This window comes from Coregonus lavaretus (assembly GCF_964263955.1).
Source record: "Coregonus lavaretus genome assembly, chromosome: 20".
NCBI lineage: Eukaryota > Metazoa > Chordata > Actinopteri > Salmoniformes > Salmonidae > Coregonus > Coregonus lavaretus.
In genome coordinates this window covers 22,782,063-22,926,241 of record NC_140007.1, presented here as the reverse complement: position 1 = coordinate 22,926,241, position 144,179 = coordinate 22,782,063, and the positions used below count along the sequence as shown (strand labels likewise).

The 144,179-nt window shown below is 42.5% G+C and overlaps 1 protein-coding gene across 3 annotated transcripts; it reads left to right on the top strand.

Moving 5' to 3' along the window:
- Positions 1-61,010: 61,010 nt before the first annotated feature.
- LOC311147718 (neural cell adhesion molecule L1-like protein) lies at positions 61,011-133,530 on the top strand. 3 transcript variants are annotated; one of them, XM_084184472.1, is made up of 27 exons: positions 61,011-61,113; positions 68,355-68,554; positions 68,928-69,036; positions 69,159-69,346; positions 69,493-69,615; positions 70,741-70,911; positions 71,435-71,473; positions 71,783-71,900; positions 72,077-72,258; positions 72,815-72,949; positions 73,400-73,540; positions 74,180-74,291; positions 75,194-75,360; positions 75,818-75,980; positions 76,184-76,308; positions 76,800-76,901; positions 81,330-81,527; positions 81,726-81,796; positions 81,938-82,160; positions 84,740-84,855; positions 92,660-92,864; positions 93,270-93,392; positions 94,784-94,963; positions 105,592-105,753; positions 106,136-106,267; positions 108,840-108,912; positions 130,800-133,530. In XM_084184472.1, exons 2-27 carry the CDS (start codon positions 68,473-68,475, stop codon positions 130,987-130,989), a joined length of 3,630 nt encoding a protein of 1,209 aa, XP_084040598.1. In that variant the 5' UTR covers positions 61,011-61,113; positions 68,355-68,472; the 3' UTR covers positions 130,990-133,530. The 3 variants fall into 3 exon arrangements, with proteins under 3 accessions (XP_084040598.1, XP_084040599.1, XP_084040600.1); XM_084184473.1 differs by lacking the exon at positions 105,592-105,753; XM_084184474.1 differs by lacking the exons at positions 61,011-61,113; positions 105,592-105,753 and adding an exon at positions 65,800-65,842.
- The last annotated feature ends 10,649 nt before the right edge of the window (positions 133,531-144,179 follow it).

Genomic DNA, 144,179 nt, shown 5'->3' with positions numbered 1-144,179 from the left:
AAGTTATCTGCCATTGACACAATTCATGAACTAAACTGTATTCTATGGACTGGAAATGTGGGAGCCTATAAAACTAGTCTGCCGTCCATTGACTTATTCTCTGCGATTCAAAGTCAAATAATTTGTCATAGAACGTGTGCCACCTCAATCATCTGGTATGAAGGGTGTCCTTCGTCAAATGCCATCCTCCAATTATTCTCTGTGAATTGGAGTTACTGCAGTATTTGTTGAGGTTAGATGAAGAAAAGAAATGTCCAGCCAATATGTGAAATGTCTTTAGATATGTGGAGAGGGCAATAGCATGCATGACTGAACAATGATTGCCCTCTATAATCACCAATAACAAATGTAATTGGAATGTATAATGAAGGTTAGATCTATCTTACTGAATATGCAGTATGCCATGTGTGACCAACCAGGGTTTGGACAAACCACAAGCAAACCACAAGACTGTATTAGCATGCTGAGCTAAAGCCTAGGCACTAGCTTGGGAAGCAAGCAAAATGTTTCACGTCTCAGGCAAGGACAAGGTTACTCATCACACTAGAAGGGTTCCGAACCACACCGTAAAAAGTAAACAGCGCTGTTGTTCATCTGAAGAGATTTTTCTGATTGGTATGATAAAAAAAATCGGTTTTGGTTCATTTAACCTATTCTATTAAATTTGGCAGAAATCAAATAACGAATTTGACAGATCAATGTGATTTTTGGAATTGAATGAAAGCTTCTAAATTGCTTTCAAAACCCCATGCGCATGCACATTGCATAGCGGTGGGGGCAATGTATCAGAAGAGTTGGAGGCATTGCTTATTGGGGATGTGGCTTTCATTTTGTTATTTTGGCCACCTGTGAGAGTGAATCATTCCAGTTAATGTGTTCTGTTGCATTTGTTTTTCCAAGGAAAAATGTGTACACTGCCAGCCAGTGGCGGCTCCTGAAAAAATTCTCAGGAGGGGCAATTTTTCTGATGATTTAGGTGACCTACACACATTTTAAAAAAGATATGTCCAGCAACAACATGAAGACAGGGGCAGCATATAAGTCAATACCAGAAGCATTTATTGACTGATCTGGGGAGATGGATTCCAGTTTCTGTGACAGATTATAAATAATCTCTGATGCCTTTGTTATATTAGCTTTTGGTTGAATGTACTGTCGTAGTAAATATATAATGTTATAGCTTGGTCTGACTAAAATCTTGTGCATGACCCATTTTGTGTTGGGCGTTTGTTTTCAATCAATGCTGTTCCTATCCTATAACAATGGACAAAAGAGTCCTATCTTGTCAGCCTTGTCAGCAGGTGGCTAAGGACAACACCCACGCCATAGGTCTCTCAGTTCTTCCAACTCACGAGTTCTTGCTCTGAGGACACACACACACACACACACACACACACACACACACATCATCACTGATAAACACACACACTCACACACACACACACACACACACACACACACACACACACACACACACACACACACACACACATCATCACTGTTAAACACACACACACACACACACACACACACACACACACACACACAAAAATCCCCTTCTCTTAGGCTGAACATCTGAAGACAGAGAACCCGACTCAGAGCCAATGCAACAGTGATACTAACCTGGAGGGGACCTCGCCCAACTCATCAGGACCAATCAGAAGATCAGAACTACTAGATTCAACCTACTTCATTTTATTGTATAAAATGTCAGCACACAATGTTTCGGGGCTCTCTTCTGATAAACTCCCTACAAGTTTGACGAACGGGTCCGTGCACGCTATTCCAGATATCTTTACCTCTGAATAAACTGCCTATATTATACCATTATCCACCCTGTCCAAAGTCTCTACTTGGTCTCAGTTCTCCAGTAAACTTGTTTTATCAACAAAAGCAGTTCAATGTCGGGGTACAGAGTCGCTCTCTTACCAGGATCGCGGTCCGCTCTGACCAGGGTGAAGCCGGCCGGCACCACTTCTCTGTCCGGGACTCTGTCATCCAGCCAAGTCTCCCAGCTGTATTGGGATTCCGCTGCCAGCAGCGTTTTCATTATTTAGTCCGTTCGTAGCGGGTATGTACACGATCAACAAGATCAGTCCAAAACCAACCACTGGAAATCCATGGTTGGCAGAATGTTTGTAAACTAAGTCTACAAATTAAAAACATAAAATAACGCCACACTGCAGGTCGCAACAGAGACGCTGCTAGCCGCTATTGTCTTAGTTACGTTCATGGTTACGTCACGTATGACGAAAGCGCGTAAGTGCAAGCCCACAGACACCCATAGAGAATGTATTGAAAGCTTTGAAATTTGAAAAAAATAGATTTTACATGACAGGCTATGAGAGACTTCTGGGCGATTTTCAACTTGACTGAAATCGCCCCAAAAACGGGCGGGGCCATTTGAAGCACGACTTTAGCCTGATTTGACATTTAGTGGCTGGCAGATCAGACGTGAACACTGATAACTACTGTTGCCGTGATATAATTGATTAGAAAAAAAATCCCTTCCTTTTCCCGTTTGGCAGTGCGTCGCCCATATCGCCCTATTGAACAAGCCGTCCCTGCTGCCAGCACTGAATCGGTAGTGATACTTGCATAAGCGCAAGTGCTACTAATGAGCCTGGTGAGGTTTCCATTGTTAAGACAGTCACCATTTGGATATAATGTTGTGGCCAATACATTTTGTATAAGTCTTTTGTTAATGAACCAACTTAATGTTTTTATTTACAGAGTACTGATTTAATTACTTGTAACCTTATTGAAGAAATTTGGATGTGTAATTCCAAAGTGAAAAATCTACCTGGAACAAGATGAAAAAATGGGTTGTATATACATGACATCTTCGTTTATATTTACCATTATGTTATTTAATGACGTGGGTACCAAAGGTGGCCTCACCTGTGAATATTCTGTATATCAATCTGTCTAATCAAAAGCTGAACGCAATTACCATAGTTTTTCTCGACAGTTTGCATGCATGACAAGGAGTTGTATGCATTTGTTTCCGAGGTAGAAGTTATGCAAACGTTTGGGTCATTCTCTTGACAACCGGCAAAGTGATTTATAGGCAAAGTGATTTATAGGCTAAGTGATTTATAGGCAAAGTGATTTATAGGCTAAGCATCGCGGACTGCTCTGGAGGAGCTCAAGCTCGCCATCATTCAAAGTTGATTGAAGCACCAGATGCAAATCATCATTACATTGGATTTACTTTATTTTACTGTAAAGCCAAGTATTATTTAACATACATGGTCCATATTGAAGTGTCAGTGTAATAATTTTTAAATCTAGATTATACGTAAGGCGGCCGTCATACTGCAGATGAACTTGCGCACAGACTGAAACTGTTGTATGCGAGTTTCACATTCACAAAACTATTTGGATGTTGCATTAATTTTGTTTTATTTCTGAACATGGTTTAGCATGAATATGCTCGAACAACATCTATAGTGCTTTTGATCGTGCATTATAACGATACGTGTACGTTTGTCATGGAAAATTCACAGTTCCATTTGCCCATGCCTGTCCTCACGAGTGACTGTATTCAAAGTATGAAGCCATCTAGTTTTACAGACATTTTCGGTTTACTTTTATGTTTTTTTTTCTGGGCAGGTTTATACATGTGTTACATAAATCTGCTTTAACCTTGACTGATAGATTATTGCGTAAATTCTCCCCTAAAGGCTTCTTCTACTCTTTCTCTTTTGTCCCTCTTCATAGGACTAGGTGTTTACAAGTTTTTTTGGAATTTAGGCCTAGCCTACTGATAACGCTACTGCTGCATACCTGCAGCCCACTAACATTACAACTATGTGGCAACACTTTTACACTTTGGCCACATGAAAACCTTTACTCTGTGCTCTCAGTTTGTACCAGTGTGTCATTTAAGATTAGGGAGGACGATTTCTATTACAGTATTTTGGATGACTGTCATTCATATTCCATTCATCCAGCTCAATGTAACATCAATAGGTTTAGGCTACTACATGATACTCAAATTTTCCCTATAAATGAGGTTGCTACAACCTAGCCTACGAATTAAAGTTTATAACGTAGGTGCACAGGTCGAGAGACAAATGGGAGTAATCAAGGTGACAGACAGTGACACATTAAATACCGCCTTGCACACTCTTGCCTGCATCTAGCTGGTCTAGGGTGTAATCATTAATCCAAACAGTTGCAAACAAGAGTTTCTATTGGACAAATTCAGGTAGGTTTATCCCCGTTTCATATTGTTCGCTTACACACCTGATCACCGGCACACACAGTTCACTTTCATAGCAGCCTCATACAAACAGCGTTATCACTTTGCTCATTGTATAATTCCTTCTCGCATCTACACGCTCTCCTCCACTCACCTTTTACCTTCACTTGTGGACTTCAGTGCACAACACAGCAGCTGTCTGTGACAAGGTGAAAAAACCTTTCCAAGCAAAACCTTTTTTACCACATAACCACTAACTGATACACACAGCCTATATCATTGTCAATGTCATCATATTAGCTAACGTCATAGTCAACATAGGTACTAGAACTAACATGTTAGTAAACCCGCTACAATCACGCAGTACAGTGTACAGCAAGCAGTTTAGCAGTTACACCGGCGGGCCCCGGTGGCAATACATTTATAAAACCAAAAGCTTACCTTTACTTGGAAGAGTTCCAGTGTTGGATAGCAATAGCCAGTTAGGTAACATAAATAGCATTCCTCTCTGTTTGAGCCGGGTGCCTGAGTAGGACAAATTAGCTAGCTGCATTAGCTAGCTAAGTAAGTGAAATTGAAAGTTTAAAAAAATAGTTATATATATATGTATATAGCGCTCTCTCTCTCCGCTACTATTCCTTAATTTAAGAAATTAATTTGTTCAAAACTGTTCAACTATTTTCATTCTCTCTCTTTGTCAACTACTCACCACATTTTATTTAGGTTGGAGGACATCCTCCGGAAGTTGTCATAATTACTGTGTAAGTCTATGGAAGGGGGTGAGAACCATGAGCCTCCCAGGTTTTTGTATTGAAGTCAATGTACCCAGAGGAGGATGGAAAATAGCTGTCCTCCGGCTACACCGTGGTGCTACCCCAGAGAGTGCTGTTGAGGCTACTGTAGACCTTCATTGCAAAACAGTGTGTTTTAACTCAGTTATTTGGTGACGTGAATATATTTAGTATAGTTTTATCTAAAAAGGATAACGTTTTTAATGTTTCACTATTTTTATTTGTATGAAATTCACTGAGTAGGATAGTCCTCCCCTTCCTCCTCTGAGGAACCTCTACTGGTCTGTACCAACACCAACCCAAAAGTGTTCAAGCTGTGAGTGTTCTCTCTCTATCTCCTTCAACTGAAGGAGAATAAGAGGAGGTTTCCCAGGGCATTGGCCACGGTCGGTCCTCTGAAGCTTGTCTATTCAGTCCACTGCAGCTTTGTACAGGGAAGTGGGTCGAGCCTCTTTCATTGTGAACCAACTTGACTGCCATGGGGTAATTGGGGAGTCCAGGGATACTCAAACTCCCCGCTGTGCTGTGATGTTGGAGCCAGCGTTCAATGAATACATTTACAGCACACCAAACTGCTACATAGGAATTATTTTTCATTCAGTCCTGTCCTGCAAACTTCTATCATAGTTTAGTTCACACTTAGGCATGCTCTCTCAGTTCCTTTCCTTGTCATTCATTCAAAGCAAACACAGAAAGCTGCACACACACACACTGTTACAGGCTTTGGTTTTTCTCTTGATTTCATTTTTGCTGTTGGTTCTCTTTGGGTGTGGCGTACTGATTGGAATCATCCTCGTTGGTCAGGATGTGTCGCACCTATGCTAGCACAGCTGATATTTAGGGGCTGCTGGCCCATTGCTTCAGTTGGAAAAAGAGATGTTGGAAGAGCTACACCTCTGTTTAGATCTTCTGCTTTAGGTTGTTTAACAGAGCCTTTACCTTTGTGTTTTCCCCTGTTTGTGTTTGCTCCACTTTTGGTTTCACTACCTATCCTAAGTTGGTGTGGGTTTTTTATTTTAGTTGGTCTGATATCAGGCAAATCCAGTTGGTGTCCATGATGGGCATCTTTTAAGACCCAACTGAAGTTACTTGGTCAGCACTCAGTAGGCCCTCCATGGATGCCTTTCAGAACCCATTTTAAGATCCCACCTGTTTCATTTCGGTTGTCAGTGGCTCATTTGTTAGTTACCTTTTTCTGTGGAGCAAAGTTTTTTGGTTTCTTATTGGGGAATGTAACAAAATGGGGGCTCGTCTGGGATCTTGTGTCCCAGGTTTGTTGTAGTCGCTAAAATCACTCTGGAGCAGTGGAAAGTTGTATAAACACAAATAAAATGAAATCCTGGGGTATGCCTACTACCATGCTCCACACTCATGCTCCAAGTGCATTCTCCGAGGACGTTCTCTTGAGTACGTTCTTGTGAGGATGAGAGTGTGGAGAACACATAAAACATTACATTTGAGAAGCACTCGAACTCCCCCTACTGTATTACCTCACGCTGCACCTCCCCATTCACTGAACCTTCTTCCAGCCAGGACAATTGTACCAATAGAGACGAAACAAGATATACACAAAGCAAACTTTTTACTTCATAATTATCAGCTAGCTATATGTGAATCGTAATAATCTAGCTAGCCAGCTCGTTATACAGGCAAAAATGACCTAAAACTAATGGTATGCAAGGTAGATGTAAAATGTTCGTGGGTAGCTAGCTACCCATTCTTCATGGCTAGCTAGCCAGTTAGCCCTATTGACTTACAATGGACTTACCCATTCACTGAACGTTCTTCCAGCCAGGACAATGGCAATAGAGATTAAATAAGATATACACAAAGCAAATGTTTCACTTCATAACTATCAGCTAGCTATATGTGAATCGTAATAATCTAGTTAACCAGATAGTTCAACAGGCAAAAATGACCTAAAACTGATGTTATGCAAGGTAGATGTCAATTCTTCATGGGTAGCTAGCTAGCAAACAATTTTTCGTGGCTATCTGGCTAGCTAACAGTAGTAGCTAGCCAGTTAGCCCTATTGACTTACTATGGGCTTGCGATCTACGCACACTACAGTGGGTATTTTAAGCAGGTAAACATGCCAAAATTAACACAGCATGTATTTATTAACGTATCAAGATAAAATATTGTAGTCAGGCAACATGAGATGTGAATGGGTAACATTTAATTCAAAAGTCGGCTGCCATTGATTTCAAGATTTTTAAAAAAATGGTTGCATCATATTTCTGCGCATACTTTCCATTGAAGCGTGCATCGATGCATGCTTCAAAATATGTACAAATGGAGTACGCATTCGAGAAGTGCCCTCCGTGCTCCATTTTGCATACTTTAATTTGGACTCATACTCTGACCCTCCATGCTCCAATTTGCGTGCTCGGAGCATGGTAGTATGCATTTTGAGAAACACCGATGGACTTCAAAGTGAAAGCATTTGAAGAAAAGCCCACTTGGGAAGTACTAGACCGATGTACCAAGGTGTACCAAGGGGGATCTTACTCTCGAGAAAGCTGCAGTCCTTGCATATGAGTTTGTGTTGACACATAAAACTACCTTCACAAACAAAGCACCCAGTAGTTATCCCTACAATCTAGAGAAGATCAGATTTTTTCCCCATTGCCCATAAAAAGGATTGGCAGAAAGGGGGATACGAAGAACTAGTTGTTTGTCATTACTGCTGTGAGAAAGGACACATTAGTCGTGTCCAAATACCCATACTAGCGTACTACATACTTAAACTGCATACCATTTACTCATCGTTGTATACTATTTAGCACGTACTGTTTAGTAAAAAGAATGCAGCATGCCATGGCTGCAACGCACTAGCGGCTCCTGATTGGCTGAGTAGGTGAGGCGGGACTGAGTGCGGGTGGATTTTTCCATATTCAACAGACATGCATCGCATTAACCATTTCCAATTTGATAAATGTTTCTCTAAACTCTGAATAGGAATGGAGTTATAGACCTACTCAGGCTGGTTATAGGCAGACTACACATTCAACCTATACCGTAGTAGACCATACACAGTAGCCTATTTAAAAAGGACTGAGACAGAAACAGAACATTTTGTTCCATTTCAACATATTTATTAGTGAAACCAAAGTGCTGTAACATATATACATTAAATCAAATAGCCTACTACACACACTAAAACTTTTCAAATGTTCAAATCAAAAGGCTATTGCACAGAAAAAGTTGGACAGTTTGGTGCATTGCAAATTCAGAACCGCTGGACAGCAATATAATAAACTAAAGCACTGATAATTGAGAACAAGATCAGAATGACTGCTAAGGCTTGATCCATAAAGTAAATAATTAAATAGGTAGCCTAGCCTACAAAACTGAAATAATCCATTCAAATCAAAAGGTCTGATTAACATGACATCAATAACGCAGGCACATCCAGAGTTCCCGGTGCCGACACATTCAGAAATCAAAAGTGGTATAGTATTTAATGTAAAAGCTCTGACGAAGGCTAAGAGAACAATAAACACTTTTCAGTGAGAAACCAGTAATCCAATTTGGGTAAAAATTAAATAAAAAATACTTATGTTTTCAAAGATGTAGCCTATGATGCACTTCTTGTGATCATTTTAAGGAGAACAAAAACTACTTAGCATACATTTGAACACCACAGCAGAAGCTTCGGGCATCTTTCCAATTAAGTAGCCTAGTTTTGTTGTTGGCTAGTTGAAGAGAACTAGGGCCTATCACTCGTAGCCCACCTCTTCCAATGCATTGTGGAAAAGTGTGCATCGAATTCTACTCGATGAAGAGCCGAAATGAGTATAATTTCCGTTGTTTCCCGCTATTCGTTGATTTCGGTAGCACATCCCCATATCTAATTGATCAACTGTTGTCATTCTCAGCTGTGCCAACTCAGACAAATGTACTAGAGCATGACATTGACGTTGGGGACTCGGTCCCAATCAAACAGCATGCCTATTGAGTGAATTCTGAAAAGAGAGCGAAACTCTGCAGTGAGGTGGAGTTCATGCTTGCACACGGCATTGCACAACATGGAAACAGTCCCTAATGTTCGCCCTGTATATTAGTACCTGCGTTTTTGTCCGATTTCTGCAAACAATGCCGTTACTGATTCAGACTTGTACCCTTGGCCCAGGGTTGACAATTGTGTGGACTTTGTTGACGCTGCTAAGTATGTTAGAAAGTTTGATCTGCCGGAGGGATATTGGCAGGTCCCTCTAACTTAGTGTGCCAAAGAACTGTCTGCTTTTGTCACTCCTGATGGTTTGTTTTCCAACCTTCATCTTCCGTTCAGTTTACGAAATGCCTGAGGCATGTTACAAATGCTCATGAACATTGTGCTACGTGGTCTGGAAAATGCAGAGGCGTATTTGGACGATGTGGTGGTATTTAGTGCCACCTGGCCAGAACACCTTGAGAAGAGTAGGAGCCTGTTCGAACGATTTGTGGTGTGCCAAGGAAAAGTCAGACCGGTCATGGCAAAAATGGAGGCTATGAATAACTTTCCTGTGCCAACTTCTTGCCAGGAGCAATGCCGATTCTTGGGGATGACTGGCTACTACCGGGCATTTTGCTAGAACTTTGCCCAAGTTGTCGCCCCACTTACGGATTTGACCAGTCCCAAAATCACTTTCCGTTGGAGCCCAGACTGTCAAGAGGCTTTTGAAAAGAAGATAGCTCTTTTAGTCTCTGCACCGGTGCTTGCCGCTCCAGATTTCCGTCGTCCATTCTCTTTGTACACAGATGTCAGTGATGGCTGAGCAGGTGCTTTGCTCCTACAGCAAGACAACAACTATGTTGAGCATCCAGTGGGGTACTTTTAGAATAAGTTGGCCTTCTTTCAAAAACACCACTCCATTGAGAAATAAACACTTGCTCTTCAGCACTTTGAGGTTTATGTGTCGGTCTCTACCCCACTAGTTGTGTATACCAATCAAAACCCTCTACAAATTGCTGACTCATTCGCTGGAGTCTGATATTGCAACTTGGTGGCTGATTGTCTTTCAAGGGTGGGCAGTCAATACGATTTTTGTGTTCTGTGTTTTGACAGTGAGTAGACCTGGCGCACATTTTGTTTTGACTGCATGTTTTGCCGTATTGGGGATGTACGTTTTCCCACCAAGCATTTACTGTCAGGCGACGTCTTTTGTACAAAAAGACCGGCTGTCTTTTTAAGGTCTGTTTTTGGTATGGTCTGACCGGCCTTGATTTCAACGTCCAGGGACATTGATTGAACCCAATCATAGACATCTACAGTATGTTTCACAAGTTTGGACAGCACAGTACAGTAGAGCACAGCAGAGTACAGTACATTACAGTACACAATAAAGAAAAGTTTAGTATAGTACAGTAGAGTACAATACAGTAGAGCACAGTAGAGTACAGTAAAGTAAAGAAAAGTATAGTGTACTGTATTGTACCCTACTTTACTCTACACTACTGAACTAAACTGTACTGTTCTATTTTCAAAATTTCTTTACTGTACTGCGTACTGTATTCTACTGAATTAAACTGTACTGTACTCTACTGAATAAAACTCTACTGTCCTGTACCGTACTGTATTGTACTCTACTGTGCTCTTCTGTATTAAACTGCCGTACTGTAATGTGATGTTCAAACTTCTGAAACATAGTCTAGATGTCTATGATTCATTCGAATTTGGATCTGGTCCGCACCGACCAAATGTGTAGTTGTTTGTGGGTGGAGCTCAGTAGAATAATACCCAGCATGCTTTGCAAGTGTTTGTTTTTATACTGAACATAAATATAAATGCAACATGCAACAATTTCAACGATTTTACTGAGTTACAGTTCATATAAGGAAATCAGTCAATTTAAATAAATCTATGGATTTCACATGACTGGGCAGTAGCGCAGCCATGGGTGGGACTGTGGTTGTGAAGCCATTTGGGACCAACACTTTACATGTTGCATTTATATTTTTGTTCAGTATATAAACGCAACATGTAAAGTGTTGGCCCCATGTTTCATGAGCTGAAATAAAAGATCCCAGAAATGTTCCATATGCACAAATAGCTTATTTCTCTCAAATGTTGTGCTCAAATTTGTTAACATCCCTGTTAGTGAGCATTTTTCATTTGCCAAGATAATCCATCTACCTGACAGGTGTGGCATATCAAGAAGCTGATTTAACAGCATGATCATTACACAGGTGCACCTTGTGCTGGGGACAATAAAAGGCCACTCTAAAATTTGCAATTTTGTCACATGACACAATGCCACAGATGTCTAAAGTTTTGAGGGAGTGTGCAATTGGCATGCTGACTGCAGAAATGTCCACCATAGCTGTTGCCAGATAATTGACTGTTCAGTTCTCTGGCATAAGCCGCTTCCATGTTGTTTTAGAGAATTTGGCAGTGTCCAAATGGCCACACAACCGCAGCCCACGTGTAACCACGCCAGCCCAGGATGTCCAAATCCGGCTTCTTCACCTGCGGGATCATCTGAGAACAGCAACCTGGACAGTTGATGAAACTGAGGAGTATTTCTATTTGTAATGAAGCCCTTTTATTGGGAAAAACTCATTCTGATTGGCTGGGCCTGGCTCCCCAGTGGGTGGGCCTATGCCCTCCCAGGCCCACCCATTGCTGCGCCCCTGCCAAGTCATGTGAAATCCATAGATTAGGGCCTAATGAATTTATTTCAATTGACGGATTTCCTTATATGAACTGTAACTCAGTAATATCTTTGAAATTGTTGCATGTTGCGTTTATATTTTTGTTCAGTATATAATTTTACAAGCGCTGAATTCATTAGATTATTCCTGACTGTTTTCAATGCAGTGTATTGACTGTTAGTTGTACAACAAAGCTTATTTAGAGAAAACATTAAAATTGAGATACAGTATATATCGTGAATAACCCATAAGTAAAAAAAAATAGAGACATGATTTTTAGGCCATATCGTCCAGCCCTACTCTGTAGCCACATGCCATGTTTTTTAATTTTAATTTTAATTAATTTTTCTAAATTGTTCTAAATGTTCCCTTTATTACTTTCCAACCCCACCACCCCTTCCCTAATTGTAGTAAACTAGTGAACAACAATGCTTAGGCCTCGACTTCCAGCTTATACATACTATATGCATTTTATGGACACAGTCAATTTTACAATAATTCTATTTTGTTTGTTTTTACTCCTGAACTTCCTCTACCCTCAATCTCTCCGATCATTTTCATGATGTCCATCCGGTTTGCTTCTATATGCCATATCTTTCTAACTGTGCTCTTTCACAAAAGCTCTCTATCTATAACATAATTACTTATTATGGACACAGTATGCTTTACATTATTAGTTATCTTGTTGTTATTAGTTGTTGTTAGTTGTTATTAGTCCCATCCTTCAACTCAATTCAACACCACCCATCTATCTATTAACACCATCCATATTGGATTTCTATTTGCCATATATTTTTCAGCTGTACTGCGATGTTTTACAAAAGTTCTGAACCTTTCTATTCTCATTGTTTCTACAGATTGTAAATTGAAAATAAACATTTTTGCTAAAAGTATTATTATATTATTGATCGATTGACTATGACTTTTCAGATCACCCAGTAATGCTATCTGCTGGGTTAGCTCCAGGTAAGTATTGCAATCCTTTAGCCATTCCTGGACCTGAGTCCAAAAACAAGCTACAAATGGACAGTACCAAAACAAATGATCTAATGATTCTGTCTCTTCGCAGCAAAATCTGCAGAGCTGGGAAGATTGTATCCCCTATATAAATAACATTCTATTGGTAGTAAGAATTTTATACAATAATTTAAATAGAAAAATTATAAGTTTTGAATCTGGCGTCGTTTTGCGTATCAGTTCATAAACACTATGCCATGGAATCGGTACGTCGAAAATCTCTTCCCAGCTATTTTGCAATCTATATGGGACGGCTGTTAATCCTTTGGTCCTCAAATGAAACTGGTATACTTTTTTATTTATCACAGTTTTCTTTAACCAATTATGTTCTTTAATGCAAGGCCGACAGACAAGCTCCTTACTTTTTCCCCCTTCCACTTTCCTTTACCATTTTTGCAGTAATGCTGCAATTATTTGGTTGTAATTTTGGGTAGAGCAGACATTTCCATATGTTTTTGTTAGCTGCATGTGCAACATAACTCCACCAGTCCTACCGATGATATCATTTACGAAGATTATACCTTTTTTAAACATTTATTAAATTTATTTTTATTTTTTTATCAATTAGTATATTTGAGTTTAACCACAATATTTGTTGCATTATTTGTTCTGTCGTTTCTGGAGGATTAAATTGAAATTGCAACCAACTTTATATGGCTTGTTTTAGAAATAGTGATATTTGGGAGATTATTTCCTTTTCAAATAACTGAACGTGAGAGGTTGTAATCTGAATAAAGGGAAAAAGGCCATTCTTGAACATTGGGTGAGACAATCTTACTAATTTGCTAGAAAACCAGTTCGGATTTAAGTATAACCTTTGTATGACTGAAGATTTTAGTGATAGGTCTAATGCTTTAATATTTAATAATTGCTGTCCTCTGAATTCATATTCATTATATAAATAGGCCCATTTAAATTCTGTCTGGCTTGCCATTCCAAATAAAATGGAATATTTTTTTCTCATATAATTTAAAAAACTGTTCGCTAGGCGTAGGCAAGACCATAAGCAAATAGGTAAACTGGGATAATACTAAAAAGTTAATCAGGGTGATTTTTCCACAAATTGACAGGTATTTACCTTTCCATGGTAGCAAGATCTTATCTATTTTTGCTAACTTTCTATTAAAATGTATTGGAGTGAGATCATTTATTTCATATGGGATATGTATTCCGAGTATATCCACATTACCATCAGACCATTGTATTGGTAAACTACATGGTAATGTAAATTTTTTATTTTTTAGTGATCCAATACGTAATATACAGTGAGGGAAAAAAGTATTTAATCCCCTGCTGATTTTGTACGTTTGCCCACTGACAAAGACATGATCAGTCTATAATTTTAATGGTATGTTTATTTGAACAGTGAGAGACAGAATAACAACAAAAACATCCAGAAAAACACATGTCAAAAATGTTATATAAATTGATTTGCATTTTAATGAGGGAAATAAGTATTTGACCCCTCTTCAAAACATGACTTAGTATTTGGTGGCAAAACCCTTGTTGGCAATCACAGAGGTCAGACGTTTCTTGTAGTTGGCCACCAGGTTTGCACACATCTCAGGAGGGATTTTGTCCCACTCCTCTTTGCAGATCTTCTCCAAGTCATTAAGGTTTCGAGCCTGATGTTTGGCAACTCGAACCTTCAGCTCCCTCCACAGATTTTCTATGGGATTAAGGTCTGGAGACTGGCTAGGCCACTCCAGGACCTTAATGTGCTTCTTCTTGAGCCACTCCTTTGTTGCCTTGGCCGTGTGTTTTGGGTAATTGTCATGCTGGAATACCCATCCACGACCCATTTTCAATGCCCTGGTTGAGGGAAGGAGGATCTCACCCAAGATTTGACGGTACATGGCCCCGTCCATCGTCCCTTTGATGCGGTGAAGTTGTCCTGTCCCCTTAGCAGAAACCCCCCCCCCCCCCCAAAGCATAATGTTTCCACCTCCATGTTTGACGGTGGGGATGGTGTTCTTGGGGTCATAGGCAGCATTCCTCCTCCTCCAAACACAGCGAGTTGAGTTGATGCCAAAGAGCTCGATTTTGGTCTCATCTGATCACAACACTTTCACCCAGTTCTCCTCTGAATCATTCAGATGTTCATTGACAAACTTCAGACGGGCCTGTATATGTTCTTTCTTGAGCAGGGGGACCTTGCGGGCGCTGCAGGATTTCAGTCCTTCACGGCGTAGTGTGTTACCAATTTTGTTTTGGTGACTATGGTCCCAGCTGCCTTGAGATCATTGACAAGATCCTCCCATGTAATTCTGGGCTGATTCCTCACCGTTCTCATGATCATTGCAACTCCACAAGGTGAGATCTTGCATGGAGCCCCAGGCCGAGGGAGATTGACAGTTAATTTGTGTTTCTTCCATTTGCGAATAATCGCACCAACTGTTGTCACCTTCTCACCAAGCTGCTTGGTGATGGTCTTGTAGCCCATTCCAGCCTTGTGTAGGTCTACAATCTTGTCCCTGACATCCTTGGCGAGCTCTTTGGTCTTGGCCATGGTGGAGAGTTTGGATTGATTGCTTCTGTGGACAGGTGTCTTTTATACAGGTAACAAGCTGAGATTAGGAGCCTCAGCTCGTTACCCGTATAAAAGACACCTGGGAGCCAGAAATCTTTTTGATTGAGAGGGGGTCAAATACTTATTTCCCTCATTAAAATGCAAATCAATTTATAATATTTTTGACATGCGTTTTTCTGGATTTCTTTATTGTTATTCTGTCTCTCACTGTTCAAATAAACCTACCATTACATTTATAGACTGATCATTTCTTTGTCAGTGGGCAAACGTACAAAATCAGCAGGGGATCAAATCCTTTTTTTCCTCACTGTAGCTATTTAAAAATATATATCTATTCAAATATCTTGCATATCTTATTTTCCATCATTATCAATTAATATGCGTAATAATGTCAGCAGTTCATGTGTAGGATTTTAACCTATAACCCGGATTGCCATTGTATTACATTACATTTTTGACAAGCAATTATTATTTTAGCAAACAGTTATTGTGGTTCATCCTATATTCTCCCTAACATTCTTACCCCCTTGCAACAGATGTGGGATAAACACACACGCACATACTCTAACACACTCAACCCCTTTCCTCCACAATCAACCATAAGATCAGATGCTCAACGGTTGTTACATCCCAGAGCCCAACTCAAGAAAGGATCTGATTTACGAATGCATATACACTTACAGCTGTTTGAGAAAGCATGCAAGATTGAGCAAAAAATTGACAACAATGTGAGATTTGATTAATCTATTTAATCTATGTCAAGTCCTAGGTGATGGAGATCAGATCCACCCTCTTCATGTGATCTTTGTCCCCACCCTTCCACTAAGCCTGCTAGATAGCTAGAACAGCTAATTACCCCTTAGCTACTCCATATACTGTAATTGTCTAATTGAACCCTGCTGGGAAGGGATTAGAACCTAGCCAATACCTGACTTTGTAGGGATAGCAAAGTGGCGGAGGTATTCCATAATGTGCCATTCCAATACCTCAATCATTATAGGAGGACTGCATGAGTCAAATGCATTTTAGAATAAATGCTTGAAAGAATGCTTAAATGTGGTGTGATGGTGACACAAAGCCTGGCAAACAGTGGTATGCGGTCAATGTCACAGCCTGTATGAACATCCTTTGTTGTTATCCATTAGGAACAGCACAGTGCTCTGTAAGAGCTTTATCTGGCAGGGAGGCATTCCTGAACCACTTATCAATGTAGCAAGGGGGTAAAGCCTTATGTCAGTCCAAGATAATTAACACAACAGTGGAAACAACCTGCAGGGCAGGCTGTGCCAAGCCTTAAGATGTTTTCTGCTGAAAGGATAGCGTCTAAATACCAAAAAGCCAGAATAATCCAATTTACTCGTAAAATGGAACCATCTAGATTGCAAATAACCTTGCTCCATCCCTACCATTTCAGGGGGGATTTCTCAGAGCCTAATGTCTGGGTTTATATTATGCTAACCGTTTCAGTCAGCAGGAATCTGGTTCCTTCTTGGGGCCTACTTACTCTTGGGGGCATGGGCATGGGTATGGGGGTGTGGAACCCCCTTGTGTATGAACTGTGTAAACATTGGAGTTGAATGCAATTGATGGTGAAGAAGAGCATCCTCTTAGAACCAGACCGTGGTGTCTTCTCCTCTAACAATCCTGAAGATGTTTCTCAGAAATATAATCTTATGAAGCTGGAGTTTGGTTTTTGGTATGGAGCCTTGCTTGGCGATCTCTGAAAATATATTTTACCTGTTATTAACTAACCTTATCATTATGTTTGATCATTATTAAGGTCATATACTGTATATTGATATTTTTCCACGCTTTGCGTTCCTATTAAACTGATATTGTAGCTGGACTAGTTTGCCTACATTTATTTATTCATGTAGAAATGTAATTCCAAATAAATGTGAACGTGCATGAAGATGGCAGAATTCAGATATGACATCATTGTTTTAGTACTATACACTAAGTTTTTAAACTACAGCGTGCGATACGGTTCAATGTGCCAATAAATAAGCACAATCTACTTTTTTGGTTTTTCAAAGTGCCGGCATCTTGAAGCTAAGATTTGTATAATGTATACTCTGCTAATGACCATACAGCTAATTACCATACAAACAAAAAGAGTAACGGAGAGCAATGTACAATGAACAAATATATAAACGCAACATGTAAAGTGTTGGTCCCATGTGTCATGAGCTGAAATAAAAGATCCCAGAATTTTTCCACATGCACAAAAAGGTTATTTCTCTCAAATTGTGCACAAATGTGTTTACATATCTGTTAGTGAGAATTTCTCCTTTGCCAAGATAATCCATCCACCTAACAGGTGTGGCATATCAAGAAGTTGATTAATCAGCATGATCATTACACAGGTGCACCTTGTGCTGGGGACAATAAAAGGCCACTGTAAAATGTGCAGTTTTGTCACACAACACAATGCCACAGATGTCTCAAGTTTTGAGGGAGCGTGCAATTGGCATGCTGACTGCAGGAATGTCCACCAGAGCTGTTTCCAGATAATTGAATGTTCATTTATCTACCATAAGCCGCCTCCAACGTCCGTTTTAGAGAATTTGGCAGTACGTTCAACCGGCCTCAAAACCGCAGACCACGTATAACCACGCCAGCCCAGGACCTCCACATCTGGCTTATTCACCTGCTGGATTGTCTGAGAACAGCCACCCGGGCAGCTGATGAAACTGAGGAGTATTTCTGTCTGTAATAAAGCCCTTTTGTGGAGAAAAACTCATTATGATTGGCTGGGCCTGGCTGCCCCTGCCCAGTCATGTGAAATCCATAGAATGTATTTTTATTTCAATTGACTGATTTCCTTACATGAACTGTAACTCAGTAAATTCGATAATTGTTGCATGTTGTGTTTATATCTTTGTTCAGTATAACATACTGTACGGTGAACTTAGCAAAATGAGGAATTAATGTTAAGTGCATAGGGGCCGCCATCTTTATGCACCTCCACTATTGTGTTTGACATTATCCTGCTTGTAGAATTAGGTGCAGAAAGTTGAGATTATGCACTGGCCTAGGTCACAATAAATCACTCACTTTTGGTGTGAGCAGCCATCACAAAAGGACTTAATGTTTGAGAAAAACAAGAACATGACCAATGCAAAAAAGTATTGCTTTCCCAGAGAATGACAAAAATTAGAATGAGTTTAAAATAGTGCTAATACTCGTCATAGAAAGCACTCAACCAGATCAACTATTCAATAGTACTGTTGAAGCAGATAATCTACAGATAATGCATACATGCATACATTGCATAATCTTCATGGTGAGTGACTACGAATTTGCTTGTGAAGAGACTGAGGAATCTGATTTGGTGCTGATACAGGTTATATTTGCCATGCCCAACAGTCTTTTCGCTCCAAACTTAGATTAGACAGATAGTAATGGTACTCTACTGTTTGCAATTATATGGTTTGATTGAAGTATGCACGCACACATGTATGCAAACACACCAGCATTTTTATTTTGTTCTATGTGTTAAAAGAGCAATTTGTCTGTGGCCTCACCGCTGAAAGCATGGTTGATGGTCCTGCATGGATTGCTCCCAGGAACCTGACTGTTTCCTGCTGTGTGACAGTTTGCTCTCCCTCTCTGCCTCTATGGAACCCTGATACACACTGGATTCTCTCCCCCTAACCCAAGTCCCAATAATTAGGTTAATGGTGCTTTGTGAGATTTGTTTGGGACAATTTCACTACTGGTGTGTGCCTGGCTCTATGTTCCCAGAATGCAGTATAGTTCATCTTTGAATTGTGAAGGACAGAAGTTTGAGGGACATCTTTGGAGTTCATTCTCAATAGCTGATTCTCTGCCTTTCAGTCTTTAGTCGTTAACTTTTTTTATTGTAGCAATGGAGGTTTGGCATTCTCATCTTGTTAGTATGCATAGCCATCATTTAAGCATTCAAAGGCGCAATATGTAGTTTTGTGGGCGACCTGACCAAATTCACATAGAAATGTGAGTTATAGATCTGCCATTGTCATTGTAAGGAAGTCTGATAAGCGGTAATTTGTTCTATGTGTGCTATTTCTGGGTGATTCTCACAAAATTGGCACTTTACAAAATAAAACATTCCTCTTGGATAACTAAGATTATGATCTGTTTGATAATTATTGTTATGTGTATTGAACAGATATTATGCACTTTACCACAATTTCCACAACTACCAAGGCAAAAATTATCATTACTGCAACAGTTTTTTGAATTCCAAAAAGGTAATAAACAAACCAATTTGTAATATTTTTTAAACATTGCTCACTGTCAAGTGAATTTCTATCTCTAATTCAACCTAAGCTTGAATCATTACCAGAGGTTGTAAAGCTCTGGTTTTAATCATCAATGATTCAAGGTCCACAATCCACAAGTAATTATGGGTAAATTTATTCAAGGAGAGCTCTGCTCAAAAACACAAATACAGTGGGGAAAAAAATTATTTAGTCAGCCACCAATTGTGCAAGTTCTCCCACTTAAAAAGATGAGAGAGGCCTGTAATTTTCATCATAGGTACATGTCAACTATGACAGACAAATTGAGAATTTTTTTTCCAGAAAGGCACATTGTAGGATTTTTTATGAATTTATTTGCAAATTATGGTGGAAAATAAGTATTTGGTCACCTACAAACAAGCAAGATTTCTGGCTCTCACAGACCTGTAACTTCTTCTTTAAGAGGCTCCTCTGTCCTCCACTCGTTACCTGTATTAATGGCACCTGTTTGAACTTGTTATCAGTATAAAAGACACCTGTCCACAACCTCAAACAGTCACACTCCAAACTCCACTATGGCCAAGACCAAAGAGCTGTCAAAGGACACCAGAAACAAAATTGTAGACCTGCACCAGGCTGGGAAGACTGAATCTGCAATAGGTAAGCAGCTTGGTTTGAAGAAATCAACTGTGGGAGCAATTATTAGGAAATGGAAGACATACAAGACCACTGATAATCTCCCTCGATCTGGGGCTCCATGCAAGATCTCACCCCGTGGGGTCAAAATGATCACAAGAACGGTGAGCAAAAATCCCAGAACCACACGGGGGGACCTAGTGAATGACCTGCAGAGAGCTGGGACCAAAGTAACAAAGCCTACCATCAGTAACACACTACGCCGCCAGGGACTCAAATCCTGCAGTGCCAGACGTGTCCCCCTGCTTAAGCCAGGACATGTCCAGGCCCGTCTGAAGTTTGCTAGAGTGCATTTGGATGATCCAGAAGAGGATTGGGAGAATGTCATATGGTCAGATGAAACCAAAATAGAACTTTTTGGTAAAAACTCAACTCGTCATGTTTGGAGGACAAAGAATGCTGAGTTGCATCCAAAAAACACCATACCTACTGTGACGCATGGGGGTGGAAACATCATGCTTTGGGGCTGTTTTTCTGCAAAGGGACCAGGACGACTGATCAGTGTAAAGGAAAGAATGAATGGGGCCATGTATCGTGAGATTTTGAGTGAAAACCTCCTTCCATCAGCAAGGGCATTGAAGATGAAACGTGGCTGGGTCTTTCAGCATGACAATGATCCCAAACACACCGCCCGGGCAACGAAGGAGTGGCTTCGTAAGAAGCATTTCAAGGTCCTGGAGTGGCCTAGCCAGTCTCCAGATCTCAACCCCATAGAAAATCTTTGGAGGGAGTTGAAAGTCCGTGTTGCCCAGCGACAGCCCCAAAACATCACTGCTCTAGAGGAGATCTGCATGGAGGAATGGGCCAAAATACCAGCAACAGTGTGTGAAAACCTTACAGAAAACGTTTGACCTGTGTCATTGCCAACAAAGGGTATAAAACAAAGTATTGAGAAACTTTTGTTATTGACCAAATACTTATTTTCCACCATAATTAGCAAATAAATTCATAAAAAATCCTACAATGTGATTTTCTGGATTTTCTTTTCTCATTTTGTCTGTCATAGTTGACGTGTACCTATGATGAAAATTACAGGCCTCTCTCATCTTTTTAAGTGGGAGAACTTGCACAATTGGTGGCTGACTAAATAATTTTTTTCCCCACTGTATACTGTTTTTATACCCCTTGACAAACAAAGGCACTATGCTCCTCCCACCTTTAGGTGGCTTCCTTAAACAGTTCCCGCCTTCCCCCTTGAATGGTTAGTAACGCCCCCTCTGTTAGTGGGTTGACACTACATGATAATTCTAACATTTATACTGTGTTTGGGGTGAAATTCTTTAGTCATTATTTTTAAAATCCAAATTAATCTAACACTCACCTAATGAAAAGGCCTGAGTTAAACATACAGTGCATTTGGAAAGTATTAAGACCCCTTGACTTTTTCCACATTTTATTACGTTACAGCCTTATTTTAAAATGGATTAAAAAATATATATAATCCTCTTCAATCTACACACAATACCCCATAATGACAAAGCGAAAACAGGTTTTTAGAAATGTTTGCAAATTTATAAAAGAACATTTACAAAAAAATATGTACCTTATTTACATAAGTATTCAGACCCTTTGCTATGCGACTCGAAATTGAGCTCTGGTGCATCCTGGTTCCATTGATCATCCTTGAGATGTTTCTACAACTTGATTGGAGTCCACATGTGATAAATACAATTGATTGGACATGATTTGGAAAGGCACACATCTGTCTATATAAGGTCCCACAGTTGACAGTGCATGTCAAAGCAAAAACCAAGCCATGAGGTCGAAGGAATTGTCCGTAGAGCTCCGAGACAGGATTGTGTCGAGGCACAGGTTTGGGGAAGGGTACCAAAAAATGACTGCAGCATTGAAGGTCCCCAAGAACACAGTGGCCTCCATCATTCTTAAATGGAAGAAGTTTGGAACCACCACCAATACTCTTCCTAGAGCTGGCCGCCCGGCCAAACTGAGCAATCGTGGGAGAAGGGCCTTGGTCAGGGAGGTGACCAAGAAGAGTTCCTCTGTGGAGATGGGAGAACCTTCCAGAAGGACAACCATCTCTGCAAAACTCCACCAATCAGGCCTTTAAATGTTGTACTCATTCTGTATAAAATGGGAAATTACAAGGTTGGAAAATGTTGTTGACCTCTAAAACATAACGATTAAGAATGATTAAATTACTAATATGTTGTTGTTTTACAATTTTAAGAACTCTTGAAAAAATATGCTCTATCAGACGGTTGAGTTGCTCATTAAAGGAATGCTATTAAGTCAAAGCTAGTGATAATGGACGATAGAGCAATATTGTTATGGGATTTGTTGTCTGTGCAAATACAAAAATCCTTTAAAATCCATATAATTATTTACTGTCTGTCTGTTATCTTCAATATCTTTCACAATATCATTCAGTACATGTACTTTTACTGGTATTCTAAGCATATAAACTGCTAATAAATTTTTGCATTTGAATATTCATATTTTGACACACAAATGTATCATATTTTATTAATATTTGATATCAGTTCTCATTTAACTAGGCCTAACTTCCGTTATAAGTAAATGAAGCAGACTTAATGGAAAATAAGATATAATTTTTTAGATTATTTAGAAAGTCTATGCAGAGTAAACTTTAAAAAGTATATTTGCATTGACTGGTTGAGATGTTTGCGATGCATTATCTATCAAAGTTTAAGTCATGTAAACAAAAAATATTCATTTATGGCTTATAATGAGGCTAAATACACATATTTTGCAGAACAATAATTTCTGATATTTTTAAGTTTAGTGTTTGTGTCTTTTTACTTTCAGATTTGTGGTCCTCTGTAGCTCAATTGGTAGAGCATGGTGCTTGTAACGCCAGGGTAGTGGGTTCGATCCCCGGGACCACCCATACGTAAAAATGTATGCAACATCTCCGATCATTTTCATGATGTCCATCCGGTTTGCTTCTATATGTCATATCTTTCTAACTGTGCTCTTTCACAAAAGCTCCCAACCTACAACCTATATACTTATTATGGACACAGTATGCTTACATTATTAGTTATCTTGTTATTATTTGTTGTTAGTTGTTATTAGTCCCATCCTTCAATTCCATTCAACACCTCCCATCAATCTTTTAACACCATCCATATAGGATTTCTATTAGCCATATATATTTCAACTGTACTGTGATGTCTTACTAAAGTTCTGAACCTTTCTATTCTCATTGTTTCTACAGATTGTGAATTGAAAATAAACATTTTTGCTAAAATAATTATTATGTTTATTATTATTATGACTTTTCAGATCACCCAGTAATGCTATCTGCAAGGTTAGCTCCAGGTAAATATTGCAATCCTTTAGCCATTCCTGGACCTGTGTCCAAAAACAAGCTACAAATGGACAGTACCAAAACAAATGATCTAATGATTCTGTCTCTTCGCAGCAAAATCTGCAGAGCTGGGAAGATTGTATCCCCCATATAAATAACATTCTATTGGTAGCAAGAATTTTATATAATAAATTAAATTGAAAGATTCTAAGTTTTGAATCCAGTGTCATTTTGCGTATCAGTTCATAAACACTATGCCATGGGATCGGTACGTCAAAAATCTCTTCCCAACTATTTTGCAATCTACATGGGACGGCTGTCAATCCTTTGGTACTTAAATGAAACCGTATTTTTTTTTTTTTGTAAGTTTTTTTGTCAATTAGTATATTTGAGTTTAACCACAATATTTGTTGCATTATTTGTTCTGTCGTTTCTGGAGGATTAAATTGAAATTGCAACCAACTTTATATGGCTTGTTTTAGAAATAGTGATATTTGGGAGATTATTTCCTTTTCAAATAACTGAAAGTGAGTGGTAATCTGAATAAAGGGAAAAAGGCCATTCTTGAATATTGGGTGAGACAATCTTACTAATTTGCTAGAGAACCAGTTCGGATTTAAGTATAACTTTTGTATGACTGAAGCTTTTAGTGATAGGTCTAATGCTTTAATATTTAATAATTTCTGTCCTCCGAATTCATATTCATTATATAAATAGGCCCGTTTAATTTTGTCTGGTTTGTCGTTCCAAATAAAATGGAATATTTTTTTCTCATATAATTTTAAAAACTGTTTGCTAGGCGTAGGCAAGACCATAAGCAAATAGGTAAACTGGGATAATACTAAAGAGTTAATCAGGGTGATTTTTCCACAAATTGACAGGTATTTACCTTTCCATGGTAGCAAGATCTTATCTATTTTTGCTAACTTCCTATTAAAATGTATTGAAGTGAGATCATTTATTTCCTTTAGGATATGTATTCCGAGTATTTTCACATCACCATCAGACCATTTTATTGGTAAACTACATGGTAATGTAAAAATTGTATTTTTTAGTGATCCAATACGTAATATAGTACATTTGTCATATTTTGGTTGTAATCCAGAGAGGTTGGAAAATGTATTTAGATCCTCTATGAGGCTGTGGAGGGATTCTAGTTGTGGATTTAAAAGAAAACATGAATCATCAGAGTCCAATGACACCTTTGTTTTTAAGCCCTGGATTTCTAATCCCCTGATATTATTGTTGGATCTGATTTTAATAGCTAACATCTCGATGGCCACAATAAATAGATATGCCGATAGTGGACAACCTTGTTTCACTCCTCTTGACAGTTTAAAACTTTCTGAGAAATAGCTATTATTTACTATTTTACACCTAGGGTTACTATACATGATTTTCACCCATTTTATAAGAGATTCTCCAAAATTGAAATGCTCTAGGCATTTATATATAAACCCCAGTCGTACTTTATCAAATGCCTTTTCGAGGTCTGCTATGAATAGCAGGCCTGGTTTCCCAGATTTTCCATAGTGTTCTATTGTTTCCAATACTTGCCTTATATTATCTCCAATGTATCTTCCATGTAAAAAACCTGTCTGATTAGAATGAATAATATCCTACAGTACTTTTTTAATTCTATGCGCTATATATTTTGCTAGAATTTTTGCATCACAACACTGAAGTGTAAGGGGCCTCCAATTTTTTTAATGGACTGGATCTTTATATTTTCCTCTTGTATCCTGTTTCAGTAATAATGAGATCAGACCTTCTTCTTGAGTGTCAGATAATCTACCATTTACATAGGAGTGGTTAAAACATGCTAATAACGGTCCTCTTAGTATATCAAAAAAGGTTTGGTATACCTCGACTGGTATGCCATCCAACCCTGGAGTTTTCCCGGACTTAAAGTCTTTAATTGCATCCAGAAGTTCCTCCTCTGTAATTTCACCTTCACATGAGTCTTTCTGTATGGCTGTTCATTTTACATTATCAATAGAAAAAAAATCTCTACAATTAGCTTCAGTTAGAGGAGATGGAGGCAACTGAAACAAAAACATATGCTTAAAGTACTTTGTTTCCTCCTTCAAAATATAATTTGGTGAATCATGATTTACTCCGTCAATTGTAACCAGTTTCATTACATTCTTTTTGGTAGCATTCCTATGTTGAAGATTAAAAAATAATTTGGTTAATTTTTCGTAATGGATTAGTTCACTGAGATGGGCGCGAAAAATAATAAAAATATATACATTTGTTACTGCTCTACAAAAATATATCGTGGTCGACCAACAGCCTATCGACCAAACAATCGACCAGTCGACTAATTGGGGTCAGTCCTACCTTTTTATATGTTGCATAAACACAACCAGTCACAATGTTTTAATCTGATTAGGCTACTTAAAAAATATCCTGTAGGTATCCACACGTTCGTCCCAAATATAATTCCAGCATCCTCAAAATGGCTTGACATTAACCAGGTTTCCATCCAACCTTTTTATGTGAGTAAAGTATGTTGGATAAAAAATGTCACGACATCATCAGAAAACATGCAGTTAATTAGGCTACAGATGAAATAATTTACGATAATAGGGTTTACCATGATTTTTGAATGACTACCTCATCTCTGCACCCCACACATACAATTATCTGTAAGGTCCCTCTATCGAGCTGTGAATTTCAAACACAGATTCAACCACAAAGACCAGGGAGGTTTTCCAATGCCTCGCAAAGAAGGTCACCTATTGGTAGAGGTGTAAAAATAAAAAAGCAGACATTGAATATCCCTTTGAGCATGGTGAAGTTATTAATTACACTTTGGATGGTGTATCAATACACCCAGTCACTACAAAGATACAGGTGTCCTTACTAACTCAGTTGCCATGAAGCCAATGGTGACATTAAAACAGTTACAGTTTAATGGCTATGATAGGAGAAAACTGAGGATGGATCAACAACATTGTAGTTACTCCACAACACTAACCTAATTGACAAAGTGAAAAGAAGGAAGCCTTTACAGAATAAAAATATTCCAAAACATGCATCCTGTTTGCAACAAGGCACTAAAGTAATACCGCAAACAAATGTAGCAAAGCAATTCACTTTTTGTTCTGAATAAAAAGTGTTATGTTTGGGGCAAATCGAATACAACACATTACTGAGTACCACTCTCCATATTTTCAAGCATAGTGGTGGTTATGGGTATGTTTGTAATCTTTGAGGACTGTTTTTTTTTTTAGGATAAAAAAGAAACTGAATGGAGCTAAGCACAGGTAAAATCCTAGAGGAAAACCTGGTACAGTCTGCTTTCCGCCAGACACTATGAGATTAATTCACCTTTCATCAGGACAATAACCTAAAACACATGGCCAGATCTACACTGGAGTTGCTTACCAAGAATAGAGTGAAGGGTCCTGAGTGGCCGAGTTACAGTTTTGACTTACACTACCTGTCAAAACTTTGGACACACCTACTCATTCAAGGGTCATTCTTTATTTTTACTATTTTTTACATTGTAGAATAATAGTGAAGACATCAAAACTATGAAATAACACATATGGAATCATGTAGTAACCAAAAAAGTGTTAAACAAATTAAAATATATTTTATATTTGAGATTCTTCAAATAGCCACCCTTTGCCTTGATGACAGCTTTGCACACTCTTGGCATTCTCTCGCCCAGCTTCATGAGGTAGTCACCTGGGGGGGTATACAGAAGTCCATATTATGGCAAGAACAGCTCAAATTAAGCAAAGAGAAACGACAGTCTGTCATTATTTTAAGACATGAAGGTCAGTCAATAGGGAAAATTTCAAGAACTTTGAAGCTTTCTTTAAGTGCAGTCACAAAAACCATCAAGCGCTGTAAGGGTTGGTGTGAGGTGTGACCCAGGTGCGGTGCAGGATATACAGTAGGCAGTAGGCAGCGATGGTGAAACAAGGATCTTTACTGGTGGTCCCGAAACCAGAATAGAAAATCACAATAAAAGAAAGGCGGAGCAAATAAGTCTCCAAAAACCATCTGACAGCCAAAATACGAAATAATACCTAAGACTGAAACAAATAACGGAACAGGGAGAACACTTCTCAAGTACCTGTTCATAGGTCTCCGATCAGACACTGCGTAGTACTGCTGGACATATAGAAACTAGCAGAGAAAACTGAGCAAGGGAACACAGGGAAGTGGGGGCATAAATACAAAGGTGAACAAGTAGACACAGGTGACACCAGTAAGATAATGATTAGTCCAGACTGTGAGTGAGGAGGTGCCTAAGGTTGTCGGAGGATGACACCTAGTGGGTCGCTCCGGAACTGCGACCCCCTCCTGTAACAAAGCGCTATGATGAAACTGGCTCTCATGAGGACCGCCACAGGAATGGAAGACCCAGAGTTACCTCTGCTGCAGAGGATAAGTTCCTTAGAGTTACCAGCCTCAGAAATTGCAGCCCAAATAAATGCTTCATAGAGTTCAAGTCACAGACACATCTCAACATCAAATGTCCAGAGGGGACTGTGTGAATCAGGCCATCATGGTCGAATTGCTGCAAATAAACCACTACTAAAGGACACCAATAAGAAAATGAGACCTGCTTGGGCCAAGAAACACAGCAATGGATATTAGACCGGTGGAAATGTGTCCTTTGGTCTGGAGCACAAATTGGAGATTTCTGGTTCCAACCGCCGTGTCTTTGTGAGTTGCGTTGTGGGTGAACGGATGATCTCCGCATGTGTAGTTCCCATCATAAAGCATGGAGGAGGAGGTGTTATGGTGTGGGGATGCTTTGCTGATGACACTGTTAGTGATTTATTTAGAAATCAAGGCACACTTAACCAGCATGGCTACCACAGCATTCTGCAGCGATACGCCATCCCATCTGGTTTGTGCTTAGTGGGACTATCATTTGTTTTTCAACAGGACAATGACCCAACACACCTCCAGGCTGTGTAAGGGCTATTTGACCAAGAAGGAGAGTGATGGAGTGCTGCATCAGATGACCTGGCCTCCACAATCCACTAACCTCAACCCAATTGAGATGGTTTGTGATGAGTCGGGCGGCAGAGTGAAGGAAATGCAGCCAACAAGTGCTCAGCATATGTGGGAACTCCTTCAAGACTGTTGGAAAAGCTTTCCAGGTGAAGTTGGTTGAGAGAATGCCAAGGGTGTGCCAAGCTATAATAATAATAATAATAATAATAATAATAATATGCCATTTAGCAGACGCTTTTATCCAAAGCGACTTACAGTCGTGCGTGCATACATTTTTGTGTTTAGGTGGTCCCGGGGATCGAACCCACTACCTTGGCGTTACAAGCACCGTGCTCTACCAGCTGAGCTACAGCTCATCAAGGCAAATGGTGGCTATTTGAAGAATCTCAAATATAAAATATATTTTGATTTGTTTAACACTTTAAAAGAATAATGGGCAAATATTGTACAATCCAGGTGTGCAAAGCTCTTAGAGACCCAGAAAGACTCACAGCTGTAATCGCTGCCAAAGGTGATTCTAACATGTATTGACTCAGGGGTGTGAATACTTATGTAAAATAGATATTTCTGTATTTCATTTTCAATAATATATTTAATCAATTTCAATTCAGGCTGTAACACAACAAAATGTGGAACAAGTCAAGCGGTATGAATACTTTCTGAAGGCACTGTATGTCTATCTATGTAATGTGTCTGTATCTATGTAATGTGTCTGTATCTGTGTAATGTGTCTGTATCTATGTAATGTGTCTGTATCTATGTAATGTGTCTGTATCTATGTAATTGTAAATGTATTTATGTAAAAAAAAGGGACCACAATGGAAATAAGTCCCTGACTTTATTGTGCAATCTTTGTACTGTGTGCATATATGTATTAATTTTAACTGACAAATAAAATCAATTCATCAATCCAAACAGCAGTCGTTTGGTAGGGAGGGATGTATTTTCTGTTTGTCGAGATTGACATAGTCTATTTATTGTGGTGTTGAAAACGCAAACCATGATATTGAAGCTGAGGTGGGACCAAGTCACTATTATTTGAGTTAGAAGCAAGTCAAAGTCCGAGTTGCAAGTCAAGTCTTAAGTAAAACGAGTCAAGTCTTCGAGTCAAGTCCAAATCGTGCATTCTAAGAGCAAGTCAAGTCAAGTCACACATTTTTTTCAAGTCAAGTAATCTATAGATGCAATGACTTGTTCAACTACAAATCGTTGTCTATTTATTGCTAGAGGACTCCTGATATATCCAGGAGTGATAAGTTGAATTTTGGTCTTTATTTGTTGTTGTCTAGTACCAGGGACGGCTTGTTCAATAGGGCGATATGGGCGACGCACTGCCAAACGGGAAAAGGAAGGGATTTTTTTTCTAATAAATTATATCACGGCAACAGTAGTTATCAGTGTTCACGTCTGATCTGCCAGCCACTAAATGTCAAATCAGGCTAAAGTCGTGCTTCAAATGGCCCCGCCCGTTTTTTGGGCGATTTCAGTCAGGTTGAAAATCGCCCAGAAGTCTCTCATAGCCTGTCATGTAAAATCTATTTTTTTCAAATTTCAAAGCTTTCAATACATTCTCTATGGGTGTCTGTGGGCATGCACTTACGCGCTTTCGTCATACGTGACGTAACGTTGAACGTAACTAAGACAATGGCGGCTAACAGCGTCTATGTTGCGACCTGCAGTGTGGCGTTATTTTATGTTTTTAATTTGTAGACTTAGTTTACAAACATTCTGCAAACATTCTGCTTTGGACTGATCTTCGGTTTTGGACTGATCTTGTTGATCGTGTACATACCCGCTACGAACGGACTAAATAATGAAAACGCTGCTGGCAGCGGAATCCCAATACAGCTGGGATACTTGGCTGGATGACAGAGTCCCGGACAGAGAGGTGGGGTCGGCCGGCTTCACCCTGGTCAGAGCGGACCGCGATCCTGGTAAGAGAGCGACTCTGTACCCCGACATTGAACTGCTTTCTGTGTCATTGAACCTTACTATTGTTGATAAAACAAGTTTACTGGAGAACGGAGACCAAGTAGAGACTTTTGGACAAGGTGGATAATTGTATAATATAAGGCAGTTTATTCAGAGGTAAAGATATCTGGAATCGCGTGCACGGACCCGTTCGTCAAACTCGTAGGGAGTTTATCAGAAGAGCCCCTAAACATTGTGTGCTGACATTTTATACAATAAAATGAAGTAGGTTGAATCTAGTAGTTCTGATCTTCTGATTGGTCCTGATGAGTTGGGCGAGGTCACCTCCAGGCTAGTGTCACTGTTGCATTGGCTCTGAGTCGGGTTCTCTGTCTTCAGATGTTCAGCCTAAGAGAAGAGGATTTGTGTGTGTGTGTGTGTGTGTTTGTTATCAGTGTGTGTGTGTGTGTGTGTGTGTGTGTGTGTGTTTGTTATCAGTGATGATGTGTGTGTGTGTTTGTGTGTGTGTGTTTATCAGTGATGATGATGTGTGTGTGTGTGTGTGTGTGTGTGTGTGGGTGTGTGTGTGTGTGTCCTCAGGGCAAGAACTCGTGAGTTGGAAGAACTGAGAGACCTATGGCGTGGGTGTTATCCTTAGCCACCTGCTGACAAGGCTGACAAGATAGGACTCTTGTTCATTGTATTGAATACAAAGGCCCAACACAAAATGGGTCATGCACAAGATTTTAGTCAGACTAAGCTATAACATTATATATTTACTACGACAGTACATTCAACCAAAAGCTAATATAACAAAGGCATCAGAGATTATTTATAATCTGTCACAGAAACTGGAATCCATCTCCCCAGATCAGTCAATAAATGCTTCTGGTATTGACTTATATGCTGCCCCTGTCTTCATGTTGTTGCTGGACATATCTTTTTTAAAATGTGTGTAGGTCACCTAAATCATCAGAAAAATTGCCCCTCCTGAGAATTTTTTCAGGAGCCGCCACTGTCTAGTACTGTCTTTTTGCTAGCTAGGGCCATCTACTTTATGTACTGCCTGTCTTCCCAGTAGCCTACTTGGTGTGTGAACTGCTGACTGCTATTAACTTGCAGATGATTGTTGACACATCAACCAGGATTAAGGGGCAGGGCAATTTGTGACTGTTGTTGTTATTGTTATCAGTGGCTGTTTTGGAGGGGGGAGTGGTTTCTCTTAGGCAAACACCGGGAGGTGTGCTCTTCACCTTTGCAAGGCAATTAGCAGTTAGTACTTCAGTCTCCCCTGTTCTCTCACCCACAGCTGTAAACGGCGGTCACGTTGCAAAACTAAGACCGTCGCAGAAACAAAGACGGTTCTGCCGAGTTGTCCTGCCGTGTTATTCAAGGAAGTAAAAAGAGGAAGGCTCCACACGACTCTCTCACTTGAGTATCTTACCTAGTTATTTTCAGATTTCATTTTGCTCTTTTGTAGCTTTGTCAACTATGTGTGTGTTTTATATCCCAGTTTGCTCCTCTCCCTGCAGGCTTTACAGATGCTCCCTACTCCTTGGCTGCAACCCTTCTAATTGAGTGTACCCTGCGCGCACAACCCTTGTGGAATTCCTGGTCTCTGGCAGCATTTGGAACTGCTGATCTGCGGTCAAGAACACCAAGTTCATATCAGCCTATGCTGCCCTTCAGTCCCTTGACTTTTTGGCCCTGACGGAGATATGGATCACCTCAGAGAACACTGCTACTTCAGTTGCTCTCTTAATCGGACTATGTTTTCTCTCATAATCCAAGAGCATCTGGTCATTGTGGTAGTGGCACAGGGCTACTCATTTCTCCTAAGTGGAGATTTTCTATTTTCTCCGTCTCTCACCTGTCTATCTCCTCATTTGAATTCCATGCTGTCACTGTCCACTCAAGTTGAACATTGTTGTCATCTATCGCCCACCAGGTGCCCTTAGAGAGTTACTTAATGAGATTGATACCTTGATGAGCTCATTTCCTGACGATGGCTCACCGCTCTTCGTACTTGGCGACTTCAACCTCCCATTGTCTGCCTTCGATTCATTTCTTTCCAACTCTCTATTTCCCCTCCTTGACCTTTGACCTCACCTTTTCCCAGTCCACTTCCACTCACAAGGCAGGCAATACGCTTGACCTCATCTTGTCACGGATTCTGCCGAGGCTGCTCCTCCTCCTTGCTCGGGCAGGCTTCGGCGTTCGTCGTCCCCGGAGTACTAGCTGCTGCCGTTCGATGTTATCGGTGTTTGTTTAGTTTTGTCTGTATTGTTTACACCTGTTCATCATTATTTTAATTGTTTCCCTTATAATTACCCCTGTCTCTCATCTGTACTTTGTGTGTGATTGTTTTCCCCTTCACGGTTGTCTATTTTGTGAGCGGGTTATTTCCTCCCTGCGTGGAGTTATTTTCTGTGTCCTTTTGGATCCTTTTTGTATTAAAAGTACGTATCCGAGAGTTCTGTGTCCTGCGCCTGACTTCGTTTACCGCATCTCACAGACAGTCGTGACAGAATCAAACACCTTACCATGGAGTCAGCAGGAGCGACGGCACCAACTGGATCACTCGAGGAGCGCGTCCTACAACAGGCAACGATGCTCCAAAATATTGGTGCCGCTATGGATAACGTTATGAACACTTTGGGACGATGGGAGAGAGGAGGTTTGCCCACACCTCCTCCAACGATACCATCACCATCGGCTACTCCTATCGTCTCACATCCAGAGTCCAGTGGGATTCGGCTCTCGCTCCCGAGGGCTTATGATGGCACCGCAGCCGGGTGTCAGGGTTTCCTGCTCCAGGTGGAACTTTACCTGGCAACCATTCACCCGGCACCCTCAGGATATGAGAGCGTGTCCGCCCTCATCTCCTGTCTGTCCGGCAAGGCACTGGAGTGGGCCAACGCCGATTGGGGAGGGATAGACGCCGCTACTGTGAACTATGTAGAGTTCACCCGCCGCTTCAGGGCAGTGTTCGATCATCCCCCGGAGGGGAAGGTGGTGGGTGAGCGTCTATTCCACCTCAGACAGGGGAGGAGCGCGCAGGAATTCGCACTGGACTTCCGGACTCTGGCTGCCAATTCGGGATGGAATGAGAGGGCCCTCATCGACCACTACAGATGCAGCCTGAGGGAGGATGTTCGTCGAGAGCTGGCCTGCAGGGACACCAACCTAAGCTTCGATCAGCTGGTGGACATGTCGATTCGCTTGGATACCCTGTTGGCTACCCGCGGACGTCCAGCGCTGGGGCCGTCCATTCCATCCCACAGCACCTCTGAGCTGAGCCCTATGGAGCTCGGGGGTGCTGGTAGTAGGGAGGCCAGGAAGGAGGCTGTCCCCTGCACCAACTGTGGCCGCGGAGGACACACGGCGGTTCGGTGCTGGGGAGGGTCTCCTCGGATTCGAGGCAGCAGGCAGCGCACTGATGAGTCATTCCCGGTGAGTAAGGTCCCAACTCACCCAGAGCTCTCTGCTGTTCATATGTGTATCCAAGTGATGTTTCCAGAAGTTTCTTCTTACTCCCAGCATAAGGCGCTAGTCGATTCAGGCGCAGCTGGGAATTTTGTCGATCGCCATTTCTCATATAAGTTAGGGATCCCTATATTACCAGTCGATGTGCCATTTCCTATCCATGCCCTAGATAGCCGGCCTTTGGGGTCGGGATTGATTAGGGAGGTCACAGCGCCACTGAAGATGAAAACGCAGAAGGGTCATGAGGAGACTATACAGTTGTATTTAATTGACTCTCCTGCGTTTCCAGTTGTGTTGGGACTTCCCTGGTTAATATCTCATGACCCCAACATTTCATGGCAACAGAGGGCTCTCAAGGGATGGTCTGATCAGTGTGTGGGGCGGTGTGTAGGTGTTTCCGTAGGGGCAACGACGGTGGAGAGTCCGAACCAAATGCCCACAATGCACATTCCTCCTGAGTGTGCCGATTTGGCAAGCGCCTTCTGTAAGAAGAAGGCGACTCAATTACCACCTCATCGACAGGGGGATTGTGCGAAAGACCTCCAGGTTGGCGCGGCGCTCCCTCGCAGCCATGTGTATCCTCTGTCTCAGGAGGAGACGGCTGCTATGGAGACATATGTCGCTGAATCCTTGAGAAAGGGATACGGCCTTCCACTTCTCCTGCGTCCTCAAGTTTCTTTTTTGTGAAGAAGAAGGATGGGGGTTTACGCCCGTGTATTGATTACCGTGGTCTCAATCAGATCACTATTAAATACAGCTATCCTCTCCCTCTGATTGCTAGTATGACGGAGTCATTACACGGGGCGCGCTTCTTCACAAAATTGGATCTCAGGAGCGCTTACAACCTGGTGCGCATTCGGGAGGGAGATGAGTGGAAAACAGCCTTCAGTACCACCTCGGGTCACTATGAGTACCTCGTCATGCCATACGGTCTAATGAATGCTCCTTCAGTCTTCCAATCATTTGTAGATAAGATTTTCCGGGATTTGCATGGACAGGGGGTAGTGGTGTGTATTGATGACATTCTGATATACTCCGCTACACGTACCGAGCATGTGTCCCTGGTACATCGGGTGCTGGGTAGACTGTTGGAGCATGATCTGTATGTGAAGGCAGAGAAATGTCTGTTTTTCCAGGAGTCCATCTCCTTCCTGGGACACCGGTTGTCTGCGTCAGGGGTGGAGCTGGAGATTGACCGCGTTTCAGCCGTGCGTAATTGGCAGACTCCAACTACAGTAAAGGAGGTGCAGCGGTTTTTGGGTTTTGCCAATTACTACCGGAGGTTTATCCGGGGTTTTGGACAGGTAGCGGCTCCCATTACCTCCCTGCTAAAGGGGGGCCCGGTGCGTTTGCAGTGGTCGGCTGAGGTGGACAGGGCGTTTAGTCATTTGAAGGACCTGTTCACCTCAGCTCCGGTGCTGGCACATCCGGATCCCTCTTTGGCGTTCCAAGTCGAGGTGGATACGTCCGAGGCGGGGATCGGTGCTATACTGTCTCAGCGCTCGGGCACGCCTCCAAAACTCTGCCCCTGTGCTTTCTATTCTAAGAAGCTCAGTCCGGCGGAGCGCAATTATGACATGGGGGACAGGGAGCTGCTAGCTGTGGTCCAGGCCCTGAAGGTGTGGAGACATTGGCTTGAGGGGGCTAACCACCCTTTTCTCATTCTGACTGACCATCGTAACCTGGAGTACATCCGGGCAGCGAAGAGACTGAACCCTCGTCAGGCTAGGTGGGCCATGTTTCTGGCCCGGTTTGTCTTTAAGATCACGTATATCCCCGGGTCACAGAACGTTAAGGCAGACTCCCTGTCCCGACGATATGACACAGAGGAGAGGTCCATTGAGCCCACTCCCATACTACCGGAGTCTTGTCTCGTGGCACCGGTGGTGTGGGAGGTCGACACGGAAATCGAGCGGGCGTTACGTACCGACCCTTCTCCCCCAGAGTGTCCAGAGGGACGGCGGTACGTGCCGCTCGAGGTTCGTGACCGACTGATTTATTGGGCTCACACGTCACCCTCCTCTGGTCATCCTGGTTTTTGTCGGACGGTGCACTGTCTTAGCGGGAAGTACTGGTGGCCCACCTTAGCTAAGGACGTGAGAGTTTACGTTTCTTCCTGCTTGGTGTGCGCCCAGTGTAAGGCGCCTAGACACCTGCCCAGGGGGAAGTTACAACCTCTCCCCGTTCCACAACGGCCGTGGTCTCACCTGTCGGTGGATTTTGTCACAGACCTTCCCCCCTCCCAGGGGAATACCACGATCTTGGTCGTTGTGGATCGGTTTTCTAAGGCCTGCCGTCTCATCCCTATGCCAGGTCTTCCTACAGCCCTACAAACGGCCGAAGCCCTGTTTACTCACGTTTTCCGGCACTATGGGGTGCCTGAGGATATAGTGTCTGATCGGGGTCCCCAGTTCACCTCTAGAGTGTGGAGGGCGTTTATGGAACGTTTGGGGGTCTCGATCAGCCTTACCTCGGGTTTTCACCCTGAGAGTAATGGGCAGGTGGAGAGAGTAAACCAAGATGTGGGTAGGTTTCTGAGGTCCTACTGCCAGGACCGGCAGGAGGAGTGGTCGGGGTATATTCCCTGGGCAGAGATGGCCCAAAACTCACTCTGCCACTCCTCCACTAATCTCACTCCTTTCCAGTGTGTGTTGGGCTATCAGCCGGTTCTGGCACCCTGGCATCAGAGCCAGATCGAGGCTCCTGCGGTGGATGAATGGTTTCGGCGCTCGGAGGAGACATGGAACGCTGCTTATGTCCATTTGCAGCGGGCCATCAGACGGCAAAAGGCGAGCGCCGATCGCCACCGCAGTGAGGGTCCGGTTTATGCACCGGGAGATCGGGTCTGGCTCTCGACCAGAAACCTGCCCCTTCACCTGCCCTGCCGGAAGCTGGGCCGGCGGTTTGTGGGGCCATTTAAAGTCCTGAGGAGATTGAACGAGGTATGTTATGGGTTACAGCTGCCTGTTAATTATCGCATTAACCCCTCGTTCCATGTGTCTCTACTCAGGTCGGTGGTAGCTGGTCCACTCCAGGAGAATGAGGTACGAGAGGCCCCTCCGCCCCCACTAGACATCGAAGGGGCTCCGGCGTACTCAGTCCGTTCCATCGTGGATTCGAGGTGTCGGATGGGGGGTCTGCAGTATCTCGTGGAGTGGGAGGGGTACGGTCCGGAGGAACGGTGCTGGGTCCCTAGGAGGGACATCCTAGATCCCTCCCTGTTGACAGAGTTCCACCGGAGTCAACAAACTCGCCCTGCTCCGCGTCCTCCTGGCCGCCCCCGAGGCCGGGGTCGGCGCACGGCTGGAGCCGCACGTCAAGGGGGGGGGTACTGTCACGGATTGTTGTCACGGATTGTTGTCATCTATCGCCCACCAGGTGCCCTTAGAGAGTTACTTAATGAGATTGATACCTTGATGAGCTCATTTCCTGACGATGGCTCACCGCTCTTCGTACTTGGCGACTTCAACCTCCCATTGTCTGCCTTCGATTCATTTCTTTCCAACTCTCTATTTCCCCTCCTTGACCTTTGACCTCACCCTTTCCCAGTCCACTTCCACTCACAAGGCAGGCAATACGCTTGACCTCATCTTGTCACGGATTCTGCCGAGGCTGCTCCTCCTCCTTGCTCGGGCAGGCTTCGGCGTTCGTCGTCGCCGGAGTACTAGCTGCTGCCGTTCGATGTTATCGGTGTTTGTTTAATTTTGTCTGTATTGTTTACACCTGTTCGTCATTATGTTAATTGTTTCCCTTATAATTACCCCTGTCTCTCATCTGTACTTTGTGTGTGATTGTTTTCCCATTCACGGTTGTCTATTTTGTGAGCGGGTTATTTCCTCCCTGCGTGGAGTTATTTTCTGTGTCCTTTTGGATCCTTTTCGTATTAAAAGTACGTATCCGAGAGTTCTGTGTCCTGCGCCTGACTTCGTTTACCGCATCTCACAGACAGTCGTGACACATCTTTACTAGAGGCTGTTTTCCTACTAATTTCACTGCAACCTCCCTCCAGGTCTTTAATCACTACTTTGTTTCCTTTTCTGTCTCCCTTTCCTCCAACCCTAGCCACTCAGCCCCTACCCAGATGGTAATGTGCCATCGCAATATTTGCTCTCTCTCCCACTACTCTCTCCTCTTCTATTCTATCATCTCTCCCTTCTGCTAAATCCTTCTCCATCCTGTCTCCTGATTCTGCCTCTTCAACCCTACTCTCTTCCCTTTCCTCTCGGCCCTCCCCTCCTGAGTGACTCATTGATAACTTACAGAACAGGGCTGTGGGCAGCTGAGCGAAAATTGAGAAAAACTAAACTTCCAGAGGACCTATCATCCTTCCAGTTCCTCCTCTCTACCTTCTCTTCCTTTGTATCCGCTGCTAAAGCCACTTTCTACCACTCTAAATTTAACCCTTTTTTATGTTGGGCATGGGGGTGCATTTCTTTGACAGCCTGAGCCTCAGCAGTCAAGTTTTCAAGAAGCAAAGTGTAGCATGCCACATCATGATGAAGCCTTTTGCATCATAGGATGCACCTGTATCTTGAATGTTATTGCTGACATTTTGGGACTGTATCAACAGTGGACTAATTAAAAAAATACCAATAGATCGTTTTTGAGTGGATTATTTCTTTAAAGTCTGCCCGATACATTTAACATCTCAATGTTTCGAGGTCCTTACATTTTACATCTTCTTCACCTTTTACTCTACCACTCACTTGATTTCCCATCATATGGGCTGCAGATGGAATTCAATGACACTCTCTCTAAATGTAATTGTCCCAGCCAACCTCTCTGGCCAGTGGCCTGGACCGCTGCATTCCTGTCACTATGGTTTCTGGACTCCTGCCTGGCAGTCCTGTCACCTCCTAGAGAGCCAGGTCAAAGGTCTTGACCGCTCCAACCATCCACTGATTAGTAGTGTAATAAGCAACATACGCAGGCACCACAAATAACTCTGAACCCTGTTGAATAGAGATATAGACGACCATAGTCTCTCCGGACCGAGACCACCTGGGGAGGGAGAGGAACAGGGTTCGAGGACACCCACACCTCTACTGTCCCCCCCAACAACCCACTCCTCTCCTCTAAAGCCCCCATGTTGCCTTTCAAGGGGCGCGGGCACCCGCTCAATAGACAATGGCCTGAATTCCTCCTCGCTAGTGAGGAACATGGTTTGCTTGCACTTTAAATGCACTTCAATTCATTCAGCTGGGCTCTTGCTTTTAAACAGTGCATTCACTGTTAGGTCCCCCTTTTTATAGACATCCATCCCTCGTCTCCTCGTTCCATGGTAGAACTGTACTCCCTGTTGGCAGTGTGTCCCAGCAGTCATGGAGTAAACAAATTCTCCACTTGTGCCCCCTCCCCCCCTGCCGTTTTCTCTCTTGTTGTGGTTCTAGAGTTCGATGAGGGAAAACCAGATATTCTCTTTACAAAGTTACTACAAAAAAAAGTAATAACAGACCGTTTATCTCACACACAAGTAGAAAAACACAATGATAAGTGCAGAAGGAAGAAAGAGGGTGATGACACATTGATGCCATGTCAGTACATGTTTCCAGGCTGCTAGGTTGGCTGCTACGGATGAGCAGAAGCAGGTCCATGCTTTATAGAAATTCCAATACTTTTTGCACTCAAACCTAATTTTCAAACAAAATCTTTTTTTGTCGAACTTGCTTGACCAGAAAGTAAATTTCAACTATATTTTGTTCAAATTGTCTTATACAGTATATTATATAGAGAGATGGGACTATGTTATGGACGTTCATCTTTAGCTGTGTGAACCCAAAAACACCAGTACACATGCCACAAATGTCCTGAATCATAGCATTATGAATTTCACCAGAGATGCACTATAAATGCCTTTTATCTTAATGAGCATTTCTTTGACAATTGTCACAAGAAGGGATAATAACATTTATTTTGCCGGCTCTCTACTTCTTCTTGGGCCTAACACCATCCGTGCCAATATATCCTCTAAACCACGGCTTCTCTGGCATTATTACTTAAATATTGTACTAGGCCTATAACAAACATCGTGATTGGGCACGATGTCAAACTGTGAAAGCAGTTTTTGTTCTATAAACAAACGCTAAAGCAGGATATTTGATGCACATGGGTGCCAAACATCCAGCCTGCAGGCCCAATCTGGCCTACGGGTGGTTTGAGAATTTTTTTTTTTTATAATGGACGTACAGTATATTCATACTGTTTCTTGACTGTCCAGCTCGCTAATAATCACTAGACCAGTGGTTCTCAACTGGTTTTGCCTCGGGACCCAAATTGAACCATGCTGTCTCAGTCGTGAATTCACATCGTGAAAAATAGTCGCCAAAACACAATCTGGAAAACTATTTTTAATGCTGTATTGATAGTAAATGTAGCAATTATATGCCAAGGGAATAACATTCCCACCCCTTTCATTGTCAATAATTACATTTTGCCAATGTTCTTGATGAAGAATGTTAAACTCACTGGTTTGAGACCACAAAATCAACAAAAATAGCGCTGCTAATAGCTCTATATTGGAAATAATGTGAATAAAATAAATTCAGATTAAATGATGTATATATTTTCATTCATTATCATTTCTACACACTTTCTACCGGGTTTAAGTCGTTTAAGTTCAGACTGCAATATGTATATTTTTTTTACTCAGACACCCACGACCCATTCAGAACCTCTCCCACCAGATGAGAATCAATACACTAGACAGTCAGGAAGCATCGAAAATATAACCAATTTTCAGTGCGGCCCTCTGGACCTCGTTGAAGACTGAATGCGGCTGCCGGGGCAAAATGAATTCGACACCCCTGCTGTAGAAGGTGCTAAATGTCGAATGCGAGAGTGAGTCTGGAGTCTCTGAGAGTGTATTCTATGGTCAGTTTGTTAAGGGTAAAGGCGTCCGCATGCTTCCCAGCCGAAACAGTTCGGAAGAGTTTGTGCATACAGTGCATTCTGAAAGTATTCAGACCCATTGACCTTTTCCACATTCTGTTACATTATAGCTTAATTCTAAAATTGATTAAATCGTTTTTTACCCTCATCAATCTACACACAATACCACATAATGACAAAGCAAAAACAGGTTTTAATAAATAAAATAAAGACGGAAATATCAAATGTACCACTGTAAGTATTCAGACCCTTTGCTCAGTACTTTGTTGAAGCACCTTCGGCAGCGATTACAGCCTCGAGTCTTCTTGGGTATGACGTTACAAGCTTGGCACACCTGTATTTGGGGAGTTTCTCCCATTCTTCTCTACAGATCCTCTCAAGCTCTGGCAGGTTGGATGGGGAGCGTCGCTGCAGAGCTATTTTCAGGTCTCTCCAGAGATATTTGATCGAGTTCAAGTCCAGGCTCTGGCTCGGCCAGTCAAGGACATTCAGAGACTTGTCTCGAAGCCACTCCTGCGTTGTCTTGGCTGTGTGCTTAGGGTCGTTGTCCTGTTGGAAGGTGAACCTTCGCCCCAGACTGAGGTCCTGAGCACTCTGGAGCAGGTTTTCATCAAGTATCTCTCTGTACTTTGCTCCGTTCATCTTTCCCTTGATCCTGACTAGTCTCCCAGTCCCTGCCGCTGAAAAACATCCCCACAGCATGATGTTGCCACCACCATGCTTCACCGTAGGGATGGTGCCAGGTTTCCTCCAGACGTGACACTTAGCATTCAGGCCAAAGAGTTCAATCTTGGCTTCATCAGACCAGAGAATCTTCTTTCTCATGGTCCGAGAGTCTTTAGGTGCCTTTTGGCAAACTTCAAGTGGGCTGTCATTTGCCTTTTACTGAGGAGTGGCTTCCGGCTGGCCACTCTACCATAAAGGCCTGATTGGTGGAGTGCTGCAGAGATGGTTGTCCTTCTGGAAGGTTCTCCCATCTCCATAGAGGAACTCTTGAGCTCTGTCAGAGTGACCATCAGGTTCTTGGTCACCTCCCTGACCAAGGCCCTTTTCCCCCGATTGCTCAGCTCTAGGAAGAGTCTTGTTGGATCCAAACTTCTTCCATTTAAGAATGATGGACACCACTGTGTTCTTGGGGACCTTCAATGATGGCAGAAACTTTTTGGTACCCTTCCTCAGATCTGTCTCTGAGCTCTACGGACAATTCCTTCGACCTCATGGCTTGGATTTTGCTCTGATATGCACTGTCAACTGTGGGACCTTACATAGACAGGTATGTGCCTTTCCAAATCATGTCCAATCAATTGAATTTACTACAGGTGGACCAATCAAGTTGTAGAAACATCTCAAGGATGATCAATGGAAACAGGATGCACCTGAGCTCAATTTCGAGTCTCATAGCAAAGGATCTGAATACTGTATTTCTGTTTTATTTTTAATAAATGTTCAACAATTTCTAAAAACCTGTTTTCACTTTGTCATTATGGGGTATTGTGTGTAGATTGATGAGGGAAATTGGCTGCTAAACCCTAGGAGAGAAGCATAAGACAAGAGAGCCCAGTCTGTTATTGTAATTATTATGGAAGTGAACTCCTGTAGGTATATCTCAAAAGCTGGTGCGTGTTCCCTTTCGCTCTGCACCGGTTACAACATACCCATAGAAAGAAAACTCTTGAAACTATTACTTAGTGGACTGACACTGGTCATAAATCTGTCCTGAGTCTACGCCCACAGGCTGTAAAAAAAGTGCAGGCAATAATTTGATGTATCAACCCATCTAGAAAGAGAGAAAATTGAGAAATTCATGCGTGACCTCTAATAACCTCCTCTGATCATAGAGATGAACACACAGTTGGTACAGAACAGCGTTCAATTGCATCTTGAGATTTTGTTGACAAGATTGTATCTTTACAGTTCTAAGGGAATATGAATATAATTTTCAATTTTTGCCACCCTCTTTAAAGGATTATCCTGTCATCTACGTTCATTTATGTTTTAAAGGAATTGATTAAAACCCGTAAGGGTGCATTTATATTGGTTCAATACAGACCAATTAAGCTGTTGATTATATGACTGCATTTACACAGGCAGCCCAATCCTGATATTTTTTCCACAAATTGGGCTTTTGACCAATCACATCAGAACTTTTCACATCAGAACTTTTTCAGAGCTGATCTGATTGGTCAAAAGACCAATTAGTGCACAAAATATCAGAATTGGACGTCCTGTCACAACCTATGTGAATTGAAATATGGAGCAGTCTGGACTGGAGTCGGATGCTTTTTTGCCTGATTCCCTTATCACACTATGCATATGCCACGAGGACCATTAATCGTGCATATCTAAATTGCTGGTCAGATGTTGTGGGGGAAATACCAAGGTGTTGGGATCTGGAGCTATCCTCCCAACTCCGACAGGATTATGCAAATGTACCCTAAATTATTTGGATAAAATCTATTGACTAATTGTGAGAACAAACAAGAATAGAACAAAACATGAGCATGAGATGAGTGAATAGCGTCTTGATAGCAGCATGTTTCTGCAACACATCAATAAATTCCTATCACGTGTGTAGTTAAACTACATAATGTGAGATGTATGAGCTGAGGACATTTTACTGGAAGGCAGCTTTGCAGAAATACCTTGTTTGATTAAGTGTTCTGTTATTATAAATTATTATTATTCTTTTATTGCATATAAAATGAACAATTCTTTTTAAAATCTAATACAGACGAGAATTAACTATGTACAAATCTAGTGCAATGTTTGTTGTACATGGTCCCTGTCAACTACACACAAAAATAACTCTACACCCTTAATCAAAGTCAATCCATGCTCTTTGATTTATAGTTATTACTACAGTTTTTACAGTGAGGGAAAAAGGTATTTGATCCCCTGCTGATTTTGTACGTTTGCCCACTGACAAAGAAATGATCAGTCTATAATTTTAATGGTAGGTTTATTTGAACAGTGAGAGACAGAATAACAACAACAGAAATCCAGAAAAACGCATGTCAAAAATGTTATCAATTGATTTGCATTTTAATGAGGGAAATAAGTATTTGACCCCCTCTCAATCAGAAAGATTTCTGGCTCCCAGGTGTCTTTTATACAGGTAACGAGCTGAGATTAGGAGCACACTCTTAAAGGGAGTGCTCCTAATCTCAGTTTGTTACCTGTGGTCCTCTGTAGCTCAATTGGCAGAGCATGACGCTTGTATCTCCAGAGTAGTGGGTTCGATCCCCGGGACCACCCATACGTAAAAATGTATTCACACATGACTGTAAGTCGCTTTGGATAAAAGTGTCTGCTAAATGGCATATTATATTATTGTTACTGTATAAAAGACACCTGTCCACAGAAGCAATCAATCAATCAGATTCCAAACTCTCCACCATGGCCAAGACCAAAGAGCTCTCCAAGGATGTCAGGGACAAGATTGTAGACCTACACAAGGCTGGAATGGGCTACAAGACCATCACCAAGCAGCTTGGTGAGAAGGTGACAACAGTTGGTGTGATTATTCGCAAATGGAAGAAACACAAAAGACCTGTCAATCTCCCTCGGCCTGGGGTTCCATGCAAGATCTCACATCATGGAGTTGCAATGATCATGAGAACGTTGAGGAATCAGCCCAGAACTACACGGGAGGATCTTGTCAATGATCTCAAGGCAGCTGGGACCATAGTCACCAAGAAAACAATTGGTAACACACTACGCCATGAAGGACTGAAATCCTGCAGAACCCCTCGCAAGGTCCCCCTGCTCAAGAAAGCACATATACATGCCCATCTGAAGTTTGCCAATGAACATCTAAATGATTCAGAGGAGAACTGGGTGAAAGTGTTGTGGTCAGATGAGACCAAAATCGAGCTCTTTGGCATCAACTCAACTCGCCCTGTTTGGAGGAGGAGGAATGCTGCCTATGACCCCAAGAACACCATCCTCACCGTAAAACATGGAGGTGGAAACATTATGCTTTAGGAGTGTTTTTCTGCTAAGGGGACAGGACAACTTCACCGCATCAAAGGGACGATGGACGGGGCCATGTACCGTCAAATCTTGGGTGAGAACCTCCATCCCTCAGCCAGGGCATTGAAAATAGGTTGTGGATGGGTATTCCAGCATGACAATGACCCAAAACATACGGCCAAGGCAACAAAGGAGTGGCTCAAGAAGAAGCACATTAAGGTCCTGGAGTGGCCTAGCCAGTCTCCAGACCTTAATCCCATAGAGAATCTGTGGAGGGAGCTGAAGGTTTGAGTTGCCAAACGTCAGGCTCGATACCTTAATGACTTGGAGAAGATCTGCAAAGAGGAGTGGGACAAAATCCCTCCTGAGATGTGTGCAAATCTGGTGGCCAACTACAAGAAACGTCTGACCTCTGTGATTGCCAACAAGGGTTTTGCCACCAAGTACTAAGTCATGTTTTGCAGAGGGGTCAAATACTTATTTCCCTCATTAAAATGCAAATCAACTTATATCATTTTTGACATGTGTTTTTCTGGATTTTTTGTTTTTCTGTCTCTCACTGTTCAAATAAACCTACCATTAAAATTATAGACTGATCATGTCTTTGTCAGTGGGCAAACGTACAAAATCAGCATATATATATATATATCCACAAACAAATAGGATAAATGGACACAGTCCTGGAACAGATTCCTCTGAGCAGGCTTTTGAGTGCAGTGGGGGGCCTAATATCTGCAGCACAGAAGAGAGAGAGAGCCATGGGAAGAACTCATTAGCATATGAATCAGATTCCAGATCCAGGAAAAAGGCCCATTGTTAGGAATACCAGCGGTGTATGAGTGAAACCAACGAGTGATGTGAAGGACTGGAGGTCAAAGTTAGCACTCCCATGGTTTAAGCTAGGAATCTCAGGAGCCAGGGGAAAACGTGACAGAATATCAAACAAATGCTTAAATACGGCTGTGGCCCCTTCCAGACCTTGTTTGTTCTTGGCATTTGAGACTGGTGGGTAGTGTGGGTACACACACTAGCCTTAAGGCGTCAGCATGCTTCAGTTCGGCTGGCGGCTACCCGAAGTCGGCTAGGCAAACCGAACGAGTGTGCTCGCATACTCCCTTAAGGCTTGAGTTAGAATGGAAATTGAGTAAAGACGTAAACTTTGAGTAACTATTTTTTTTATCAATGTTGTCTTACAATATTGACACTGGCTTCAGGTGATGTTGCAATCCCTCATCAGGAGTAAATGTGGTTTTGATTGATACTGGGCTCTGTATGTGAGACTGGTTGCCCTCTGTCTTTCTTGAGACATGTATTTAATCCATTGGATATGTATTGTTAGAAGTACAGCACTTGCGCAACCAGTAGGAGAACGCTAGAATTGTAAAGCTGTGTTCAAACGAACTGCGATAAAATATTTTCTATCTGGTGAAAGTCATTCAGTCAGGCAGTCTGCACCACTGTCGTCCAGATGACGCACTACGCTGTGTTGGATTTTTTTTGTCTGATTTTTGCAGTTTGTTTGCACGTGACATAAGACATACTTTACAAACCAACATACTTCCTTACAACTTTCTCCCTTGCAGTTTCCTCCCTCAGCAAGTACAGAACTTCCGACCCAACTTGGAACAAGGCGTAAAACACTACTTAATGGACTCTTTCAATTGGGCACACAAACTAGAACAAACACGTTCATTCATCCCCTTTCCAAAATGCTAATGTGGCAAGGCCTTGAGACTTTTTAAAGGGGTACCCTGTCATGATACTGTGTAAGGCTGTAAGGAGGTTGCCATTTGTTCATTAGCCACACAAGGTGATGTCCTCACGGTAACCATCGCATGCTAGTATAGCAATTAAGACCTACCAGGTCGAGTGAGTTTCCTCAAGCACCATTGGCAAGGAGCCATCTATAGCAGTAGCATGACTAGATTTAGGAGGGCATACTACTAGTTAAAGCAACCAAACCAGATGCTTGAAAATGTCTTAGTGTCAACACTGCAGTGTGACGTTGACACACCTGTCAACACAAGTGACACAGAGTACTTTATGTTTACTGGAATACAACTGGACCATAATGCCATTGAAGCCATTATCAGTCATAGCAAGATTGTGATAGTTCGTTGGAAAGCACTTGACAGTGTGTCGAGTAGTCAAGTCTTATATACTATAATGAAGAAAAACATGTAATATCTCTGAAGTGTTAATGTGTCGTCTTTGTAGCAAATTGAAGTCTGAAAGTCCAGATAGAGTACAGGGAAGGTACTTGTTTTGTTTACCTCAGTCAAGTGTTTTGTGGTGGCCCTGTCAGAGCTTGCTGTAGATGGGGTAATATTTGAGGAATGTGTGTGCGTGTACGGTGCACTTTGTGGTATAGGTATGACCCCGTGCTGTTTCAAATCAAATCTAATCTAATTGTATTTGCCACATGCGCCGAATACAACAGGTGTAGACATTACAGTGAAATGCTTACTTACAAGCCCATAACCAACAATGCAGTTTAAGAAAAAAATCTAAATAGCAAATAATTAAAGAGCAGCAGTAAAATAAAATAACAGTAGGGAGGTTATATACAGGGGGTACCGGTACAGAGTAAATGTGCGGGGGCACCGGTTAGTCAAGGTAATTGAGGTAATATGTACATGTGGGTAGAGTTAAAGTGACCATGCATAAATAATAAACAGAGTAGCAGCAGCGTAAAAGAGGCGGTTGGGGTGGGGTGGGGGGGGCAATGCAAATAGTCTGGGTAGCCGTGATTAGCTGTTCAGGAGTCTTATGGCTTGGGGGTAGAAGCTGTTGAGAAGCCTTTTGGACCTAGACTTGGCGCTCTAGTACCGCTTGCCGTGCAGTAGCAGAGAGAACAGTCTATGACTACGGTGGATGGAGTCTTTGATATTTTTAAGGCCTTCATCTGACACCGCCTGGTGTAGAGGTCCTGGATGGCAGGAAGCTTGGCCCCAGTGATGTACTGGTCCGTACGCATTACCCTCTGTAGTGCCTTGCGGTTGGAGGCCGAGCAGTTGCCATACCAGGCGGTGATGCAACCAGTCAGGATGCTTTCGATGGTGCAGCTGTATAACTTTTTGAGGATCTGAGGACCTATGCCAAATATTTTCAGTCTCCTGAGGGGGAATAGGCTTTGTCGTGCCCTCTTCACAACTGCTTGGTGTGTTTGGACCATGATAGTTTGTTGGTGATGTGGACACCAAGGAACTTGAAGCTCTCAACCTGTTCCACTACAGCCTCGTCGATGAGAATGGGGGCGTGCTCAGTCCTCTTTTTTTCCGTGTAGTCCACAATCATCTCCTTTGTCTTGAGCACGTTGAGGGAGAGGTTGTTATCCTGGCACCACACGGCCAGGTCTCTGACCTCCTCCCTATAGGCTGTCTCATCATTGTCAGTGATCAGGCCTACCCCTGTTGTGTTGTCGGCAAAGTTAATGATGGTGTTGGAGTCGTGCCTGGCTATGCAGTCATGGGTGAACAGGGAGTACAGGAGGGAACTGAGCACGCACCCCCATGTTGAGGATCAGCGTGGCAGATGTGTTGTTACCTACCCTTACCACCTGGGGGCAGCCCGTCAGGAAGTCCAGGATCCAGTTGCAGAGGGAGGTGTTTAGTCCCAGGGTCCTTAGCTTAGTGATGAGCTTTGAGGGCACTATGGTGTTGAACACTGAGCTGTAGTCAATGAATAGCATTCTCACACAGGTGTTCCTCTTGTCCAGGTGGGAAAGGGCAGTGTGGAGTGCAATAGAGATTGCATCATCTGTGGATCTGTTGGGGCGGTATGCAAATTGGACTGGTTCTAGGGTTTCTGGGATAATGGTGTTGATGTGAGCCATGACCAGCCTTTCAAAGAACTTAATGGCTACAGACGTGAGTGCTACGAGTTGGTAGTCATTTAGGCAGGTTATCTTAGTGTTCTTGGGCACAGTGACTATGGTGGTCTGCTTGAAACATGTTGGTATTACAGACTCAGGGACATGTTGAAAATGTCAGTGAAGACACTTGTCAGCGCATGCTTGGAGTACACGTCCTGGTAATCCGTCTGGCCCTGCGGCCTTGTGAATGTTGACCTGTTTAAAGGTCTTACTCACATCGGCTACAGAGAGCTTGATCACATAGTCATCCAGAACAGCTGATGCTCTCATGCATGCTTCAGTGTTGCTTGCCTCGAAGCGAGCATAGAAGTGATTTAGCTCGTCTGGTAGGCTTGTGTCACTGGGCAGCTCGCGGCTGTGCTTCCCTTTGTAGTCTGTAATAGTTTTCAAGCCCTGCCACATCCGACAAGCGTCAGAGCCAGTGTAGTACGATTCAATCTTAGTCCTGTATTGACTCTTTGCCTGTTTTATGGCTCGTCAGAGGGCATAGCGGGATTTCTTATAAGCGTCCGGGTTAGAGTCCCGCTCCTTGAAGGCGGCAGCTCTACCCTTTAGCTCAGTGCGGATGTTGCCTGTAATCCATGGCTTCTGGTTGGGGTATGTATGTACGGTCTCTGTGGGGACGACGTCATCAATGCACTCATTGATGAAGCCAGTGACTGATGTGGTGTACTCCTCAATGCTATCGGAAGAATCCCGGAACATATTCCAGTCTGTGCTAGCAAAACAGTCCTGTAGCTTAGTATCTGCATCATCTGACGACTTCCTTATTAACCGAGTCACTGGTGCTTCCTGCTTTAGTTTTTGCTTATAAGCAGGAATCAGGATGATAGAGTTATGGTCAGATTTGCCAAATGGAGGGCGAGGGAGAGCTTTGTACGCTTCTCTGTGTGTGGAGTAAAGGTGGTCTAGAGTTATTTTCCCTCTGGTTGCACATTTAACATGCTGGTAGAAATTAGGTTGAACGGATGTAAGTTTCCCTGCATTAAAGTCCCCGACCACTAGGAGCGCTGCCTCTGGATGAGCATTTTCCTGTTTACTTATGGCCTTATACAGCTCATTGAGTGCAATCTTAGTGCCTGCATTGTTTTGTGGTGGACAGCTACGAAAAATGTAGTGTGGTCTACAGCTTATCATGAGATACTCTACCTCAGGTGAGCAAAACCTCAAGACTGCCTTAGTATTAGATTTTATGCACCAGCTGTTGTTTACAAATATACACAGACTGCCACCCCTTGTCTTACCGGAGTCAGCCGTTCTATCCTGCCGATGTAGCGTATGTCCCGCCAGTTTTATGTTATCGATGTCGTCGTTCAGCCACGACTTGGTGAAACATAAGAAATTACAGTTTTTAATGTCCCGTTGGTAGGATAACCGTAATCTTAGGTCGTCTAATTTATTTTCAAATGATTGAACATTGGCTAATAGGATTGATGGAAGAGGCAGTTTGCTCGCTCGCCGTCGGATCCTGCCAAGGTACCCCGACCTGCGTCCACGATATCTCCGTCTCTTTCTCATGCAAATGACGGGGATTTGGGCCTTGTCGTGTGTCTGTAGGATATCCTTCGCGTCCGAATCGTTGAACAAAAAATCTTCGTCCAATACCAGGTGAGTAATCGCTGTCCTGATATCCAGAAGCTCTTTTTGGTCATAAGAGACAGTGGCAGAAACATTATGTACAGAATAAATTACAAATAACGCGAAAAAACACACATAATAGTACAATTGGTTAGAGGGCTGTTACAACAGATGTTTTCATTCCCATTAATTCCTAGCTTGTCATAAACGCGTCAGGAGGATGTGTCATATACAGTGTTCAGATTAATGTCTGTATTAATTGATTTATCAGATTTGAAATAATTTAATTACATTCTCACAAAAATCACAATTTGTCACAAAACATTTTTTCAACATTTCCTCTGGCTGCTACTAGATTTGATCAACTACAAATGTAATCTGTTTCATCCACATTTTTTATGTAACTTCATCAAAATGATTTTGAGGTAAGTTGATCACATATTTTGTCATTTAGAAAAAGTTGTAGATATAATCCAATGAAGTTAGATTCATTATGTTTTTTATAAATACATGTAGGGAAGCCTTAAGATAAATCATCCACTTGTTTAGAGAGAAAAATGTTGATTGTTTTTGAGTAAAGTAGTAATATGTTAGGTTAGTATGTTGGGGACAAGATGCCCCCCCCCTCCAATGGAGCGAGATATCTCGCCCCTTTATGGTTGCTAATTTGTTTCTAGCTGTAATTTAGGCACTGGCTAGCCCAGTTACCTAACTAGCAACCTCACTAGCAGAAAGTCTGAGGTGAAGTAAATGCTAGCCAGCTATTTAACATAAGCTAATGTCTGCTAGCATAGCTAGCTAGCTCGAGTTAGCTAGCTAGCAACCTCACTAGCAGAAAGTCTGAGGTGAAATAAATGCTGGCAAGCTAGTTAGCATAAGATAATGTCTGCTAGCATAGCTATCTAACCCCCAGTTAACAGGGTTAGGATTAGGGGTCAGAGTTAGAATAGGGTCCAGGGTTAGGATTAGAATAGGGGTTAGGTTAGGGTCAGAATAGGAGTTAGGGTTAGGGTTAAATTAGGGGTCAGTTCTCCACCGTTCTTAAGATACTTTTCATTATTAATTTTCAGATGAGAGTTTACAAGAAAATATATGATTGTGGTGGCTATGGCGAAGATGTGCTTCGTAGTGCCCTGAATGCTCTTGAAAATGGGTAGGGCATTAAGACAGCTGCCCGTGCTTTTAACCTTTTCACATGTGTGTTCCAAATATCTCTAACTGTAGCCCCAGCGTGAGTTGTTTTATGCACGTGATGTCAGAATGCACTCACTGTTCCAAAATGTGATTGTTACGCAATAGGACAGTTAACACACACTGCCTGCTAATTATCTATAGGCTATGTTTCAACTTGTCAATTTCAAATTATTTTCTAACAAGTTGTATTTTCTAACAAAAGTTTGAATCGAGGTGTGTTCCTCCACCTCATTAATTCACATACAGGTAGCCCATTTCATTGTTGCGGACAATGTATGTTTGAGGCTTTACTGAGCCTGACAAAACGTCCCTCTTCAAGGACAGCACTTCCCCATTTCTTCTGCACATCAAGTATGCAGACTTTTGTGCAGTCTTCCACGATCTGGCACATTTTCTGGCTGGTGCTCGCATTTTTGCATTGTTGTTTTCCTTACAAATAATAATTTTGGACGTGTGTGTTCCTATCAAAGTAAGTGCCGTATTTTCTGTATATCGTGTTGACGTTTCTACTGTAGCATACAGTATGTATATATGTATGCTGCATAATGTATTTACAGTTTTATTCACATGTTTTCAAGTACTGGTGACAAATAATGCATTCTGATTATTGCATAGATTGTAATGACACCTATGATGTGTGTAAAATACTTTTTTGGTATTTTGTTGTACTGATTATAATGAGCTAATCCTACACTATTTGCCAGCTATGTGTGGCGCCATGTTTGTTGACATTATACAATGCATTCTGGGTGTCACGTAAACGTCTGTCAGACCAAAGATGTTATAATGAGGTGAAGGAATGGTTCACTTATCTTTGGAGTAAACTTCTGGAAGGGAATGAAAGGAAGTGAATGATCGTAGACGACACACCCCCTTCAACATGCATACTGCAAACAGACCAAACTAATCTTGTCTCTATTATCTTTGGTTGACGCGAAAAAACTAACATGCTGGCGCGAATAAACTACCCATCATCGGATTACTTTTGATTTCTAGAAAGTATTTTACTCAATTATTTAGATCAATGTTGAGCTCAACTGTGATGTGATTAATTATAAATAGTAATTGCTATTAGCTAATTCATATTGTGGTTTCTGTCAGCTGAATATGACCGCTTGTGTTACGTCAATCTTTCCTCTGTTAGCGCTAGTGTCAAGGCATCAGTGTAATGCGGTAGGACGAAGTCAGGCGCAGGACACAGAGCTACTCGAAAAACGTACTTTACTCGTAGGTATCGTAAAGAACATACCTCCACGCAGGGAGGAACAAACCCGCTAACATACGACAACCAAAACATGGACAAACACGCACAACACACAGTGTGAGCCAGAGGGTTAAATAGGGAAGACATAATTACAAGATGGGAAACAGGTGTGACCAATTAAGACAAAACAAGTAGAACATAGGAACATGGATCGGTAGCAGCTAGCACTCCAGTGACGATGAACGCCAAAGCATGCCCAAGCAAGGAGGAGGGGCAGCCTCGGCTGAATTCGTGACATTATCCTCCCCTTGACGCGCGGCTCCAGCCGTGCGCCGACCCCGGCCTCGGGGACGGCCAGGAGGACGCGGAGCAGGGCGAGTCGGATGACTACGGTGGAAATCCCTCAACATGGAGGGATCGAGGATGTCCCTCCTAGGGACCCAGCACCATTCCTCCGGACCGTACCCCTCCCACTCTACGAGATACTGCAGGCCCCTCACCCGACGCCTCGAATCCATGATGGACCGGACCGAGGTCGCCGGTGCCCCCTCGATATCCAGTGGGGGTGGAGGAACCTCCCGTACCTCAGACTCCTGGAGTGGACCAGATACTACAGGCCTGAGGAGAGACACATGGAACGAGGGGTTCATCCGGTAATTCAGAGGAAGCTGTAACCTATAACAAACCTTGTTCAATCTCCTCAGGAATTTAAATGGCCCCACAAACCGCCGACCCAGCTTCCAGCAGGGCAGGCGAAGGGGCAGGTTTCAGGTCGAGAGCCAGACCCGGTCCCCACGGTGCATACAACGGGGCCTCACTGCGGTGGCGGTCGGCGCTCGCCTTTTGTCGATTAGGGCCCTCTCATTCCATCCTTCTCTGGCAGCCAGAGTCCTGAAGTCCAGTGCAAAGTCCTGTGTGCTCCTCCTCCCCTGTCTGAGGTGGAATAGATGTTCCCCCGCCGCTCTCCCCTCCGGTGGATGATCGAATACCGCCCAAAAGCGGCGGGTGAAATCCTCATAGCGTACTGACGCTGCGTCTATTCCTCCCCACTCAGCGTTGGCCCACTCGAGCGCTCTTCCAGACAGACAGGAGATGAGGGCGGACACGCTCTCGTATCCCGAGGGAGCCGGGTGGATGGTAGCCAGGTAGAGCTCTACCTGTAGCAGAAAACCCTGGCACCCGGCAGCTGTACCATCGTATGCCCTCGGGAGCGAGAGCCGAATCCCACTGGACCCAGGTGACGAAGGGGTGGACAGCGGTGTGGGTGGTTGTGTAGTTGGAGGAGGTGTAGGACCACCACCTCTCTCCCATTGCTCCATAGTGTTCAACACGCGCTCCATTGCGGTGCCGAGAGTCTGGATCATGGTTGCCTGCTGTTGGACGCGTTCCTCCATTGATCCGGACGAAATTAATGTACCTGCTGACTATTTTGGGTGCGTGTTTCTGTCAAGGCATCAGTGTAATGCGGTAGGACGAAGTCAGGCGCAGGACACAGAGCTACTCGAAAAACATACTTTACTCGTAGGTATCTTAAAGAACATACCTCCACGCAGGGAGGAACAAACCCGCTAACATACGACATCCAAAACATGGACAAACACGCACAACACACAGTATGAGCCAGAGGGTTAAATAGGGAATACATAATTACAAGATGGGAAACAGGTGAGACCAATACAGACAAAACAAGTAGAACATAGAAACATGGATCGGTAGCAGCTAGTACTCCAGTGACGACGAATGCCAAAGCCTGCCCGAGCAAAGAGGAGGGGCAGCCTCAGCTGAATTCGTGACAGCTAGGACTAATGTAGCCTACATTTTCAGATTTGGATGATTGTGTATGCTGTTGCTACTTCTGTGAATGTCTGAACATTGCATCCAAAAATAAACTGGTCACATTCAGGACATAACTTTGTAAGGACTGTGTTGTTATTTTTTCCACAGAAACATTTTGCACAATGTGGCTAGCTCAAATGCTGACTGTTACGTCAATCGAAACTGGACGTTCTAAATAAGCATTCTAATCAAACTGGGTTGATCGTACACTGCAGGGACCACTGTAGAATGATCACACCCGTTTGTTGGTACGTGTGAAAAGGTTAATGTGCTACCTAAAACCCTGAGGCGCCACCGAGACCAGCAGGCCAAAACCCCAGGCCACAGCCATTTGGGTGGGTTACCAGTCTTCACTGGGTCTTTCGAATGTGACCTCAATCAATCAATCAAACAATCAAATTGTATTTATAAAGCCCTTTTTACATCAGCAGATGTCACAAAGTGCTGTACAGAAACCCAGCCTAAAACCCCAAACAGCAAGCAATGCAGATGTTGAAGCACGGTGGCTAGGAAAAACTCCCTAGAAAGGCAGAAACCTAGGAAGAAACTTAGAGAGGAACCAGGCTCTGAGGGGTGGCCAGTCCCCTTCTGGCTGTGCTGGGTGGAGATTATAACAGTACATGGCCATTAAGGCCAGATTTCTCTCCAAGATGTTCAAACGTTCATAGATGACCAGCAGGGTCAAATAATATTCACAGTGGTTGAAGAGGTTGCAACAGGTCAATACATCAGGAGTAAATGTAACTTGGCTTTTCATAGCCGGGCATTTAGAGGTTGAAATAGCAGGTGCGGTAGAGAGAGAGAGTTGAAAACAGCAGGTTTTGGAAAGCACCGGTAATCCAGTGACTCAGCCCCCGTAATAGTGTCAGAGGCAGAGAAACCCAGTGGAGAGACAGGAACCAGCCAGGCAGAGACAGCAAGGGCGGTTTGTCGCTCCAGTGCCTTTCCGTCTGGTGAACAGGTTAGGGTTCCATAGCCGCATGCAGAAGAGTGGAAACTGGAGCAACAGCACGACCAGGTGGACTGGGGACAGCAAGGAGTCATCAGGCCAGGTAGTCCTGAGGCATGGTCCTAGGGCTCAGGTCCTCCGGGATGGGAGGGGGAGAGAGAGAGCGGGAGAAAGAGAGAATTAGAGGGAGCATACTTAAATTCACACAGGACACCGGATAAGACAGGAGAATAACACCATATATAACAGACTGACCCCAGCCCCCCGGCACATAGACTATTGCAGCATAGATATTGGAGGCTGAGACAGGGGGGGTCGGGAGACACTGTGGCCCTGTCTGACGATACCCCCAGTCAGGGCCAACCAGGCAGGATATAACCCCACCCACTTTGCCAAAGCACAGCCCCCACACTAGCAGAGGGATATCAACAGACCACCAACCTACTACCCTGAGACAAGGCTGAGTATAGCCCACGAAGATCTCCTCCACTGCACGAGCCCGAGGGGGCGACAAACCGGACAGGAAGATCACATCAGTGACTCAACCCACTCAAGTGATGCACCACTCCTAGGGACGGCATGGAAAGCACCGGTAATCCAGTGACTCAGCCCCCGTAATAGTGTCAGAGGCAGAGAAACCCAGTGGAGAGACAGGAACCAGCCAGGCAGAGACAGCAAGGGCGGTTTGTCGCTCCAGTGCCTTTCCGTTCACCTTCGCAACCCTGGACAAGACTACACTCAATCATAGGACCTACTGAAGAGATGAGTCTTCAGTAAAGACTTAAAGGTCGAGACCGAGTCTGCGTCTCTCACATGGATAGGCAGAACATTCCATAAAAATTTAGCTCTTTAGGAGAAAGCCCTGCCTCCAGCTGTTTGCTTAGAAATTCTAGGGACAATAAGGAGGCCTGCGTCTTGTGAACATAGCATACGTGTAGGTATGTACGGCAGGACCAAATCGGAGAGATAGGTAGGAGCAAGCCCATGTAATGCTTTGTAGGTTAGCAGTAAAACCTTGAAATCAGCCCTAGCCTTAACAGGAAGCCAGTGTAGAGAGGCTAGCACTGGAGCAATATGATCAAAAAGGTGTCCTTGAAATATTCTTGATATGTTCGTCAAAAGAGAGATCAGGGTCCAGAGTAACGCCTAGGTCCTTCACAGTTTTTTTTTAGACGACTGTACAACCATCAATATGAATTGTCAGATCCAACAGAAGATCTCTTTGTTTCTTGGGACCTAGAACTAGCATCTCTGTTTTGTCCGAGTTTAAAAGTAAAAAATGTGCCACCATCCACTTCCTTATGTCTGAAACACATGCATCCAGGGTAGGCAATTTTGTGGCTTCACCAGGTTTCATCGAAATGTAGAGCTGTGTGTCGTCCGCATAGCAATGAAAGTTAACATTGTGTTTCCGAATGACATAACCGAGAGGTAAAATATACAGTGAAAACAATAGTGGTCCTAAAACGGAACCTTGAGGAACACTGAAACTTACAATTGATTTGTCAGAGGACAAACCATCCACAGAGACGAACTGATATCTTTCCGACAGATAAGATCTAAACCAGGCAAGAACTTGTCCGTGAGTCATATCCATAAAATGGAAAGAGCCCTTTTCGGACTTACATCATGGAATGTCCGAAAACTTGCCTTTGACCTGGCGGAGAGGATGGGAATCCAAAACACATAAAGAAAGGCTGTTGGTTATATTTCAATGAATTTGTTAAAAATATATATAAATATTACAAAACTTTGAAAACCGTTTGCTCTTGAATTTCATTTTAAAGACTGCTGGGATTTAAAATATTGCCTTATTCTAATTATAATGAGGTTAGTTTAACTGTACATAATGGAGTGTAAGGAAAATATAAAATAAGAAATCCAGTATCTCAGAAACGGCCACCCTCCTGGGCTTTTCACGCATGACAGTCTAGGGGTTACTGAGAATTGTGAGACCAACCAAAAAACATCCATTCAGTGACAGTCCTGTGGGTGAAAACAGTTCATTGAAAACAAAACAAAAAAACATGTATGCATTCATACAATGAATGTAAAATGTAAATGTAAATGAGAGAGGTCGAAGGAGAATGGCAAGAATCGTGCAAGCTAACAGGTGGGCCAAAACAGACAAATAATGGCACAGTACAAAAGTTGTGTGCAGAACGACATCTCGGAACGCACAACTCATCGATCCTTGTCCTGGATGGGCTATTGCAGCAGACGACCACACCGGGTTCCACTCCTATCAGCTAAAAACAAGAAGAAGCGACTCCAGTGGGCACGCGATCACCAACACTGGACAATTGAGGAGTGGAAAAACATTGCCTGGAACATGACAGTGAGTTCAGTTTACTTGAGTGGCCTGCACAGTCCACAGACCTCAACCCAATAGAGAATATTTGGGATGAGGTAGAACAGGCTGTTCGCAGCATGAATGTACCGCCTTCCAATCTGCAGCAACTGCGTGATGCCATCGCGTCAGCATGGACCAACATCAATTTGAAACATTTCCGACACCTTGTAGAATGCCCCCGAAAGATTCAGGCTGTTCTGGAGGCAAAGGGGGTCTGACCCGGTGTACCTAAGAACAGTCTGGTGAGATGTTTCAAGCACAACTATTGCTGATGGTGAACCTGAACAACCAAATAAAATCTAATGTAAGCCCCGATGTAGCCAGATGAGAGTTGTCTCCGAGGCTACTTTTTTTACAATTTTCAACAGAGCATGTGATAAAAATAACCTAACAAGTTACATTGGTTGTCACTCAACTAATAAAGCCTAATATTGTGCAAGCCATTTTATGAAGGTGACATGCAGATGTGCCAGATCAGGAATAGGCCTAACTTGTTCGTCAGCGCGGGAAGCTACGCACAGTGCTCAGTTTGACTAGGCTACTGCATTTACATTTACATTTACGTCATTTAGCAGACGCTCTTATCCAGAGCGACTTACAAATTGGTGCATTCACCCTATAGCCAGTGGGATAACCACTTTACAATATTTTTGTAAAAATATTTTTATAAATTTAAATTTAAATTTATTTTTTATATATATTTTTTATTTTTATTTTTAATGTATTTATTTTTGTTTAGTTTTATTTTTTTAGGGGGGGGGGGGGGGGGCGGGGGGGTAGAAGGATTACTTTATCCTATCCCAGGTATTCCTTAAAGACGTGGGGTTTCAAATGTCTCCGGAAGGTGGTGAGTGACTCCGCTGTCCTGGCGTCGTGAGGGAGCTTGTTCCACCACTGATATCGCCTGGGGTTGTTCGGCATGCAAAATGACTTGTAGATCAATGACTGTCAACACAATTACATGCTTAGTTCGACACTGAAGGAGAGGACGCAGTTGTTACAAAAGATGAGAGGTATTTTCGGAAAGTAGAAAGAAAGTAATTTGAACAACAAAAAATTGAACGTTTGAATCGATTTTCTGACCGATGCATGCTACATTTAGTTCGGTTTGGGGTCACACAGACCGATGCACTCATATCTTTAACATTTGAACCGGGGTTGATGCATATTGGTGAATCGTTACATCTCTAATAGTTACTAAGGCTTTCAAATCTGGATTCTGTAAAGTTTTTATAGGTAGCAAGGCTGCAGGTGCAAGCCATTTGATGAAATGAGCCTAACGATCTGTACATTCAATTAGGTCGTAGTGCCTTCTTTACTTTCCATGTGTAAGTGGGACAGTGGGAGTGAACTGTATGTGTGTGTGTTTTGCAAAAATAGACAAGCCCCCTTTTAGAATGGTTTGATTGCATCCTTTGTCTAAGCCCCTCAATTATGAATCCTAATCCGCAAAGATTGAGAGGGAGATCCAACAGCTGTTCATTGCAAACTGGATAAAAGGTACTTGTCTTGACCTGCTACTAAAGCCCCGGACATCCCTGGAGCTTGGCAGCTCCTTCTTTCCTCCCTTTTCTTCTCCCACCTAGCTGATGAAAAGAAAGAGATGAGAGAAAGTGAGTCAGATGCCGTCAACATGTCAGCAGGTATATTCATGTACAGTTCTCTCCTCCATTGCTTTGTTGTAGAGAAAATAAACCACCAGGAATTCAGAGTTGTCAACCAGCATCTAGTTATTTTTACCAGTGCTACTGTGTTTTGAGAATTTTTATATTTACAGTACATAAAGTGCATATATTGTAAATAACTGAGAAATTGTTGACAGCACATGGATGTTTTGTCTTTAGAAACAAGAGAAACCAAGTCAGGATTAAAATGGTCTAACAAAACAAATAGAATGCTAACAACACAAGCTATAGCAATGGGATATACTATAACACTACTTGAAAGGGGTACATAAGTCATTCATAAAGATATCATGCCTGGTTTTAAAAAGGTGTTATGAAAAAGGTGATTGTACAGTGTTAGCTGATGTACTGCATTAGCTGCTGGTATTTGTTGGGGAATCATTCCCTTATCTCTTTCTCAGCACTGTGATGGAAAGAGCTGAGGTGTGAAGTGGGCTGCCAGTAGACCCTAGAAAGGGAGGAAGCAGAGTGCGAATGTCACTCTCCATATCCCAGTTCTTGCAGCAAACTGATTTAGCTGCTGAATGGCCCTTTCATTGTCACTCTCAAGTGCTGCCAAGTGATGAGTTCCATGAAGGGGAGCTGTGAAAAACCATTATAAGTGTTTTGTAAAATGTAATTCTATTGGGGAATAGGATATAACAAAGTCTGAATTCCTGTGTATATCCTGAATATTTAGTTTCGTTAACTGTTCCATCTCACTTTGATTATTTCCATATTTATTGTAAAGAAAGAAATCAACAAAAAGGGTGGTTAGTAGCCTGTCCGAAGTCTTCATTTCCCCCCAAAAATAGAAAATCCAGGGAGTTTTTGTTTGGGGGTTTAAGTGTTACAATACTGCCACGTGCTTCAAAATTAGATTTAGCAACAGCTCTTCCCATGTCCTCACACAATCCGCTAAACTCTTAAACCCTGAATGAATGAGCTCTTTCCCACTCTACAGAATGACACTTTTCAAAATATGGCGAGACCAACAATGAGAACATTCACTCTAAAAACACAACGGCAATGTTGAAAGGTCAATTGAAAGCATGAGAGCTAAGTTTAATACATGAGCATAACAACAATAGCAGTAGCCCTGTACTGTAAGTATTCTTCATATCTCATTCACTCACCTCTTCAAATGACTGTACACTGATTTGATTGCAAACACTGATTGACTGTGGACACGCACAAAATCCCACAATCAATATTGTCATCAGCTGCAGGTCAATTCAAAAACTGGGAGTAGCGCCAAAAGGGTGTACACTAAGTAATTGGCTCACATAGACTGCCGCTGTGAGTACAATAACACAGGAGGTTCGTGGCACCATAATTGGGGAGGACAGGCTCGTGTTAATGGCTGGAGTGGAATTGGTGGAATGGTATCAAATACATCAAACACATGGTTTTCATGTGTTTGATGCCATTCCATTCGCTCCGTTCCAGCCATTATTATGAGCCGTCCTCCCCTCAGCAGCCTCCACTGTATAATACAGTAATGTTATCTGACAATGTCCACGTGCAGCAGCGTCTCAATGTTTTTGTTTGAACCTTTGAAAGGAGCAGTCTTTGAAATGTGAGAAGTTCTAGCACACTTCACACTTAACCTAACAAGTGTGTGTGCGTGTCTGTCAAGTTACAAGCCCTGCCTTTACATAATACTGGTAGTACAGGTTGGCTCTTGCTGTCAGAGAGCTGCCAGGTGCTGTCTGTTGTTAGTGTGGAAGCGAGGCTGTGGCTGTGGTGCCTGTTTAGATACTCACTCTTTTTGAGAGGGCACAAGGTGTACATGTAAGGTTTGGCAGATACTGACCTCAAAGGTAAGGCCATGTCTCTTTCTGACTTTTGCCGGTTGTCATGTTATGATAAATTGAGAGACTAATACTCCTTATTATTTTAGTGATGTTGGGAAATGCAGTGCTGTCCTGTAATGTATCCTTTTTCAGCAAGGCTCAATCCAAGTGTTACCCAAGGAACTGACCTTTTTCCCTTCATATTTCTGAAAAATTATACTTGGAAACTAAGTTAACATCCAGTGCTGTGATCTGAGGCACCCTGTTTATAACATTTATAACGGTTAATACTTTTATTTGCATTGCTTTTGTTGTCCGCATACATTGATAAAGACATGGCTAAAGAAATTCAAGCTTTGACCACATAACCATACATCAAATGATAAGAGAGTCATCCTTAATTTTACTTACCACAGTTATGTATGCCAAGAAAGCAGAATCTCGCTGGAATGTGATTAACATTTGCAATCAGTGGAAGGGTCGTTCCACCAATTCGGTGCCTTTTTGAGAAGTGTAACTTGATCTCAAAAAACTTTAGATTTCCCATCTCAAGAGATTAAATAAAAAATGACTATAGTAAGTGCCTATTAAGTGCCAAATAAAGTAACAGGTTTGACTGTAACAGGGTTGAATATTTCTTCTTAAATCAGCAACAAATCCCCTTGTGACAGGGGGAATGGAAGCTTGTTGTGTGCAATAGGGAGTGGCAATTGAATGTAATCTGAAATGGAAAAAGAAAGTTAAAACATTTCTAGCCTATCTATGGGTAACAGGGTTGACGTGTTATGCTCGACCAGCTCATATTCCCACCACAAAACAGACAATTGCCAGAAATAGTAGAACCAGCTCATCTGCTTTTACTCTATGATTTGACTATAAGATGTTCAATGTTTCCTTTGAAATAAATATTTAAAAAGGAATAGTTTCACCATATTAAAACAAGAGTTCAGTTCACGTAACACGGTTGACCTTAAAATGAGACAGATGTATATGAATCACTAATAACATTAAATGAATAATGATCTTCAGAAATTATTTAGTCAAAGCAACAAAATAATTAGGGCTTTACAATGATGGTGAAACTTGGAGAAATGTTGGGATTAAGTGGATTCAAATTTTGCTAGAAGTGACACAGGGTTGACGAAGGGACATGTCAAAATACTGAATTTTGGCACTTTAGCAATCCTTTATTCAGATAAAAAAATCAGATTTATTGAATTATCCATGTGGTCTATATTAAAGGGCTTTTAAAATTCAATATTGGTGCACAATTTCTACTTAAAATATCAAAGGTACGCAAAGGGAACTCTTTTCGTGGAACGACACGGAAATATGTAGCCTACATCAAATATACTAATTATAATGGAACGTCGTAGCTTTCAAGTTTATAGTATGTTTGACTTTGTTTGAGCAATACTTTAATTCATGAAATATTTCGTAAAAGGAAAATAGAGAACCTGAAAGGTAAAACAAGTATTTTACAGTAAGTCACATACACACACAGACAAGTGTGCCCACACACACACTCACTGTCACTATGGCAGGTTTTTTATGAGGGGTACCACTTTACCTGATTCGGTCAACCCAACTAAATCTCTCTAAAATTAATAACAGCAGGATTACAGTCGATGTCCACAAATCTAAGTAGCATAACAATGTAATTGCATAAAAATCTGTGACTTTAGAGACTTCTGGGGTTTTGCATGGGATGCGTCTCAATCTACTACATCCGCCAGTGTTGGCCTTCCATATCAGCTGTGGAAGGTGGCAGAGCTACAGTGGTGTTTGTATAGCCAGGAGACATCCTGAAAACCGATCTTCTCAGAAAAACCTCTGTAATGTCTGAACTAATATGACCCCACTATGGAAAGCTGAGACACTCACAAACACGGTCGTGTTGGCTGTTTTACTCTACTACGTCCACAAGCTTCACAGAACTCGTCTGAAGGTCACCGGTGACAGTAAGGTAAAAATGAATAGAAATGAATAGGGCATTTCCACGTCAAGAGCTTTCTACAGTATATCTCTTAGATATAGGAAACATACGTCAAAACATGAACTATCTGTTTTGCCATGTATGATTGTGTTCTTCAATGCGTTTCTGTGGGCTAATACCAGTAAGGCCAAATTCAATGTTTCATCAAATATATACATTACCTTCAGAAAGTATTCATCCCCCTTGACTTATTCCATATTTTGATGTGTTACAGCCTGAATTCCACATTTATTACATCGATTCTCTTTCTCACCCATCTACACACAATATCCCATAATGACAAAGTGAAAACATGTTTTTTTTTTTTTTGCACATTTATTTAAAATGAAATACAGAAATATCTCATCCATGTTGATTCTGTCAATGCCTGTGTAGACAGCGATTGTATTTGACAGAATGAGAAAGTGTCTATGTGGGTGTGTTTGTGCCTACGTGTGTATGTTCCTCACCCATGTTGGAGTGAATTCATGCTCCTGGTAAATTCCACTGTAACCACTATATGTATAGCAGGTGTACAACCCTAATTGCACCTGCCTTTCAATACTGTTGTTTACATGTTATGCAGTATCTCCATGTCCTTTCTGATTTTGATTATACATAGTTGTGCAGTTGCTTGTCTTCTAAATTCCTTTTAGGTTTTTGAACTAGTTATTTAATGTCAGTCTATCTGGTTTGTTTGGATGTTTGTCCTGCTGTATCATTGTGCTATTGTGTAATTGCTGTGCTGCCCTTTTAGTGTACTGGAAGGTAGATATATGCAAAGCCTAGTAAATATAAAAAAAACGCCATAGGCAAGAAACAAGTTCGGAGGGGAAATACATCAAAACAAAGGGAAGGGCAACTGTGTTACGTCACACCGGGTTTTTGTTGTTGTTGGAAAGGCATCAAACAGGAATTTTTATGATTAAGATTTGTTTCACTGCTTGTTTCAAAGGCTATGTTAAGTTAACAAGCAGAATGTCATAGGTCAGAAGTGACCCCGAAAACACCTGGGTAGTCTCTCTGAGTACAGTCTTTGAAAAAAGGGTTCTAACTAGAACCATAGAGGGTTCTTCAGCTTGTCCCCAGAGGAGAATCCTATATAGTTCTAGTTAAAACCCTCTGGAAAGGGTTCAGGGGTCAGTTAAAAAGCTTCTTCAGATGAAAAGGGTTCATGGTAGAACCCTCGTGTGACCCTTTCTTCCAAAAAGGGTTTCTTCTTTGGATGAAAGGGTTATAGGTAGGTTTGTTTGTACATGGATAGAGTCTATGCCATGGATTTCAAACATACAAATCCATCCCCCCTCCCAAAAACAACTAGGAAGAGGCTGTACGGACACGCCTGGTGCCCAAATTTTATGACGTAGGTTGCACAGCTGAGAGTCGAGTTGAGACTAATGACTGTTTTGTCAGTGGTCCTGATGAACCCCTCCCAGCTACACTATATGGCCAAAAGTATGTGGACTGTGGCTACCAGCCCCAGTGCATAGTGACAACTGTAAAGTTTGGTGGAGGAGGAATAATGGTCTGGGGCTGTTTTTCATGGTTCGGGCTAGGCCCCTTACTTCCAGTGAAGGGAAATCTTAACGCGACAGCATAAAATTACATTCTAGACGATTCTGTCCTTCCAACTTTGTGGCAACAGTTTGGCGAAGGCCCTTTCCTGTTTCAGCATGACAATGCCCCCGTGCAGAACGCGAGGTCCATACAGAAATGGTTTGTCGAGATCGGTGTGGAAGATCTTGACTGGCCTACACAGAGCCCTGACCTCAACCCCATCGAACAACTTTGGGATGAATTGGGAATGCCGACTGTGAGCCAGGCCTAATTGCCCAACATCAGTGCCCGACCTCACTAATGCTCTTGTAGCTGAATGGAAGCATGTCCCCGCAGCAATGTTCCAACATGTAGTGGAAAGCCTTCCCAGAAGAGTGGAGGCTGTTATAGCAGCAAAGGGGGAACCAACTCCATATTAATGGCCATGATTTTGGAATGAGATGTTTGACGAGCAGGTGTCCACATACTTTTGGTCATGTAGTGTATTTTTTAAAATGGTATTGAAAATCATACCGTTGGTATTTCTAAACACCCAGTATACAGTATACCGCCCAAGCCTAACTGTGTAACAAAGCCATAGCTCACACTGTGCCAAAAACAATGCAGTGAGTGCAATGTATGTCCTTCTCTAACAACAATATCGACCCCTCAAGCCAGTGCAGTACACAACTACAAAAGATGAGGCTTGATGAAAGCAGATGTCATCCACTGCTCCCCTCTCTTCAATGGAGCTAAGACCCATTGCATTATAATCATTCAAATTGTGTGGGTGTAAATGGATGTCGTCGTGCACATGTTTAGTGAAGGGAGGCATGGGGTGGTAGTGCAGGGTGAGGAGGGTATGGACAGAGAGGCATGCCTGTACTTCCTCTCCTCCTATTCTTTAATGTTCTGTGAATAGTCCTGTGGCCGTGGCTTTGTCCAAGTCATTGTCGGGCGGCTTAGAGAGCCTCTTTGCCAAGTGAGAGGCTTTGCCGACATATGTCACTTCAGTGAATCTCCCGTAGCTCCTTTAGCCGCTTGAGTGGAAGGGCGGGTGAGAGGCATTCACTGGGCGAAAAATAAGCAACGTGAAGGGTGAGCTGGAATGCTCACTGTCTGTTCCTGTCCGGTGTGCCTGAACTTGCACAGCACAGATTTCTGAGGCTTTTAAATGGACTTTCAGTGCAGCTGATTTGCTCACAGCCTATAGGCATCCACAGTTGAAAAATTACACAAATGCCAGTGAGTATACTCTATTTTTCATGCCATTTACTTTATGTTGTTGTTCTTTGGAAATACGTTTTTTTTAATGATTATAGTATGTTTTGAATTTCAAGTCAGTAAGTAATGAGGTATAATACAATGTGTGTTTTGAGTTGCTGTGGTAAAGGGATTAGCAGTGTGGTGGACCCACACTCATTCCTCGGCCGACTATTGGTCATGTAAACACAATCCCTGGGGATTTTAGGGTTCATTATCCTGTCGTTGTCTGGTAATAGATCCCTCTGCTTCCAAACAAATGTTGGGAGCATGTTTCCTGTTTATATCCCAAAGCCATGCGTTTTTTCAATACTGCTAGAATGGACTATATCACATTAATGAATTCATTGATGTTTTATTTCATCCAAATTTGGCTATTTGAGTAAATGTAAACTGGGAGGTTATTGCATGATCTGCCATGCACATACTGTACCGTGAGGAAGCCCAATAATTTGCATAATCCAAAAGGTTATTTACGTATATGAAACAGAGGCTTTGTTTAGCTTGAATGAGTTACATCCTTGGTAAGGTCAGGTATGATGTTGATTCTTTGTTGTCAGGGTCAACTAAATCTGGATAAAGGGTCAAATTCTGTCACTTTAAGCAAGGCTGCCCGCATCTTATGGACTCTTAACTGTTTTACTTTTTTTTTTTTTCTGCGATTATAAACTAATCACAGGTTTTCAGTATGTACAGAAATATTGGAGTATTTTTGTGTGTGTGTTTTTGTTGTTGTTTTGTTATGTTTTTATGTGGTACATCGTGCGACTGTTTTACCATACCGTAGTTGCTGTAACATAGATTAGGTTTATGTCTGTCGCAAAAAGGCAACCAACTATTCAATTCCAATTTAAATTCAATTCACAAATTGAAAACTAAGCCTCAATGAGAACATTGGGCAATTTCAAATCTGTTACTTGACTCTAATTGTTGAATTGGACTAATCCTAGCCCTTGTGTACAGTAATTGACATATTAACCTGCATTAACCCATATTACTAACTAGGACCAACCGGCAATGGCACACTCCATTGTGGGAGGTTGGCATGAGATACATAGTTGTCCTGCTTTCGTGACTGAGGGATTAGTTTGTTGAGTGAGCCCTTTGGCAATGCCACTGTGGCTGGGCTGGTTCATTCGGAGATCTGTAACCCACAGCACCCACAGGCTTGCTACAATAAACAAACGTAAGCCTACCCTCTCTAGCAATCATCCATGGCAGTATCTTATATTATGTACCAATAAGGTTTACTGTAAGCATGCCATTTGATGCCACCATCCCAGTTTTACAATCAGGGGTAATCTCAAACAACTGGAATGTTTTACAACAATGATGTACCAATGAATTACACCCGTCGAGAGAGGATGTGCGATACAGGATATTACCGTTATTCAGAAGAGTGTTTAACTGTCTTTCAATACTTGGATTGGAGTAAGGAAAGACATGGTGATTGCCTAGCCTGGTTTTCTTCAGTATTTGCTTGGGCAATGGTGCTGCCAGTTGTATTTATATTATTTTAGACTGTCTGAGGGGTAGTCTATCAAACTGTACCCAATGCATTTTATATATGATTGTACTAGTACATATAGGCAATTGAACTGCTCTGCTTCTGTTTATTTACTGATTGTATAGGCAAAGCAAATTGCCCCTTGGGCAATTCAAGATTAACTTTTCTCCAATCAAAGTCAGTATAGGGATGCTGTTTATGTTGCTGAAACGGTCCATGACTCTGTGATGCAGTACACACTTTTAGTTTTTGTTGTCCTAGGCTACCTGGCAAAAATGCTTGCACGCTAGTCTAACTTCCTTTCATGGCCAACGATGCGCCAGGCCAGCTAGTTAACATGAACATACTACATTAGCTACATGTTGAACTTCCATCCTCTCAGTCCAGGGGCACAATGTAGTAATTTATGGTTGGATCAGAATTGCCGTTGTAATCATTGGCCAGTACGGAGAATTAAGTAAAACCACAAGTCCAAATCCCTATTTCCATCCATGGCTAATTTAGGAAAGGGAGGATTTTAGCTAGTTAGCCACCGGAGGACCACGGCAAAAAGAGATGTAACAATTTAAGTTCTTCTTTTTGGTGCGCCAGGACCATTCACAGTTGAGCTCGCTCAGTTTAGCTCAACGCTGATTGGCTATTATTATTATTTTTTATTATCAACGGAGACCAAATGCTGGCTGGCTTCCCTTGCATTCAATGCTATGGGCGGAAACAATGTCATACTCATTTTGACCAGACAGCATCAGATATTTGGGATACACATACTGAAAAAGAGGGGCGCTGTTTCGCTCGCTCGGATGCTTTCTCCAGTGAGATACATTCAGCCTCTTGCGAATTGAAGAAAAATTATGAAACAGAGAGAGATGAAAGATACATTATTTTATATGCTTTTTGGGGTAGCCTGGCTTCCCTTGGCATCCATGAGTACACACCACTGGGTTACTGACAGTTTTTATTTATTTCCCTGTGTCTCTGCACATCTAGGTCCTCTCCCTCCTCCAAGTGTTGACAGATATCAGCTGATCTTGTGGGCCAAAGCCGTGGTGCTGTCAGTAGTTTCGCCTGCTCTCCTGGACAGTCTCTGCTCAACAGCGGTGGGGCGATGAGGTCGCTGTGTAGCTTGGGCCTTGCTTTCCTCTTGGCCTTGACCTCCAGGGCCAGAGGCCTCGATATCCCCCTGGAAGGTATAGTGCAGTTTGGGCAACCTACACTGAGTGTACACATTAAGCACACCTTCCTAATATTGAGTTGTAACCCCCCTTTTGCTCTCAGAACAGACTCAATTAGTCTGGGCATGGACTCTACAAGGTGTCAAAGGTGTTCCACAGGAATGCAGACGGGAAACAGCGTTGCAGTTCTTGACACAAAGCTAGAATGCCAATTTCTCAATATGAATCTTCCAACAAGCACAAGTTATACATTTCCTGCTGTACATTGCACACAACATGACCAAATCCTGATAATGGTAGTCAAGTTGTTAAAGTGTTTGTTTGATGAAACCAATATGGTGGGATGAATGTATGTTTTGTATCTGCAATGTATCTTTTCATCCCGCAGTGGAGCAGCTACCGACCATAACAGTGCAGACCCCTGGCCCTGTCATTGCCTTCCCCTTTGAAGACAGTTTTTCCATGAGATGTGAAGCCAAAGGCAACCCACAACCAGTGTGAGTGAGATGACTGTGATTCGTCCTAGGATCTCCCTGTTTTTTGCCCTTATGCTTATTGTTGCATCTCTAGCTATCATATCTGTAACCAAGCATTACAAAATGCTTAATTGCCCCAACAGATACAGATGGACAAAAGATGGCCAGGCCATAGAACCCCTCTTTGACTTGGGGGTCAAAAAAGAGAGAAACAATGGGAGTTTTGTGATTCATAGCGGGCACCTTGCGCAGTTCCAGGGGAAGTATCAGTGCTACGCTTCAAACAATCTGGGAACAGCAGTATCGGAGGAAATTGAACTCATTGTACCAAGTGAGTGCCACTCTCATGTTGTAAGAAACTGGCATAGTGAACAGTTTTGCATCTTACAGCAAGACTGTGTGTGTTACATTTTGTATCCCATCTAAAGGTGTTGACATTAGTAAAACATATTTCATACATGCCTAACCATTGCACAGGTACCCCAAAGTTCCCCAAAGAGAAGATTGCCCCAATCGTTGTTAAAGAGGGCCAGCCTGTGATTCTGGAATGCAACCCACCACAGGGGATCCCTCCTCGACAGATCTACTGGATGACTATTGGTGAGAAAATAGACCACTAGTTCAATCTTTACAGCACCATCCAACTGAAAATAGTTTAGAACGGAATATGTCACTTTATACACATTTCAATTGAAATAGAATACTGTAACACTTTACATTAGGATGCTCCTATACCTTTGTTGTAATATTGTTATTACTCAAGTAACAAAATATTATTGACATGTTCTTATGTAGTAATTCAGTAGTTGTTTTAAATTTGCATAGTAATGGAAATTTGCTTTTTTGTTATTACACAAGTAGAATTAGGGCCGCTCAACGTAGTTCCCTTTAAATTTGGACATTCACTGTCACCTTTTTCTCAACAAAGCCAAAAGAAGGTCTATGATCTAATGACATCACAGCACTGTCTGAAGTAGTTTCTCAATGGGGATAAGGCCATATGCTTAGGCCCATCTAGCCAAATCACACACTTTTAAATTCGGCAAGGAGCTCAAATAGAAGTGCATGTTTTCTAGAGCTGAGAGGAGCTTCTCATAAAGAGGTCCAAATAAAAATAAGAAATTAAATAATAATTCAATTAAACTAGAAAAGGAAATTTCCTGAAGAAAATCTAAATTGAGTCAGTCTGTACCAGAGCTAGTTAATGCGGACCAGCTATTTTTGAACTTTTCCTGTTGAAAACAATATCCCACGTATAAATAAAGTAAAAATATGTTTTCAGCAAATAGTGTTTTTTAGACACAAGTGCAAACTTTATGGAGTAGGCCATTCAAGGAGTTGGTCTGATGGTGCCCTCTGATGTCATCGGCCTCCCCCATTGCTTGAATTTTTCCAATTCAAGTCTATGTCTAAAACTGTGAATGGACAGACCAACCAATTAAACCCTACTTCTATAACCCCACTCTTACCTAATAGCTATCCAAACAAATACTCTCCCTACATTGCTCTATAAAGGGAAAAGCTTGGGGAAATTGTTTTTAATGGCTGCCATATTTAAAGCCACAGTATGGTTAGTCAGGTCATGTGACCCTAGTTCTTCCTTTACACTTCCAATAAGAAACACACATTTTCGCCTTGTTCAATATGAAACCCAAATTGTCGCTTTCTGTTGCAAAACATTTTCCATTGTGTGTCCTAATGAACACAACCCATTGTCTCCTCCAGGTCTCCAACATATTGAACAGGATGAGAGGGTGTCCATGGGCCAAGACGGCAACCTCTACTTCTCCAATGCCCTGGAGAAGGATAGCCGGAGAGACTACTGCTGCTTCGCCGCATTCTCCGCCATACGCACCATCGTCCAGAAGACAGCCATGTCGGTGGTCGTCAAGAGCTGTAGGTTGACAGTGTGATGCCTTACATCAATGTTTCTCAACCTGTTTTATACTAGGACAGGCAAGCTATAGTCCTTCCTCTAAACCTGGGTCGCCAACCCAACATCTTAAACATTAGACCAAGAGGACATCCTCATATTCTAAGTGCAACATTATGGCCCGCTACACTTACATTACAAGTAGCACTTGTAAAAACGGATTAAACAGGTATCTGCAAGACCGGTCAGCAACATATTACTTCCAGATTGAGAACCCAGCCCTACATGTTGAGTAGGAGTTGAAAGGTCATGTTCAGGACACTAGATGCAGTGATGATGTTGTAAGGAGAGGGAGGAGGGCTGTCCCCACACACCTCAAAGACAATCGTCGGATTCTAAAGTCTATCAACATTATATATGGTTTTATTTTAAGTATAAAGTGCAAAGTGTGCAAGTGCAAAAAGTGCAGGCATGTACTTCAGATCAGAGCAATAGACAGAGCTCCATTGGATCAAGGTGAGTTTTCATATTTTTTTTACATTTCAGTAAAACCTGCTGGTGAGCTGGATGACAGTGACAGCAGTGGTGAGTTCCTTTAACATTATATTTGACTTGAACCTGAATGATAATATCCCATTACAGTTCATAGTATTTGACTGATTAAATCCTCTGACTTATTTATAGGAAAAGTCAATGCATGTTTAGTATGCACACATTGAATGAGATTAATCTATGCAATTTTACCTGGGTGTAATTTTTTATTAACAAAAACACTAAAAAAGATGCTAGGAGTGTGTACCAAAAGACTCATGTGTGGACAAACACCTACTGCAGTTGTTCCTTGGTTTCAGAAATAGACCTAATGTACATCTTATGCCTGTCCTTTTCTGCCAGTGGACGGCTATGCCATTCCAGAGAGAAAGCCGAGCCTTCTGGTACCCTCTGGTGGTCAGTCAGAGGTTTGGCTGGTGAAAGGAGAGGAGCTGGTGCTAGAGTGTATAGCAGAGGGATTGTAAGTGGAGTCACATCATTTCTCAATTTAGTATGAAATAATATATATTCATAACTTCAGTGACTGGATCTGCTTAGAACATGTTGTATTATTACTTTGTATTATTATTTTTATAGAATAATATGTGTATCATTTTTCACGAATCATATCTCGTTTTCTCTCATCTTGTTACTCAGTCCAACTCCTGTGATCGAATGGAAATTATTTGGAGAGAAGCTGCCGAAACGGGCAAATATAAAAAACTACGGGAAATGTTTAACCATAAATAACATTGAAGAGGAGGATGATGGGAAGTACATGTGTACGGCGAGGAACTCTGTCGGACAAACGGTCCACTACTTCAGCGTCATGGTGGAGGGTGAGTAGACTGAGTCAGGTTATACTTTCAGTGTGACCCCTGCAAAAAAGTTTGTTGTCCCCCCTACAATGTCCAAGTGAAGCCTACACCCTTCGTTATACAGTGTATGTTTGACAGCTTGGTTTTTTAGACCTCGGTTTTTAAGAGTTTTTGTAGACCTCTTCAATCTCTTGTGGCGTTGCGTTCACCTACAGCAGCTACATTGTCAAAGGAAAACATTGATTTCTTATTAGAGCGTAAAGCATTCTAGAAGAGGTCAGGTATCGTCTTTACAATGATAGACAAATCTCTAGGCGGCCATCTTTGTTAAATACAAAGGATTATGGTTGCCATGACATAGGTTGTGTTCCCCTGCTCAGACGTTGCATGCATCAACCAATGGTTGCATGCAACATCATCGACTGTGCTGCCAGCCACCAGATTGCTATAAAATATTATGTGGTTAGCTGATACGTAAAATACCTATCCAGGCGTTGTAAGATCTGGCATGGGTCAGCAACATCTGAGCAGGGGAACACAACTCTAGACTGACAAAGACTCTCTTTATGTCTCACAGAGCCACCAAGATGGCAGCCGGAGCCACCCAAGGGCCAGTTGGCTGTTGTTGGCTCTGACGTGCACATCAAGTGCTCTGCCTCGGGAAAGCCATGGCCGGTTATCTCATGGAGGAGGAATGGACAGCCTCTGGACGGTGAGTGAGGTGACCCCTAACATATGAACCCTGACCTCTGTCCTTGCCAGTTACTTCAGTGTCCAATCCACCCACCTCACTTGACTCTATAGGATACAAAAATGGTCTTTGTAGTTTTGTGTAATGCAATAGTCATTCCTCTGTGTTGAATTTGGTCCAGTTGTTGCTCAGCATCCTATAAATCAAATCAAATCAAATGTTATTTGTGACATGCGCCGAATTCAACAGATGTAGACTTTAACGTGAAATGCTTACTTACGAGCCCTTTCCCAACAATGCAGTTAAAAAGTAAGAAAATTAACAAATAGATCAAAAGAAAATTGTAACACAATAAAATAACACAATAAAATAACAATAACGAGGCAATATACAGACCATATACAAGGAGTGCCAGTACTATAGAATCTGCATTTGTGTTTGGTTTTGAGCATTTCTTTCTGGTTCTTTCAGATGGCCCGTCATCGAACAGACAAGTGCTTGATGACACCATAGTGTTGCACAGGGCCAGGCCTGAGGACAGTGCCGTCTACCAGTGTGAAGTCTCCAACAGACATGGCACCATCCTGGCTAATATTAACATCATGATCATAAGTCAGTACTGGACATTAGCACTTTGTGTGTGTGTGTGTGTGTGTAACTATAGCACAGCCTATCACAGCCCTGGTTCACCCAGAAACTGAATTGGGAAGTCTGATAGGGAGCTTATGGATGTCATATCCACATAAATATATTATTATAAATTTTTACTGATGTTGGATGGATCTGACAGTGATTTCTCCATAAGATGAACAGTATAATGGTGATTCTTTATAAAACAATAGTGTGAGTGTTGGCATGTGGGAATGTATGCATGTGTGTTTATTGTACAGTTGCAACCTCTGCTGGCCACAGAACACACACACAACCAGTCCTATCCGAGAAGCAGAGCAGTATAGCACAAACAGATCCTGGACCAGGCTATGCTTGGACATTCCAAGCTGACAATTACTTTTCTCAAACTAGAAATTCTATGGCCTATAATGGTGATAATGCACCACATTGAACAGCTTACCTAAAACCCTAAAACCACCCAAATTCTTCCCCATGATAGTATTACCAAGAAACCAATCACTAACCTGTGCCATGGTTGATTGCTTCCTTTAGGCTTTGTTTTGTTGTTATTGTCCTGTGTTATGGTTACAGTCAAATATACAAGATATAGCGGTAATTGTGTTTTTGCTACCCCCACAGATCTCCCACCTCGGATGCTGACTAAGGATTACCAGCGATATTCAGTAGTGCAAGGGAGGGACATCCTCATGGACTGCAAAGTATTCAGCTCCCCTCCATCCACTGTTTCCTGGTGAGTTGAGCCACCAGCCTATTTCTCCTCCACTGTTGTTGTTGGTGAACATCTGTAGTGACTGGTATAGAAAGCACTGCAAAAGGATATCTTCAATACTTAATGTATTTGCCCTGAAATTTTGACAATCACTCTTTGGTGTGCTGTTCATTTGATTCACTGTGGACAAGGATTCAGCACCCATCCAGTTTTGAAGTCAAATTTGTGAGGGAGCGATTGTTTTTTGTTTATTGTTAATTATTGTTTATTATTTTGGTGGTGAACAATGCCTGATTCATCCTTAATTCTCTCTCTCCTGCTGTTTTATATGTCATACACCACCCTATTCTTAATTTATCGGAGTTCTGTGACACTTTTCCTTTGTTCATCTCCTTATATTCTGATTATCTCTTTCAGTAACATCACCCCTAATCTTTCTCTTTTGGTGTGTTTAGATAGGGAAGACTCTCTTAGACCCATTGACATTGACCCATTCAAATTTCATATAGGACTCATGAGTTCCAATGTGATTTTGTTTCTCCATTTATGAACTTGACTAGTCTTTTAACTAGTCTCATTCTCCAACACCTTAACAAAAGTGCAAACCAACCCTACTGGAAAATTCACACAAAATGAATTCCACTTGCAATTCTAACATGTTCCATGACATGTTAAATGAATAGATAACCTGTTTCCAAATTTGTAATGTATTTAGGAAATAAAATTGCACTTCAAACAAGCTTTTCAGGTGTCTGTGAAAGCAAAGACGGGTGGAATGCATTTACAACGTATTAGAATTCAATTTGTGTTACAATAACATTTGTTTTTGTGTGATTATTGTATATCCAACACAGTTTTAACATGTATATGTCCAGTAGGGAAACAGCTTATCAAATGGCAACTCTGAAATGCTTGTCTTCTAGGAACAAGGATGAAACTACGGAATCTGTTGAGGGGGAACAATTCTCAGTTTTTAAGAATGGATCACTGCAGATCAACCAGGCAGGGAAAGAAGACAGTGGGGAATACATGTGTTTCGCCACCAATTCGGAGGGAAAATCAGCCATCACAGCCTTGCTAGACGTCAAAGGTATTTCAACTCCTTGGACAGCATTTTGAATGAATTATCATTTGCTTTTTTCATTTGCACTTTAAAGTGAATTGGGTTTAGGACAAATAATATGGATGTTGGCTTTCATCCGTATTGCTTTTATCTATCTAGTCCTTTCAGATCAGTGGTGACAGGGAAGGTAGCAGGGAAATTATGGTATTCATTATCATCAGGACATAGTTCAATTCAGCCAACCTTGCTATGTCGATTACTTGCAAACTGCGCAGGGAAATTCCAAGAAAAAACAATGGTTTTCCCATTTTATCCTCTCTCTCATTTCTCTTGTGTGGAAAATGTCTGTAACTCTCTCTCACCTGACTTACATAGCTAGCTTGAGACTTCAAGTATGGCCCGCAAGATTTTCAAATATAACTGAACATCAGAAGATTATAAGATGTTCTTTTATTCACCCGGTAAATGTATTTGTATGTTTCAGATCCCACCCAAATCGTGGAGCCGCCGCAGAACCTGCTGATATTAAGTGGCACCACAGCCCAGCTTACATGCCAAGCAGAGTATGACATATCTCTTAGGAAGGAGTTTCAAATAGTCTGGAGCAAGGATGGGGAACAGATACCCCCATTCACAGAACAGTCCAGGTAAGATACCCTAGTGGGATTGTTACCCCATTTTGTATACAAGTATTAATCACTATACTATTACCACAGTGTAGGAAGTTGGATCACCTCACAAAGATATACAGAAATATTCATAGAAACCACCTATTAAGAATGACAGCGTTACCACTGATACAAGTGAATGTATTATGAGTCTCTCTTTATAAATGTGCTTTTATTATTAGATATTTTCTGGATAATGGAATGCTACAAATTATCAATGTAAACCAAAGCGACAAGGGAACATACACATGTATCGCCAGAACCAATCTAGACCAGGACACCGCCTCTGCACTTGTCACAGTACTGGGTAAGCAGCATCACCGTCAGTTTTAGGAATGCCATTGTAATACGTCTGTAATGCTGAAGTGCAAAATTCAGGCCCTGGAGGTCCGCAGTCCAGATGGTTTTGATTTATCTTTTGTACCTACAGTGCTTAATAAATTGATCTTACTGATTGGCTGGAGAGTGCACCTACCTGGGTTGTGTTCATTAGGCACCAAACTGAAGAAAATAGACTGAAAGAGGGAAGGACTACCTGGACAAGAATTTATCATTTTAGTTTTCCTTTGCAAAACATTTGTAAAAGTTTTCAATTGCATGCCCCAATGAGCATGTCCCAGGTCAGTCAAGTCAGTCCCTAGTTACTATAAAAGGCGGTCAAAGACGAAATGTAGCAGGACTGCGGTCCTCAAATGACCGGAGCTATGCACCCCCCATCATGAGCTGTGAACCCCCCCCCCCCCCCCCATCGTAATGTGATTGCAATGATTCTGCAATGTTGCTGTTATGTTGTTTCAGATGTCCCTGATGCGCCAGAGGATGTGGAGCTGTCTGAACAAAAGAGCTGGAGTGTCCGGTTGGCCTGGGTACCCGGTGACGACCACAACAGCTCTGCCACTGGTAGGCCTGGCTACCACAGTCAGCTTTCTTCACCCTCAATCGTATGTCATAGGGAGTAGGGATGTCCTCAAATGTACACCGTACCTGAGGGACTAGAAAGAGAAGATCAAATGTGGTCCCAGTTTCAGCATACTACAAACATATGCTGAACAAAAATATAAACGCAACATGGAACAATTTCAAAGATTTTTACTGAGTTACAGTTCATATAAGGAATCAGTCAATTGAAATAAATTCATTAGGCCCTAATCTATGGATTTCACATGACTGGGAATACAGATATGCCTCTGTTGGTCACAGATACCTTTAAAAAAAGGTAGGGGCGATACCAGTCAGTATCTGGTGTGACCACCATTTGCCTCATGCAGTGCGACACATCTCCCTCCAATAGAGTTGATCAGGCTGTTGATTGTGGCCTGTGTTGTCCCACTCCTCTTCAATGGCTGTGCGAAGTTGCTGGATATTGGCTGGAACTGGAACACACTGTCGTACACATCGATCCACAGCATCCCAAACATGCTCAATTGGTGACATGTCTGGTGAGTATGCAGGCCATGGAAGAACTGGGATATTTTTAATTTGCAGGAATTGTGTACAGATCCTTGCGACATGGGGCCGTGCATTATCATGCTGAAATATGAGGAGATGGTGGCGGATGAATGGCACGACAATGAGCCTCAGGATCTCGTCACGGTAAATTCAATAGTTTTTGTTGTCCGTAGCTTATGCATGCCCATACCATAACCCCACCGTCACCATGGGGCACTCTGTTCACAACGTTGACATCAGCAAACCGCTTGCCCACATGACACCATACACGTGGTCTGCGGTTGTGAGGCCGGTTGGATGTACTGCCAAATTCTTAAAAAACGTTGTTGGAGGCAGCTTATGGTAGAGAAATGAACATTCAATTATCTGGCAACAGCTCTGGTGGATATTCCTGCAGTCAGCATGCCAATTGCACACTCCCTCAAAACTTTAAACATCTGTGGCATTGTGTTGTGTGACAAAACTGCACATTTGAGAGTGGCCTTTTAATGTCCCCAGCACAAGGTGCACCTGTCTAATAATTATGCTGTTTAATCAGCTTCTTGAGAATCTCGTGGATGGATTATATTGGCAAAGGAGAAATGCTCACTAACAGGGATGTAAACACATTTGTGCAAACAATTTGAGAGAAATTAGCTTTTTGTGTGTATGTAAAATGTCAGGGATCTTTTATTTCAGTTCATGAAACATAGGACCAACACTTTACATGTTGTGTTTATATTTTTGTGTAGTAAAAACATTAGGATTGTCATGTAACACTTGGGGGTGTTCTTCCACAATATATTATAACCCCTTTCCTGAAACTGTAATAAGAGATTGCTAAAATGTGAAATATATGCGCACAAAAAGTACACTATTGTGAAGTGGAAACGTCTAGGAGCAACAACGGCTCAGTATTATCCCAGTTTACCTATTTGCTTATGGTCTTGCCTACGCCTAGCGAACAGTTTTTTAAATTATATGAGAAAAAAATATTCAATTTTATTCGGAACGGCAAGCCAGACAAAATTAAACGGGCCTATTTATATAATGAATATGAATTCGGAGGACAGAAATTATTAAATATTAAAGCATTAGACCTATCACTAAAAGCTTCAGTCATACAAAAGTTATACTTAAATCCGAACTGTTTCTCTTGCATAGTAGTAAGATTGTCTCACCCAATGTTCAAGAATGGCCTTTTCCCCTTTATTCAGATTACAACCACTCACTTTCAGTTATTTGAAAAGGAAATAATCTCCCAAATATCACTATTTCTAAAACAAGCCATAGAAAGTTGGTTGCAATTTCAATTTAATCCTCCAGAAACGACAGAACAATTAATGCAACAAATATTGTGGTTAAACTAAAATATACTAATTGACAAAAAAACTTTTTTTTTTGACAAAATGTTTAAAAAAGGTATAATCTTCATAAATTATATCATCGGTAGGACTGGTGGAGTTATGTCGCACATGCAGCTAACAAAAACATATGGAAATGTTTGCTCTACCCAAAATTACAACCAAATAATTGCAGCCTTACCGCAAAAATGGAAGAGGAAAGTGGAAGGGGGAGAAAGTAAGGAACTTGTCTGTCGGCCTTGCATTAAAGAACATAATTGGTTAAGCAAAACTGTGATAAATAAAAAGGTATATCAGTTTCATTTAAGGACCAAAGGATTGACAGCCGTCCCATATAGATTGCAAAATAGTTGGGAAGAGATTTTTGACGTACCGATCCCATGGCATAGTGTTTATGAACTGATACGCAAAACGACACCGGATTCAAAACTTAGAATCTTTAAATTTAAATTATTATATAAAATTCTTGCTACCAATTGAATGTTATTTATATGGGGGATACAATCTTCCCAGCTCTGCAGATTTTGCTGCGAAGAGACAGAATCATTAGATCATTTGTTTTGGTACTGTCCATTTGTAGCTTGTTTTTGGACAGAGGTCCAGGAATAGCTAAAGGATTGCAATATCTACCTGGAGCTAACCTTGCAGATAGCATTACTGGGTGATCTGAAAAGTCATAGTCAATCGATCAATAACATAATAATACTTTTAGCAAAAATGTTTATTTTCAATTCACAATCTGTAGAAACAATGAGAATAGAAAGGTTCAGAACTTTTGTAAGACATCACAGTACAGTTGAAATATATATGGCAAATAGAAATCCTATATGGATGGTGTTAAGAGATAGATGGGAGGTGTTGAATGGAATTGAAGGATGGGACTAATAACAACTAACAACAAATAATAACAAGATAACTAATAATGTAAGCATACTGTGTCCATAATAAGTATATAGGTTGTAGGTTGGGAGCTTTTGTGAAAGAGCACAGTTAGAAAGATATGTCATATAGAAGCAAACCGGATGGACATCATGAAAATTATCAGAGAGGTTGAGAGTAGAATAAGTTCAGGAGAAAAAACATACAAAATATAATTATTGTAAGATTGACTGTGTCCATAGAATGTAGATAGTAAGTATAAGCTGGAAGTAGAGGTCTAAGCATTGTTGTTCACTAGTTTACTCCAAGTAGGGAAAGGGTGGCGGGTTTGGAAAGTAATAAAGGGGAATATATATTTTTAAAGGATATGTATGTATGTGTGTATGTGTGTATGTGTGTGTGTATGTGTGTATATGTATATATATATATATATATATATATATGTATATGTATGTGTATGTATGTATGTATGTGTGTGTATGTATGTATGTATGTATGTATGTATATATATATATATATATATAAACATGGGGGATTGGAAGTGATGCAGACAATTACATTGATGGAAGTTACAATCTTTCTGCAATATTAAGCTGATCTACCCCCCCAAATAATAATTATTATTTTTATTTATTTTTATGTTAAAAAACAACGGCTCAGCCGCGAAGTGGTAGGCCACACAAGCTCACAGAATGGGAGTATAAAACTTGTCTGTCCTCGGTTGCAACACTCACTACCAAGTTCCAAACTGCCTCTGGAAGCAACGTCAGCACAATAACTGTTCGTCGGGAGCTTCTTGAACTGGGTTTCCATTGCCGAGCAGCCGCACACAAGCCTAAGATCACCATGCGCAATGCCAAGCGTCAGCTGGAGTGGTGTAAAGCTTGCCGCCATTTTACTCTGGAGCAGTGGAAACGCATTCTCTGGAGTGATGAATCACACTTCACCATCTGGCAGTCTGATGGCAAATCTGGGTTTGGTGGATGCCAGGAGAACTTTACCTGTCCGAATGCATAGTGCCAACTGTAAAGTTTGGTGTTGGAAGAATAATGGTCCGGGCTGTTTTTCATGGTTTAGGCTCCTTCGTTCCAGTGAAGGGAAATCATAATGCTACAGCATACAATGACGTTCTAGACAATTCTGTGCTTCCAGATTTGTGGCAACAGTTTGGGGAAGACGCTTTACTCTTTCAGCATGACAATGCCCTCGTGCACAAAGCGAGGTCCATACAGAAAAGGTTTGTCGAGATCTGTGTGAAATAACTTGACTGGCCTGCACAGAGCCCTGACCTCAACCCCATCTAACACTTTTGGGATGAATTGGAACGCCGACTGCGAGCCAGGCCTAATTGCCCAACATCAGTGCCCAACCTCACTAATGCTCTTGTGGCTGAATGGAAGCAAGTCCCCGCAGCAATGTTCCAACATCTAGTGGACAGCCTTCCCAGAAGAGTGGAGGCTGTTATAGCAGCAAAAGGGGGACCAACTCCATATTAATGGCCATGATTTTGGAATGAGATGTTCAACAAGCATACTTTTGGTCTTATAGTGTATTTCGATATTTCCTAATATAGACATACAATGTAGTACTTTTTCAGTACAAAGTATATTTATTTCTGAATGGCTGATTTATGAATTTGTATACTGTACGAGCACAGAGTTCATAGTGGAGTACGAGGAGAGCCAGTGGGATCCTGGGACCTGGCGAGAACTCAAGCGAGTCCCTGGCAACCAGGCCACAGCGGTGTTGACATTACACGGCCACCTGAACTACCAGTTTAGAGTGTATGCAGTTAACGCCATTGGGACAGGGCCCCCAAGCAAGCCCACAGACCGATACAAAACCCCTTCTGCAGGTTTGACTTTCTCTGTAACCTGTTATAATCATCTTATTATACGTTTATAACTGTGTACTTTATATTTAGGTAAGACGGATTTCAAAGGTTTTAATGAACTGGCCATTGTCATGTGAAGAGTCATTTTTGGCCATATGCACCCTATTGTAATTGTCTCAACTCAAAGCAAAGTATATAATAATGCATATGTCCTCACAGCTCCTTATAAAAACCCAGAAAACATCAAAATTCAGGGTCATCTGCCCCATCAAATGGATATCAGTTGGGAGGTGAGAGAGCTCATAACTGCATCTATAGCTACCTTTAAAGACAACAATTGTATGCTGTATGTATTAGATACAGGTACAGTATGTTGTAGATACTGTATGTGTGTGATGATGTACTTTCTGTTGTGTTGTCCTCTGTCACAGCCACTATTGCCTGTGGAGCACAATGGTCCAGGCCTGGAGTACAAGGTGAGCTACAGGAAACTGGGCGTAGAAGATGTCTGGAAAGAGCATCTTGTCAAAAGACACGCCTTTGTCATCAAGAACACCCCCACATTCGTCCCCTACGAGATCAAGATCCAGAGTCGCAACAGCCACGGCTGGGGCCCGGAACCCAAAGTAGTGACAGGGTACTCCGGGGAAGACCGTGAGTAACAGACCACCAGAGTGTTTCCTTTAATCCAGTCAACTTCATTCATATGTCCCAATTATCAGTCCTTCCTCCCAAAGTGTGTACGTTCACTTCTCTAATATATATAGTATAAATTCAGTTTCTTCACTGATTTGAAAGGAAATAGTGAATGAGTGCACACTTCAGGAGAAAGGAGATATTGTTGGGATGTACACTTTTAAGGCTGGATAGGTGTATCATAATGTGCAAGTAGAGGAGATGAGTGTTTCACCAAGCCCACCCAGGAGAGGCATGTTGCTCTTCTATGATTCAGTGAATCAAAACAATTTTTCTAGTGTACTGCACTAATCTAAGTTGTATAATGCAAATAATCATAATTGGTTGTATCATAAATTTGACGTTTCCATTGTTTATCTACTGTTCTGATGTGCAGACGGTGTTCTAGTGTATCCTAGTACTATTCTCTGATGTGTGACCCAACTGCCATTTTTGACAAAGAGCCCAATTATTCATTTATGTAAACATTGCATCTTATCCCTCCCCCATATTCTTGTCTTCAGTTGTCTTTTGGCATTGTCTTCGGGATAATGTATCAGGTTAAGTGTCTATCTTTTTTTCTGGATATCACCCCAGTCCTATGTACACTACCAGTCAAAAGTTTGGACACACCTACTCATTCAAGGATTTTTCTTTATTTTGATTTTTTTTTACATTGTAGAATAATAGTGAAGACATCAAAACTATGAAATAACACATATGGAATCATGTAGTAACCAAAAAAGTGTTAAACATATATTTGAGATTCTTCAAATAGCCACCCTTTGCCTTGATGACAGCTTTGCACACTCTTGGCATTCTCTCAACCAGCTTCATGAGGTAGTCACCTGGAAACCATTTCAATTAACAGGTGTGCCTTCTTAAAAGTTAATTTGTGGAATTTCTTTCCTTCTTAATGCGTTTGCGCCAATCAGTTGTGTTGTGACAAGGTAGGGGGGGTATACAGAAGATAGCTCAATTTAGTAAAATACCAAGTCCATATTATGGCAAGAACAGCTCAAATAAGCAAACAGAAATTACAGTCAATCGTTACTTTAAGACATGAACATCAGTCAATACGGAACATTTCAAGAACTTTGAACGTTTCTTCAAGTGCAGTCGCAAAAAAACATCAAGCGCTATGATGAAACTGGCTCTCATGAGGACCGCCACAGGAATGGAAGACCCAGAGATACCTCTGCTGCAGAGGATAAGTTCATTAGAGTTACTAGCCTTTTTTTGCAGCCCAAATAAATGCTTCACAGAGTTCAAGTAACAGACATCTCAACATCAACTGTTCAGAGGGGACTGTGTGAATCAGGCCTTCATGGTCGAATTGCTGCAAAGAAACCACTACTAAAGGACACCAATAAGAAGAAGAGACCTGCTAGGCCCAAGAAACACGAGCAATGGACATTAGACCGGTGGAAATGTGTCCTTTGGTCTGGAGTCCAAATTTGAGATATTTGGTTCCAACTGCCGCGTCTTTGTGAGAAGCGGTGAGGGTGAACGGATGATCTCCGCATGTGTAGTTCCCACCGTAAAGCATGGAGGAGGAGGTGTTATGGTGTGGGGGTGCTTTGCTGGTCACACTGTCTGTGAATTATTTAGAATTCAAGGCACACTTAACCAGCATGGCTACCACAGCATTCTGCAGCGATACGCCATCCCATCTGGTTTGGGCTTAGTGGGACTATCATTTGTTTTTCAACAGGACAATGACCCAACACACTTTCAGGCTGTGTAAGGGCTATTTGACCAAGAAGGAGAGTGATGGAGTGCTGCATCAGATGACCTGGCCTCCACAATCCCACGACCTCAACCCAATTGAGATGGTTTGGGATGTGTCGGACGGCAGAGTGAAGGAAAAGCAGCCAACAAGTGCTCAGCATATGTGGGAACTCCTTCAAGACTGTTGAAAAGCATTCTAGGTGAAGCTGGTTGAGGGAATGCCAAGAGTGTGCTAAGCTGTTATCAAGGAAAAGGGTGGCTATTTGAAGAATCTCAAATATAAAATATATTTTGATTTGTTTAACACTTTTTTGGTTACTACATGATTCCATAAGTGTTATTTCATAGTTTTGATGTCTGCACTATTATTCTACAATGTAAAAAATAGTAAAAATAAAGAAAAACCCTTGAATGAGTAGGTGTGTCCAAACTTTTGACTGGTACTGTAGGTGTACTTCAAGTAGTCCCCTCACGTAAAAAATGTGAAACTTTGCAGAGAGTTTGCAAGTCAAATTCTCACCTTTTTCTGAGCAAAGTGGGAGATTTTACATATAATGACACAAAGCATAATGGATCTTAGTTTTGTTTTTTACACCCTCCACACTATATCCCCCACCCACCTACATAGACTATACTAATATGTACCCTCCACAGTTTCATACGGAAGTGGAAATGATTTTGTTTTATATAGTGTGTTTGTTCCTTCTTGGTGTTGTATTTCTTTGTCAATATGTGCTACCTATCCTTTATGTCTTCTGTGTGTATGTGTGTGTGTGTTTGTACGGGTGTGTGTACTATTGCTATTTATTGGTGCCTGTCCTCTCCAGTCCCTACAGCTGCCCCGCGGGACGTGGCAGTGGAGGTGTTGAACACCACCCTTCTCAGAGTCAGTTGGACCAGGGTTGCCCAGGCAACAGTGCGGGGTCATCTGGGGGGCTACAATGTGAGTGTTCAGGGTCGTGTTCATCAGGCACCAAATGGAAGAAAATGGACTGAAATAGGGAGGAACTAACTTGTCCACTAAGGGGTTCCCACTCTCTCAGAAAAGAGAGAGTGGGAACCTAGAACCATAAAGGGTTCTTAAATTCTCCCCATAGGAGAAACCTCTGAAAATAACTATTTTTGGTTCCAAGTGGAACCCATTCACTAATATAAGGTTCTACATGGATCCCTTTCACCACTTAAAGGTTCTAAGTGTAACCTTTTTTACCACCAAATGATTCTACTTGAAACCCAAAAAGGGTTCTCCTATGGGGACAATCGAATAACCCTTTTTTTCTAAGAGTGCCCTAAGGGGTTTTTGCTTTGTGACCCAGCAAGTGTCTTTTGAGTCGTGACCCACCATAAGGGTTGACAGGTGGAATAAATGTACCCAGACCAAAGAATAAGTTCATAAAATTGATTCAAAATATTTTACTGAATGTACATTTGAGTATGGGCTCTTGGGACCAATTTTATGAAATTGACTTTATGATAATGAAATGATTTGTAACAATGCACAAAAAATGGCATTCCATGACCCAACTGTACCCCTGCGTCGACCCACAAGTGGGTCTCAACCCATGGTTTGGGAACCAGCATCTGCTAAATGACTAAAATGTCTAATGTAAACACACGTTTTTTTTCTTTCCATTGTGTGGCCTAATGAACATTATCCAAGTTTCTCTATCAGGATTTTACTTGAGGTGGGCCCATCTGCTTAGCTCTGTTGCTCTTCTTCACCCAAGGTAGGGCCTTTGCGTCTCACCTAAGAGAAATACTGGGTCACCTATATATACAGTGGGGAGAACAAATTAATTACTTAAAAATCATACAATGTGATTTTCTGGATTTTTTAGATTCCATCTCTCACAGTTGAAGTGTACCTATGATAAAAATTACAGACCTCTACATGCTTTGTAAGTAGGAAAACCTGCAAAATCGGCAGTGTATCAAATACTTGTTCTCCCCACTGTATATCTCTGAGTAGCCTACTCTACAGGCTGTATTCTTATTTGAGAATCAAAAATGTGGAATATTTAGGCTGAATTAAAAGTTGCCTGTGTGTTTCTCAAGTCAGGGTACTCTGTGTACTCTACCATTTTGTGTACAGTACGTGCCCATTTGGCATAGCATGTTTTACTTTGAAGTTAGTTAGCAGTTAGCATAAGGGCTTGGTGGCAAACCACATTTTACAATATACCGTTATTAATGCACGGACCGGTTTGGATTTTTACTTTACCTTACATAACAGTATTTGAACATTTGGTTTGTCAGATGTTATATAAATGAAATAACTGAGTGATGAAACTCGAAAAATTATGGCAATCGTCCATTCTTATTGCCAGTAAGAGACTGCTAACAGTTGAGAACTGCTAATTTGCTAGCAAGAGCTTCGGGTGCGCACATGTAGGGTACTGCCTTCAGAAAGTATTCACATGTGGACATTTTCCACATTTTGTTGTGCTACAGCCTGAATTTAAAATGTATTAAATTGAGATTTTGTGTCACTGGCCTACATACAATACCCCCATAATGTCAAAGTGGAATTATGTTTTTAGATATTTTTACAAATTAATTAAAAATTAAAAGCTGAAATGACTTGTCAATAAGTATTCAACCCCTTTGTTATGGCAAGCCTAGATATGTTCAGGAGTCGAAATTTGCTTAACAAGTGACATAATAAGTGTACTCTACACATACCATTATCTGTAAGGTCCTTCAGTCGAGCAGTGAATTTCAAACACAGATTCAACCACAAAGACCAGGGAGGTTTTCCAATACCTCGCAAAGAAGGACACCTATTGGAAAATGGGTCAAAATTAAAAAAGCTGACATTGAATATCCCTTTGAGCATGGTGAAGTTATTAATTACACTTTGGATAGTGTATCATTACACCCCATCACTACAAAGATACAGGCATCATTCCTAACTCAGTTGCCGGAGAGGAAGGAAACCGCTCAGGGATTTTACCATGAGGCCAATAGTGACTTTAAAACAGTTACAGAGTTGAATGGCTGTGATAGGAGAAAAAATAGGATGGATCAACAACATTGTAGTTACTCCACAATACTAACCTAAATGACAGCATGAAAAACATGGAAGCCTGTACAGAATAAAGTAAAACTGCAAAAAATGTGGCAAAGAAATTAACTTTATGTCCTGAATACGAAGTGTTATGTTTGGGGCAAATCCAACACAATGCATCACTGAGTACCACTCTTTATATTTTCAAGTATGATGGTAACTGCATCATGTTATGGGTATGCTTGTCCTCGGCAAGGACTAGGGAGTTTTTTAGGATAAAAATAAACGGAATAGAGCGAAGCACAAGCAAAATCCTAAAGAAAAACCTGGTTAAGTCTGCTTTGCAACAGACACTGGGAGACAAATTCACCTTTCAGCAGGACAATAACCTAAAACACAAGGCCAAATATACACTGGAGTTGCTTACCAAGATTACATTGAATGTTCCTGAGTGGCCTAGTTACAGTTTTGACTTAAATCAGCTTGAAAATCAATGGCAAGACATGAAAATTGATGTCTATCTAGCAATGATCAACAACCAACTTGACAGACCTTAAAGAATGTTAAAAGTAATAACGTGCAAATATTGTACAATCCAGGGTGGAAAGCTCTTAGAGACTTACTCAGAAAGACTCACAGCTGTAATAGCTGTCAATGGTGATTCTAAGATGTATTGACTCAGGGGTGTGAATACTTGTGTAAATGAAAATACTGTATTTCATTTTCAATAAATATGAAAACATTTAAAAAAACATGTTTTAACTTTGTCATTATGGGGTATTGTGTGTAGGGGGGAAAACAATACATTTAATTAATGTTTAATTCAGGCTGTAACACAACAAAATGTTGAATAAGTCAAGGGGTATGAATTCTTTCTGAAGGCACTGTATACCGTGAATAGTCCATGTGAGGCAGCGCTGGCACCAAAGGTGCACACTTACTTTTTGCCATGAATCTTGCCTGGGAGTTAGTGAGGGTGCCGAAAGCGCCTTCGAAAACGGTACAATGCCCCTTGTGGCGAAAGCATGAACTGCCGTTGAATCCATTGAAAATATATGGTCATAGAAAAGTGACTTTTTCATAAAATAGAGGCATACAAAGACAAACAAATGTTTTACAGTGTGGAAATGATAAATGAGTGAAGTAAATGCAGAAATGTATGAAAATGCAACAAAAAAAATATTTTGGGTTGAAGTTTAATTGAACTGTATAAAACAATCAGAAGCGAGAAAGCCCCATTTAAAACCACTTAGAATATATTTGTTGCCACCCTGGGGATATGCACTACTCATCAAGCATATTTAGAACTTGTATTATGAAAAAACGAAATATTGTCAAATATTGACATACCGTCAAAAATTTGAAAAATATTGTGACATGATATTTTGGCTATATCGCCCAGCCCTAGTTAACATTAGTCAGCAGCAGTTAATTCTCAATGGCACTTGGGTCATTGCAATGGATTTTGGCATGGAATGTTGATTTTCTTTTCTATATTTTCTTTATTTAAATGTATTTTGGTGCTTCTTCCCATTTTAAATCAATTTAAATGGCAGCTTAATGACTTCACTTTTTTTCCCATTATGATAACCAGTAGGAGGGATAATCATTTTGCTAATGTAATTTCCTTTCATTTAAATTGAGTAACACCAATGACACTTTCTATTTAGTAACACCAAATCATTAGCCTGAAATCCAGAACCTGTTTTGCTAACATTCCACTCCTTGTACTCCATGTCATGCTAAACATGACATGGGTAGCATGACAATGAGTGACAAGGAGTGGAATGATAACTCAAACAGACTGGTACCCAGGCTACCAAATCATCATTGGAATCCTCAAATGTATGACAAACTATAAGGGTGTGATTAGCAAATAATTGTATATCTTTGTAATGTGTGATTTTTATGTCGGTAACACCAATGACATACAACTTAGGGACACATTATATTTGTAAAACAAATAGGGGATTTTAACAGCCTTCTTTGTTTTAATGATCTATACAATATATTAAATACGTGTGTTTATTTTCTAGCATTCAAAATAATAAATCCCCAAAACAACTCTACTCATTACTACTGGGAAAAACGAATTTGCTTGCACTAAATACTTTAAACAATAGATACAAATAACGTGTTTCAGTATAAAGGACTTGCATTATGTTTGATCATTGATAAACAGTTCAAATTAAACAAAAACATGAATTATGTTTTTAACTATTTGCCATTTTAAAGATTTTTTCATGGTTGCAAAGGCAAGGGATACAAAAGCCCCACCATTAAATAATGACCTACCTGACAAAGTAGTGAGAACCATAAGGTGCTTCGTAAATATACTGAACAAAAATATAAATGCAACATGCAACAATTTCAAAGATTTTACTGAGTTACAGTTCATATAAGGAAATCAGTCAATTGAAATAAATAAATGAGGCCCTAATCTATGGATTTCACATGACTGGGAATACAGATATGCATCTGTTGATCACAGATACTGTCACGAATACCGCCGAGGCTGCTCCTCCTCCTTGCTCAAGCAGGCTTCGGCGTTCGTCGTCCCCGGAGTACTAGCTACTACTGCTTGTATGTTCTCGATGTTTGTTTGGTCTTGTCTAGTTGGTCGCACCTGTTTCGTCTTCTGTATTGATTATGTCACCTATAAGTTTCCTTTGGTTTTGTTTGCAGTTGTATGTTATTGTCCGCCTGTCGTTTGGTGTCAAGGTTCGGTACTTTTGTGTTTAAGAGTATTTTACGCATTGCGCGTATTAGTTCGCCTCCGGTGTTTTTGAGGCCATTTACTTTGTATTGTTCATGAGTCTCAGTAAAGTCGTGTTGACTTATCCTCTGTGTCCTGCGCCTGACTTCACCACATCAACAACGTGACAGAATAACACACCTTTACTATGGAGTCAGCAGGAGCAGCGGCGGGGACCGAGTCGCTGGAGGATCGGGTCAGCTGCCAGGACGCCAGGATCCAGCAACTCGGATCCGCCATGCAAGAGGTCCCACCAGACCAGCTCCGGAGTCCAGTGGGATTCGGCTCTCGCTCCCGAGGGCATATGATGGCACCGCAGCCGGGTGTCAGGGGTTCCTCCTTCAGGTGGAACTCTACCTGGCAACCATACACCCGGCGCCCTCCGGATACGAGAGCGTTTCCGCCCTCATCTCCTGTCTCTCCGGCAAGGCGTTGGAGTGGGCCAATGCCGAATGGAGGGGAATAGACGCCGCCACAATCAGCAACGCGGAGTTCTCCCGCCGCTTCAGGGCTGTTTTCGATCATCCCCCTGAGGGTAAAGCGGCAGGGGAGCGTCTGTTCCACCTTCGGCAGGGGAAGAGGAGCGCACTGGAGTTCGCCCTGGACTTCCGGACTCTAGCGGCGGATGCGGGGTGGAATGAGAGGGCCCTCATCGACCACTATCGGTGCAGCCTGCGTGAGGACGTTCGACGAGAGTTGGCCTGCAGGGACACCAATCTGACCTTCGACCAGTTGGTGGACATGTCAATCCGTCTGGATACCCTGCTGGCCACCCGCGGACGTCCAGAGTTGGGGCCGTCCATTCCATCCCCCAGCACCTCCGAGCTCGGGGGTGCTGGCGCTGGAGAAAGGAGGAGGAGCAGCCTCGGCGGTATTCGTGACAGTACCCCCACCCTTGACACGCGGCTCCAGCCGTGCGCCGACCCCGGCCTCGGGGACGGCCAGGAGGACACGGAGCAGGGCGCGTGGGGTGACTACAGTGGAACTCCGTCAGGAGGGAGGGATCTAAAATGTCCCTCCTAGGCACCCAGCACCGTTCCTCCGGACCGTACCCCTCCCACTCCATGAGATATTGTAGACCCCCCATCCGACGTCTCGAATCCACGATGGACCGGACTGAGTACGCCGGAGCCCCCTCGATGTCCAGTGGGGGCGGAGGAGTCTCTCTTATCTCACTGTCCTGGAATGGACCAGCTACCACCGGCCTGAGGAGAGACACATGGAACGAGGGGTTAATGTGATAATCATTAGGCAGTTGTAACTTGTAACATACCTCGTTCAATCTCCTCAGGACTTTAAATGGCCCCACAAACCGCTGACCAAGCTTCCGGCAGGGCAGGCGAAGGGGCAGGTTTCGAGTCGAGAGCCAGACTCGATCTCCAGGTGCGTACCTGGACCCTCACTGCGGTGGAGATCAGTGCTCGCCTTCTGCCTATGGATAGCCCGCTGCAGATGTACGTGTGCAGCGTTCCACGTCTCCTCCGAGCGCCGAAACCACTCATCCACCGCAGTGAGGGTCCAGTATACGCACCTGGAGATCGAGTCTGGCTCTCGACTCGAAACCTGCCCCTTCGCCTGTGGCATTGTGTTGTGTGACAAAACTGCACATTTTAGAGTGGCCTTTTCTTGTCCCAAGCACAAGGTGCACCTGTGTAATGATCATGCTGTTTAATCAGCTTATTGATATGCCACACCTGTCAGGTGGATGGATTATCTTGGCAAAGGAGAAATGCTCACTAACAGGGATGTAAACAAATTTGTGCACAAAATCTGAGAGAAATAAGGTTTTTGTGCGTATGGAAAATTTCTGGGATCTTTTATTTCAGCTCATGAAACAGGGGTCCAACATATGTTGTGTTTATATTTTTGTTCAGTGTAAAATACTGTGAAAAAGCAACACTTCTAATGAAGCAATTGGAACTCATCAGACAAACACATTGTGTGTACCTACGTCAAGAATTGTAAATTGAATGCTCTTACACTCCCCTCCATAAGTATTTGAACATTGAAGCAACATTTTTAAATTTGGCTTTATACTCCAGATTTGGGGATTTGAGATCAATTGTTTCATATAAGGCGACAGTACAGAATGTCACCTTTTATTTGAGGGTATTTTCATAAATATCTGTTTTACTGTTTAGAAATGAAAGAACTTTATGTATCTAGTCCCACCATTTGAAGAATTAATAAGTATTTGAACATATTCACTTATAATGTATTAAAAAAGTTTAGTATTTGGTCCCATATAGTATTGCTTGCATGCATTGACTACATCAAACTTGCGACTATACAAACTCATTTGCAGTTTGTTTTGGTTGTGTTATGTTTTGCTCAATGGTAACTGAATGGTGAATGATGACTGGGGTAATTTTCTTTATAAGTGAGTAGATGAGATGTTTCTGAACACTTCTAAATTAATCCTGATAATACCATGATTAAGAAAAATCATGAATGAATCATAAATAATGATGAGTGAGATGCCGTTCAGAAGCTACAACAAAAAATGCTAACCTCTCACCATTACCAATAACATGGGTGGTTAGCATTTTTTGGGGGGTATGATCTTTGTGCCTCTGTAACCTTCTCACTCATCCTTATTCACAAATCATTCATGATTATTCATAATCATGGTAGCATCCACATGGATGTAGAAGTGTTCAGAAACATATTATATTCTTACTTACCATAAAAGTGACTCCAAAATGGCACAAGACATGCTTACATTCTGTACTGTCGCCTAATATGAAACATTCAATCTCAAATCTAAAATGCTGGAGTATAGAGCCAAATTAAAATGGTTAGCTTCACTGTCCAAGTACATATGGAGGGGAGTGTATACGTCCAATAAAAAGATATACAAAATAAATAAATAAATAACATTTTTCCTGTGAAACAACCTCCATCACAAACAAACCTTTTGTCATTTGAAAATCGTCTTCAAAATGGCTGCCAGCTAAGTCTCTTCCATTTCTATCCCTCTCTCAGGTGCACTGGCTGAGGAAACGGAGTCTCCTACATTCCAACAGAATTCCTGAGGAGAGACATTTCCTGACGTTCCCGGGGAACAGGAGCCATGCCATGGTCACTGGCCTCAGACCCTTCTCGGAGTACAGACTGACCGTCAACGTCTTCAACAAGCGGGGCAACGGCCCCAATAGTGACCCTGTCACCTTCCAGACTCCAGAAGGAGGTAAATATTTGACAGAGGGCTGTGTGTACTCACAGGTTTACTACAAGGCATAACAGTACAACAATGCAAAGTTTGTCTAGCAGATGTGAGGTAGTTAGTTGTGTGCTCTAGTAGTAGCCATCTTGCAGTGACATCACCCGCCCTGAGAACTGTAGTAGTGTCGTCACAGAACACAACATGTTACTGTAAGTGAGAGTGTATGCCTTATACTGTATATTAATACATATTAAGCAAACAGCAAAATAATTGATTGTGTGCCTTGCTGAAAAAAAGAGGCTCAAAATATGTGAACGCTAAAGCCTATAGATTTCACAGCAAAGTAAGCTTAAGCAGTATGTTCAATATGATTATGACGGATTGTAGGCTGAATGTGTAATGTTTGTTTGTTTTTATATGTTTTGCCAGTTCCTGAACAAGTGCCCATTCTGACAGTGTCAAACGCCCAGAGAGACTCTATCACCCTGGTGTGGGCACCCCCCTTTGAGGCCAACGGCATCCTTACAGGATATCTCCTGCAGTACCAACTCAGTATGTACACACGACAACCCTAGTATTACTAGATGAGTATGTACTCATATGACCACCCTACTATTACTACAGTAGATGAGTATGTACACACAACTTCACCCCAATATTACCAGTTGAATATTACTTAACGTACACTCTTGACCTCCTATTACCTAGCGGTCACTTTAGACTGGTCATTTACTGTAGTACAGTTTGCTGTTGTTCCAATAGCTGCACTATCAAAACCTGCACTAGATGGTGCTGTTTAAATACTCAATGTTCAATTGGTTTCTCTCTAAAGCTCAGTTATTGGTATTGCCCACTGGCAGAGGGTTACCTCTATAGGCATTTAAAATGTAATTGCTGTTTACTAAATCAAAAGAAGACATGACTAGTGTTCATATGTGATTGTATGATTTCTATCACATGGAATTCAAATAAAACCAATCACATCTTATATGAAGAGAACACATCTTATGGAGAGAACACTGAGGCAAGAGGCTTTCATCACATTCATTACATTTTCCTTTTGCCTGCATATTTTATTTCCCTGACATTTCTGGAGTCTTTGTGTGAAATGTTATGGGAGACCCTCCCCTGCAGTTGTTCTAGCACCCACTGAGCCAGTCGAGCGTCTGAATGCAGCCAGCACGCCCTTTTCAGTGCTTGTCATCAGATATCAGCATTTCACTGATATTAAAGTACAACGAGCCAGTGGGAATATGAGCATTACAATAGAACTGGTTCAGAGAGCCTAACAGGCTGGCAAATATATTACAATAAAAAAAATTCAACAAGGAAATCTTATTAAACGTTATCATTGTATAGAGGTATCTCTTTATGTACATGCTGCTTCAGAGCAACTCAAAGTCTTTAGGAATAACATGGAAAGGCACTAATACAGAAAATAGGGAGACAGTGATTTGTAAGTGCAGTAATTGGAATCTGTAATCGATGGGTAAAATACTGTAACACTAACCTCTCCATTTATTTACCACAAGACCTGACCATGAAAACTTCTGGGGCCTAATTACAGCATATTAGTCAAGTCTTATAACTAGGGCCTTGTTTTCCTCATCAGCTCACATAGTCAGCTCACAAAACTCCTTGCACAAAAGTCAAGACCTGTGTCATGTGAATGTTTGTGACTGTGAGCTAAATTAGATTTTCTCTGCTCCAGCCTCTCCAAACAAATGTGTATTTTTGTATATGTGTGTGTATATCTTCTTCTTGGGTGGTCCTCTGTAGCTCAGTTGGTAGAGCATGGCGCTTGCAATGCTGGCTTAGTGGGTTTGATTCCTGGGACCACCCATACGTATTTTTTTTAAAATAGTTATGCACGTATGACTGTAAGTCGCTTTGCATAAAAGCATCTGCTAAATGGCTTCTATTATTTTCTTCTTCTTCTATAGTAAATGAGACGTTGGCGGTGGGGGACATGCAGGAGGTGAACGTCAGCAGTGCCGACACCACCCAGTGGCTCCTGCAGGGCCTGGGGGAGATGAGCGAGTACATGTTCTACCTGAGCGCCTGCACCAGGGTGGGTTGCGGACCCCAGCGCATGGAGGAGGGTAGCATGGTCACAGAAGCAAGTGAGTAGCTAATCCACAGGGGGATGGATCATGGTTGAGGGAGTTGATGGCTGTGCTAAGCTCAATGAATACTTTACGCTACGCAACATAACACTACGCAACGCAGCTACGGTTACTTGTAGTAGGCATCGGTATGCTTGTATTACCTCCTCCTAGTGAGCTTGGCATTCTATCAACTGCTGCATCAAATAAGTAGCCTATTTTGCAGTCATGACCAAATATAATCTCAACGACTCTTCAAACAATAATCCAAACAACATTGTTGATTTATTAGCATCCCCAAAAGGTTTTTTGTTTAGAAGTAATAATAATGTGATTCTAGGCTATTTAAAAATGGTAAAGCTGAAGTTTTTACAGCAGTTATCTGCTATTAATTATAATTATCTTGCCGTGAGGAAATATTTGGTTATATTTTTTTGCTGAAATGGGAGCGAACGCATTCAAGCAACATATCAAACTGGGATAATGTAGTAGGTTAAAAATAGGCATTATTTAATGATAAATGTATTATATCATATGGGGGAGATGTGGGAAGTTAAAAGGCTAGCTTGCTAGCAAAGCTTTGTTTTTAGCCAGCTAGCTAGCGATCTGCTTTCTTAAGGAAATTGATGTTAGCCTACAACTAACTAGCAGACAAAACGAGGTAATATAAAATTTACCTAAACTTTCTCCTACACCTGCAGACGTTGTTTTGAAATTGCATCCATTCATGTCAAGCCAAATACTACTACACATGTATAGCTTACACTACAGTGTTATGCCAATAAATATGCAAACAAATATTCAACAACAGCTTCAAACCCTTTTGTTGTTTTGTGGTTGACATCTAGATTATGAGACAAACTGTGTACGCTGACAACTTTTAGCAAACATCAGGCAGCCATGTTGATGAAGTTGAATGAGAACTCATTGTTGAGACAACCCATTTTTGAAGTGTTGAAGGGAGTTGTAGTCTGTGCCTGCAGTCAGTGCTGCTATTGAGACACTATAGTGTCTGTCATTAGTGAACATGGTAGAGTATATGGCTCTGAATGGAGATAGAAAGGCCTATTAGGCACGTTTTCCTTCCGGCCAGTCATTGCAATCTACAAGATTTACAGTTTTTCTCGATTGCTAAGACACATTTCTTGAAAGCTGCTCTCCTTTTCACTTAACTGTGAACACAAAACCCAATTTTCAAGCTACATTCACAAAACCTCAGACTCTTCTTGCAAAACCAAACTTTCACCTCAAAACAGTTCAATCTGTGCTCAAAACTGAACTATGTTGTCAAATCGTGCCCCGAGTCAATCAAAATAAAAAACACTACTGAACAGTCACTAAACACTACGTAGAAAAATAGAAAACACAATGCTCAGGACATGAAGCTGGAGAAATAAATGTTTATTGTTCACTGTAGGCTAAATGCATGTTGCAAAACAAAAAAAAAACTGTGCATTTAGCACTTGTACAAAAAGACAAAACAGAAATCTTGTGCATTTACATGTAGCACTTGTAAAAACAAACAGAAATCTCATGCGTTTGCCACTTGTGTACAGTAAGCCCATGTAAAAATAAAGTACAAAAATATACAAATAAGTGCATTACTCAGCCACAGCATCATGTCTCCGTACTGGGTCAGGCCACAGGACTTCATCCACATCACAGGCCACATTTTGTCTGGCCAGGCAACGGGGGAAAAAACCCCTGGCATGCCGTATCCAGGCTTGGCATGCCTCCACACCTATGTCACCACAGGCAAGTCCCATGGCTTGCAGGAGATTTACCCTGGTGTAAGGTTGGCGTTCATATACCTTCCACCGCCATGAGGAGAAGAATTCCTCAATGGGGTTTAGGAAAGGGGAGTACGGTGGAAGGCAAAGATTGATAAAACCTTGGTTCATATTGTACCACTCTCTAACCTGGAGGGCTCTGTGAAAACTCACATTGTCCCAAACAACAACATAGATGGGATGCTCATCCTGCTGCCCTAACAAAGCATCTCGCATGTGATTGAGGAAAATGAGGAGCTGGTGAGTGTTGTAGGGCCCCAGGTTGGCATGATAGTGGACATTTACATTTACATTTTAGTCATTTAGCAGACGCTCTTATCCAGAGCGACTTACAGTTAGTGATTACATTTTTTTTTTTTTATACTGGCCCCCCGTGGGAATCAAACCCACAACCCTGGCGTTGCAAACGCCATGCTCTATCAACTGAGCTATATCCCTGCCGGCCATTCCCTCCCCTACCCTGGACCAATTGTGCGCCGCCCATGAGTCTCCCGGTCGCGGCCGGCTGCGACAGAGCCTGGATTCGAACCAGGATCTCTAGTGGCACAGTTAGCACTGCGATGCAGTGCCTTAGACCACTGCGCCACTCAGGAGTGGACAACCCCATGATTGCTGATGGCAGCACATAATGTGACATTGCCACCACGCTGCCCAGGAACACCAACAATGGCCCGATGGCCAATCACATTACGGCCTCTCCTTCTCCTTTTGGTGAGATTAAACCCAGCTTCATCTATGTAGATGTATTGATGGGGTCTTTCCATTGCATCCAGTTGAAAAACCCTCTGTAGAAATATATATAGTTTTGTAAGTGATACGGAAAAAGTGATTTAGGCCACTACAGTAAATCACTACTTAGAGTAATCAACATTGAATGTGTCTGGATATATGCCAACCTGTACATACTGGAATCTTTGCTCTTTGACTCTGTCTGAGTTGCGATCAAAGGGCACTCTGTATAGCTGTTTCATGCGCAGTCTGTTGCGCTTGAGGACACGATCAACAGTAGAGAGGCTGACACTGTTGATACCCTCAAAATTTAAATGGTCCTCAATGATCTTCTGCTGAATTTCGCTCAGTTTAATGGCATTGTTCTCACGGACCATATCAACAATTAGGGTCTCTTGGTGTGGGGAGAACATACCTGTCCTCCCACCCCCATGTGGCAGTCTTTCAATTCTACAAAAAGAGAACATGGAGTTACAAAAAATATACATGGAATACTAGGCCTACAAACAGTTAGACCAACCCTCCATTACAATACTACAGTACATTGGTACAGTGATGTACTGAAACATATATTTACTTACAGTATACTGTGGTACAGTATATAGTATGTCATACAGTAATTGCTGTCAACATTTACATACTGTACTATAATGTCAAAAAAAGGTAATTACCTGTTCTCTTCTCTAAATCTTCGGATTATGGTGGACACAGTGAATCTACTGATGTTTGGTTGTACCCTTTGTCCAGCCTCCCTCATGCTCATACCATGGACAAGAACATGGTCAATCACAGTAGCTCTGATTTCATCAGATATTACTGTTCTTTGTCTTCGCTGACCACCTCAACCACCTCGACCTCCTCTCACATGAACTCTTCCTCTCAGATTTCTATCCATTGTAGGGCCTCACAAACCAGTGCTCTCTGAACTGGCTTACTGTATATGTTCCCTCACATCATTAGCCACAAGTGTGATCAATTTTGAGTTGTTGTGTTCAAGTGGTGACACCTGTGCTCTAATTGTGTTTGACTTTTGTCACCTGTGCTCACCATTATGCAGCACGGGTGCATCACAATGAAAATGTGTTGGCAAGTTATGTCTAAACAGGTGAAAAGCGCTTATGGTTTTGCCAAAAGAGTGATTGATTCAATCAGTGGGTTCAGGCAACTGAGCATTTGGTTCAGACAATAGGGTTTAGTGTTTTAGCAATTGAGAAAAACTGTATGTATGGCAATAGGGGAGCTGGAACACAATGAGTTTGGAGACATTGATGGGAGGTGATAGAGAGTATGGAGTTGATACTACATACAATGGAACATTCATGGTACTGTGAGATGCATCATGGGAATATGGGAAAGAGGGGTGTGTATGTTTTGTTTCTGTTTGTATTTGAGTGTGGGTGGGTGTCTGTGCCTGAGAGAGAGAGAGAGAGAGAGAGAGAGAGAGAGAGAGAGAGAGAGAGAGAGAGAGAGAGAGAGAGAGAGAGAGAGAGAGAGAGAGAGAGAGAGAGAGAGAGAGAGAGAGAGAGAGAGAGAGAGAGAGAGAGAGAGAGAGAGAGAGAGAGAGAGAGAGAGAGAGAGAGAGAGAGAGAGAGAGAGAGAGAGAGAGAGAGAGAGAGAGAGAGAGAGAGAGAGACATGAGTGAGAGAAAGAAAGAAGAGTATGGTACACAGGAAATAGAAAGAGATAAACTACTGAGAAACTGAACAAGAACAACAGCTGTGATATCAGAACAATGTGTTGGACTCTTCAACTGGTCTAAAACCATCTATCTATTTTTGTCTGTCTCCTCATGGGATAATGGTGTAACAAAAAAGTGAAGAAAAAAAATAGTATGTTGAATTTAAGACAAATAGCTAAACCTCCTACCAAAATTCCCTCAGAAAAACAGTGTTTCTCCAGATATTCAATTACACTAAGTTCACAAAACATTAGGAACACCTGCTCTTTCCATAACATAGACTGACCAGGTGAGTCCAGGTGAAAGCTATGATCCTTTATACATTTTTTAAAAAGATTTTATTTGATATTTTATAAAGAATACAAAACATACACATACAAATTACTACATCATACAAACATCAACTACATCACACCTGCCCAGAACCACTAGCACACACCTCAATCTCCAGGGCCTGCATCACTTTCCGCCACATGGCCACAAACTGCACCATTTTGTTTCTCTCTGTAGCCCACGCACTTTCAATATTTAAATAATAAATCATTAGATTTTTCCATTGTGTTAATGATGGCGGATTTCAAGATGAGTGATGAGAAGAGAATCGTCCAACCCATCGGGTATCTCACTACACCCCCACATCCCATGTCTTGAAATATGCAGACAGATGGATTAAAAGTAAGTTTGCATTGTAATACTTCTGACAGCCAACTTTCTAGCTACGCCCACAATTTCCGGACTTTATAACATTCCCAGAAAGCATGGATTATTGAGTCATTATTAGTTTTACACTTAACACATGACTGCCCTTGTGCTGTAGAGTTTGTGAATTTTGTCTGTTGTATAATAAATTCTATACATTAGTTTATACTGGATTAAGCGTAAATTGTCGTTAACTGTAATTTCGTTAGTTATGCTCCAACGTTCCCTTCATCTTGTGCCAACATCAGTTCTTTTTAAGTCTTGGTTCTAATAGTTTATATTTTTTTTCTGAGAGATTGTCAGTTGGATATGCTCTCTGCAAGGTTTTGTATATCTTCCCTATCATATGAACATCCTTTTCTGACTCAAATAAGATTCCCTCAAGGTTGCTCTGATGTCCAAAAGATTTCAAATCGAAATTTCGTGATGTGTAACTTTTAAGTTGCATGTATTTGAAACTATCTACATTGTTCAGTCCAAAATTACTTTTTAATTCTGTCATGGAAATAAATGTATTTCCTGTTACCAAGTCATTCTATGCCTTTAGTTGTCCATGTGGACCAATTTATCAGTGAATTCTGAAAAGCTATCCAAGGATTGTTCCATAAATTTGTGTTTTAGGGAGTGATATTGATTTTTGTAGAATACGTTTAATTTTCTTTCCATATTTTTATAGTGTTCTTAACTATGAAGTTGTTAATGTTTTTAGCTTTATTCTTTGAAAATAGACACGTAAAAAGATTCTGGGGAGAAACAAAACATTAAGAACACCTGCTCATTCCATGACATAGACTGGCCAGGTGAATCCAGGTGAAAGCTATGATCCCTTATTAATGTCACTTGTTAAATCCACTTCAATCAGTGTAGATAAAGGGGAGGAAACAGGTTAAATAAGGATTTTTAAGCCTTGAGACAATCGAGACATGGATTGTGTATGTGTGTATGTGTGACATTCAGAGGGTGAATCGGCAAGACAAAAAATGTATTTGAATGAGGTATGGTAGTAGGTGCCAGGCGCACCGGTTTGTGTCAAGAACTGCAACGCTGCTGAGTTTTTCACGCTCAACAGTTTCCTGTGTGAATCAAGAATGGTCCACCACCCAAAGGACATCCAGCCAACTTGACACAACTGTGGGAAGCATTGGAGTCAACATGGGCCAGCATCCCTGTGAGACGCTTTCGACACCTTGTAGAGTCCATGCCCCGACGAATTGAGGCTGTTCTGAGGGCAAAAGGGGGTGCAACTCAGTATTAGGAAGGTGTTCCTAATGTTTGGTATACTCAGTGTAAGCTCTTCATAAAGCACATTTCATTATGTCAGTTGTTTTGAAAAGGTCAATGCCTGGCTTTAGTGTTGTGCTTTGTGTATCACTAGCATATGTCTATGACTGATTAAAAATGTACCATTTGGCTGTCATCAACATTGATAGATGACGGTTGTAGTTTTTGTGTGTATTAATGATTGATTATGGCTGTGTGTGTGTCTGTGTGTGTATGCATGCGTGCATGCATCCGTGCGTACGTACACGTGTGTATGGTATTTGGTGTTTGACTGTGCCTGGAGACTAGCTTTCCTCATGTTTGTGATGTGGTGCCTTATTTGAACTCTTCTCCCTCTGAAGATTTCTCCTCCACTCCAGCTGTGGCACCCACTGAGAGGAGTATGTATCAAGAGCCTCCATAGGCTTCCTGGATAGAATACCAGATACAGATAGCGGTAGTTGTGGTAGTTGTGGTAGTAGTACCTTACCGGAAATCTACATGTTAAAAATGTGTTAGAAATACATTAATTACACAATAACACATTTTATTGCAACACATTGAACTGTAACATGTTGAATGTAAAATGCATTCTACCCCATCTTTGCTTTCACAATTACCTTAAAAGCTATAGTTTGGAGTGGATTTTTAGTTCCTTAATATATTTCAAATGTTTTGGAAATTGTTTATCAAGTAATTTCACATGCCATTGGAACATGTTAGAATTGCAAACGGAATGTGTTAATTGTGTGTGACATTTCCGGTAGGGTAGTAGTGTGTTGTTAATTGCGCTAATGTTGGCCTAACATTAGTAACAGTATACCAGTGGTGTCATGCCCATCGAAACTAAAGAGGCACATGCCCCCTTCCCGGCGGGCAAAACTGGTTGAAATTATGTCATTAGAATCTGTTTTACAATTATTTTGACATCATTTCAACCAGCTTTGCTCGCTAGTCTAATTCTGGGATTTAGGCTTGTAGTAAAACAAGATATGGAATTAATGCAAAAATATAGAATTTGGCCATCAGTGGCCCTTCATAAAAATGTGTTGAATGACGCCACTGTAGTATACAGTAGTGGTAGCAGTGTAATTTCTAACCATAAATTGTCATTTGTAATTGGTGGCGAGATATCAATTTGTATAGCCTGGACACATAATTGTTTCAGCATTCAATAACACTACATTGATACCTGGCACTCAGCCTACCACTAGTAGACCTTCGTTGTAGATGTTGTGTAAATGTTGACAAAGTACAATTGAAATTGGTCATTACGTAAACAAGACAATTGTAGAAATGTAGAAACTATTTCAATGGGTACATTGGAACTTGAGGTGCGTCTTTCATTTCAGGGCAGAACTGCTCTCTCATTCCTCCCAGCTCGATTCCTGTGAATGCAACTCTTTCCTCCTTAGGTATACTACATACTCACACTTCTACTATGATGCTCCTTTGTTCCTTGCTATATTTCTATTATGATTAATTTTCCACTCTGTGTCTCCGACAACAATACCATTTCCAGACATTAAGTAGTCGGATGTATTTAGATATTATTGCATGTGGGATGTCAGAAATGGCAGCTCAGATGACTTGCCTACATTCTATATCTCCCTGTACACCAAATCCAATTCCACACAATCAAGTAGAGGCTGCCTGCCTTGCTTTCTAACATTCTCCTTGAAGGGTGCCTAGTGGCTGCAGTGTTCTTTACTTGGGGGATCCTATTTGGCTTCACTACTCCTCTCTTCCCTGCCTCTCTTTTCTCTCCCCTTCCTTTCTTCTCTCTTTATCAGTCCCAGCCCTGTTGAACATAAGCTCCTATGTGAGTGATACCTTGGCAAAAATCAGCTGGACTGCCAGGGACGAGCAACAGGACTCTCAGCTTTATGTCGCTTATATGAATAACCGTAAGCTACTCTCTAACCCCCACAGCTTAGTTTTCCTTAAAGTAGAACAGTGTGTTGCTCTGTTTTAAATGTTGTTATATGTCATAAGTAGGACTGTTACGGTGACTGTGTTACTGCCACACCGGCGATCACGAGTCATGATGGCAGTCAAATTCCATGTGACCGTTTAGTCATGGTAATTAGGCTTCTCCAAGCTCTGATGCTGCTGATGGTCGTTAGTAGCCTACCAAACGTGCTAGCTGCCTGGTACCCCACACTCTATTGTCTCTCTAATCACTCTGACATCAATGGAAATGTGATCGAAAATCTAATCAAACAATTCATGAGAGCCCATGAGCTCATGTTGCGCAACATTTCTATAGGCTATGCAATTGTGTGAGAAAACAGAGTGATCGCCTCTATTAAAAAGAGGAGGATCCCATCAGATTTCTATAGACTAGACCTACTATATTTATTTCTCAACCTTTCTAATATTAAGCACATTGCTTCTCTTTAAAACAGGAGTAAAGCCTACCTGGCTGGCATGAAAATGAACCACGAGAAAAGCGTCCTCCATTCGCTATTTAAGTGCATAGATGACATGTATTTTTTTTTTGCTGCCCCTATTTCGAGACATGCATGATAATGGTCAATTCTAAATCAAAACAAATTTCACACATACAGTATATGATTTAGTATATGTAAAGACAAGATTAAATCAAGAATAGTGTGATGGGTGACAATATTAGCCTATCACTTCTGAATGAGATATTATCACTTGGGAATGATGCCCAGCTTAAGGCAAACAGCGCATGCTTCTTTTTGGGCAACCTTTTCAAATCATAGTCGCACCTCATGTAGCCTAGCCCATAGGCCTATATGTTTTGATAAGGTTTGTATCACAACTAAAGTGGCCATATAACTTCTTAAAATGAAGCACATTAATCCGCTTTACAATGGGTGCAGAGCCTAACTGGCATACATACGCAGCTTTGAGTTTAAAGTTTGGGGAAGATAATTTTCACCATAAAAATGCCCCTTTATAATAAAAGCACTACATGCATAATCGCATTTGTGGTCACTTTTGAGAATTGTGTTTTCCTGCTAATGGAACATTCTCGCTTATAGCCTACTGCTGTGTGCACATTGCTGCGCTTATAATGTGAAGAAATAGCCTAATAGTTTATCAACATTTTAAGCTAAATGTTCTCATCTGTTGCGTCAGGCTCATTGCATAAAACAGGTTTTTTTATGCTAGTGGTTGAATTAATTTGGGATCTATCGCATCCCACAACTGTCCCAGACTATGTTTGGAATATTTATTTCTCGCACAGAATAGAATAGGTCAACTTTTGTACTATGGGGGATAGTAGATTGACATAAGCTAGTGCTTTTGCTGTTCGTTAGGCCTGCTCATCTTGTTGGCTGACGAAAAGTACATGTGGAAAGTTCTTCCAATATCTTCAATATGCGGCATGGAATTGGATAAAGTCGCGCGCAGGTGCGTCCCCGATGTGTCTGTCTTCACTTGTAGCCTATGAGAAAGACCCAATCAAGTGACTGAGAGCTATGTGTGCTTCGGCACGCAGCGGGGAGAATGGAATTATAATTATTATATTCAGCCCAAGGGCATAACGGCTACTGGCCACAAAATGCATGGATTTTTTTAGGGGGATTATGGCCACACAAAGGGGATGCAGCCGGGAAATCCGAGGCATTATCAAGTGCTTGTCAAATTGTGAATGATATACTGATGCCTTTCATGCAACTTTTTACAAATCGTCATTAGTCACATCATGCAGCCTTAGAATGTAATAAAAATCAAAACATATAGCCCAACATTTGTATCACAACTAAAGTTACATAAATAACTCTAAATTAAGCATATAGGAGTACCTGTTTCTTTGTTAACCGCTCAACACAGAATAGCCGCATGTGTGCACTCCCTCTCGTTTGGAGAAAATATCCTTTCTATTTTATTCAGCTATGTTCAATTGCATTCTTTATACTATAAAATAATTCTACGGAATTCAGAGCAAATCTTGCCTGCTAAATGAACTAGTGTAGTCCACAGCCATATTGCATAGCCAGATCAGGGCCTAACATAAGGACATTGCAGAGTATGCTATTCTGTTCTTCTGAAATAGACTACATTTTCTTCTTATCATGTTTCTTTACACCTGTCTAAAATAAATAATGGAAGTTATATTACATGGATTTATTATACTTTTTTTAATGTAGATGTTCCAAAGGTCTGCATCAGTGGCTTGTAGGCTATGTGTGGAAGACAGGAGATGCTAAATGTATTTATGTTCATTAACGGTCAATTACAGTGAGACCGGCAGTTATTGCTTGACAATCACCAGCTGACAAAATGTCATAACCGACACAGCCCAAGTCATAAGTATATATAGGGCTTGACTGTACTGTATGCACGAACTGACTGCTATTGCATTTCAGTAACTTGCAATGCATTTATACTGTAAACAATGTATTTTACAGTGTTGTGTTGTCATAGAAGTAGTGTTTAGCATGGCGATAGTCCTTACTATGTGCTGCTAGCCTGAATAATAACACATGATGATGGTTGTGCGAATCCTGTAGGTGAAGGTAACTGGAGGATTTCAGAAGCAGTAAACACTTCTAAGAATTTCCACATGATTGAAGGGCTGGAGCCTGGGACGGTGTACACTGTGCGTCTCATGGCTAAGTCATGGCTCGATAATGCTAGTATTTTCGAAGACATTATACAGACCAGAGTCAAAGGTAAGAGAGAATAGTCCCATGGTGTGTAATTGGTAGCCATCAACTGTCATTTCCACCCACAACAACTTAATTCCACATTGACAAGCATTTATCGACAATTATCGACAGCGTCTGTGGTGAGAAGTCCTTCATTTAATATTATTTTAGAAGTGATTGACAAATGTTACCAGGGGAAAGTGAAAAAAACTAACAATGGGGGATATCATTGTACTATGGAGGTCTGTTGAGAAATTTTTTTTATTTTCATGACCTCAACGGACTTCCATATGGTTCATATGCCAAGCAGTTTTCCTGCTATCTGTTTTCTAATGTACTAGTTTTTATATGAGTTGTTTAGGGAATGGGACAAACTAACCCCATGTGTCTGTTTGGGGTGGGTTAGGTTTGGCCAGTCTTCACGGGGGAGTTTCCACCCAGGGCTGGTTCATCGGGATGATGTGCGCCATGGCTCTCCTCACCCTCACCGTGCTCATCGCATGCTTCGTGACCCGCAACAAAGGTGGCAAATATGCAGGTACGCCACCTCACCCAAACATGTCTTCCAGTGTCCAAGGTCAGTTTCATCTTTGAACATCACCGGTTTTGGCGTCTATTTAATTCAGTAGAGGAAATAAATTGCTTTTCAACTCGTCAACCGAACATTACCCTATTGTTTTCAACTGGGATTTTTTATTTATTCACAAATGTAATGTCTGTTAATTTATTGATTGAGTGAAATCAAAACGGACCCCAAACCTGGCCAACAGCTTCAGCTGTGTGGTAATGCACTTTACATACTGTGCATGCCAATCCCTCCACGCATGTGGGAAATCAGACAAACCCCATTCAACCCTGTGTGTGAACCGTCAGCGAGGTGCTAGAGGCCTTCTTTCCGTCCCAATTGTCCCTTCTCTCTGTGCTGTGGCCCTCCTGTCCCAGCCCGGCACCGCTGATTACTGGGGTTGTCAAAAAGACAGGTTGGAATCAGCTGGCTTTGTTCCCCCTCTCACCTGCACCAGACCCCGGCTCTTCTCTAGCCTTTGTGCACCCGTCTCGGCCTCACAAAGGTGCTGCTGTCGCACCCACTCTCTTTCGCTCTCACCACTCCTCCCCTCTCCACCTGCGGGAGCTGTTGACATGAACACTGAATATTTCATCACCCCTGGATTCCCTCCTTTACTTGTCCTCATGCTTTTCATGAAACCCCTCTCCTTTGTCTCTCTCGAAAGCCCCTTTACTTTTTAATCATATTTACACAAGGAGCTGTTGGAAATCATTTTGTACAGATGCACAAAAGAGCACTCAGGATGGTTGAGGAGATATTTTTGGTCATTTGTTGTTTGTTGTTCATATTTTTCTGTGGTTTCAACATTGAGAAAATTACACATTTGTGTTGCACATGTGTTGTGACATACAGGTAACTGCCAAAATAAAGGAAACACCAACATAAAGTGTCTTAATAGAGCGTCGGGCCACCACGAGCTGCCAGAACAGTGTCAATGCGCCTTGGCATAGATTCTACAAGTGTCTGGAACTCTATTGAAGGGATGCGACACCATTCTTCCACGAGAAATTCCCATAATTTGGTGTTTTGTTGACTGTTGTGGAAAACGCTATCTCAGGCGCCGCTCTAGAATCTCCCATAAATTTCAATTGGGTTGAGATCTGGTGACAGAGACGGCCATGGCATATGGTTTACATCGTTTTCATGCTCATCTAACCATTCAATGACCACTTGTGGCCTGTGGATTGGGGCATTGTCATCCTGAAAGAGACTACTCCCATCAGTATAGAAATGCTTCACCATAGGTTGAAGGTGATCACTCAGAATGGCTTTGTATTTATTAGTGTTTTTGTTTACCTTGCCCTCTTGAGTGGACCTAAACCTTACCAGGAAAATGAAACCCACACCATAACAGCTCTCAACTCAAGTATTTCCTTTATTTTGGCAGTTACCTGTTCATATATGAAGCTTCTCAGATTTCGCATGAAAACTACATTCTTCATAGAACCCTCTGTAAATTGTTCTACTTAGAACCCTCTATGAAGGTTTAATCATAGAACCCTCTATGAAGGGTTCTACCAATAACCTTTTTATCTCTTACATACAGTATATGTAAGAGATGAATCCAATCTGTTAGTAGTTAGACTTATTTCACCCTTTACTGAGATGGCTGTTCCAGTTTAGATGATTTAGTAGTCTCATTAATCAATCTTTCCTACCCTTTCAGTCATTCTGAATGTGGGTTGCAGGACTTGAATGCCTGATGTGGCCTGTAAACCAGGAGTTTCAGACTACTGTGTTAGAGTATAACTAGGCCCTTGAAGAAAGGCCTTTGATATATGTAATGTATTGTCATAAAGAGTTTAATTTTAAAGGCTAATAAGGGTGGTTGAACCATAGGGTTCTAGGAGGAACCCTTCAAAGTTAAAATAGTTATTGGTCGAACCGTTCGTAGAGGGTTCTAGGAAGAACCTTTAGATGATTGGTAGAACCATTTATAGAGGATTCTAGGAAGAACCCTTCATACAGTAGAGGGTTCTAGGTAGAACCCTCTGAAAAGGATTTACCTAGCACCAAAAAGGGTTCCCCTATGGAGACAATCTGAAGAACCCTATAAAGGTTAATCCTATCACTCAATATCTCAGGGATGGAATGCATTCAAACATGTACTCCTGGAAAACCACACTGCTTCTTCCTGATTCATGTCATTTGGTCAATCAAAATAATCATGTTTTGTACTGTAGGTAGGACCTGCTTTTTCTCTGTGCAGGGACAATGTTACTTTCTCACAACTGGGATCTGCCACAGTGTCGTTTTGAATGATGTCCGGTTACATTTTCTATTAACTTTCATGAATAAGACAATATAAATGCTTATAAATGTGTAAAAATGCTTATAAATGCTTTATACATTATAATACATGTTCCTAATCTTTATGAATGGTAATGCTTGTAATGCTTATGAATTTATAAATAATTTTTCATGAAAATATTATGAAGTGTTACCCCAATCTCCTTCCCTTAAATGTAATTGAATAAACATTATAAGAGTCTGTATAGAGCTTTCTGGTAGTAGCCTAATAGAACATGTTTCAATCTTACAGTAAAGGAAAAGGAGGATCTCCACCCTGAAGTTGAGTCCCAGGGCATGAATGATGACATATTCTGTGATTACAGGTGAGCAATTCGCTATTGTTCTTGAGAATGGTGAGATTTAATATGGAAGTGCTTACATTGACAGCAATATGTATTTTCACTATAATATATTTAAGATTGAGCTTAGTGGCAATGAGATTAGAACAACTTCCATATATTTCATGATTTCCTTACTGTACATTTCTCTTGTCCCGAAAGAAAACCTTACATGCATGCGCTTTTCTTGGATCAGCACAGAAATGAAAGTTCCCAACAGTTTGCAGCTAAGTAAATAAAAAAATGTAGGTAGTTGTTGTCCTTCAATTGATATGGTACAGTAGAGTGGGAACCAAGTGTGTACAGTATTTGTTTTGTCAATGTGTGTCTGGGTGGGTGCATGTGCGCTTGCGTCAAATCCCTATGTAGTAGATGTGCTGTAAAATGTGATTGTGTCTGAGACATGCAGGACAAAAGACTTCCTTCAAATCTGAATTTGAAAGCTAAAAAAAAAAACTAAACGCGTGGTCAAAGGCGAGACATATTTTGGAATTGAACCCAAGTCATCAAAAATCAGTGATGCACTTCCATCAGTGATGCACCAGTAACCATAACACTTAGTGTTATAAAGGCATTTGTTTTCAAGCTCTGATGTAGAAAAAAGAAAGAGAGATTGATAGCAATTAAAATTAGGCCAATGTAACCTGAAAAGTTAACTAATATCATACATAAAGGTTAATTTATGTTGGATGATTGAATAGATGATTGAAAATCATTTCTAACAGGCCTGATATGTAAATCTACACATCTATATCTTAATGCTTCCCCAAATCAATTGTCTCATGTTTGTCACGGCTATTCAGTATGTGGAACCATTTGATAAATGATCATATCACACTGAATTATGAATGCTGAATGGGACAGAGATAATGTAGAGTATTACCAAATATTGATGGGCCTGGGCATTCGTGAGGGGGATGAGAAATCCTTGGTACTGAGGTGACCCTTTGTCTTGTCGAGAGACACCTGCAAGCTGGCCATGTGCCCAGTCTGAAATTGGCATCTAATCTCCTTGGCCCTGGCGTGCTCCCCTGGGAATACTAGGAATGACAGGCTGTTTGTCTGGGATTGCATATGGCCACTCTGTACGGAATGAGCAGCACTCTGGCAATTTCCATCTAAAGGGATTTGAAATTGCCTTCTGTCCTGAAGCCTGGGCAATTAGCAATTAGTGAAGTGAAGTGATTGTACGGTGGTAGCCTCACCCCGCCTCCCTTGCCCCCCATCCACCCTTTCCCCATCAAACCCCCACCACCACCCGCTGTGTTAAAGCCATGCTAGCTGTGTGTGTTTCCGTGTGCATGTGCGCACACATCTGTGAGTTTGTTTGTGTGCGCATGTGTGTGTGCTCGTGTGTGTATATCAGTGTTAAAGCGGCAATATGTAACTTTTTGGGCTACCCGACCAAATTGTGTGTTATAGATCTGTCATTCTCATTGAAAGCAAGTCTAAGAATCAGTAGATCTGTTCTATGTGCGCTATTTCTATGCTTCCCATTTTGAAGTTTCATTTTTGCATCTTTTACTTTTGGTTTTGTACACCAGCTTCAAACAGCTGAAAATACAATATTCTTGGTTGTGGAAAATATATTTCACAGCGGTTTAGATCAGGGATGGGCAACTTTGATGGGGGTGGGGGCCACAAAAAAACCTGAACTCATCATGAGGGGTTGCAGTGGCTACATTAGATAACTGGCCGCTAGACAAATTTTACCAATCCCCAAACAAATTGCTGACATGGGCTAATTGAGTGACTGTTGATGCACAACCACATTTCGAAATTGCACCTTGTGTATTCTAACTCTCAACAGTAAGTGGAGACCCCGACTGAGTTCCCCAAAAATGTAATTAATAAATAAAATAAACTACAAAAGGGCGCCAGTTGCCCATCCATGGTTTAGATGGTACAATGATTCTCTACACTATACTTGCTTATTTTGTCACATAAACTGAAATTAGGCAAACTATTAGATGCGATTTCTGCATAGGGCATCTTTAATTTAGTCAACAATAACTACATATAACAAAACATATTTGGCAATTATCTATTTTCCCTGACAAAAACTAATGACGATAACGTGACGAGATGCCATGAAAAAACCCCAATAGATATAACAAATTAGTTTTTATTTCAGTTGAAGAAAATGTGATGAGATTAGAATTCCACGAGACTAATGGACATTACATTTGCCATGAAGTGTCTTTTTTATCTGTTTTGTTCAAGCATACGCATGCATGCCTTTGCAGAATATTTAAAGTAACTGTCCAGTGAAAATCTTGCTTTCAAAAGTTTATATTCTATTAACTCATAACCAAATAATGTTGACTCGTCCTTTACTCGTATTTGTGGCCAAAGCATACATTTTAGAAAAAATACTTCAAAAACCCGACCTCAAACTTGTATCTCAAACAGCTGTTTCAAAGATGCTTGCTATTTACTTATATAACGTGACGTAATGTTGGCTCATTGGCTGAGCTGGCCAATAATTTTTTACATTTAAATTTTTAGTCATTTAGCAGATGCTCTTATCCAGAGCGACTTACAGTTAGTGCATACATTATTTATATTTTTTTCATACTCCCCGTGGGAATCGAACCCACAACCCTGGCGTTGCAAACGCCATGCTCTACCAACTGAGCTACATCCCTGCCGGCCATTCCCTCCCCTACCCTGGGCCAATTCTGCGCCGCCACATGGGTCTCCCGGTCGCGGCCGGCTACAACAAAGCCTGGATTCGAACCAGGATCTCTAGTGGCACAGCTAGCACTGCGATGCAGTGCCTTAGACCACGGCGCCACTCGGGAGGCCAATCAGCTGTTTACTTTCATTAATATTTTTAATGACCGGTATTCGCCCACACCATTCTGTTGTTTGGGTTAGGGCTGGGCAGTATACCGTATTTAAAAAAAAAAGCCCAGAGGGGGTGTGATATATGGCCAATATACCACGCCTAAGGGCTGTTCTTATGCGCGACGCAACGCGGAGTGCCTGGATACAGCCCTTAGCCGTGGTATATTGGCCATATACCACAAACCCCAAGGTGCCTTATTGCTATTATAAACTGGTTACCAATGTAATTAGAACAAAAATACATGTTTTGTCATAACCATGGTATACGGTCTGATATACCACGGCTGTCAGCCCATCAGCATTCAGGGCTCGAATCACCCATTTTATAATTGACTATATACCGGTATTATTGCACAGACCAGTTTGGGTTTTTACTTAACCTTCTGTAACGGTATTTGAATGTTTTGTTTGTTAACTGTGATACGCCATGTGTAACGTCTATTTTTATAGTTTACTCTGCTACTTGAGTCATCTCTCTCTGCTCTCTCTCTTTCCATGCTGCTTTCGACACAGACATAGCCCCACTCCCTGTCACTCAAGGAGCGCATTTGTTGTTGCTCGACCACGAGACACTTGCGTTCAGTCTGGGTGGTCAATGCAGCACATGCAACAATGTTGATGACTACGATGCTGTTTCCACTTTGCTTCTTAATATAAATCCAAGGCAGCAGCTACTCTTCCTGGGGTCCAGCAACATTAAGGAAGTTATATACATTTTAAAATATTACATGACATTACATTTCATAACACTTTTCACAACACATTGTGTTCCCTCAGGCCACTACTCTACTATCATATATATACAATACAAAATTAATGTGTACGTGTGTGTAGAGTGCGTGTCTGTGTGTCTCTTCACAGTCCCCGCTGTTCCATAAGGTGTATTTGCAGCTGTTTTTTAAGTCTGATTCTACTGCTTGCATCAGTTACCTGATGTGGAATAGAGTTACATGTAGCCATGGCTCTATGTAGTACTGTGCGCCTCCCATAGTCTGTTCTTGACCTGGGGATTGTGAAGAGACCTCTGGTGGCATGTCTTGTGGGGTATGCATTGGTGTCTGTGCTAGTAGTTTAAACAGACACCTCGGTGCATTCAGCATGTCAACACTTCTTACAAAAACAAGTAGTGATGATGTCAATCTCTCCTCCACTTTGAGCCATGAGAGATTTACATGCATATTATTAATGTTAGCTCTCCGTGTACAGTGAGGGAAAAAAGTATTTGATCCCCTGCTGATTTTGTACGTTTGCCCACTGACAAATAAATGATCAGTCTATAATTTTAATGGTAGGTTTATTTGAACAGTGAGAGAAAGAATAACAACTGTCACGATCGTTATTAGACACGGACCAAGGCGCAGCGTGATAGGCGTATATACTTTATTAAATGTACAACACCAACCAAAACAAACGATACGTGAAGTCCTAGGTTAAGGGAGCGGGAACAGGCCGGACCGGGCTGGCGACGTGCACCACTGGCCTGGTGCGGGGAGCAGGAACAGGCCGGACCGGGCTGGCGACGCGCACCACAGGCTTGGTGCGAGGGACAGGACAGGCCGGACCGGGCTGGCGACGCGCACCACAGGCTTGGTGCGAGGTCAGGAACAGGCCGGACCGGGCTGGCGACGCGCACCACAGGCTTGGTGCGAGGAACAGGACAGGCCGGACCGGGCTGGCGACGCGCACCACAGGCTTGGTGCGAGGGACAGGAACAGGCCGGGCTGGACTGTGGAGACAGACTGGAGGTCTGGAACGGAGAGCTGACACAACCCGTCCTGGCTGAATGCCTATTTCCACACACTCTGTGTGAGGCATCAGCACAGGACGTACAGGGCTGTGCACTCGTACTGACACTACAGCACGTGGCACTGGCGCAGGATATCCGGGACCGAGGAGGGGTACTGGAGGCCACGAGCGTTGAGCCGGCACACTCCGTCCTGGCTGCATGCCCACCTTAGCACGACACGTGCGTGGTGCTAGCACAGGACGTCCAGGACTGTGCCGGAACACTCGCGGCACAGTACGTAGCTCCGCATAACTCGGAACCTGCCCAGTCTCACGCTGCCTAGCCTGAGTACGGGGAGTTGGCTCTGCTCTACCTCTAAGCTCCGCCAACCACCCTTCCAGCCCCCCAAACCTGGTGGCCTCCTCTCCTAAATCGCCGATGCGCCCTGTAGCTGCCTCCAGCAGCCCCGTCGTCCATGCCGTGTGCCCCCCCCCCCAAAATTTTTTATTGGGGTTGCCTCTCGTGTGTCCGTCGTCGCCACGGTTGGTGCCGTTTCTCCTCTCTTGCCAGGGCCTGTACCTTTGCCCAGGGCCCTCTGCCCGCGAATATGTCCTCCCATGACCACCATTCGCCCACCTGAGCCATCGCCAGCTTCTCCTCCTGGGCACGCTGCTTGGTCCTTTTATGATGGGATCTTCTGTCACGATCGTTATTAGACACGGACCAAGGCGCAGCGTGATAGGCGTACATACTTTATTAAATGTACAACACGAACCAAAACAACAAAACAAACGATACGTGAAGTCCTAGGTTAAACAACAAACCTTACGGATCAAGATCCCACAAATAACTAGTGCCAACAGGCTGCCTAAGTATGGTTCCCAATCAGAGACAACAAGCTACAGCTGCCTCTGATTGGGAACCACCCAGGCCAACATAGAAATACACGAACTAGAACAAAACATAGAAAATAACACATAGAAAATCCACACCCTGGCTCAACATATAAGAGTCCCCAGAGCCAGGGCGTGACAACAACAAAAAAATCCAGAAAAACGCATGTCAAAAATGTTATAAATTGATTTGCATTTTAATGAGGGAAATAAGTATTTGACCCCCTCTCATTCAGAAAGATTTCTGGCTCCCAGGTGTCTTTTATACAGGTAACGAGCTGAGATTAGGAACAGACTCTTAAAGGGAGTGCTCCTAATCTCAGTTTGTTACCTGTATAAAAGACACCTGTCCACAGAAGCAATCAATCAATCAGATTCCAAACTCTCCACCATGGCCAAGACCAAAGAGCTCTGTAAGGATGTGAGGGACAAGATTGTAGACCTACACAAAGCTGGAGTGGGCTACAAGACCATCGCCAAGCAGCTTGGTGAAAAGGTGACAACAGTTTGTGTGATTATTCGCAAATGGAAGAAACACAAAATAACTGTTAATCTCCCTCGGCCTGGGGCTCCATGCAAGATCTCACCTCGTGGAGTGGCAATGATCATGAGAACGGTGAGGAATCAGCCCAGAACTACACGGGAGGATCTTGTCAATGATCTCAAGGCAGCTGGGACCATAGTCACCAAGAAAACAATTGGTAACACACTACGCCGTGAAGGACTGAAACCATGCAGCGCCTGCAATGTCCCCCTGCTCAATAAAGCACATATACAGGCCTGTCTGAAGTTTGCCAATGAATGATTCAGAGGAGAACTGGGTGAAAGTGTTGTGGTCAGATGAGACCAAAATGGAGCTCTTTGGCATCAACTCAACTCGCCGTGTTTGGAGGAGGAGGACTGCTGCCTATGACCCCAAGAACACCATCCCCACCGTCAAACATGGAGGTGGACACATTATGCTTAGGGGGTGTTTTTCTTCTAAGGGGACAGGACAACTTCACCGCATCAAAGGGGCCGTCAAATCTTGGGTGAGAACCTCCTTCCCTCAGCCAGGGCATTGAAAATGGGTCGTGGATGGGTATTCCAGCATGACAATGACCCAAAACACACAGCCAAGGCAACAAAGGAGTGGCTCAAGAGGAAGCACATTAAGGTCCTGGAGTGGCCTAGCCAGTCTCCAGACCTTAATCCCATAGAAAATCTATGGAGGGAGCTGAAGGTTCGAGTTGCCAAACGTCAGCCTCGAAACCTTAATGCCTTGGAGAAGATCTGCAAAGATGAGTGGGACAAACTCCCTCCTGAGATGTGTGCAAACCTGGTGGCCAACTACAAGAAACGTCTGACCTCTGATTGCCAACAAGGGTTTTGCCACCAAGTACTAAGTCATGTTTTGCAGAGGGATCAAATACTTATTTCAATTTATAACATTTTTGACATGCGTTTTTCTGGATATTTTTGTTGTTATTCTGTCTCTCACTGTTCAAATAAACCTACCATTAAAATTATAGACTGATCATGTCTTTGTCAGTGGGCAAACGTACAAAATCAGCAGGGGATCAAATACTTTTTACCCTCACTGTACATTTAAGGGCCAGTCGTGCGGTCCTGTTCTAAGCCAATTGTAATTGATAGGTGATTTGAAGGAGTCAGGCGCTGGAGGGTAAATCACAGATTACAGAGTTTATTCCGTAGCACATAGTTACGGTGGATAGCGTCAAACAGAACAAAACAAGCACACGGGGAAAATATACCCCGGCAATACAAAAATACACGTAGCTCAACAGAGCTACTCTCTCCTCACAATAAACAACCACCCACAAGGACAAGGGGGGCAGAGGGAACACTTATACATGTACTAATGAGGGGATATGAACCAGGTGTGCAAGACAAAACAAATGGAATGATGAGACATGGAGCGGCAGTGGCTAGAAGGACGAAGCCTGCCCGAACGCCGAAGCCTGCCCGAACAAGGAGAAGAGGCAGCTTCAGAGGAAGTCGTGACATTTTCAGAGGAGGGGAGCTGAAGGATGGGAATAAAAACAAACAAAAGATGACTATTGTAAAATATACTGTGTCCGTAAAATGTATATAGTATGTATAAGCTGGAGGTAGAAGCCTACGAGTTGTTTTCCATTAGATTACTTCAATGAAGTGAGGGATGGTAGGGTTAGGGGAACATAATACAGAAAAATATGTTTAAAAAAAATAGATATATTTGATATATACAGTACCAGTCAAAAGTTTGGACACACCTACTCATTCAAGGGTTTTTCTTTATTTCTACTATTTTCTACATTGTAGAATAATAGTGAAGACATCAAAACTATGAAATAACACATATGGAATCATGTAGTAACCAAAAAAGTGTTAAACAAATCAAAATATATTTTATATTTGAGATTCTTCAAATAGCCACCCTTTGCCTTGATGACAGCTTTGCACACTCTTGGCATTCTCTCAACCAGCTTCACCTGGAATGCTTTTCCAACAGTCTTGAAGGAGTTCCCACATATGCTGAGCACTTGTTGGCTGCTTTTCCTTCACTCTGCGGTCCGACTCATCCCAAACCATCCCAATTGGGTTGAGGTCGTGGGATTGTGGAGGACAGGTCATCTGATGCAGCACTCCATCACTCTCCTTCTTGGTCAAAAAGCCCTTACAGAGCCTGGAGATGTGTTGGGTCATTGTCGTGTTGAAAAACAAATGATAGTCCCACTAAGCCCAAACCAGATGGGATGGCGTATTTCTGCAGAATGCTGTGGTAGCCATGCTGGTTAAGTGTGCCTTGAATTCTAAATAAATCACAGACAGTGTCACCAGCAAAGCACCCCCACACCATAACACCTCCTCCTCAATGCTTTACGGTGGGAACTACACATGTGGAGATCATCCATTCACCTACTCTGTGTCTCACAAAGACACGGCGGTTGGAACCAAAAATCTCAAATTTCGACTCATCAGACCAAAGGACAGATTTTCACCAGTCTAACAATCCCCAGGTCAAGAACAGACTATGGGAGGTGCACAGTACTACATAGAGCCATGGCTACATGTAACTCCATTGCTCGTGTTTCTTGGCCCAAGCAAGCCTCTTCTTCTTCTTGGTGTCATTTAGTAGTGGTTTCTTTGCAGCAATTCGACCATGAAAGCCTGATTCACTCAGTCTTGTCAATGGCTGAGGTGAATGTGGTGTGGGAGTCAGGCGCAGGACACCGAAGCTTAGTGATGGTGATGGTAAGGTGTGCGAAGGCGTGGGCACCTCTCCCGTAACCAACCGGCGCAGAGTGTTGGACACCTCGTTCATGGCGGCCCCAAGTTGCCGGATCATGGTGTCTTGGTCGCTGATCTGATCCTCCAGCGACTTGGGTGCCGCCACTGCTCCTGCTGACTCCATATGTGGTGTGTTGTTCTGTCAATGGCTGAGGTGAATGTGGTGTGGGAGTCAGGCGCAGGACACCGAAGCTTAGTCCAACAAAGTTTACTAGTGCAACACAAGGCACAATACAAATGAACGGCCTCAACATAAACCAGAGGCGAGTGATTACGCAAACTCTGCGTAAACTACAAAAACAACAAACAGAGAAAACACGTAGCACTAACGGACAGGCGAATAACAACACACAAACTAACCAACACATAACAGGCAACTTATAGGACACATAATCAGACACAAACGGACACAGGTGCAATAGACAGACAAAAGCAATCAAACACAGAAACATCTAACGGTGGCAGCTAGTACTCCTGGGACGGCGAACGCCGAAGCCTGCCCGAGCAAGGAGGAGGAGCACCCTCGGCAGAATCCGTGACAGTACCCCCCCCTTGACGCGCGGCTCCAGCCGTGCGCCGACCCCGGCCTCGGGGACGACCAGGAGGACGTGGAGCCGGGCGCGTGGGATGACCACGGTGGAACTCAGTCAGGAGAGATGGATCTAGGATATCCCTCCTAGGCACCCAGCACCGTTCCTCCGGACCGTACCCCTCCCACTCCACGAGATACTGGAGACCCCCCATCCGACGTCTCGAGTCCAAGATGGTCCTGACCGTGTACGCCGGAGCTCCCTCGATGTCCAGAGGGGGCTGAGGGATCTCTCCTATCTCACCTTCTTGGAGTGGACCAGATACCACCGGCCTGAGAAGAGACACATGGAACGAGGGGTTAATATTCTTATAATCAATAGGCAGTTGTAACCTGTAACACACCTCGTTCAATCTCCTCAGGACTTTAAAGGGCCCCACAAACCGCCGACCCAGCTTCCGGCAGGGCAGGCGGAGGGGCAGGTTTCGAGTCGAGAGCCAGACTCGATCTCCCGGTGCGTACACCGGACCCTCACTGCGGTGGCGATCGGCGCTCGCCTTCTGTCGACGGATGGCCCGCTGCAGATGGACATGAGCAGCGTTCCACGTCTCCTCCGAGCGCCGAATCCATTCGTCCACCGCAGGGGCCTCGATCTGGCTCTCGTGCCATGGTGCCAGGACCGGCTGATACCCCAACACACACTGGAAAGGGGTTAGATTAGTGGAGGAGTGGCGGAGAGAGTTCTGTGCCATCTCTGCCCAGGGGAGATACCTAGACCACTCCTCCGGCCGGCCCTGGCAATAGGACCTCAGAAACCTACCCACATCCTGGTTGACTCGTTCTACCTGCCCATTGCTCTCTGGGTGGTAACCAGAGGTAAGGCTCACCGAGACCCCCAAGCGTTCCATGAACGCCCCCCAGACTCTGGAGGTGAACTGGGGACCTCGGTCAGACACTATATCCTCGGGCACCCCATAGTGCCGGAAAACGTGGGTGAATAGGGCCTCAGCGGTCTGTAGGGCAGTAGGGAGACCCGGCATTGGGAGGAGACGACAGGCCTTAGAAAACCGATCCACAACGACCAAAATAGTGGTATTCCCCTGGGAGGGGGGAAGGTCAGTCACAAAATTCACCGAGAGGTGGGACCATGGTCATTGTGGAACGGGCAGGGGATGTAACTTTCCCCTGGGCAAATGTCTAGGCGCCTTACACTTGGCGCACACCGAGCAGGAGGAGACATAAACCCTCACATCCCTAGCTAACGTTGGCCACCAGTATTTCACGCTAAGGCAGTGCACTGTCCGGCCAATACCTGGATGTCCAGAGGAGGGTGATGTATGAGCCCAATAAATAAGGCGGTCACGAACCTCGAGCGGAACATACGTCCGCCCCACCGGACACTCTGGGGGAGTAGGGTCGGTACGCAGTGCCCGCTCGATCTCCGCATCGACCTCCCACACCACCGGAGCCACCAGACAAGACTCCGGCAGTATGGGAGTAGGCTCAATGGACCTCTCCTCTGTGTCATACCGCCGGGACAGGGCGTCTGCCTTACCGTTCTGGGACCCTGGGATGTATGTGATCTTAAAAACAAACCGGGTCAGGAACATGTTCCACCTAGCCTGACGAGTGTTCAATCTCCTAGCTGCCCGGATGTACTCCAGGTTACGGTGGTCAGTCAGAATGAGGAAAGGGTGTTGAGCCCCCTCAAGCCAATGCCTCCACACCTTTAGGGCCTGGACTACAGCTAACAGCTCCCTGTCCCCTACGTCATAATTGCGCTCCGCCGGGCTGAGCTTCTTAGAATAGAACGCACAGGGGCGGAGTTTAGGTGGCGTGCCGGACCGTTGCGACAGGACTGCCCCAATACCAGCCTCGGACGCGTCTACCTCAACTTGGAATGGTAAAGCGGGGTCAGGATGCGCCAGCATCGGAGCCGAAGTGAACAGGTTCTTAAGTTTACCTAACGCCCTGTCCGCCTCAGCTGACCACTGCAAACGCACCGGACCCCCCTTTAGCAGGGACATAATGGGAGCTGCCACCTGTCCAAAGCCCCGGATAAACCTCCGGTAGTAATTAGCAAAACCCAAAATCTGCTGCACCTCTTTTACAGTGGTTGGAGTTTGCCAATTACGCACGGCCGACACACGGTCAACCTCTATCTTCACACCAGACGCGGACAACCGATAACCCAAAAAGGAGACGGACTCCTGGAAGAACAAGCATTTCTCTGCCTTAACATACAAGTCATGCTCCAACAGCCTCCTCAACACTCGGCGCACCAGGGCTACATGCTCGGCTCGTGTAGAAGAGTACACTAGGATGTCGTCGATGTATACTACCACACCCTGCCCATGCATGTCCCGGAAAATCTCGCCAACAAAGGATTGGAAGACTGAAGGAGCATTCATTAACCCGTATGGCATGACGAGATACTCGTAATGACCCGAGGTGGTGCTAAATGCTGTTTTCCATTCATCCCCCTCCCTAATGCGCACCAGATTGTACGCGCTCCTGAGATCCAACTTTTTGAAGAACCGCGCTCCGCGTAATGACTCCGTCATAGTCGCAATCAGAGGAAGAGGGTAACTGTACTTAACCGTGATCTGATTGAGACTATGGTAATCAATACACGGGCGCAAACCCCCGTCCTTCTTCTTCACAAAGAAGAAACTCGAGGAAACCGGGGAAGTGGAAGACCGTATGTATCCCTGTGCCAAGGACTCGGCTATGTAAGTCTCCATAGCCGCTGTCTCCTCTTGAGACAGGGGATACACACGACTCCGCGGAAGTGCCGCTCCCGTTTGGAGATCTATCGCACAATCCCCCTGTCTATGAGGTGGTAGCCGTGTTGCCCTAGTTTTGCTGAACACAAGTGCTAAATCCTCATATTCAGGGGGAATGCGCATTGCGGGCACTTGGTTCGGACTCTCCACCGAGGTCGCCCCTAAGGAAACACCTAGACATCTCCCTACACACTGGGCAGACCACTCCATAAGAGCCCTCTGTTGCCACGCAATGGTAGGATCATGGGCGCTTAACCAGGGAAGCCCCAGCACCACGGGATACGCAGGAGAGTCGATCAGATAAAACTGAATGATCTCCTCATGACCCCCCTGCGTCGTCATCTTAAGTGGTGCTGTGACTTCTCTGATCAACCCCGACCCCAGCGGCCGGCTGTCTAGGGCATGAACAGGAAAGGGGGCTTCTACCGGCCGAAGGGGAATTCCTAACCTATAACAAAATTCACGATCAACAAAATTCCCAGCTGCGCCTGAATCTACTAGCGCCTTATGCTGGGAATGAGGTGCCACCTGTGGAAATCTCACAGGTATACACAGGTGACCAACAGAGAGCTCTGGGTAAGTGGGGCGCCTACTCACCTGAAATGACTCCCCAGTGCGTGACCTGTTGTCCCCTCTCCCAGGAGACCCTCCCCATCACCTAGCCGCAGTGTGTCCTCCACGGCCACAGTTGGTGCAGGGGACGGCCCCCCTCGGGTTCTCTCTCCTCCTCTCCCTAGCGCCAGCACCCCCGAGCTCCATGGGAATCGGCTCGGAGGTGCTGGAGGGTGGAATGGACGACCCCCACTCGGGATGTCCGCGGGTAGCCAGCAGTGTGTCGAGACGGATGGAAATGTCCACCAACTGGTCGAAGGATAGGTTGGTGTCCCTGCAGGCCAGCTCACGACGAACGTCCTCTCGTAGACTACACCGGTAATGGTCGATGAGGGCCCTCTCATTCCACCCCGCATCCGCCGCTAGAGTCCGGAAGTCCAGGGCAAACTCCTGTGCACTCCTCTTCCCCTGTCGGAGGTGGAACAGACGCTCCCCCGCCGCCTTCCCCTCAGGTGGATGATCGAACACAGCCCTGAAGCGGCGGGAGAACTCCGCGTAGGTGATGGTGGCGGCGTCTATTCCCCTCCATTCGGCGTTGGCCCACTCCAACGCCTTGCCAGATAGACAGGAGATGAGGGCGGAGACGCTCTCGTATCCCGAGGGCGCCGGGTGTATGGTGGCCAGGTAGAGTTCCACCTGCAGGAGGAACCCCTGACACCCGGCTGCAGAACCATCATATGCCCTCGGGAGCGAGAGCCGAATGCCACTGGGTTCCGGTGCTGGGAGAGGAGGATTGGCCGATGGTGATGGTAAGGTGTGCGAAGGCGTGGGCACCTCTCCCGTAACCAACCGGCGCAGAGTGTTGGACACCTCGTTCATGGCGGCCCCAAGTTGCCGGATCATGGTGTCTTGGTCGCTGATCCGATCCTCCAGCGACTTGGGTGCCGCCGCTGCTCCTGCTGACTCCATATGTGGTGTGTTGTTCTGTCAATGGCTGAGGTGAATGTGGTGTGGGAGTCAGGCGCAGGACACCGAAGCTTAGTCCAACAAAGTTTACTAGTGCAACACAAGGCACAATACAAATGAACGGCCTCAACATAAACCAGAGGCGAGCGATTACGCAAACTCTGCGTAAACTACAAAAACAACAAACATAGAAAACACGCAGCACTAACGGACAGGCGAATAACAACACACAAACTAATCAACACAAAACAGGCAACTTATAGGACACATAATCAGACACAAACGGACACAGGTGCAATAGACAGACAAAAGCAATCAAACACAGAAACATCTAACGGTGGCAGCTAGTACTCCGGGGACGGCGAACGCCGAAGCCTGCCCGAGCAAGGAGGAGGAGCAGCCTCGGCAGAATCCGTGACAAGTCTCCCCTGAATAGTTGATGTTGAGATGTGTCTGTTACTTGAACTCTGCGAAGCAGTTATTTGGGCTGCAATTTCTGAGGCTGGTAACTCTAATGAACTTATCCTCTGCAGCAGAGGTAACTCTGGGTCTTCCTTTCCTGTGGCGGTCCTCATGAGAGCCAGTTTCATAATAGCGCTTGATGATTTTTGCGACTGAACTTGAAGATACTTTCAAAGTTCTTGAAATGTTCCGTATTGACTGACCTTCATGTCTTATAGTAATGATGGACTGTCATTTCTCTTTGCTTATTTGAGCTGTTCTTGCCATAATATGGACTTGGTCTTTTACCAAATAGGGCTATCTTCTGTATACCACCCTTACTTTGTCACACCACAATTGATTGGCTCAAACGCATTAAGAAGGAAATAAATTCCACAAATTACTTTTAAGAAGGCACACCTTATTTTTTATTTTATTTTACTTTTGTAGGGGGTAGATCAGCTTTAATATTGCAGATAGATTTTAACTTCCATAAATGTAATTGTTTGCATCACTTCCAATCCCCCAAATATACAGTTGAAGTTGGAAGTTTACATACACCTTAGCCAAATACATTTAAACTCAGTTTTTCACAATTCCTAGTAAAAATTCCCTGTTTTAGGTCAGTTAGGATCACCCTTTTATTTTAAGAATGTGAAATGTCAGAATAATAGTAGAGAGAATGATTTATTTCAGCTTTTATTTCTTTCATCACATTCCCAGTGGGTCAGAAGTTTACGTACACTCAATTAGTATTTGGTAGCATTGCCTTTAATTTGTTTAACTTGGGTCAAACGTTTCGGGTAGCCTTCCATGAGCTTCCCACAATAAGTTGCGTGAATTGTGGCCCATTCCTCCTGACAGAGCTGGTGTAATTGAGTCAGGTTTGTAGGCCTCCTTGCTCGCACACGCTTTTTCAGTTCTGCCCACAAATGTTCTATAGGATTCAGGTCAGGGCTTTGTGATGGCCACTCCAATACCTTGACTTTGTGTCCTTAAGCCATTTTGCCACAAATTTGGAAGTATGCTTGGGGTCATTGTCCATTTGGAAGACCCATTTGCGACCAAGCTATAACTTCCTGACTGATGTCTTGAGATGTTGCTTCAATATATCCACATAATTTTCCTTCCTCATGACGCCATCTATTTTGTGAAGTGCAGCAGTCCCTCCTGCAGCAAAGCACCCCCACTGATGCTGCCACCCCCGTGCTTCACGGTTGGGATGGTGTTCTTCGGCTTGCAATCCACCCCATTTTTCCTCCAAACATAACGATGGTCATTATGGCCAAACAGTTCTATTTTTGTTTCATCAGACCAGAGGACATTTCTCCAAAAAGTACGATCTTTGTCCCCATGTGCAGTTGCAAACCATAGTCTGGCTTTTTTATGGCGTTTTTGGAGAAGTGGCTTCTTCCTTGCTGAGCGGCCTTTCAGGTTATGTCGATATAGGACTCGTTTTACTGTGGATATAGATACTTGTGTACCTGTTTCCTCCAGCATCTTCAAAAGGTCCTTTGCTGTTGTTCTGAGATTAATTTGCACTTTCGCACCAAAGTACGTTCATCTCTAGGAGACAGAACACGTCTCCTTCCTGAGTGGTATGACGGCTGCACGGTCCCATTGTGTTTATACTTGCATACTATTGTTTGTACAGATAAACGTGGTACCTTCAGACGTTTGGAAATTGCTCCCAAGGATGAACCAGACTTGTGGAGGTCTACAATTTTTTTTCTGAGTTCTTGGCTGATTTCTTTAGATTTTCCCATGAAGTCAAGCAAAGAGGCACTGAGTTTGAAGGTAGGCCTTGAAATACATCCACAGGTACACCTCCAATTGACTCAAATGATATCAATTAGCCTATCAAAAGCTTCTAAAGCCATGAAATCAATTTCTCGAATTTTCCAAGCTGTTTAAAGGCACAGTCAACTTAGTGTACGTAAAGTTAATTATAAGTGAAATAATCTGTCTGTAAACAATTGTTGGAAGAATTACTTGTGTCATGCACAAAGTAGATGTCCTAACCGACTTGCCAAAACTATAGTTTGTAAACAATACATTTGAGGAGTGGTTGAAAAACAAGTTTTAATGTGTAAACTTCCGACTTCAAACACACATATATATATATATATATATATATATATATATATATATATATATATATATATATATATATATATATATATATATATATATATGTACAGTGGGGAGAACAAGTATTTGATATACTGCCGATTTTGCAGGTTTTCCTACTTACAAAGTATGTAGAGGTCTGTAATTTTTATCATAGGTACACTTCAACTGTGAGAGACGGAATCTAAAACAAAAATCCAGAAAATCACATTGTATGATTTTTAAGTAATTAATTTGCATTTTATTGCATGACATAAGTATTTGATACATCAGAAAAGCAGAACTTAATATTTGGTACATAAACGTTGGTTTGCAATTACAGATACCATACGTTTCTTGTAGGTCTTGACCAGGTTTGCACACACTGCAGCAGGGATTTTGGCCCATAAAGACCTTCTCCATATCCTTCAGGTTGTGGGGCTGTCGCTGGGCAATAAGGATTTTCAGCTCCCTCCAAAGATTTTCTATTGGGTTCAGGTCTGGAGACTGGCTAGGCCACTCCAGGACCTTGAGATGCTTCTTACGGAGCCACTCCTTAGTTGCCCTGGCTGTGTGTTTCGGGTCGTTGTCATGCTGGAAGACCCAGCCACGACCCATCTTCAATGCTCTTACTGAGGGAAGGAGGTTGTTGGCCAAGATCTCACGATACATGGCCCCATCCATCCTCCCCTCAATACGGTGCAGTCGTCCTGTCCCCTTTGCAGAAAAGCATCCCCAAAGAATGATGTTTCCACCTCCATGCTTCACGGTTGGGATGGTGTTCTTGGGGTTGTACTCATCCTTCTTCTTCCTCCAAACACGGCGAGTGGAGTTTAGACCAAGAAACTCTATTTTTGTCTCATCAGACAACATGACCTTCTCCTATTCCTCCTCTGGATCATCCAAAATGTCATTGGCAAACTTCAGACGGGCCTGGACATGCGCTGGCTTGAGCAGGGGGACCTTGCGTGTGCTGCAGGATTTTAATCCATGACGGCGTAGTGTGTTACTAATGGTTTTCTTTGAGACTGTGATCCCAGCTCTCTTCAGGTCATTGACCAGGTCCTGCCGTTTAGTTCTGGGCTGATCCCTCACCTTCCTCATGATCATTGATGCCCCACGAGGTGAGATCTTGCATGGAGCCCAAGACCATCGGGTGATTGACCGTCATCTTGAACTTCTTCCATTTTCTAATAATTGCGCCAACAGTTGTTGCCTTCTCACCAAGCTGCTTGCCTATTGTCCTGTAGCCCATCCCAGCCTTGTGCAGGTCTACAATTTTATCCCTGATGTCCTTACACTGCTCTCTGATCTTGGCCATTGTGGAGAGGTTGGAGTCTGTTTGATTGAGTGTGTGGACAGGTGTCTTTTATACAGGTAACGAGTTCAAACAGGTGCAGTTAATACAGGTAATGAGTGGAGAACAGGAGGGCTTCTTAAAGAAAAACTAACAGGTCTGTGAGAGCCGGAATTCTTACTGGTTGGTAGGTGATCAAATACTTATGTCATTCAATAAAATGCAAATTAATTACTTAAAAATCATACAATGTGATTTTCTGGATTTTCTTTTTAGATTCCGTCTCTCACAGTTGAAGTGTACCTATGATAAAAATTACAGACCTCTACATGCTTTGTAAGTAGGAAAACTTGCAAAATCGGCAGTGTATCAAATACTTGTTCTCCCCACTGTATATATATATATATATTGAAAGGTTAGGATAGGTTGAAAGTAAAGGAAAGTAATATTGAAATGCGTGTGGGCATTCCTTGTCAAGTTACTACACATAGCTTGTCCAAAAATATTTTATCTTGACACAGGATAAGTTAAGCGGCCTACACATTTCTGTAGTGAATGAAGTATTACCACTACCTTTTTAAAACCATGTCTATCTTTATTTTCCCAAACACAATTCTACACAATCACAATCGCTTTTTGTCTTTTAATAATTTTAAGCATCTTTTAACACAGGCTTAACACCTAACAAACACGTTGTACTTTTTAAAACACTTTTAACGTAGGCCAGGCCCTGTGGTTACCTCACATCCTAGAGATAATGCCTTGCATTACGCCTGGGAAGAAAACGCTTCAATTTACTCAACTTGCCATTGGCTCAACTTACCCCATGGCCATTGGCTCAATTTACCTCAAGGCAAACATTTTGACTATATTAGCCCACATAGGGCTAATATACACTTTCATGCTAGGTTTATTGAAGCTTATAGAGACCCCAACTGATGTATAGAACAAAAGTATCTACTTTGGTTTAGGTACAAGCATCATGAAACCTCTAACACAATACATTTATTTGACTTGGTGAAAATCCGTTTTTGGGCCTAACTTGCTTACCACTTTTTCCATGTGGTTTATTCCTTCACAGACTCCATGAAATTATGACCTCTTCCTAAATATTTGGTCAAATTATTAATTAATTTTCCTAGAAACAAGGCTGGCTCACCTTACCCCACTCTCCCCTACAGTGAAATTGAGAGCGCTTTCCCAACAATACAGTGATAATAATAATAATATACTGTTGATAATAATAGAAAATAGAATACAATAAAAAACACACAAGAACTACGATGTGAGGTAAAGAAACATCAGTGCCAGTATCTTATTCAATGTGCAGGGGTACTGGAGTGGTTGTGGGTTTATACATACAAAGTGACTGGTAGTAGGATATACAGTGGGGGAAAAAAGTATTTAGTCAGCCACCAATTGTGCAAGTTCTCCCACTTAAAAAGATGAGAGAGGTCTGTAATTTTCATCATAGGTACACGTCAACTATGACAGACAAATTGAGAAATTTTTTCTCCAGAAAATCACATTGTAGGATTTTTTATGAATTTATTTGCAAATTATGGTGAAAAATAAGTATTTGGTCACCTACAAACAAGCAAGATTTCTGGCTCTCACAGACCTGTAACTTCTTCTTTAAGAGGCTCCTCTGTCCTCCACTCGTTACCTGTATTAATGGCACCTGTTTGAACTTGTTATCAGTATAAAAGACACCTGTCCACAACCTCAAACAGTCACACTCCAAACTCCACTATGGCCAAGACCAAAGAGCTGTCAAAGGACACCAGAAACAAAATTGTAGACCTGCACCAGGCTGGGAAGACTGAATCTGCAATAGGTAAGCAGCTTGGTTTGAAGAAATCAACTGTGGGAGCAATTATTAGGAAATGGAAGACATACAAGACCACTGATAATCTCCCTCGATCTGGGGCTCCACGCAAGATCTCACCCCGTGGGGTCAAAATGATCACAAGAACGGTGAGCAAAAATCCCAGAACCACACGGGGGGACCTAGTGAATAACCTGCAGAGAGCTGGGACCAAAGTAACAAAGCCTACCATCAGTAACACACTACGCCGCCAGGGACTCAAATCCTGCAGTGCCAGACGTGTCCCCCTGCTTAAGCCAGTACATGTCCAGGCCCATCTGAAGTTTGCTAGAGTGCATCTGGATGATCCAGAAGAGGATTGGGAGAATGTCATATGGTCAGATGAAACCAAAATAGAACTTGTTGGTAAAAACTCAACTCGTCGTGTTTGGAGGACAAAGAATGCTGAGTTGCATCCAAAGAACACCATACCTACTGTGACGCATCGGGGTGGAAACATCATGCTTTGGGGCTGTTTTTCTGAAAAGGGACCAGGACGACTGATCCGTGTAAAGGAAAGAATGAACGGGGCCATGTATCGTGAGATTTTGAGTGAAAACCTCCTTCCATCAGCAAGGGCATTGAAGATGAAACGTGGCTGGGTCTTTCAGCATGACAATGATCCCAAACACACCGCCCGGGCAACGAAGGAGTGGCTTCGTAAGAAGCATTTCAAGGTCCTGGAGTGGCCTAGCCAGTTTCCAGATCTCAACCCCATAGAAAATCTTTGGAGGGAGTTGAAAGTCTGTGTTGCCCAGCGACAGCCCCAAAACATCACTGCTCTAGAGGAGATCTGCATGGAGGAATGGGTCAAAATACCAGCAACAGTGTGTGAAAACCGTGTGAATACTTACAGAAAACGTTTGACCTGTGTCATTGCCAACAAAGGGTATATAACAAAGTATTGAGAAACTTTTGTTATTGACCAAATACTTATTTTCCACCATAATTTGCAAATAAATTCATAAAAAATCCTACAATGTGATATTCTGGATTTTTTTTCTCATTTTGTCTGTCATAGTTGACGTGTACCTATGATGAAAATTACAGGCCTCTCTCATCTTTTTAAGTGGGAGAACTTGCACAATTGGTGGCTGACTAAATACTTTTTTCCCCCACTGTACATGTAAACAGGGCAGAAAAGTGACTGGTAGCAGGAATATATAACTACATCTGGTAATATACTAATGGTAAAATATACATGTAAACAGGAGTAATAATGACCAGTAGCAGGATATATAGATAAATACTAATGTTATTGGAAATCAATAATCAATGGACAGCAGCGTAATGGAGTAATACATCTCATCAATAATCATTTTAGCAGCAGGGTAGTTTGTGTCTGAGTGGGTAGAGACCTGTGGCTGGGCATAGGGTCAGTGTGGATAGTCTGTGGGAGAGGGAGAGCAGTAGTTGTTAGCCATTTAACAGTCTTATAGCCAGGGGATGGAAGCTGTTTAGGAGTCTGTTGGTCTGAGCCTTGATGTACCGGTAGGTACCGCCTGCTGGACGGGAGCATGGAGAACAGTCTTTGTCAGTTTATCGGGCATTTCTCAGACACCGCCTGGCATGTACTATTTGCTAAATATTATTAGTACTGTAATAATTCTGGCATTGTTGGAAAGCTCAGATTCTTCCCTCTTTAAGTGAATCACTGTAATTCATTCCCCTTGGACGGTTATGATGAGGAGAGAATCGGAGCTGTAAATTGTTTAAACTGCATCTAGCTTTGTAACCATAGCCAGAATTAACCATAGACTACAATCTACCACAATAGCAATGTTGCCAGCTAAGATATAGGAGGGTATTGTAGTTGGACAAGGCTATCGGAATTTGCACATGATGGAAGTTAGAGGTAAATATTAATTATTTAATGAAAAAAATGACTGACTGAAACTAGACTAAAACTGTCCAGACTTTTAGTTGACTGATGATAACAAAAAATAAGAAGGATGTAATGACTAAAATGTGACTAAGGTATTTTAGTCAAAAGACTAAAGGCGTTCCGCATACTTCCGGGCCGAAACAGTTCGGAAGAGTTCAGTGAGGTTTTCTTTGGCTGTTCGGGCACACACATTGTTTTCTGGAAGCAAACCGAAGTCGGTAGCCGAAGTCGGTAGCCGAAGTCTACACCCCTTAGTCGGTGATTGGTCAACAGTAGGGATAATTCAATAAAGTCTTTGTTGTTTATTGACAAATACTGCACCAAACATCTTAGTTAGATGTAAAATTCTGTGACTAAGATCTCCTCTGCAAAAACATCTAAATTAATGACAGATTTCTTGAGTTATCTTAGATTCATTCAGACTATTTTGAGCAAGTAGCCGAAGTCTACATTGGCTACGGCGTCTCAAAATAAAATAACAGTACTGTTGCTGCTTTTTTCTTGTTTTTCAAGAGAAGGTATTTTAAGGGAGTATGCGAGCACGCCAGCCGAACTGAAGCATGCTGACGCCTTAAGACTCAAACAAAATCTAAAATAGCAGCTAAAATGAACACTGGTGTATATGCGGACGTCTGTGTGTGTGTGTGTGTGTGTGTGTGTGTATGTAATGAGCCTCTTTCCTTTGTGCTGTGTGACAGTGACAGCGATGAAAACCCACTGAAGGCTAGCCAATGTTCCCTGGACGGGGGCATGGGACGGGACAGCGACCACGGGGACGAAGAAGAATGTCAGTTCAACGAAGACGGCTCGTTTATCGGTGAATACTCTGGCCACAAAAACAGAGGCTCTGTAGGAGAGTCCAATGGACCCAGCCCGGTCACTGCGTAAAGAGACAAATGCTTCCTTTGGACTTCACTGAAAGGTGTGTCACAGCAAAGGGAAATGAATGGCATCATCTGAGTGATGCATGACGTTAATCAGAAATGTTAAATTCCTGTCAATCACAATTGTCTATGATGCATATTTATTTTGTACCTCCACATTGTGATGGATTCATTAGGAGTTATTTCACATTTTGTAGACAGGATTGGACCACTGCAGTTTCAATATAAATACACTATATAGATCTTTAAAAGGGAAAGGTAGACAGCAGACACATATGGATACTGCCATATTAACATTTGATAAGGTGTCATTAATAACGAAACATGATTTCTTCTGTTTTTACTTTCTCGAAAAGGTCTGAACAGCTATGTGGCATAAACATTCTTTATACCATGGCATGGTTGAACACTTGTTTCTGATTAGCTTGAAGGGCATTCTAGAGTGTGTATTATGTAAGGCATAATCAATGAGGGGCTATGCGTTCTATGGAAAATAATGAATGGCGTGGACGGTGTGTTCCACAACGCACTAGTGGAGTGGAACTGACCTTCCACTGAGTTGCATTATATTCCAGAGAACGCATAGAGCCCCAAGTTGATTATCCCTTTTATACCATGTCTATAATTTAACACATTTGCCACTAGCAATGTGTTCATTTGCTGGTAGAAATGTTTTCAATTCAACTTTTGCTTTCAAAAGCAGCTCAAACAGAACATGTAAGAATGAAATATAGCCATTGAATTCTACCGAGCTGATATCCCGTGGGTTATAGGGAATTATACAACGGGAGGGTCTAATCCTGAACGCTGATTGGTTAAAACTGCATTCCAGCCAGTGTCTATTCCACCACTTACCACCGGCTAAATCTATGACGTTAAAATGCCTATTTACTCTGTTCCATCTGACTGCGCAATCCACTGTCTCATCAGCCCAGCCAAGCTATTTATAAACTTGAGCTCCACTATAAAATAATCATATTTCTTTTAGACTAACATTTCGTTTTCAACAGCGGAGATTTGTATATACCTTGCCATCTCTCCGACATTTGCAACATTGTTTCAATATTCAAATTCGATCTCCAGCTGTCCCATAGTAATGAACGTGTCGGGAGTCGGTACGAGACAGAAAGGTAGGCAGCGAAATCATGAATCAGCTAGCATCATTTTTATGGATATGTACAGAGAAATGTCAATTGAAAAAAGCTCAAACGAAACGAAGTGCAGCTAGTTTGCAGTCTTTCCAGCTTCAGTTTGAAGTGATTGTGTTAGCTGTGTTGTTGGCTAGCTCCTCTGAACAACAGTGTCCTGACGAGTGAGCACATTTATGCCTCATTAGCTCATTGTTATGGATGTATCCAAATACATGTCACTAGAAAACAGCTTAAACAAATGCAAATGTGGCTACTTTGCTGTTATTCTGGCTGCACTTTTTGACGTGACCTTTACGTAATTACTTGTGCCTACTTCTGTATATTTAATTTTCACAATGTTAAAAGCCCCCATGCATATATTTTTAAATCATCACTGTATGTCTAATACATAACTGTGTTTGTTTATTTCATGAAAATAACTCCAAATATATTTTTTCTCATTTATTTCCCTTTTGCCATTGAAATTCTCAGTCTGATCGTGTGGGTGTTGATACAAATTTAAATATATTTACTTTACATACACAGCCCTGATTGTCGAATAGGATCGTCTAGACCCCTCACACTCAACTCTGGACCTCGAAACCAGATCCACTGTGTTTTTTCATTGTTCTCCTATAATCAGGGACTGATTTTGATCTGGGACACCAGGTTTGTGCAATTAATTATCAGGTATAACAGAAAACCAGCAGGCTCTGGACCTCGTAGGGTAAGAGTTGAATACCCCTGGTCTAGACTCTAGAGCCCTCAAACTCAACTCTGGACCGCGAAGCCAGTTCCACTGAATTTTTTCATTGTTTCCTTCTAATCAGGGACTGATTTAGACCTGGGACACCAGGTGTGTGCAATTATCAGGTAGAACAGAAAACCAGCAGGGTAAGAGTTGAGTAACGCTGCTCTAGAGCCTGCCCTGCTTATCCCTTCAAGGTAGGAGGATTACACATGCAAATAAAAGATATTGGTCAGAATAATAAGACCAGATTGTGATGTCATGATCTTGGCCAAAAACTCTATCCCACCTGAACAGGCTGAAATTCCAGACATTCTTTTCAAACAGCTCTTACACAAAAAGAGCATTATCATCATTTTCACAATTTTATAGTGTTATTTCGACCTCACAGTGTGGAAATATGTCACGCCCTGGCTCTGGGGACTCTCGTATGTTGAGCCAGGGTGTGAGTTTCTAGTTTTTGTATTTCTATGTTGGCCAGGGTGGCTCCCAATCAGAAACGGCTGAAGCTCGTTGTCTCTGATTGGGAGCCATACTTAGGTAGCCGTAAGGCATTCGTTTGGTGTGGTTTCTTGTTCCTTTTGGTTTGTGTTTGTATCGTAGGACTTCACGTATCGTTTGTTGTTTTGTTCGCTGTGGTGTACTAAATAAAATATGTACGCATCTCACGCTGCGCCTTGGCCCGCATCTTTTCAAGACAATCGTGACAGAAGAAACCACCACGACTGGGTCAAGCAGCGTGATGAGGAGAGAGGTTGGACGTGGGAGCAGATGAGCGAGAGTATGGCGAGAGCCATGGAGGCCGGGTCCACGGGGGAGAGAGACGCCCAGAAAATGTTTAGGGGGGGGCTCACGCCGTGGACGACGAGGCAGCGGGAGGCCGCAATAGAGCGGTTAGCAGAGGAGGCCGCCAGGTTACGGGGGCCACTGGTCACCAGGGGGAAGGAGAGTGTTGAGGCACGGCGAGAGGTACTGGGGTGTGTTGCCAGTCCGGTCCGGCCCGTTCCTGATCCCTGCGTAGGGCCAGTGGTGTGTGTTCCCAGCCCGGTCCGGCTTGTTCCTGTCCCTCGCACCGAGCCTGTGATGCGCGTCGCCAGCCCGGTCCGGCCTGCTCCTGCTACCCGCACCAAGCCAATGGTGCGCGTCGCCAGCCCGGCCCGGCCTGTTCCTGCTCCCCGCACCAAGCCTATGGTGCGCGTCGCCAGCCCGGCCCGGCCTGTTCCTGCTCCCCGCACCAAGCCAATGGTGCGCATCGCCAGCCCGGCCCGGCCCGGCCTGTTCCTGCTCCCGGCACCAAGCCAATGGTGCGCGTCGCCAGCCCGGCCCGGCCTGTTCCTGCTCCCCGCACCAAGCCAATGGTGCGCGTCGTCAGCCCGGTCCGGCCTGTTCCTGCTCCCCGTACCAAGCCAGTGGTGCGCTTCGTCAGCCCGGTTCGGCCCGTCCCTGCTCCCCGCACCAAGCCAATGGTGCGCGTCGTCAGCCCGGTCCGGCCTGTCCCTGCTCCCCGCACCAAGCCTGTGGTGCGCGTCGTCAGCCCGGTCCGGCCTGTCCCTGCTCCCCGCACCAAGCCTGTGGTGCGCGTCGTCAGTCCGGTACAGCACGTGCCTGTTCCACCGGTGTCTGGTCCGGCACCGGTCAGCTGCTCCACTCCGGAGCTAGAGCAATCCGCTCCACCAGTATTTAGTCCAGCTCCGGCCAGCAGGGCCAGACCGGACCAGGGGCGCTTTGGGGGGTTAGAGAGGGAGTGGGGGTCATGCCCGGAGCCGGATCCGCCGCCGAGGTGGAGTGCCCACCCGGTCCCTCCCCTGTTGTGTTTGGTTGGCGCGGTCGGAGTCCGCGCCTTTGGGGGGGGGTACTGTCACGCCCTGGCTCTGGGGACTCTCGTATGTTGAGCCAGGGTGTGAGTTTCTAGTTTTTGTATTTCTATGTTGGCCAGGGTGGCTCCCAATCAGAGACGGCTGAAGCTCGTTGTCTCTGATTGGGAGCCATACTTAGGTAGCCGTAAGGCATTCGTTTGGTGTGGTTTCTTGTTCCTTTTGGTTTGTGTTTGTACCGTAGGACTTCACGTATCGTTTGTTGTTTTGTTCGCTGTGGTGTACTAAATAAAATATGTACGCATCTCACGCTGCGCCTTGGCCCGCATCTTTTCAAGACGATCGTGACAAAATATCATCCAAATAACAGGAAAATCTAGTTCTTGACTGCACTGCCCCTTTAATACTTCACATCACTGTACCGTTGAAGTCGGAAGTTTACATACACTTAGGTTGGAGTCAATAAAACTCATTTTTCAACCACTCCACAAATGTCTTGTTAATAATAATGGTTCATGCCATGGTTTCTGAATAATGGTTCAAACTATAGTTTTGGCAAGTCGGTTAGGACATCTACTTTGTGCATGACACAAGTAATTTTTCCAACAATTGTTTACAGACAGATTATTTCACTTATAATTCACTGTATCACAATTCCAGTGGGTCAGAAGTTTACATACACTAAGTTGACTGTGCCTTTAAACAGCTTGGAAAATTCCAGAAAATGATGTCATGGCTTTAGAAGCTTCTGATAGGCTAATTGACATTGTTTGAGTCAATTGGAGGTGTACCTGTGGATGTATTTCAAGGCCTACCTTCAAACTCAGTGCCTCTTTGCTTGACATCATGGGAAAATCAAAAGAAATCAGCCAAGACCTCAATAAAAAAATTGTAGACCTCCACAAGTCTGGTTCATCCTTGGGAGCAATTTCCAAACGCCTGAAGGTACCACGTTCATCTGTACAAACAATAGTACGCAAGTATAAACACCATGGGACCACGCAGCCGTCATACCGCTCAGGAAGGAGACGTGTTCTGTCTCCTAGAGATGAATGTACCTTGGTGCGAAAAGTGCAAATCAATCCCAGAACAATAGCAAAGGACCTTGTGAAGATGCTGGAGGAAACAGGTACAAAAGTATCTATATCCACAGTAAAACTAGTCCTATATCGACATAACCTGAAAGGCCACTCAGCAAGGAAGAAGCCACTGCTCCAAAACCTCCATAAAAAAAGCCAGACTACGGTTTGCAACATTTCTTTTACATTTTTTACATCTTTAGTCATTTAGCAGATGCTCTTATCCAGAGATTATTATTTTTTTTGTCATACTGGCCCCCCGTGGGAAACGAACCTACATCCCTGCCGGCCAAACCATCCCCTACCTTGGACGACACTATCTATTTGCATATTTACCAAAGGGCCCCAGGGGACTGGTAATTCCCCCTTTGGACACATGACTCACATCGTGATTCATGTGTCCAAACAAAACAACAACACTGCCTGTTAAGTAAAAAATTAACTAATTAGAATAACAAATCAAATTACAACTAATGATTACTCCATAAGGAAATAATTGTATCCCATAAGGTAATGGTAATATAGACTAGAGACAGGTGTCCCTCATTCCGGAGCAGCACTCTATCTCTGTCCTTCTCGCTGTCTGAATCACACATAGGACTGTTGAAAATTATAAACCTATTTCTCAGTGTTTACCACCCATTTAAATCTCACCCAATGTCTCTAGTCTTTCTAGTAAGGGTGATCAGGCCTCACCAGAATGTCAGAAAAGAGGTCATAGGTCATTCAACCCCATTAAGTGAGTGTTTCTTTCCCTTTTCTTTCCCTGTGCCCCAGACTCATTATTTAAAGATATTTCAACATTTCAAACATTTTGTGTACCAGGTTTGCATTGGGTTTTTCAGTACATTTCTTATCAAGAGAATGTACATGTGTTCAACCAATACTCTGACAATAGATACTTCAGAAAATGTCATTTGTGTGCCCTTTCAGGTGCATCCTTTCTAACCCGATTTGTGTGCCCTTTAAGGTGCATCCTTTCTAACCCGATTTGTGTGCCCTTTAAGGTGCATCCTTTCTAACCTGTGAAAAACCCACTAAAACCAAAAATAAAAAGACCCCACACAATAAATCAGTATTATCACCACTAACAAATATTCATTAACAGGTGGGTTGTGTGTGGGTGCTAAAAACAAACAAAATTGCCAGGCCTTACTTATTTTCAGAGCTCCCTTAACAGCTGGATTCGGGTACCTTTATACTAACTGTTCCCCCATGGCACCTGCCTCAGAAAGCATTTCAAAGGGAGAGATACAGAATCATTGATAAAATATATATTGGTAGCGGACATTCCATCAGTCCTGGAAGAAAGAAAATAACATGTACTTAGTTTGCACATCTTAATCAGTCCTAAAAATTCTTAATCTTAATTGAGTTTACTGCATCTTGGGCAGGAAGTCTTGATAAAACCATGCATATACAAAATCATACGTAAGACACATCAGATGATACAGTGTCCCGTTAAGCGGAATAGGCACCTTCTAAAGTAAACAATCCCAGAGCGCCTCTTTTGTAATCTTATCATTTTGAGCTGTTGCATTGACATATGTCCCTGTGACATCAACTAGTCAAAATATGAAACCAGTTCTTTAACAAATCTGCTAGGACCTTCAAAAAGTTGATGCTGGTTTATCAGCTCAATATTCGGTACTAAAAACATTTACTTGGATCTACTTCAATTCTGGACACAGTTCCACGTAATGGAAACAGATTATTGTTTTAGATGACATTACCTTCTTGCTGAAATCACTTGTGCTACCCAAACTATAGAATTTAGTAACAATAATTGGAAATTGTCAAAAACTCTAGTAACCCATTATACATTCATACATTGTTACTTTATCAAATCTAGTAACCCATTATACTATTAATTTCTCTTAATACTTTTTACACCACTTACGTACGTCTACGTGTGGGTGTGCAAGTTGTAGATATACATTACCAGTCAAAAGTTTGGACACACCTACTCATTCAAGGGTTTTTCTTTATTTTTGAAAAAAGAAAATACATTGTAGAATAATAGTGAAGACATGAAATAACACATATGGAATCATGTAGTAACCCAAAAAGTGTTAAACAAATCAAATATATTTTATATTTGAGATTCTTCAAATAGCCACCCTTTTTCTTGATGACAGCTTTGCACACTCTTGGCATTCTCTCAACCAGCTTCATGGGGTAGTCACCTGGAATGCATTTCAATTAACAGGTGTGCCTTCTTAAAAGTTAATTTGTGGAATTTCTTTCCTTCTTAATGCGTTTGAGCCAATCAGTTGTGTTATGACAAGGTAGGGGGGGTATACAGAAGATAGCCCTATTTGGTAAAAGACCAAGTCCATATTATGGCAAGAACAGCTCAAATAAGCAAAGAGAAATGACAGTCCATCATTACTTTAAGACATGAAGGTCAGTCAATACGGAACATTTCAAGAACTTTTAAAGTTTCTTCAAGTGCAGTCGCAAAAACCATCAAGCGCTATGATGAAACTGGCTCTCATGAGGACCGCCACAGGAATGGAAGACACAGAGTTACCTCTGCTGCAGAGGATAAGTTCATTAGAGATACCAGCCTCAGAAATTGCAGCCCAAATAAATGCTTCACAGAGTTCAAGTAACAGACACATCTCAACATCAACTGTTCAGAGGAGACTGTGTGAATCAGGCCTTCATGGCTGAATTGCTGCAAAGAAACCACTACTAAAGGACATCAATAAGAAAAAGAGACTTGCTTGGGCCAAGAAACATACGCAATGGACATTAGACCGGTGGAAATTTGTCCTTTGGTCAGGAGTCCAAATTATTGATTTTTGGTTCCAACCGCTGTGTCTTTGTGAGAGGCGGTGTGGGTGAACGGATGATCTCCACGTGTATTTCCCACCGTAAAGCATGGAGGAGGAGGTGTTATGGTGTGGGGGTGCTTTGCTGGTGACACTGTCTCTGATTTATTTATAACACCTCCTCCTCCATGCTTTACGGTGGGAACTACACATGCGGGGATCATCCGTTCACCCACACCACGTTTCACAAAAAATGTTCCGGATTGACTGACCTTCATGTCTTAAAATAATGATGGACTGTCATTTCTCTTTGCTTATTTGAGCTGTTCTTTCCATAATATGGACTTGGTATTTTACCAAATAGGGATATCTTCTGTATACCCCACTACCTTGTCACAACACAACTGATTGGCTCAAACGCATTAAGAAGGAAAGAAATTCCACAAAATAACTTTTAGGAAGGCACACCTGTTAATTTAAATGCATTCCAGGTGACTACCTCATGAAGCTGGTTGAGAGAATGCCAAGAGTGTGCAAAGCTGTCATCAAGGCAAAGGGTGGCTATTTGACGAATCTCAAATATAAAATATATTTTGTTTAACACTTTTTTGGTTACTACATGATTCCGTATGTGTTATTTCATAGTTTTGATGTCTTCACTATTATTCTACAATGTAAAAAATGAGTAGGTGTGTCCAAACATTTGACTGGTAGTGTGCATCTATCAGTTACACACACATGTCAGTACATACACACAACAAGTAGGTCACATGGGGAGAGGCATTGTGCCGTGAGGTGTTGCTTTATTTGTTTTTTGAAACCAGGTTTGCTGTTCACCTGTGCTTTATAAGATGGAAGGGAGTTCCATACACTCATGGCTCTGTATAATAATGTACGTTTCCTTGAATTTGTTCTGGACCTGGGGACAGTGACAAGACCCCTGGTGGCATGACTTGTGGGGTAAGTGTTTGTCAGTGCTGTGTGGAAGTTGACTATGCAAACAATTTGGAATTTCCAGCACATTAATGTTTCTTATAAAAACAAGAAGTGACACAGTCAGTCTTTCCTCAACTCTTAACCAAGAGAGACTGGCACTAATCTTAGCCCTTTGATTACAATGAAGAGCAAGACGTGCGGCTCTGTTCTGGGCCAGCTGCAGCTTAACTAAGTATTTATTTGCAGCACTTGGCCATATGACTGGACAATAATCAAGATATGATCAAACTAGAGCCTGCAGGACTTGCTTTGTGTAGTGTGGTGCCAAAAAAGCAGAGCATCTCTTTATTACGGACAGACCTTTCCCCATCTGTACCACCATTGAATCTATATGTTTCGACCCTGACAGTTTACAATCTAAGGTAACACCATCAACTTGTTCAACAGCCACACCATTCATTACCAGATTCAGCTGAGGTCTAGAATTTAGGGAATGATTTATACCAAATACAATTCTCTTAGTTTTAGAGATGTTCAGGACCTGTTTACTACTGGCCACCCATTCCAGAACAGACTGCAACTAATTTTTAAGGGTTTCAGTGACTTCATTAGCTGTGGTTGCTGATGCATATATGGTTGAATTATCAGCATACATGGACACACATGTTTTGTTTAATGCCAGTGGCATGTCATTGGTAAAAATAGAAAAGACTAGAAGGCCTAGAGAGCTGCCCTGCAGTACACCACACTTGACATTAGAGAAGCTTCCATAAAAAAAAAACTATTTTCTATTAGAGAGATAGCTCTGAATCCACAATATGGCAGAGGTTGAAAAGCCATAAGACAAACATTTTCTCAACAACAGGTTATGGTCAATAATATCAAAGGCTGCACTTATTATCGTTGAGTGCCCTTCTCTATAAGCATGCTGAAAGTCTGTTGTTAATTTGTTTACAGAGCAATTGCAATGTATTTGGTCAAATACCATTTTTTCCAAGAGCTGGCAGCAAGCTGATAGGTCTGCTGTTAGAACCAGTAAAGGCCACTTTCCCACTCTTGGGTAGCGGAATGGCTTTGGCTTCCCTCCAGGCCTGAGGACAAAGACTTTCCTCTAGGCTCAGTGAGCCATCGTTGCCAAATGTGTATCCTTTAAAGATAAAATAATGGTTAAAAGCCTGGGCAAAAGACTTGCCGGCTTTAAAATAGGCATGAACGTTCAGTTCCCAAAGGAAATCGCAGAACGATGCAAAGTACTGTATCCACTCTTCAAAGACAATAGACTAAATGGAGACGTGTAGCTCTCATGGTCGACAAGCTATACATTGATAACCGACTGTTCCGAGACACCAAGACCACCCCATTGCTATTCTAAATCAAATGGAACATCCAACACTATTAATGGTAGGGATTGTAATAAAAGAAATCCACGGAAATAATAGAATACAACAACTAATAAAGAAACTTTAAATACACTAAACTATTCAAGACAGGGAATGTTGTAAAATAATTTGTATTCTATTTTCTATCTATAGTATTTATATAGATAGGACAATTCATGAAATAATAAATCCCGAAATACAAGGAACTGGAACACAAAAGTAACCAAAGCCCGAAATTAGGCAGGAATCCACAAGGTAGAAATAAAAACACGACAAACAGAGGACATAAAAGGCACAGTATGTGGGTATGTACGGGTATATGTGAGGGGAGTGCGGGTGTGTAGGAAGATGGGGTGCCTGTGTGTTTAGTGTGATTGGAGTTAAGTGAGTGAGTAAGGAAAATGGTTGCAAATGCCAGAGCCCATGTGTGTTTGCTAGCAGAAGTTGTGACAGAGTGAGAGTCTTCAGTTATGTGCAGATACAGAGGCTTGCGAAAGTATTCACCCCCCATGGCATTTTTCCTATTTTGTTGCCTTACAACCTTGAATTAAAAATGATTTTTGGGGGGGTTGTATCATTTGATTTACACAACATGCCTACCACTTTGAAGATGTAAAATATTTGTTATTGTGGAACGAACAAGAAATAAGACAAAAAACTGAAAACTTGAGCGTGCATAAACCCCCCACCTTTTGCAGCAATTACAGCTGCAAGTCTCTTGGGGTATGTGTCTATAAGCTTGGCACATCTAGCCACTGGGATTTTTACCCATTCTTCAAGGCAAAACTGCTCCAGCTCATTCAAGTTGGATGGGTTCCGCTGGTGTACAGCAATCTTTAAGTCATACCACAGATTCTCAATTGGATTGAGGTCTGGGCTTTGACTAGGCCATTCCAAGACATTTAAATGTTTCCCCTTAAACCACTCAAGTGTTGCTTTAGCAGTATGCTTAGGGTCATTGTCCTGCTGGAAGGTGAATCTCCGTCCCAGTCTCAAATCTCTGGAAGACTGAAACAGGTTTCCCTCAAGAATTTCCCTGTATTTAGCGCCATCCATCATTCCTTCAATTCTGACCAGTTTCCAAGTCCCTGCCGATGAAAAACATCCCCACAGCATGATGCTGCCACCACCATACTTCACTGTGGGGATGGTGTTCTCGGGGTGATGAGAGGTGTTGGGTTTGTGCCAGACATAGCGTTTTCCTTGATGGCCAAAAAGCTCAATTTTAGTCTCATCTGACCAGAGTACCTTCTTACATATATTTGGGGAGTCTCCCACATTGTTTTTGGCAAACACCAAACATGTTTGCTTATTTTTTTCTTTAAGCAATTGCTTTTTTCTGGCCACTCTTCCGTAAAGCCCAGCTCTGTGTAGTTTACGGCTTAAAGTGGTCCTATGGACAGATACTCCAATCTCCGCTGTGGAGCTTTGCAGCTCCTTCAGGGTTATCTTTGGTCTCTTTGTTGCCTCTCTGATTAATGCCCTCCTTGCCTGGTCCGTGAATTTTGGTGGGCGGCCCTCTCTTGGCAGGTTTGTTGTGGTGCCATATTCTTTCAATTTTTTAAATAATGGATTTAATGGTGCTCCGTGGGATGTTCAAAGTTTCAGATATTTTTTTATAACTCAACCCTGATCTGTACTTCTCCACAACTTTGTCCCTGACCTGTTTGGGAGCTCCCTGGTCTTCATGGTGCCGCTTGCTTGGTGGTGCTCCTTGCTTAGTGGTGTTGCAGACTCTGGGGCCTTTCAGAACAGGTGCATATATACTAAGATCATGTGACAGATCATGTGACACTTAGATTGCACACAGGTGGACTTTATAAACTAATTATGTGACTTCTTATTTAGGGGCTTCATAGCAAAGGGGGTGAATACATACAGTGGGGAAAAAAAGTATTTAGTCAGCCACCAATTGTGCAAGTTCTCCCACTTAAAAAGATGAGAGAGGCCTTTAATTTTCATCATAGGTACACGTCAACTATGACAGACAAAATGAGAAAAAGAATTCCAGAAAATAACATTGTAGAATTTTTTATGATTTTATTTGCAAATTATGGTGGAAAATAAGTATTTGGTCAATAACAAAAGTTTCTCAATACTTTGTTATATACCCTTTGTTGGCAATGACACAGGTCAAACGTTTTCTGTAAGTCTTCACAAGGTTTTCACACACTATTTTGGCCCATTCCTCCATGCAGATCTCCTCTAGAGCAGTGATGTTTTGGGGCTGTCGCTGGGCAACACGGACTTTCAACTCCCTCAAAGATTTTCTATGGGGTTGAGATCTGGAGACTGGCTAGGCCACTCCAGGACCTTGAAATGCTTCTTACGAAGCCACTCCTTCGTTGCCCGGGCAGTGTGTTTGGGATCATTGTCATGCTGAAAGACCCAGCCACGTTTCATCTTCAATGCCCTTGCTGATGGAAGGAGGTTTTCACTCAAAATCTCACGATACATGGCCCCATTCATTCTTTCCTTTACACGGATCAGTCGTCCTGGTCCCTTTGCAGAAAAACAGCCCCAAAGCATGATGTTTACACCCCCATGCTTCACAGTAGGTATGGTGTTCTTTGGATGCAACTCAGCATTCTTTGTCCTCCAAACACGACGAGTTGAGTTTTTACCAAAAAGTTCTATTTTGGTTTCATCTGACCACATGACATTCTCCCAATCCTCTTCTGGATCATCCAAATGCACTCTAGCAAACTTCAGACGGGCCTGGACATGTACTGGCTTAAGCAGGGGGACACGTCTGGAACTGCAGGATTTGAGTCCCTGGCGGCGTAGTGTGTTACTGATGGTAGGCTTTGTTACTTTGGTCCCAGCTCTCTGCAGGTCATTCACTAGGTCCCCCCGTGTGGTTCTGGGATTTTTGCTCACCGTTCTTGTGATCATTTTGACCCCACGGGGTGAGATCTTGCGTGGAGCCCCAGATCGAGGGAGATTATCGGTGGACTTGTATGTCTTCCATTTCCTAATAATTGCTCCCACAGTTGATTTCTTCAAACCAAGCTGCTCACCTATTGCAGATTCAGTCTTCCCAGCCTGGTGCAGGTCTACAATTTTGTTTCTGGTGTCCTTTGACAGCTCTTTGGTCTTGGCCATGGTGGAGTTTGGAGTGTGACTGTTTGAGGTTGTGGACAGGTGTCTTTTATACTGATAACAAGTTCAAACAGGTGCTATTAATACAGGTAACGAGTGGAGGACAGAGGAGCCTCTTAAAGAAGAAGTTACAGGTCTGTGAGAGCCAGAAATCTTGCTTGTTTGTAGGTGACCAAATACTTATTTTCCACCATAATCTGCAAATAAATTCATTAAAAATCCTACAGTG

Bases quoted from the DNA above. Each gene is read 5' to 3' on its own strand.
- LOC311147718 (XM_084184472.1), top strand. From the start codon at position 68,473: ATGAGGTCGCTGTGTAGCTTGGGCCTTGCTTTCCTCTTGGCCTTGACC. The intron at 106,268-108,839 runs GTACGCCACCTC...TCAATCTTACAG, and splicing joins CAAAGGTGGCAAATATGCAG to TAAAGGAAAAGGAGGATCTC. The intron at 108,913-130,799 runs GTGAGCAATTCG...GCTGTGTGACAG, and splicing joins GACATATTCTGTGATTACAG to TGACAGCGATGAAAACCCAC.